This window comes from Camelus bactrianus, chromosome 6, assembly GCF_048773025.1.
Source record: "Camelus bactrianus isolate YW-2024 breed Bactrian camel chromosome 6, ASM4877302v1, whole genome shotgun sequence".
Lineage (NCBI taxonomy): Eukaryota > Metazoa > Chordata > Mammalia > Artiodactyla > Camelidae > Camelus > Camelus bactrianus.
Window position 1 is genome coordinate 54310459 of NC_133544.1, and position 122275 is coordinate 54432733.

The 122275-nt window shown below is 36.2% G+C and overlaps 2 protein-coding genes across 6 annotated transcripts; both read left to right on the forward strand.

Moving 5' to 3' along the window:
• Positions 1 to 341: 341 nt before the first annotated feature.
• On the forward strand, positions 342 to 76512 carry BAZ1A (bromodomain adjacent to zinc finger domain 1A). Of its 3 annotated transcripts, none has more exons than XM_074365655.1 (26): positions 342 to 474; positions 11639 to 11917; positions 32519 to 32662; positions 34382 to 34483; positions 36801 to 36888; positions 39861 to 39995; positions 41280 to 41379; positions 42039 to 42229; positions 44191 to 44286; positions 44946 to 45084; positions 46559 to 46705; positions 50949 to 51044; positions 51167 to 51391; positions 52417 to 52582; positions 52998 to 53111; positions 56086 to 56216; positions 59168 to 59764; positions 61378 to 61541; positions 62299 to 62453; positions 63736 to 63884; positions 69453 to 69700; positions 69793 to 70016; positions 71717 to 72186; positions 73784 to 73926; positions 74991 to 75078; positions 75514 to 76512. In XM_074365655.1, exons 1-26 carry the CDS (start codon positions 362 to 364, stop codon positions 75708 to 75710), a joined length of 4701 nt encoding a protein of 1566 aa, XP_074221756.1. In that variant the 5' UTR covers positions 342 to 361; the 3' UTR covers positions 75711 to 76512. The 3 variants fall into 3 exon arrangements, with proteins under 3 accessions (XP_074221756.1, XP_074221757.1, XP_074221758.1); XM_074365656.1 differs by having other exon boundaries at positions 42063 to 42229; XM_074365657.1 differs by lacking the exon at positions 50949 to 51044 and having other exon boundaries at positions 42063 to 42229.
• A 17413-nt stretch (positions 76513 to 93925) lies between these two features.
• CFL2 (cofilin 2) lies at positions 93926 to 98247 on the forward strand. 3 transcript variants are annotated; one of them, XM_074365659.1, is made up of 4 exons: positions 93926 to 94082; positions 95149 to 95456; positions 95578 to 95654; positions 95739 to 98247. In XM_074365659.1, the coding sequence occupies exons 1-4, from the start codon at positions 94080 to 94082 to the stop codon at positions 95849 to 95851; spliced, it is 501 nt and encodes a 166-aa protein (XP_074221760.1). In that variant the 5' UTR covers positions 93926 to 94079; the 3' UTR covers positions 95852 to 98247. The 3 variants fall into 3 exon arrangements, with proteins under 3 accessions (XP_074221760.1, XP_074221762.1, XP_074221761.1); XM_074365661.1 differs by lacking the exon at positions 93926 to 94082 and adding an exon at positions 94106 to 94202; XM_074365660.1 differs by lacking the exon at positions 93926 to 94082 and adding an exon at positions 94933 to 95035.
• Positions 98248 to 122275: the final 24028 nt, after the last annotated feature.

Sequence of the window (122275 nt, forward strand, 5' to 3'; positions counted from 1 at the left end):
GCGGCGGCGGCGGCGGACAGGGAGCGGGCGCTGGGGGAGGGGGCCGCCGCCGCTCCCGCAGCGCCCGCCGGCCTGCGGCTGGGCGTCCGGCCCCATTGTGAGCCGGCAGCGGGGCGAGCGGAGGTGGGGCGGCTCCGCTCTCTCAGAACCCTGGCCGCGACAGGAGCGACCTCGGCTCCGGTAGAAGCCGCGGCGCGTCAGTCACACAAAAGGCAGTCGAGCTTCCCCCGGCGCGCGGACCGGCCCACGCCGCCGCCGAGCGCTCTCCACCTTACCGGCTTTCCTTTCCCTCCAATTTTGATAGGGAAGCGGGGCGGCGCGGGCGGCCGAGGGTCCGGGTGAGCCCGCCGGCAGACACGAGATGCCGCTGCTACACCGAAAGCCGTTTGTGAGACAGAAGCCGCCCGCGGACCTGCGGCCCGACGAGGAAGTTTTCTACTGTAAAGTCACCAACGAGATCTTCCGCCACTACGAGTAAGGGCCGGGCCGGGCGCGGGGGGTGCGGGGGAGTGTGGGGACTCCCTCCCCAGAGCCCTTTTGTCTCTCTTCTTTTCCTCGCCCTGGGCTTCTGGCGGGGCGACTAGAAAGTGACGGGTGGCCGCGGGCCCGAGTTTCTCTGGTCCCCCAGCCCGACCCGGTGACTGCGCGGGGCCCCCGGGCAGTGCGACCGGCGGCGGCGCGCGTGGGGAGAGCCGGCCTGGGCGGAGGAGGCTGGGGTCCCCCGCTGGCCGCGGGGATCGCTTGTAGTCGCGGCTGCCGCCCGGCCGCCGAGCGGCGGAAACTCCCCGCCTTGCCCCTCCCTGCCGCGGCCACACGCGCGCTCCGGGGCCAGTTCCGGGATCCCCGCCCGGCGGCCAAGGGGATCCCCGCTCGGGTCAGCGGCACGGAGCCGCAGTCCCCCGGCCCGGGGAGGGAATCCCCGCCCCCGGGGGCAGGAAACGGCCGGGCTGGGCGTCGTTTCCTCGGTCGGGAGTGGAGCCTGACGTTGGAGCTGCCTTGGGTTGGGGCGGGGGTGGGGTGGGGAGCGGAGCTGGGATTCGGGGAAGAAGGGGGCTCGCCGGGGGCCGGGGGACCCAGGACACCAGAGACTCCGCCGGCCGCCTCCGGTCCCGTGCGGCTAGGCCTCGGAGTGTGCGGAGCCAGCCGTTCGTTCTGTCACCGCCTCTTCTTGGTGACTAACTCTCGGCCCCGGGGAACTCAGCGTCTCCGCCCCCGGGAGACCGGGTGAGGAAGAAGTCGGGGCTGGGCGGGGGAGAGAGCAGGGCCCCGGGCGCCCCCTCGTTTTCACTTTCGCGTAGCCGGCAGGGCAGCGGTGGGAGTTGGGGGAGGGGGTTAAGACAAGTTCAACTGCAGCCCCAGCCAGCCTCTCCTTTATCCCCCTGCGCATGTGGGCCGCCTGACATGTGCCACTCGCTATTGTTTTGATAAGAATCCGGAGCTGCTGCGTGTGTAGTTTCACCCTCTAAATTTTTAGTCCCTCGCCTGGTTTATCCCAAGAGATCCCCTTGTCCCGTGACACCAAACAACGGGGTGTTTTAGAGCTCTGTGTTTAAACAGGATCTCCAAGTGAGAACCTGAATTGATCAATCACTGAAACAGCCTGATCCTCCCTTTTTCTTATGCTTTATCCTCTCCACTCAGAAGGAATCCCTTTGTGGCTTAGAAACCAAGTATTATAGGAACCAAATAAATTGTGTGTAGGAGGCACCTTTTCTGAGTGGGGGTTTGATGAAGAGAGGGCTTTAGGCAAACTCTGCACCTGTCTGAGAAATGAGTATTGAAGTTAGAAAAGACAGTTCCTTTGAGCTTTTATTTTAAGCAAGCCTTCTTTTTCTTCAGCTCCACAGAGGGAGTTACACGCAAACATGTTATATCTAGAGAGATTTTTCAGCAGACAGTACTTTTAAATAGGAGTGCACATCTTACTCTGCTCCTGTACAGACTTGTTTTGTTACTCAAATAGAGTTCACTCTTGTAACTACTTAAGTGAACTTGGATTAGGTAACTTGATAAGGATGCTGTCTTATTTTTAAAGAAAGTTTAAGTTAAAATCCTTGATAATTCTGATTTTTTTTTCCAAAAAATGAATTTAAAAGTGCCAACAAAATAAGGAAGTGGACTTAAATTTCAAACGTATCTCCTTTTATATAAGCACTCTTACCTTTTTGAGGTACTCTTTTCGCTTTAGAAGGGAGCATGAATATAGCCATTATCCTTCTTGAATCAAACACTTCCTAGATACTTAGGTTCTTAATGATTTATTATAATCGTGGAGAAATCTGAAATGCCAAATAAAGGGAGAGATTTTTGGTATTCCATACCAACCTTCCATTAATTTTAAGGAACTGTGTCCTCTGTAGTCTTAATGACATTAAAATCTTAAAAAAAAAAAACTAGTTTTTAAATTTTCTGTTTTCTCTGCGCTGAAGTGTTTATATTTTTGGAAATCAAGAGCAGTTTAAGAGAAGTGATTGGTTTGAGAGCAAAGGTATTTAATCATTTCTTCTGAGCAAAGCAGAACTACTGGTGTTCTTGGGTATTAATGTTTATAACCCTGAATTGGCAAAATTGGAAGAAGACTGCCATTTAATTGTGTTAAAATTTGGATTACTTTCTCTTAGATAATTACAAAGAGATCTTTCTAAAAATGCATTCATAATGGATGGTTTATGGTGATCTGCAGATTATGGTATTCGGACCTTTTCCACAAGTCTGGAGAAACTATGAAGGAAACTTCTGTTTTCACTAATTCATTAAATCACAGATTGGTCTATGTGAATTTGAAGATTATCCGTTAAGTGCATAATTTTGAACATTTTTCTTTTGTATTTGTTTGAAGATCACTATGCTCACCTATTTGCTCAGGTTTTTGATTTCTTGAATGTAACTTTCTCTAATCAGTGTCAAAGAGTTTCACTGCACGTCTCCACCTTGTTCACTTACCAGCACAATGCAAAGTAACTTTTGCCCCTAACTCTGGTTATTAGAGGTTGCCAGTGACCTTTTAATTGTTAAATACCATCTTGTCTATCTTACTTGATGTTATAGCCTAACACTTCCTCCTTTGTCCTTCTAGCAGCAGTGGTCACCCCCTCCATTTTAGCTAGTGTTAACATCTGCAGTTATTGCACTGTAATGCAGTGTGTTTGTTGCATCACATTTTGTCTTTTTCTAGACTCTGAATTCTTTGAGGCAGGGACTATGACAAAGATGGATTCTTACTGATTACATAGTACCAACTCCTTTATTTGTTTGAACTGTATTCTCTTTAACTAATTGCTAACTCTTGTTTGACCTGTTTTCCATAAGTAAAGAAGACTCATTAAAAATAGTACATTAACTGTTGGCGAATGCATAAGCTAAAGTGCAGAAGAATGAAACTGGGCCACTTTCTCACACCATGCACAAAAATTAACTCCAAATGGATTAAAGACTTAAACGTAAGACCTGAAACCATAAAACTCCTAGAAGAAAACACAGGTGGTAAGCTCCTTGACATAGGTCTTAGCAGTGGTTTTTTTGACTCTGACATTAAAAGCAAAAGCAATAAAAACAAAAATAAACTAGTGGGACTACATCAAACTAAAACGCTTATGCACAGTGAAGGAAACCATTAACAAAATGAAAAGGCAACCTACTAAATGGGAAAAAATATTTGTAAATCTTTTTTTTTTTTTTAAATGAGACTGCCACATATATTGTATTATTTATTTATTTTACTGGGGGGGGTAATTAGGTTTTTTTTTTTTAATTTATTTTTAGAGGAGGTACAGGGGATTGAACCCAGGACCTCATGCATGCTAAGCATGTGCTCTACCGCTTGAGCTATGCCCTCCCCCTTGTAAATCTTATATCTGATTGGGGGCTAAAATTCAAAATACATAAAGAGCTCAAACAACTTAATAGCAAAAAACAAAACAATTTGATTTTAAAATGAACAGAAGATCTGAGTAGATATTTTTCCACAGACAGTATACAGAGAACCAACAGGAGCTCTACATCATTAATCAAGGAAAGGCAAATCAAAACCATAATGAGATATCACCACACGTATGTTAGAATGGCTATTATTAAAAAGACTAGAAATAACAAGTTTTGGGGAAGATGTGGGGAAAAGGGAACCCTTGTGCACTATTGGTAGAACTATAAATTGGTACAGCCATTATGGAAAACAGTATTGGGGTTCCTCAAAAAATTACAGAACTACCAAATGATCCAGGAATTCCACTTCTGGGTATTTATCCAAAGAAAATGAAACCACTAATTCAAAAAGATATGTGCATCCCATGTTCATTGCAGTATTATGTACAATAGTCAAGGTATGTATTCCTAAGTGTCCATTGATGGATATATGGGTGAAGAAGATGTGGTATATATACACAATGAAATATTATTCAGCCTTAAAAAAGAATGAAATCTTGCTATTTGCAATAATACATATGAACCTAGAGGGCACTATACTAAGTGAAGTAAGTCACACAGGGAAAAGCAAATACTGTATGATCTCACGTATACATGGAACCTAGGGAAAAAATACAAGAAAAACAAAGCTCATAGATAAAAAGAATAAAGTGCAAAACTTAATGTCTTAAATGAGATAAAAATTTATCCTGTAATTTACTTAGCTCACAACAATTTTGTTTTAATTTTTTTCTTTTTTTGTCTTTGGATTGTTCAAAAATGGAATAGTCAGGTCTGAATACCAGAAATTCTAGATTTGTGGAACAGAAAAATGATTTGTTGTATTACCTAGTGAATTTAATTTCCAAAATAAAATCACTTCTTTTAGCCATTTTAGACTCTTGGAATTGACATGTATTTCCCATCTTTGAGTGATGGGAAATACATATAAAGTGTGGGAATCTCTTCCACAACATCTCTGACAAACCAGCTTCTGTTTCAACCTGGCATTCCAGTGAAAAGTGTTTGACTAGTTTATAAGGCATCCTGTTTTGTTCATCAGCCCCTCACTTGTTAAATTCAGTCCTTTCAACAACCCTCTTTTACAGATGAGGAAGCTGGGATTGAGGTAGGGAGAGTAAGTCCAAGATCAGTGTCAAAAACCATCTATCTAGCAATTGGTGACACTAGAATTCTCACTCACATACCTAAAACTCTAAGTTTGTGTTCTTATTTACCATCTCATGATACCTACTATGGAGAATTCTTCCTATTATTAAAGTTTGCAATAAGTATGCACTCAAAACATGGGGGCATTACTTGGGATTCAAGCTGCCTGCCTAGATCTTTATGTAGCTACAACTGTCTCCTGTCTGCTCAGACATTTGACTTTTTTGCTACACTCTGAAGTGATTAAGTTCTAGATATATACAAACCAGCATGCCATCAATTTACAGTGGGTAAAAATGTAAATACATAGACCAGTTCCCAAACTGATAATCAGCTATGTATGAAATCTTATTATCAGAAAGCCCTTTGGTAAGCATAGAGTTTTCAAGGAAAGTTGATCTTGATCGCTAGTGTCTTCAAATTAGGTGTCCAGCTCCTCCTTAGGAATAAGTCTGCCACATGACCCAGATATTAGGGTCTGTGAATCCTTTTTCTGTGGGTGGTATAACAGATTCCTAAATACTTTCCTTTTTGAGTTTTAACCTTTTATCTCCTTAGCAGGCTACCATGTTTCTGTTCTTTAGACAGAATATGTATATCAGTGATTGTAGTATAAGAGGCCACCTTACAACTTAGTGGCTCAAAACAACCACTTATTTTATTTGCCCACTATTCTGTGGGTTGCCATTGTGGTTTCTTCTGGTCTCTCTGTACTCACTCATTTAGCTGTAGTCAGCTGGAGGCTTGGCTGGAGCTAGATGGGTAAGAGGCAGCTTCAGTCATGTCAGGGACTTCAGCTGGGATGGGTTTTCTTTGTGTGTGTGTGTGTGTGCGCAGCTTTTTTGAGGTATAATTGACAAAATTGTAACATATATAAAGTGTACTATGTGATGATTTAATATACTGGGATGGCATTTCTCACCATGTGGTTTTTCATCCTCGGAAGGCTAGCTTGGGCTTCTTCACATGCTTGTCTCAGGGTTCCAGGAGGGTAAGAGTGGACATCTCTCAATGTCATTTCTGTATTATGTTGGTGAAAGCCAATCTCAAGGCCAGCCCAGATTGGGAGAGGGGTGAAATAGACTCCATGTCTTGTGAGAAGAGCACTAGAGTCATGTCTAAGGAACCTGCACACCTTTAACCCTCTTTGCAAATAGTCTACCACTAAGCAATAGATAAAAGATTTTATATTTGGGTCATTGTGATTGGATTTTAGGTGTTCGCTGATAATCCCTCTGCAGTTAATCCCTTTTCTCACTCTCCTTCCTAGTGCCAAACTTTCTCTTTGAAGATTCTCAAGTCTTATATGTGTTCCTCTGACATTATTCCTCTACCATATAGGTTATTCTTCTGTGTATTTTTCTAAGAGCTCTCTGCAGATATGGTACCTGAACAGTAAGAGTTGATATTATTTACTAAACTTAGCACATATAGTATGTTGGGCATACTGTATTATCTTACTTAATTTTCACAGTCACTGTTTATGGACATCATTCCCACTGTACAGAAGGGGAGCCAGATTCATTGTGTAACTTACCCAAAGTCATATTATACATGTGGTAAAGCTGAGATTCAAACACTTTAATCTCTTCTTCCCATTGACATGTACGCTTTCTCTTTTCAGATATACATAAAAGTGAATGTGGACTGCCAGTGAGAATGTATTTGTTTATTCTTGACTCTGTACTTTGGAAAGTCTTTGGAGAGGCTGAGATAATTTGTCCCTCTAGTAAGAGATGAATGTATGTCAATAACACAATGGCATAAATCACATATGTGCTATGGAGCCAGTGTAGTGGGAACATAGAAAATGGAGCTGATAACTACTGGGGAGTTGAGGAAGCCTTCAAATAGGAGATAACATATGAGTTGTGTCCTGAAAGATGAAGCTAGAGTGTTTCACCTTTGTTGATTTCTACTTAAGGTTTTAGTCTTTAGATTAAAAAAAACTTCATTACTATACCAGCTTGGTATCTGCAGGTTTTAGGAGCCTGCCATGTACGTTATTAGATCTAAGTCTGTTTGAGGCAGCACTAAGTAGAGTGCAAAGTAGTATTTCATTAGTGTTTTTTTAAACTAAAGTTTATTTTTAATTAATTGAACTTTCCCTGACCATTTATGAATAAATGTAATAAATGTAATTTTCATCTAGCTACTATTTCTCTATATAGTGTAAGGTATGTATAGCCCACCATGCTCATGATCACCTAATCTCCTGCTCTTATAACCCCTTCAATGAAGGGAATTGTTAGAAAAACCTATGCTGTCTTCTCGCAGTTACCACTCTTCTGAGTTTATAAACATACTTTGCATCTCTTGCATACCATATGCTATTTAAGTTAGAAATTATGTTAGTTTTTAACCTATGGCTGCATTTCTCAGTTGCTAATTTTTCTGTGGACAGGGGAGTTTGCTTATGTCCCTTAGATCTTTTCTGCAGTATTCTGCTAGATCGTTCTTACCTTGTTTTATGTTTGGTTAATATAGTTTGGGCCATTAAGTAAACAGAGTACACTTTGCATAGACCTTTTCTGAATTGCATTTAGATTCTGGTTTTTGTGTCACTTCATTTTTCATTTTATTCTACTAGGTTTTAAGTTTTCCAAATACCTAGCAAGTCAACAGTATGTTGCCCTTTGTTCCTTAATTTGTTCATTAGAGGGTTGGTTGACTTTATTTTAGAAGTGTGTTCTTACCAGTACTTTACCTGGTAACTCAGAAGCAATTTTTCCTTAGGAAATAATGATAAAGAGCAGAGGTCATCAAACTTCCTCTTAGAGAGCTGGATAGTCAATATTTTAGGCTTTATAGGACGTAGGTAGGTAAAACAGGTGTCTGTTATACCTACCCAGCTCTGCAAATGTAGTGAGAAAGCAGTCAGGGGCATTACCTAAATAAAGGTATGGGTGTGGTTGTGTTCCAATAAAACTAGAAAAACAAGTGAAAGGCTGCATTTGACTTCTGGGCCAGTAGGTATACCCATCTCTGGTAAAGAGGATTGTTGACGGAATGTAGTAATAAATGGGAGACATAATAATCTATATTCATCTAAACTGATATAAAATAGTACTTTGTATTTTGTAAATTTTTGCTCACAATAATAAAATGTGCTCCTTGTAAAAGTTTCATCATTTTACATTATTATAATATAAATATTGAAGAGGCACTGTAACTTATCCCCTAGAGTTCAGTATTAGTAACAAAATCCTACACATTTGAATGTGTGTAATGAATGAATGAAGAGCAGAATTATAGAAATGGAAGTAAGTGAAGGTATGTAATGTTAGAAATGGTGCCATGCTGGTAGGGGATAATGAATAAGGAGAAATAACCTTGGATTTTTTTCCCTTGCTTAAATATGGCCGCTGTGGTAGTGTCCTCTGCCTCCCTCCCCCGAGGGTAGATCTTGGTGCACAGCAGGGCTATAATGTAATAAGAACTTTGTAGAGAAGATGGACACAAAGGAAACAAACAGTACGAACACTTTTCTAGAGACTTTGCTAGAGGATGGTGGTAACCTGTGTGAAGGGCAGGTACGTCACCAGTTACTGACTATCCCACATGTTTCCTGGAGGTTTGTAACACTTTTATCATTGCTTCCCTTGGTATTTTAAACAATGGTAACAAATTTAAACTGTTTTGCAGCTCAGTGTAGAGTCTGTCCCCCTGCTGGGGCACCAAATACCCCAGGCTATCAAATAGTGACCTGCTATGGCTAGAGTTGTGCTGTCCAATGCAGGAGCCATTCTTTGGCACAGGGTTTACTAAGGACTTGAAATGTGGTTAGTCAGAATTAAGATGTGAAGTAAATGTAAAATACATACTGGATTTTGAAGACTTGGTACAAATATAAGTAAAATATTTCAATATTGATTATATACTGAAATAGTTGGGAATATGTTGAGTTAAATAAAATGTATTAATTTAATTTCATTACTATTTCTTTAGAAATTTTTGAATGTGACTACTAGAAAATTTTAAATTATCTGTGTGGCTTGCATTCTAGTTCTTTTAGCACTGGCTTAGAGACTAGTTAATGTGTAAGATATCTAGATTTGAAGTATATTTTTCTTACAGTTGAGTGTGGTTAAGGGGGTTGATTGTAAAGTTATAATGGATTTTTGATTAGCACCCCTCTCCCTCTCCTCGCCATTGATCAGAGGCTACCTGTAGTACTAGATAGAGTTGAAATTATTAGACATATACCTCATGTACATTATGTGCTAACCATATGTGGCTTGGGAATCTAAGTCTTATAGATATGTTTGTTTCTATAGGAAAAGTTTAAAACTTTTATAAAGCTTTCTAAGCAAACTTTTTTTTAGTTTTATACAATTTTAAAGGTTACACTCCATTTACAGTTATTACAAAATACTGACTATATGCCCCATGTTGTACAGTACATACTTGTAGTCTGTCTTACCCAATAGTTTGTACTTCTCACTCTTCCCTCATATTGCCGCTTCATCCCCTCCCTGCTGGTAATCACTAGTTTGTTCTCTTTATCTTTGAGTCTGCTTCTTTTTTGTTGTATTCACTAGTTTGTTGTATTTTTTATGTTCTACATTGAAGTGATATCATACAGTATTTGTCTTTCTCTGTACTGCTGTTTTAGGCAGTAAAAATTGAATAAGAACTCTTTCAAAATCCATCCATCCATTTCATTCATTTTGTTCCACATTGTTGATAACCACCTATTGGGTATGTCTGTTGCCTCTCTCTTAGCTAATAAATTATTTATCTGACATAGGTTTTCTTGCTTATAAGAAACAGATTATACTCATTTTTTTTCTCTCTGGCATTTTTCCCCTCAACTCTACTTTTCCTTTAAGTCCTGAACCTTAATGCCACTTCCTCCCAAAAATATTCTAGTATTTCTTGGTCTTTTTTGCCTGCCTCTCCTTCCCTTCCTCTGAATTCCCGAAGGATAACTGCCTCTGTCTTGTAATAATCACTTTTTACTTTGTATTTTAATGATAGACATCCATTATCTCCTTTACTAAAGGGTACATACTTCAAAAGGATTTTCTTTGTACTGAATTAGTCATGCAACTTGGCATATGTATGTTATCTCTTTAGATTTCATTTATGTTAAGGTATGATTAGTTTCTCTTTATTTCCATAGACTTCATCTTTTTGTTGTTGTAGAATCTATAGACAAAGATACAAATGAAACTGTCTTAATGGAATTACCCCAAATCTTTGCAGATTAAACTGCTACAAGGATAACCTATACAGATATACTAACAAGGAAATAACTATGTAACAGTTTTAATAATTTTTAGAATGATAGGAGAAGGAAAGGGGGGTTTCAGGAAGGAGGAATTATGTTGGTTACATATCATTATTCAGGAGGGAAGTATTTACCCATATCTTACCACTTAGAGGCAACTCTATTAACTTTTTTTTCATACATCTAACCTTTTCTACTTTAGAAATATTTTTATTATAAAAATAATATGAGTACATGCTCATTGTAAAAATTCAAACTATATAGAAATATTTAGAACAAAATTTTCTATTTCCTTCCTTCCCAGTCCCTCCCTTTCTCCATAGGGAACATCTGTTTGTTATATTTGTATAGATACAAATATTCACACATTTTTGCTATTATTATAATTAATGCATATGGAACTATGTCATTCAGTGATTTGAGTTTGTTCTACTTAATATACCTTAGAAGTCTTTCCATATTATAGATCTCTTGCATTTTAAAAATGACTGAACAGAATTTTTAAAAAGAAATCAGTACTCATACTAAGAAATTCCAACAATGCAGAAAAGCACTGGGTCCCTTAGTCCCATCCCCATTCTGTAGCTGTTACCTTAATTTTTGTATAACATTCCAGAAGTTTTTTATACTTCCTCAGATTATCTTTCTCTCCTTCCCTCCCTTCCTTCCTTTCCTCCTTCCCTTTCTCCCTCCTTCCTTTCCTCCCTTCCTTTCTTCCCTTTTTCTTTCTTTCTTTTTTTATTTTAAAGTAAGTAGGACCATATTATATGTATTGTTTTGGTAAGCTTTTACTTTGAAAGAATATAAGAGGGAAGCAGACTGGAATGTTGTTTTTCTTATTTGCATGTTATTTAAGAACTCTCCTTATGCTGTTTAGTGACTGATTTTTAATTATGAAGTACTGTAATTTACTTAACCTTTCCCTTATTGGAGATAGTTGCTTAGATTCCCCAGTTTTTCACTAGTATTATGTCAAAGCTTCTTAAAATTCATAGTTGAGTCCTTGAATTAAATCAGTGTTTTGATTGCTTTGGAACAAAAAGCTTAAAAATTAGAAGGAAAGGGAAAGTTTGAGTTTATTTTGTTTCACTCCCAGTTTCAAAACTATGGAAATCAAAGTCCAATTTTGGCTGAATGTACCTCTAAATTGTAAAATGTAAATTTTCCAGTTTAAATGTATTTTTTCTTAGGTTTGTATTAATGTGTAAGTTGACCAGTCACTAAACTCTTATTTGAGTTCTATAATTCTATGTGAAATTTTGCAATAAAGTAAGCTTTTAAAGTAAAATTTGTGAAATGATAGGTAATGGATTTTTGTTTTTGTTTTTTAATCAGTGACTTTTTTGAACGAACCATTCTGTGCAACAGTCTTGTGTGGAGTTGTGCTGTGACGGGTAGACCTGGACTGACCTATCAGGAAGCACTTGAATCAGAAAAAAAAGCAAGACAGAATCTTCAGAGTTTTCCAGAACCACTAATTATTCCAGTTTTATACTTGACCAACCTTACACATCGTTCACGCTTACATGAAATTTGTGATGATATTTTTGCATATGTCAAGGATCGATATTTTGTTGAAGAAACTGTGGAAGTCATTAGGAACAATGGTGCAAGGTAAGGTACTTTTTAATTTTTTCTTTTGATGTCACATTGCTCAAATTCAAAATACACAAAACAGTGAACTGAGGAGAGCTTCCCTTTTACTATTTTCCAGCTACCCTGTTACCCCCCTGCCCCCATGTAATCCTTGTGTTAATAGTTTCTTGTGTATTTTTCCAGAGCTGATTTTTATATACAGAAACGTTACGTACACACACAGAGTCACACATCCTCCTGTCCCTTTTAATGTGGAAGGTAACATATTATGATTTATACCTTTTTTCACTTAAAGTATCTTGAAGATTAGTCTACTGCTTTAAAAACCACATTCCTTCTCTTTTTTCTTTATAACTTCTCCTATATCAAAGTTTTGTCTCTGTTTAAGAATAAAAAAATCTTAGATATATCTTAGATATCTACTGTGTTCTCATTATGTTACCTAATAGTTTAAACATGCCTGTATTTCTTGCTGGGTTTTAGTAGTTCTTTTGATAAGATAAGGACTGAGTTTTATATACTCCACTAAGTTCTTTTTTTATCCAGGTATTCAAGAAAAAAGCAGATTTTTCACATATGAAAATTTTAAATGACATTATCTATGGCACTAAGTTAAAAATTATCAGTGCTTTCCTGAAATCTTAAGCATTTATGATAGGCTAGTCACTGATATTTGTTACAGTAATCTTTATTTGCATTAAAGCTTTTTACAGCCTCTTCACTTTTGAGACAGTGACTATTTTGGGATGCTTTTTTCTCCTCTTTGTTAACCTGAGTGCAAATTTTTTTCTTTTTGAGTTTTAAACTTCAGCAGTCAAAAGTTATTGTATATTATGTTACAGTAAAGAACATAAGTAATTGTGTAATAATAAAGAACATAAGTAAATAATAACAAACATAAGTAATTATATTCTTTATTATCTTATTTTGGAGAATCATCATGAATTGTATGTAATTTCATTTGTTTGTTTTTTGGAAGGATAGGTAATTAGGTTTATTTATATATTAACTTTTTAATGGCAGTATTGAGGATTGAGCCCAGGACCTTGTGCATGCTAAGTGCATGCTCTACCCTCTCCCCCTTATGTGTAATTTCAGAATAATATCTTAATATAATCTATTTTAGTTATTAACTGCTACTCTACATGAATCTTAAAAAGCCAAGAGATGTTTATTTTAAGATCTAAATTTGTTTGGATTTCATTTTGGTAAAGAATCAAATTTTTAAGTCCTTTTTTAAATTGTGAAAGCAACTAGGGTAAAAACTGAAGGATTTTTTATATGTCTAGTGACTTTTGGAAAAAACTGTATTTTTATTTTCAAGAGATAAGATTGGTATGTCACCAGTAACCCCACCAAGAACATACCAATGTGTACCACCAGCAAGAATAATACGGCCATGTCTGGGGACCAGGACAGTGTTTTTCTCCTTACAGTCATTGTTTTATTTGACTTATGCCAAAGTATTTTCTAATTTACAAATCATTGGGATACCTTAACCTTTAACATTAGGAATATCGCTTCCATCTAGAAATGTAGTGGTTCAGTGTTTTTCGCACAGCTTTTTTTTGTTGTACCTTAAAAATAGGCTTCAGATAGTTGTAGCTTTAATGACAGTAGTAAATTAGGGTTGTAGAAATGGGAAATCTGAGTCACAATTTTGCTTAATTTTCATAATTCATATTGGCCATTCTTAATCATTTTGTGGGAAAGGAGAAATTGTGGAAGACTCGTTGACTTTTTTGCCTTTAGCACCTGTGTGGATGGTAAGACGCAGAAGCCTCAGGAAGTAACACTATCAGAGTCTAGCCATCTTTGCTCTTATCTCAGGACCAGATATTTCTGATTGCTCTGATATGGTGTTTCGTGGACATGTTGCTTAGGTGATTCATGAGTGTCACTTAGAGGCTAGACACTGGGTTAGGTGCTGGGGATATGAAAAGAATTAAGATGCCTTTAAAGAGTTTAGGTAAGGGAGAGACAAACATGTCAATTTGCCAGGTATGAAAATAAGCATATGAATGAGGTAATTCAGGGACATCTAGGTCCAGAGTGCCATAGAGGCTAGGCCTGGGCTCCCTACACTCATGCTAACATTGGTTATTTTAGTCTTTTAATCTTTGCCAAATCTGATGATTTCTCAGTGTTTAATCTGCTTTTCAGGTCCTTTGCCCATTTTTCTTTTGGTTTGTTTGTCATAGATTTGTGAAAGGTCTTCATTAGATACTATGCATGTTAAACTCTTTTTCATGTTGTTGCAAATATCTTTCCACTTAAATTTTTGCTTTTTTCTTAAATGTGCAGTAAATGTGAAAAGAATTTTTAAAATACATATAAAGAATAATAATAGAATTAAGGCAGAACCAATAAAAAAGTACAGTAAATAATACACACATTTACCACTTGGTTTCAGTAGAATACTTTTACCTTTGATTTTTGTTTATGGTTTGAGAAGAGCCATAAATTTCTAGTTTTATGGGAGGCAGAATTGTGTGATAGTAAAGGGTTTATTTAGGCTTTTGAGTCAGACTGACCATGTTGGACAATGATGTCCTTTCAGGTTATTGTGAGACTAAAATGAGAGAGAGAAAGAGACAGAGAGAAAGAGAGAGAGTGTGTGTGTGTGTGTGTGTGTGTGTGCTGTACACATTTCAAATTGCTACCTATATACAATATAGTGGCATTTTGCTGGGGAAATAATGCTGCTGGTGGCCCAAGAGGCTTAGTATTTTTCTCCTATTATTGACTAGTTTTTCTATTAAAAATTATATTTTATATTATAATTAAGCTTCAAGCCTGACTTGAGATTTCTGCAACATTAGATCCTAGTTCCTCCATACACCCTTATCCTTTCACCTTTTTCATTTAAATTTTCCTTTTTTTTTTTTTGGTAGGAGGAGGTAATTAGGTTTGTTTGTTTGTTTGTTTATTCTTAGAGGAGGTACTGGGGATTGAACCCAGGACCTCATGCATGCTAAGCATGCGCTCTACCACTTGAGCTATACCCTCCCCTCTCCACTTAAATTTTAGTTAAAATAACTTTAATATATAAACTTGACTAGATTTTCTTTGTTTAGAATTGTACCTCTCCCCCTCCTCCCCGCTTACAACTTGTTTAACTTTTTAGCAAGTTATTTAACATCACTTATCTCTTCTTTGCATATATAGTAGAATTATTGTGAAGATTGATTGAAGTGCTGTATATGAAGTGCCAGGTACACAAGTGTTCAATAAACAACAAGTAAAAAAAGTCAAATCTTTTTCCATTTTGATTTTTTAGTTTTCTGTCATGCTTATAAACTCTTATCTATCACACCGATATGAAAAAATGACTTGGCCTGATGTTATTCGTTTGGAATATGTCCCCAAGGAACATATATCCCTTCTGGTTTCCCATCTACTTGTGTAGCTTCTGAGATTGAGTTCAGTTTTGAGGTGATGATGGTAGTGGTAAAGTTCTGGTGTCCTCATGGGGTCGGCTAGAGCAAATCCAGCTTCAGTGATGAGAGAAGCTCCAGGTTGAGTTTCCTCAGTATCCCTATTGACCTTTATCTGCAGGCTCCTTATACCTGACTATGGCATGAGGTTTATCCTTAGGGGGCTTATTTAGAGAATTAAATGGATTTCTCCCAGTGGCTGAGAAATAGCAGGTGTTTTCTATCTTCATGGGATCCATGGATCCACAACATGAAGTATCTGTGCTCCTGCTCTGACTGTCCACTCTTTGAAAGTTAGAATGTGAATTTAGAAGAGTTTGCTTACACAGTGCCCACATTTTCATCTTCCTCTGATGTTTAGGTTAAATGAGCTATATTGAGATATAATTTACACACTGTAAAATTTTCTCATTTAAAGTGTACAGTTCAGTGGTTTTTAGTATATTACCGAGGTTGTGTGGCTATTTCTATTAATTCGAGAATATTTTCATCATCCCAGTAAGTCTTGTCCCCATTAGCAGGCCCTCCCCACTACCCTCTCTCTTCAGCCCCTGGCAACCACTCATCTATTTTCTATCTCTGTGGATTTGCCTATTCTGGACATTTCATATATATGGAATCATAAAATATGTACCCTTCTGTGTTTGGTGTCTTTCACTTACTATAGTTTTTTCAAGGTTCATCCGAGTTGTAGCATTTATCAGTATTTTATTTTTTTATTTATATATTTTATTTTATTATATTTTTTAATAAAAAAATATAAAATATAAAATCCATTCTGCTGTATGGATCTATCACATTTTGTTTATCCATTAATCAGTTGATAGATACTTGGGTTGTTTCCACTTTGGGGCAATTGTAAGTAATGCTGTGACAAACATTCGTGCATAAGCTTTTGTGTGAAGATATGTTTTCAGTTCTCTTGGGTATATACCTAGAAGTAGAATTGGTAAGTTGTATTATAACTCTGTGTTTAGCATTTGAGAAACCTCCAGACTGTTCCAGAGCAGCTGCATCATTTTATATTTCCACTAGTGTGTATGAGTTCCAATGTCTCCACATCCTCACGTATGGACAATTTATGATTGTCCATCTTTTTTTTAATTTATTTATCCTAGTGGATGTGAAGTGATATGTCATTGATTTGCATTTCCCTAATGACTAATAATGTCGAGCATCGTTTCATATGTTTATTGATTTGTGTACCTTCTTTGGAGAAATGTCTACTCTTGTCCTTTGCTCATTTTATTTTATTTTATTTTTTTCCCTTTGCTCATTTTAAAAGTGGGTTCTTTATCTTTTTATTACCGAGTTGTAAGTGTTCTTTGTGTTTTTAGGTACAAGTCCCATAGCAGATACACAATTTGCAAATATTTGTTCCCATTCTGTGAGTTGTCTTTTCATATTCTTGATGGTACCATTGGCAGCACCATGTCCCTTTGCTTTTAACTTTTGTTCTACTTGTCAGTAGCATCTACCTTTTGTTTCAATCCCTGTTGGTAGTACTTATCCTTGGTCCTAAAGACGTTTTTTATCCATTAGAATTAGATTAACTGGAAAGATTATGCTACATTACAGAGAAATGGATGGGCCCATTTGTAGGCTGAATTAGTATAGGTCCTCTGAGTCTTCTTGCCTTAATATTCTTATTGTCTCATTTACCTTTAGATATCCCTCCTCCCTTTTCTTTTTTTTTTTTCTTTCTTTTTTTTTTTTTTTTTTTTGCATCTTATGAGTATAGATTAGGTGCTTCCCTCCCCACCAAGACTTTCTGTTCTGAAATTAGCAGTCAGCTAACAGATTCTTCTAGAAGATCTTTTGTCATTGCTATGACAGAGTAGTAAAGAGAACAGCTGACTACTTGACTGAGCCACATCAGTTTATTTCTTTACACTCCCCATCCTGATTACCACCAGCTTGCCTGCCAATCATGCCGACATTTGTCCTCTGCTACTTCCTTAGAGCCTATGGAAGAAGTGAGAGGATGGGTGGTCTTGTGGAAAAAACACTGCTAGTCAAGTCTATTAATTCTTAAATAGCTACCAGATGCTTTGTGTATACATTATATCAGCAGATATCAGGCAAGGACTTAACTGTTTCCATTTCCAGATAAGAAAACAGAGATCCAAAGAAGTTAAGTGCTTTTTTTGGTAATATTACTCAACATATATTTACTGATACCTGCTGTTTACTTGCACTGTTCTAGACACTGGACATACAGCAGTGAACAAAAAGTCATGGGGCGTCTGTTCCTGTCTTTCAAGTTGTAGATGGTAGGATCTAAATTCAGGCGGGGCTGACTTACAAAATCACTTTTCCGTATCTGTGTCCTTAGTTTTTAATTCTGCCATTTATGATTAGCTGTATAGTTCTCAGCAAGTAATTTCAAATCTTTAAGGTTTAGTCTTTTTCATGTATTAAATGGACCCCTGCCTTACAGGGTTGCCTCACAGGATAAAAGGACATATATAATGTTTTAAGCTGTATTGTATAATACTACCCTTTTGATGTAGGTGTCTTGTTAGTATTTGAATGTGTTTATTGGTGGCCATGAGTTTTGTTTGGTTTGGTTTGGTTTGTTTGTTTTTTGAAACATGCCAATAGTAATGTGAGGCTACAATAGCTGCCTGGGCCACTGTCACTTGAAATCAAATTTGTCAGTTGCAGGTCTGAAAGGAAATCCCACAGTTTACAATTTCAGTGTCTTAGACAGACATAGTTGTTTTTTGAAGATAGTCATTCCACATTTGTATGTGATCTAAAAAGTGCTACACGAGTAGATTTCAAGGCACCCAAGTTTCAACCAGCTTTCTCATTTTCTTTTTAACAACCCTGATAGTCGTTTGTTTAATGAAGGATTGGAAAGATGGTGAGCTAGAAATCAAATGCTTGCGTGATAAACCCATCTTCTTTCCCTAACCCTAGAACTGGAGAATTAAATCAGGAAAAAGGAGAAAAGGAGGTAAACATCACATAACAAATAAACATTTTGGACTGTTGAGTCATTATTCAGTGTAAAAAAAGAACTAAAGTTTGAGAGAATTTGAAAAATTGAGTCAGAATATAATTGTATATTTGGTAATTTTTTTCAGTTAAAGTAGGCTTTGGGCAACTTGTTTTCAGCCATTTTACAAACACAGTCAAGATGTTCTGGGAGCTGTGAAAGATTCATAGGTGATTTGAAGCAACAGGTGTGAGAAAGGTACTTCTAAAAGTAGAAATACTGACAGCAGCAAGAAACGGCACCTTATAGCAAAGGAGGCGATGGAATAAAAATTAACTATAGTATACTTTGTCCTGGCTCTGCATATAAGATATATAATTTGGTAACCTTAGAAGACACTGAAGAATTGAAAGTATGCTAGCATTTATTGAACTTTTCTTGTATGCTAGGCAGTGTGCTAGGTGCTTTCATTTAAATTTTCATGATACTGATGGGTGACCCGGAATTTTGAAAAAATAACCCGGGTTATTTACCCAAAGGTGTTGAGCGCTTATGTCCACACAAAACCTACACATGAATGATTATAGCAGCTTTATTAATAATTGCCAAAATTTGAAAGTAACCAAGATATCCTTTAGTAGGTGAATGGATAAATATATGGTGATACATCCAGGCAGTGGAATATTATTCAGTGCTAAAAAGAAATGAGCTATCAAGCCATGAAAAACATGGAGCAACCTTAAGTGCATATTTCTAAATGAAAGAAGCCAATCTGAAAAGGATACATATAGTATAATTCAAACTGTATGACTTTTTAGAAAAGGCAAAACTATGGGGACAGTTAAAAGATCAGTGGTTGCCAGGAGTTGGGGAGGGTAGAGGAGAGATTAATAAGTGCAGCACAGAGGATGTTTAAGGCAGTATAAAATACTCTTGGTGGTACTATAATGATGGATGCATTTGTCCAAGTCCATAGAATATACAGCACCAGGAGTGAACTTTATGTAACTATGGACTTTGGGTGATAATGACGTGCCGATGTAGGTTCATGGTAACAAGTGTACTTCTCTGGTGTAAGATGTTGATAGAGGGGGAGGTTATGCATGTGTCGGGGTAGGGAGTATATAGGAAATCTCTGTATCTTCCTCTCAACTTGGCTGTGAAACTAAAACTGGTCTAAAAAACCAAAGTCTTTAAATTAAAAAATAAAATTATATGCTCTGCTTATTAAGACTGAAGTTTACAATTTAAAAAAATCTGCTCTTTTTTACCTATAAAGATTCATATACATTAGAGAAAAGTAAAGGGTGAGGCCTGGAGTGTGTTCCCCAAATGTTCCCTCCAGAGGTAACCACTGTCAAAAAATTAGCGGATAGTTCTCTTTTTTTCTATACCACACTAAATTAAAAAATGAAAATAACAAGTAGCTTTTTCACTTAGCAATAGTTTGGATATTTTCTTATATCAGAACAGCATGTGCATCATTTTTAATTGGTTTTGAATAAACTAGCTAAACTATGTGTTCCTAAAAAGCTTACTTGGAATATTGCCTTTTTCTGAGGATGGAGAAAGTTACTTCTTTTGCCAGCCTTGTGTGAATTTTCTCTTTAAAAATAATGAACTGCATTCTTCCACATAACCTCTGACCTTTAACTTAATGACAGACCTTTTCACCAATGTAGGTTAAATCTCTAAAATAGAAAAATTGGATTTGCACCAAAGAGTTTCATATCAATTTTGGAATTAAATAGTGACCAACCAACTACAGCTCTTAACTATTCAACTATTTTTTTCTTTTTTGTGTGTTTGTGTTTTTGGGATAAAGTAATCAGCTGTATTTATTTATAATGGAGGTACTGGGGGTTGAACCCAGAACCTCGTGCATACTAAGCATGCACTGTGCCACAGAGCTATCCCTCCCCTGCTAACTATCCAACTATTGATAGTATATTCCCTATGGCTTTCTATGTTGCATTGGTGGAATGCTTTAAGCACTTTAGTCTAAAAGAAGTAAGAGAAAATTAGCATAAAAAGGTAAAATATAGAGAGTAGGTACTTATTATATATTAGAATTGGAAATGAGAAAATGAACTTTGGGCTCTTTTTATATTGCTAACCTAAATGATACTAGTGAATCCTAATTAATTAAAATTCACTAATGTTGTGGACAAAAGGAAATACTAAATATATTGAGAAGATAAGATGAACATAAAAGAGATAAGTGAGGAACGAATACAGGTATTTTGATTTAAATATGCATACTTGGATATTAGTGACTGGATCTAGGTGGAATTAATCAAGAAGTTTTGGGGAAAAGGTTATTTAACTAGAAATTTTAAGACAGAGAAAAGCATAAATTAGTAGAAAGGACTGAAGAGGAAGTCTTCTTACTTAGGTGCAAAGATGGTATATAAGTTTGGCAACATTTATTAGTTAAATTTATTATAGCTCTTTCAGATAGAGGGCATTCTGTTGGTCAGCTTACACGACTGCCCCTTTGAGGTCAGAATTCCAGGTTCTCAGCCAAGGAGTATCCTAAGCAACATCCTCAAACTGTAGTTTCCATCTTTAGTTCCTGATGACCCTAGTGTGTTGACGATATAATTATTAATAGGGAAGAAAAGGCTCTTTGGGACAGCTGTCCTTCCTTTGGAATTCTAAGTTAGACTGAAACCATCTTCTTTAGATACATTTGTTGTATGTACCAGAGACCCAGACTTACAACCTGACTGACTGACTGGTTTGTCGTTGCAAGTTTAAGAGTTAAAATTTAGAATCCTTATTTAGTTGTGTAATAGTATAAATTGCGAGGCCATCCTAGGAAAACATTTTTATACCCTAAAAATCCCTAATAAGTAGTCACAACATAACTGAAAATGAATTTATTTTTCTAAACATGTTTAATTCAAATAACATATAATGCTTCTGTTTTTAGTATTTCTAAATGGACTCAAATAAATGCTTGATGCTTAACAAAATAGTTCAGTGAAGTTTAGACTGACCAAACAAACGTATTTATTTTGTTCAGTGCTCTAAGGGCGTTCAGATGGCATTGGTCATTAGGGGCATCTGTCTAATGCTTCTCAAAAGTCTTTGGTAAATGTTGGAGGTAAAGGCGTTGGTTTCTATGGCAACTTCTTTATTGATCCTTTGCAGTAATGCACTAAGTGTAGAGTCAGCTGAGTCTCTACCAGACTTATGGTCATTACTGTAGGAGTCTTATTCATAGTAAGAAAATGATAAAAATGGGGAATGGCAAGTAAATTGAGGTTCACTTCTTCTAATATAAAAGGAAATAAGGGGTTTACTTCAATTTGTGTCTCAGTGAACTGGTTAGCAGCAGGGTGGTGAAGTAGACTAGTAGTAGTTCTGAAGTTCTTAGCTTCCTATGGCAGGAGAACATTAGAGGCTCATCTCACAAAAGAGAGGAGACTGTGTAGAGCTACTTCTGTCCTGAAATCCCGTTTAGGAATAAAAGGCAAGTTTATTTCTATATGGTTATTACACAAGTTCAGGTCTGGGAAGTTAGAAGGTCTTTTGAATAAAATCTCTCTCCTGCATCAGTTTCTACCTCCTTTGTGGTCTATTCCATTTGGCCAATATAAGATCACAATAGTTCTGAATAACTATTTTAAAAATGAGGCTATCTGTCTTTCTTGGACAAATTCAGAGACCAAGGAAAGATAAAAGAGAAGTAAGAGATTGTAGTAACTTGTAATGGAAAAGAATATATTTTTATATGTGTAACTGAATCACTGTGCTGCACACCAGAAGCCATACAATGTTGTAAATCAACAATACTTCAATTTAAAAAATAAATAAACCCTACTGAAATGAGGAAAAAAAAGGGAACTAAGAGAAATGACATAAACTTAAATAATTTCCAATGAAAGGGAAAGGAGTGATAAAAGTACAAAGAAAGTCTATTCATCACTAAAGACCAGGCAAAATCCTTTGTTTAAATTAAAGACATATACCAAGAGAATTCTGAGCAGAGGCTGGCACACTTTTTTTAAAAAAAATTAAGGGCCAGATAGATATTATAGACTTCGAAGTCCATATGGTCTCCATCACAGCCACCCAACTCTGCTGTTACAGTGCGAAAGCAGCCATAGACAGTATATGAATGAGCATGGCTCTATTCTTTATTTATGAACACTGAAATTTGAATTTCATATTACTTTCACATGTCCCAAAGTACTCTTATTTTATTTTAAACCATTTAAAAATGTATAAGCCATTCTTAGCTCATAGACCATATAAAACAAGCAATGAGTTGGATCTAACCCATGAGCCACAGTGTGCTGACTGCTGGTAGAGAGGAAAGGTTACTGCTTAAATAAGAGATACAGAATAAAATCCCCAGAGATCCCCTTTTTATCTAGAACCCCAGAGCACGGCATGTAGAGGTGGCTTGGTATGGTAGAAAAAGCCTTTGGCGCCAAACTGACTTGTTAGTTCTGAGAACCTTCTTTCCTAATCTGTAAAACAAGTAATATCTACATCCATATGGTGGTTGTATTAATTAGCTTTTGCTGCATAATGAACCACCCTCCAAAATTTAGTGGCCTAAATCAATAAACAGGAATGTTCTTATGGTCTGGGGCTGGATTGTCTAGGTCGTTTACTCTAGCCTTACTCACATGTCTGGGGCCTCAGACTGGGTGGCTGTTTTCATGTGGTCTCTTATCCTTCAGGAGGCTAATTGGAACCTGTTCCGAGGGTGGGAGCAGGGTTCCTAGCAGCAAGAGAGGGCACGCTCCAGCATGTAAGTGCATATCAAGCCTCAGCACACTCCATATTAGCTAGTGTTCCATTGACCAAAGCAAGTCACATGAGCAAATTCAGAATTAATGTGGGAGGGGACCACAGAGGTGTGTCTCAGTGGGGATCATGACTGCAACAGTCTGTCACAATGGTTAATATTTGTTAGGAGGCCAGCATAGGGCCTGGTACATAAAGCACTCAGTAAATGTTGGATCCTTCCTGCTCTTGTCAGAGATAAGTGAAGAGCCTGCCAGCTGTGATGACTCATCTTTTTTTGGTAGCCGGTCCCTAATTTTTTTACCTCATAGTCACTGTTCTTGAGAGTTCACCATATGTCATTTTAGGGAGATGATGACAATACCAGTAAACTTTTGAGAGCTTATTATATGCTAGACACTGCTCTAAGCTTTTTATTTATACTATCTTATTTAATTCCCACAACAGCCATATGTGATAGGTGCTTATTCACTCATTTCACAGCTGAGGAGTTCATACACAGAGCTTAGTTAATTAAAACTTGCTCAAGGTAACAAGTAGTAAAGTTTTCAAGCACAGGTAGTGGTTCTGTTTGGGAGGAGTAATGAGTATGAAAAAAAATATGAAAGGATAGCCCTTAAAAAGGAGTTAAAGATTATAAGTTGATGTATCACTCAGTATTTACTTTTCACTTTACTTGAGTATTTTATAATTTCTGTGAAAGTGTGAAGAAACATAGGATTGTATATAATGTGGTTAGTTTTAAGCTTTTGCTCAGTCACTCTAAGAGTGATCCAGGTCATATTGTTGAGTGTCTGAAAATCAGCATCATCTTATGATCATTGATTCAAGGGGAAAAAAGACCCTGTATTTAAACAGGTTCCCTGGCTGTACTTATTAGAGATGCCTTAATTATTTTACTTCAGTATTCCAAGCTGTTTAAGCTTTCTTCTTTTCAAATATTGTGCTTGCAGATGAAAGAATGCTATCTAGTGGCAACAAAAGGTGACTGCAAGCATGGGAGAAAATAGAATTTTAATTAATTTATTTTTTTCTATCTTTTGGCACAGTTTCCAGGGATGAAAAATGCAATTATTTATTACTTTTTTCCATAGAGGTGGTAGGGAATATTCTGACTGAGTACTTTATAGTATACACAAAACCAATTTTCTGTGATTAATTCAATAAGTTGTGTGCTCGGTGCTGTTATAGGTATTGGGAAGAGGGTAGTAAGACAAAGACTTGGGACTTACATTCAAGTGCAAGAGAGAAATACACAAATCAGGACAATTTCAGATACTGATCAGTGCTATAAAGATAATAAAACTTGATGGGATAGTCTTGAGTCATTTTTTGTTATAGCCAATTAATTCAGTGTTTTCTCTGAAAACCACTGTTAGATGCAAGTGGATAATCAAATATGAGTAAAGCATTAGTACTTATTCTCAAGCATTATATAGTCTATTGGTAGCAGAGATAGAATGTACAGGGCACAGATAAGTGAAATACATATGAATGACTAATAAAGAACTGAGTAAGATAACTGCATTAAGAAGACAAGGAGGGGAGGGGAATTGGAGGAAGAATTGGGTGGTCGAAAGGTAGAGACTTCCAGTTTTAAGATAAATAAATACTAGGGATGTAATGTACAACATGATGACTATAGTTAACACTGCTGTATGATATACAGGAAAGTTGTTGAGAATAAACCCTAAGAGTTCTCATCATAAGGAGAAATTTTTTTATTCTTTTTACTGTATGAGATAATGGATGTTATGTGAGATGCTGGATGTTAGGTGAACTTACTGTGGTAGTCATTTCACAATGTATGTAAATCAGACCATGCTGTATGCTTTAAGCTTATACAGTGATGTATGTCAATTATTTCTCAATAAAACTGGAAAGAAAACGGCACAGGTAAGTCTTACTCTGCTAGTGAGTATATCACTAATATTCAAATAGAATGAATAAAAGGTACTATAATGCCAAATTAATTTAGTACTTCATTAATAATGTGCTATGATTGGCCATTCGAATGGGTTGGTGTTTATCTTTGAATTATCTTGATAAAGATATGTTTGTATCTTTCTTTATCTGCTTCTAGTCAGTGAATCACTCAGCATGTTGACTTCATTGTTGTCATATTAAGAATGTTTATTAACCATAAGGATAGTAAAAAATACTCAAGTTAATTTGAGCTTCCAGCTTGAATTTGAGAATGCGAGGAGTAATAAGTATAATTTTATTATCTTAATTTTTTAGTTATATTTAAATTAAAGAATAAATTACATAACTTACATTCATATAGGCCTTTATCCTAAGTAGTCTAAACTAATAAAGCTTAATTAAAGTACATTACTTTCTTATGATAAAATTTACCCTTTTTAGTGTATAGTTCTGACTTTTGACACAGTCATGTAACCCATCACAATAAGACGTAAACATTTTTACTACCTTCTTTTTTGCCTCCTTGTAATCAGCCCTTGCCCATATCTCCTAAACTCGGGCAACCACTGATCTGTTTTCTGTCCTTATAATTTTGCCCTTTCCAGAATATAAACATAAATGGAATTTTCTATTTCTGGTCTCCCTTCTATTGAGCTGTATGGCTATCCTTCTGCCAATACTATAGTGTCATTATTTACTGTAGCTTTTTAGTGATACATATACATTACTTTCATCTTTTATTGATTTTTTCCCATAATATGTGAAATCAATCCTTTTAATTGGAGTTAGTGTTTTCCTAATGCTTATCATTAGCATTTTTAAATTAAACTTTCTATTTTGAGATAACTATGGAATCACATGCAGTTGTAAAATAATACAGAATTTCCCCCAGTTGTACAGTGTCAAACCAGGATATTGCCATTAATATAGTCATGGTACAGAATATTTCTATCGCTACAGATATCCCTCATACTGCTCCTTTATGCCACACCCACAAATCATGTGTTGTTGAACTTACTTTCCTACTTTACACTATCAGTTTTCTGAAACAAATATGACTTGAAAAATCTGTATTGCCAATGACAAGGAAACTTTCAAGTTTGAAAATCTTATTCAGCTTGTATTGGTTGAAGTGAAGAATACAGTTCTCTGACTCAATAAATTTAACATCTATCAGTTTATAAACTGATTACTATTTAATGAAAACACCTAGGATACCTAATAGATTGCTTATATTGCTTTTCCTTATCAGCTGGGATTTGAGTTAGGTGCGTATAGCAGAAAAAATTTTAGTGGCATTAACAAAATAGAAATTTCTCACTCATATAGAACTAAGTACAGAAGTTCTAGTGTTAGGACTGGGTATGCAGGTCCACAAAGTTGTCAGGAACCCAGGCTTTTTCCTGTTTTCTGCTCAGTCATCCCAAGGTTGTAACCATTGTTTCCCTTGTTCAGGATGGCAGTGAGATAGAGGAAAGGCAAGGAGCCTGCTTCTCTTCCTTTCCTATCCATCGTCCACCATGAGGCCAAGTTGAGTGTTCTGAAATACTATTTTCATTTTGTAACAAAAGTTACTCGCTGCTAAATCTGTGGTGGCTTTTCATTGTATTTAATGTTTTGTTTTCTCTGATCTGTATATGTTGGTCTTGCCTCCGCACAAGGTTATCAACTCTGTTGACGTCAGTAGGCCAGGTCAACATAAAGCTGAGTCTGCAAACATTTTGAATACCTATTAATTTGAATGTGCTAGTAGGAATTTGAAAGTATTTTGGTAAAGCTTTCATTAATTTGGTTGACATTTTAGCCAAATTAACTCATGTGGCTTTAAGATGATAATTTTGAATACTAAAGAGTTTAATTTTACACAGTATGCTGATAATAACCAAGTGCTTGAAACTTACTAGAGATATGTAGGCTTTAACCCATATATCTTATATCTAGAATTTTCTTTCCAAAGATTTTTATTTATATTATATATCTTTTAATAGATTTAGTCTTTAATAAGAATCTAATGAGTCTTGTTGTCTTACGTTATTTAGGCTTATGATAGATCAAATGCCAGTTGGAGAAATAATAAGACATGGTTCTCTGTCCATAGAGTCTCAGAACAATTCAAAATGAAACATTCTTTGAGCTACTCTGATCCACTTGTCTAAAAAGTGAGGAGTTAGAAACAAAGCAGCCTTTTCTGACCTCTTCTTCTCAACTGACAAGTAATCAACATAATTCACAGTCTTTCTGTTTGAAGTAGCAGACTTGTTGAGTGGTCTAGTTTCCTCCACTTAAAACGAGGTATCACTTAACCTCCTTAATTTGAGTTGTTTTTTTTTTTAAACTCTGATCTTCAAATTAAACAGCGTTGCTCTGTTTCTACCCATAAAGTTGAAGTAATTATCCAAGCATAGTATTTTTAAACTAAATGTTGTTGCACCTGTATTACAAGAAAATAAAAGGTTAATGCAGCAGCACGGGTGAGCAGGTGTGAAGCATGCCATAGATTCAGCATATTCCATTTTTAGAGACCCAGAGAGGGGCAGTCCTTTATGTCAGTTAGGTCGCCCCAGGTTTCCAGTCTTCTTTCCTTTTGCTGTTAATTATTTATCTTCTACCCCAAATGCCTTATAAATATTCTGCATATATTTAAATTCCAGAACTGGCTTTTGTTTTAGTGAATTTGTATTTTGAGATGTAAATTGAACTATAGCTATTATTAAATGACTATAAAACAAAAACAGCTTTTTTGGGAGAAGTGATATATGCCATTCCGGAATATTCTTATAAAAGGCTATTTCCATGTTTAGCTGGTCACTATCAGAGATTTATGGCTAACTTCTGCTGTATCCTCATTCAGTGCTTGCCGCTGTTCCACAAACTTCCTTTCACTATGAAATGTGTTGAAGTTTGAAATGTGTTTCAGAGAGGCTCCAAAAGTGCCTCTTGACTGCCTGGGCTTAAAGCTCTGAAATTCCCTTGGGTCAGTATATTGTTGTGTTCCCCCTCAACTCCAGTAATAAATAGAGGGGAAGATTAGAAAGTATGTGGGCTTCAGAGTCAAACAGTTCAAGTTTTGGCTGTACCATTGTTGGTTGTATGACTATAAGCAAATGATTTAACTTCTCTGACCCTGAATTTCATCTGCTGAAAAATGTATAACTTGCAGGGTTGATATGAGGAGAGAAATATGTATATATTATATACTTACCTGGCACACAGGAACTCTAATAATTATAAGGACCATCTTTTGATTGTCAACTTCCACTCTGTCCTCAAATAATGGAGCATAACTTCAATTTAGAGTTTCTGTATTCTCCAAGACCTGCTAACTGGGTCTTAATTCATGATTCTTTAACCATTTTTTATACCCTAGTCTTCTCTGGACTCCCTAGAACCAAGAAATTGTAGCAAGTGGATTTGAAAGACATAGACTATGTCTCTTTGGAAGTTATTAGAATGTGTTGATTTGACATCTTGTAGTTACCTGAAGTTTAGCTAAGCATCAGTGAGAGGCCAAGCATCAATTAGATTAGCAAGAAATAGATTACCTGTGGTTTGGGTGCAAAGTTAGCAACAGCATTGATAATAACTAGTATATATTCTTTTAATTAAAAATAAATTTTAAGAGGGGGTAGGTAATTAGGTCTACTTATTTATTTACTTATTTAGTTTTAGAGGAGGTACTAGGGATTGAACCCAGGACCTCATGCATGTTAAGCATGTGCTCTACCACTTAAGCTATACCCTCCACCCAATAATAACTAATATAATTTATATATAAAACATATTTCCTACATTAGAGGCAATGTCTCCATGCTACTGGTACTAGTTTCCCTTTCCCTTATTCCTCTGTCAGGGAATTGTATTTCTATCTGTTAATTTTCTGTTGGTTTTAAGTAAAGTAATTCTTAAATTGTTGTAGCTCTGTAGGCTTTCCTGGAATCATAGACTGTTCTTGTCAGTAGACCATTAAATCATCTTAGGCACCACACCAACCATTCCTGTGCGCAGCATAGACCCAGTTACTTTGTTTTTCTCTGATGACCACCACCATTGCCACTTAGAGGTACTCACATGAGCTCTGCCAGTGAAAACCATCTCTTTTTCTAACTTGAAGAACCTTGTCACAGGTTCTCTGAAAAGCTTTCTTCATCACCTCCTTGAACCCTGAGCCATAGGATTCTTGAATGTTAAACCTAGACCCTTCAAAAGTAGGTCCATTTCATTCCTTGCTTATTTTTGTGCAGTTTATATGTCACTAAATTACAGAATCTTTTTACCATTAGACTACATAATTGCTTAACCAGTTCTGATATGATTTCCTGCAGTTGTTCCTCTTTAGAAACATTGGTTTATTTCTGTCAGTGAGTAGCCAAAGTTAGCCCGCTGTTCTTTTGACACCGTTTCCGTTTGCTACCAATGTAGGCTTGGTAATTAGGCCTTCTTCAGCTTAACTGTTAGGACCAAAAAAATTTTTTTTTAAACTGTGGTAAATAAACATAACCTTCACCATTGTAATAATTTTTCAGTGTATAATTTAGTGATATTAAGTACATTCACAGTGTTGTGTAACTATCACTACTGTTTCCAAAACTTTTCATCATCCCAAACAGAAATTCTGTACTCATTAAGCAATAACTCCCCATTTCTCCCTCCTTCCTGTCCCTGGTAGCCTTAATCTACTTTATGCCTCTATGAATTTGCCTAGATACTTCATATAAGTAGATTCTTACACTATTTGCCCTTTTGTACTTGGCTGATTTCACTGAGCATAATATTTTTGAGGTTCTTCATCTGTGTTGTAGCATGTATCAGAATTTCATCCTTTTAATGGCTGAATACTATTCCACTGTATGTGTACATACCACATTTTGTCATCTGTGCATTTGTTGATAGATATCTGAGTTGTTTGTACCTTTTGGCTATCGTGAATAATGTCATTATGAACACTGGTGTACAAATATTTATTGAGTTTCTATTTTCAATTCTTTTGGGTATATACCTAGAAAGGGAATTGCTGGGTTATATGATAATTCTATGTTTAAATTTTTTAATATTATTATTTTCTGCAGCAGCTGCACCATTTTACATTTGCATCAGCAATGCATGATGATTCCAATTTCTTAATATCCTCCCCAACACTCTTTATTTTCCATTTAAAAAAAATAATAGCCATCTTAAGAAGGTATGAAGTTGTATCTCATTGCAGTTTTGATTTTGCATTTCCTTTATGACCAGTGATGCTGAGCATTTTTTCCATTTGTATCCTTTTTGAGAAATGACTATTCAGGTCCTTTGCTGATTTTTGAATAGGATTTTTTTAAATTGGGTTATGAGTTCTTTATATGTTTTGCCATGTCTTTGTCTGGTTTGTGTATCAGGGTAATGCTGGCCTTATAGAGTGAGTCAAGACGCATTCTCTCCTTTTCAGTCTTTTGGAAGATTTTGAGAATTGGTATTAATTCTTTTAAAGTTTGGTAGAACTCACCAGTGAAACCATTTGGTCTTGGGCTTTTCCTCGTTGAAATGCTTTTTGATTACGTATTCAATCTTCTTAATAGTTACAGATCCTTTTAGATTTTTTATTTTTTCTTGAGTCAGTTTGTGTGTTTCTAAGAATTTGTCCATTTCATCTAGGTTATCTAGTTTGTCAGCGTACAATTGTACATGATATTCTTTTATAATCTTTCCCAGTTTTCACTTCCGGTTTTAGTAATTTGAGTCTTCTCTCTCTTACCTCAATTCTTTATTTTAGGAGCAAATTATTAAGGAATCATATATAATACTTTTAATCAAATGCTTATAAGTTTCAGAATGAGGAAATTAGTTGAGGGAAGAAGATAAGATGCTTTAAGGGCTTTGGATTCACCCACATACTCTACATTTTGTTGATTGTTGAACCTTGAGATGCTGTGGAACCAGTTGCTCTCTTCTATTTGTATATAGTACAAAGTTCCTAACAGGAAATCCATACTCCTGATTTTTTCTGTGCCTAACAGCAAAATTAGATATTGTTGGGGATACTAAAGATGTTCTCCTAAAGGAGAATATAAGCAAGCATATGCTAAAATGTACTCTAGTGAAAATAAGTGCTATTATCTTGTAAAAAACCACCAGCTTCCCAAAATGAATCAGTTCTAAATATACTATTTGTTTTTCTGGAATTATATGATTCTGTTTATTTTGATTGTGAATGACAAAATTCTGTTTTGAAAACATGTAGGCAAAAGGGCAAATTATCGGTTTATTGAATCAAGGGAAAGATTAAACAGCTAAATCTGAGATAGGGCAAGGTGCAGTTAAATCTGAAAAACAGGAATAAGAGAACAAATTGCCTCTAGTACTCCTGCCATCTCTCCTCTCTTTTCTCACTGCGCACTGGCCTGTTTCACGTGGCAGAAAACATGGTGGCCAGCAGCACTAGAATTTTATATCTTACTGATTTCATGCTAGGAAAAGGACTGATTTTTACTTTCTAGATTGCAAATATTAAAATCTTGGGAAAGGTGCATTGGCTCAGCAAAAAGGTACCCACCTGATATCAACTGACTCTGGCCAGGGTCTTGTGGGAACATACCAGCTCTACTCCTACTATGTGGAAAAAAAGTGGAGTATGGGGAGAATGAAGTTCTAGAAGAGTAGGGCCCACAATATATCAGAGTTTGTTTATGATGTGAGATAACCAAATGAATGATAACCGTGAGTAGATTGTCTAATCTTGAGCCAGTTTTTCTAAGAGAATAGGAATTTACCCATTGATAAGTATATATGTGCTTAATATATTCTTAGTTAATAAAACCCCTGAATTGCCTAAGAGTTGTAGAGATGCCATAGATTAATTCCAGCAATGCTCCCTCTCTCTCTCTTCTTTTTTTACTCCCTGCTATACTTGTGACTGTCTTTTTTTTAACAAGATATATTTCACATACCATAAAATTCACCCATTTAAAATGTATAGTTCAGTAGCTTTTAGTATATTCTTAGAGTTTTACAGCCATCACTGCAAACTAATTTTAGAGCGTTTTCAGCACCCCCAAAAGAAAGCCCATACCCATTAGCAGCCACTGCCCATTATTCTCCTCTCACCCTCACCCTCTCCCCTCCCCTCCTATATCCCAAGTTCCTCACAACCACTCATCTACTTTCTGTCTTTATGGATTTCCCTATCCTGGATGTTTCATATAAACAGAATCATATATTATATGGCCTTTTATGTCTGGTTCCTTTAATTTAGCATGTTTTCAAGGTTCATCCCTACTATATCATGTATCAGTATTTCATTCCTATTTTTTTTTTTTTGGTGAATAATCTTCCATTTATGGATATGCCAAATTTAAATTATTTATCAGTTGAAAATTGGCACAGTGAAAATGAGATTGAGAAATGTTTCAGTTGTGGTGAGTGAGTCTGAAATTGCAGCCCATAAAATAGAGGAGAGGAGAGGTAAAGGAAGCCAAAATAAGGTTAACAGAGTTAGTAAATAGGAAGCTTTCCAGAGATCAGAAGTCACAATAAAAGATGAGTTGCATTTGTAAATGAATCATTTTCTTGCAGGTTACAGTGTAGGATTTTGGAAGTCCTCCCTCCATCTCACCAAAATGGTTTTGCTAATGGACATGTCAGCAGTATAGATGGAGAAACTATTATCATCAGTGATAGTGATGATTCAGAAACACAAAACAGTTCTTTTCAAAATGGGTAAGTGATTTGTATTAATTTTTTAAATATATATCAGATTGGCTACTGATATCCCATTGAAATAATTTTTTCTTTAATCCCACCCTTCTTCCTTTCTAGTCATACACTGGATACTATGCATCAGAGCAATGTGGTTCAACAACACGTGTTAGAGTTTGCAAAATTGGAACTATTTTAATATAAATAGTTAATTCTAGTCAGCTGCTTAAGAGCAATTGACGCTCACTTCATTCAATTATACTATACATTCCACTTTCGTTTACTTGGGAGAATTCATTCTGTACTTTATTAGTTACTTTGTGGTGCATATGGTGAAGAAGCTCTGTAACCTTCTGAAATTTAGTCAATTGACAGTATTGGTCAGCTGAGTGCTCTTGGCGAAAAATCTATATAAAATGGCACTGTCTGCGGTGTGTGTACAGCATTTGTATCACTTTGACTATAGCTTACTTTCATTGCCCAGCACTTCTCTTTATCATCCTTTCCTGTCATTTCCTTTTCTCTAGCCCCCCTTCTATCCCCTTTACATATACACTTGCATGCAGAGACAGTTTTCCCAGACTCTAACCACTTCTCTCTACTGCCACCACTACCCTCTTAGTCTGTAGTGCCATCATTTTTCTCACTTAGTTTATTACATTAACATTCTAACTGGTATCCCTGTTTGCACTCTTGCCGCATAGTCTATGCCCCACGTGGCAGCTAGAGTGATCCTTCTGAAATGTAAATTAAAGCATTTTCACCCCATTTTCAGAATCCTCTAGTGTCTTTACTCAGAGTAAAATTTAAAGCCCTTGGTGATGGCCTGTAATCTGGCCCTGCTGCTGCCTCTCTGACTGAACCTTCTTTCCTTTCATTCACCCTATTTATTCTGCTTCTTGTGCAAACCATGCATGCTTCCCCCTCGGAGCCTTTACACACAGTTTTCTCTCTTCCTTTAAAAACTCATTTCCCAAGGTTTTCTCATGGATTGCTCCTTCATTTTTTTTTTTTTTCAGATCTCTGCTTAAATGTTAACTTCTTGGAAGACCTACCTGGTCAGTTTATCAGGGACCATCATCCTATATAAAATAGAGACCTTTTTCCACTCTGCACTGTATTCTCTTCATAACACCACCCACCCTGTTGTGTATTTTTTTGTTTATTTGGTTACCTGTATCTCCTCACTGTATATCTATTTGTTCACCACTGAATCTGTATTAATATTTGGCACATTGTAGGCTCTAGCTATTTTACTGAATGGATGGGTGAATGAGTGTATGTACCCTCAAAGGGAAGAAAAAAAAAGAAGTTGGTTGGGGAGGGAATAAAATGTGTAGCCTTTTTGCCAGTTCTCAAAACAGGCAAAACTCTGTTTTGTACACTTTTGCCCTTGGATTACATAGCTGTGAAGAAGAAAATTTAAAAGCAGATCAGACAGCTGTTTGTTTATAAATTTGTCTGACCTAAACTGGGTATTCTCCTTATTTATCTGGAGTTAATTTCTTCATTCAAAGAAAATTTATTGAATGAGTAATTAAAGTACCTACCTAACATAAAAAAGTGCTTTGTATTGTTTTGGCTAATAGAATGGTGAAGCATATCAGTAATTTATAAAATCATAACTAAAATAAAAATATATTAGATTCTGTTATAGTATGTTCTTAGAAACTAGATTTCATTTAAAATATCACATTTCAAAACAAATTATTAACTGACTTGTGTCTTTGCTCTTTTTAGGAAGAAAAAAGATACAATTGATCCTTTATTATTCAAGTACAAGGTACAACCCACTAAAAAAGAATTGTATGAGTGTGCTATTGTTAAAGCAACACAGATCAGGTAAAACTCGGTATCTTCTCTTGTTGGTTTAAAGTAGGATAATTATGTTGATTAAGAAGATTGGATGTGGAACACATGGGTAATCTTGCATGTGATTGCTTCCCTTTTTAGAATAGATGTATATTTTTATGCTCATAGACTGATAATGTGAATCCTAATGGACTCCATGAGCTCTTTATTTGGTTTAGTAACTAACCCTAAATAGTCTTCACATCTGAAAAACTAAGAAGGATCCTATTTATGAAGTATTTCTCCTGAAAGAACTCAGTTTTCAAAGCTGAGAAGTCTGGTGCTTACAAATATGTCACATTTGCAGATACATATTCATCAGATACAAATATCTGATCAGTCTCTCCCCATTTCTTAAGAAAATTAACAAAACAGAATTACCTTTAAAAAATTCTTATTTGAGACCTAATCAAAAGAGAGAGCTGGTGAATGGTAATATTTACCAGGCCTGGCTCTAGGTTACATTGATATGCTTTAGGAAAATCCATGTTGATGTTTGGTTGTTAGGCTCTTAGTCATCTCAAAATAAATCGTTTACATTATCAGCCTCTAGCAGTTTGCCACCTAGGAATCAGTCTTACATTTCATTTGGTGTGAAAGAATTTTACTTACTCTCTCATCCCTGTTGTCCACCTATATATTCATGAGTCCAAAGAAAAGTGATAATCATACAAGTATTGAGTGAATCCTGAGTCAGATATACTACTTTCTATACTATATGGATGTGTGTATTTTTTGTTTTTTTGTCTAAGAGGGGGCTCGTCGTTAATGTAAGATCTCCAGAGCATTCTGCACTTTATTGTATATTGCAAAATAGCCTTCCCAAGATAATGTTCATGGATTATTCAAAACTTTTGAATTTGTCCAGTTTATGGGCTAATGAAAAGTAAAGTTGACACAACCAGTGTTTTCCTTACTCATTGTTGAGTTTTTTCTTTTAGTTCAAGTTATGTTTTTTATATAGTGTAATTCCCTATTTAATATTTTTCACTTTTCTACTTACTTTTTGACTTATACTTTAAATACAATTCTGCTAGATCTTGGTTACTGTCTTATTAACTCATTTTTTTCTTAATTGGTGAGCCAAAGAATTACAGGGTTGGAAAGTTATACTTGATAATAGAAGACTTAAATGGCTTGCAGCTCCTTGTTAGATCAAAAGATAGTACCATTCCTATAATAAAGACCTGGTACCAATCCTGTAAGGAAGACTTAATATGATAGAGTAGCACTGACAAGTAGAACTTTCTGCAGTGATAGAAACGTTATATATGTGCTATCCAGTGTGGTCGCAGGTAGTCACATGTGGCTATTGAGCACTTGAAATGTGGCTAGTAATAGTTAGGAACTGAACTTTTAATTTTAATTTTATTTATTGGAAGGAAAAAAACACGTGGCTAGTAGATGCCATGTAGGACAGTACATTTCTTGAGGACTAGTATAGTTAGTCAATAGTCAAAAGATGATTACCTTCTTGTCAGCTACTGTATGGTGCTAGCATACAGCAGTGAACCAGAATCCTTTCATATAGTCCTTCCTATAGCCTAGGAAAAGAATATACATTTTAGGAGGGCCACTACTTAAGAACTCCTATATTGCTTATTTACTCATAGAAGCTTTTAACTTGGCTTTTTCTTGAAAGGAATACATTAAGTTCAATTGAAGCATTTGCTTTCTTTCCAGAACCTTTCTAGAAATACTTGTATTATTGTTTTTGAATTCAGGGACAAGGGAGAATAAAAAATAATATATTTTTAGAATTTTAATGGTTCTAACTCTTTTTACATTTAATTCTATGAATTTGTTGGCTGCCATATGATATTTAAACACAAAATGTTTTTGAATTTAATAAAAACCCCATGTTCACCTCTATTCACAATATTCATTTGAATGTTGATTTACATAGTACTATATGATATCTGGTAGTCTACTAATTTTAATTATTTTAAGAATTTTAGTGGTGATACTTGTAGGAATAATCATCTGATTTTATAAAATTTGGTTTACTCTCTGTAGTATACTTTTCTTGAGGTTTATTTAATTTCTAAGTGGTTCCTAACAACAAATGCATATGCTATTTTTGTAGTGGACTTTTATGATAGATATACTCAAGTAGATTTTATAACATTCTACGTAGGTACTTCTATATAAAGTTTCTCATAATCTCTAAATAAATACTATTGGGAAATGAAATGTTGTTCTTTCCCTAGGCTTGAAATTGAGCTTGTAGATTTATAGAAATTATGAAGTTCAGATTGAATTCTTTGATATTAACACTTTTTTCTTTCTCCGTCTTTTTCCCCTATAGTCGGAGAAAACACCTGTTTTCCCGTGATAAACTAAAGCTTTTTCTGAAGCAACACTGTGAACCACAAGATGGAGTCATTAAAATTAAGGTAATCAGAACAGTGAATTATTTGTTGGAAAGAAGAAAAAAGAATGAGTAGTGTTATAAAGCTGTAACACTGCAGAAATGTTATTGCAAAGTTGGTTGAAAACAGCTCTCTTTTCATCTGGAGCCAATTTTTAGTAATTTTATTTGTATTTGTTTGGATTATATACTGTGTTTTCAGTTGTTAGAATTGCTAGGTGCCTCAAGTACTTCCACGTTTTTCCTTGTATAAAAAAGATCAACCAAGACAGATGAGAATATATGGAAAACTTGGAAAAAGAAAAGCTATGGGAGTAGGACAACTATATAGTGTGGTGCTGGCTCACAAAAACAGATTCAAAGAGCAATGCTAAAATAGATCCTACTAGATAGGAAAACAATATATATATGTTTATATGAACATATATTATATATATATGAACATCAGAGACCAGTACTAAGCAGATAGGTTATATTTTATTCATAAACATTCAGAGAGAAAAAGTACCAAGTATAGATACCTCACACTGTACACTAAATAAAAAGTTAAATGGTCAAACTAAAACTAATTCTTTTTAATGAGAAACATTTAACTCATATTGGGAGAGAAAGTTTAAGTAAAAAAGCAATAAAACGGGTTAGAGAGATGTATGCATGTATCAGAAATAGCTACTATATGCTTAAGATTGGTGTGTTTTATTATGTGTAAATGTTACATCAAAGAAAAGATACGAAAAAAAAGAATATGTGATTTTACTCTATATGAAAAGTAGAAAATCTCTAGAGACCATGATAGATTATTTAATAAATAAAACTGGGACACTTGGTTAACTATTTGAAAAAATAAAGTTATATCTGACTTGAAAAAGAAAAAAAAGGACATGATGTTTTTCATGCTGAAGTAATCAGGAGGAGCGGTAGAAAAGAAATACTGCAGATGAGATTGATTTGACAGTATAAACTCACGTGGGTTTTAAAATGTGATGAATAGATTTCAAGGGCAAGTGCTGGAGGAACAATACTTTCAGTGAATACAATGAGGAGCTACAATCAATTATAAAACATAATCACCCTATTAGAAAAATGGACAAATAGACATGATCAAAATTCACAGTGAATGAAGTATAAAAACTTGAAAACATAAGATAGAATCATCTGAAAGAAATTTCTTTTTTAATTTTGTTTCTTTATTTTTTTGGTGGGGGGAGGTAATTCAGTTTGTTTGTTAATTTTTAGAGGCGGTACTGGGGATTGAACCCAGGACCTCATGCACACTAAGTATGTGCTCTACTGCTTGAACTATACCCTCCCCCCATGAAAGAAATAATTTTTTAATGTGAGCATATCTGTATATTTGTCTTGATAAGAGAGCATAGTTTAAGCATTCTTCTGTCTATAGCACTGAATATCAGGTAGCCATGTAAAATGATGTTTGTAAAAAGTGATTTAGACACTTGTGATAAGTGGCTGCAACAGTGTCTGACACGTGCTAGGCAGTGAGTTGCCTGTGTGTGTTATAAACAGCCAGTTGGCCAGTTCCCCTAATTTTCTAAGATCTCTTACATATCAACAAACAGAAATAACCCAATTAAGAAAAAAATGGTGAAAGACATCAGCAGTTATTCACCAAGGAAAATAAACAGTCAGTAAACATGAAAAGAAGTTCAACTTTACTTAATGGATAAATGAAAGTTAAGGTGACAGTAAACACTTTTCTCTTAGAGTAAAACAAAAAGTTGTTAGTGGATATTCTGATATACTTGCATATACAAACACCCTCAAAGCAACAAAGTCTGATACCTGGTGTGGTGAGTGTAGACTGTAGTTAAGAGGACCTGCAAGAACACAGAGATGTAGTATTTTTTTTATTGTGTGTGTCGTGTGTGTCAATAAAGACACCATGGCAATTAATATATTAAAGCCTATTTTTACCTTTTTCGACTATGTATTTGAGAAGAAACCACCCATTCATACTTAAAGGGCAGGTCTCTATATTGAGGGGTTTTTTTGTGTGTGTGGGATAGTAGACAGCCATCTTAATGGCATTTACTTTAATGTAAAATCTTAATGGATTCTTGATTTATTGTGATGGCTGGAACTGATTGAATTTTAGGTGGTAAAAGCTGTTATCTACCAAAAATAAAAATATTACATAGCAAATTGAATTCCCTGTGGATGTAGTCCTATTTTGTTAATAGTTTAAAATTTTATGTCATTATTTTCTTACACATTTTCTGTATTTCTGTAAATTACACCTGTTTTTTTCGAGAGAAAGAACTATGATCTTGGCTGTTAGACAAAAAAATAATTTTCAGAATTGCTAATCAAAAATAAAAAGTCTAGAGTTGGACATGGGGGAAAGGTGAACAAGTTCTGAATACAAAGTAAAAGAGAAACTCTTGAATTTAGCAATTATCCTAAAACCACACCACTTCTGGTAAAATTGAGGGTGACTTCTCTGAATTTAAATTTTGAGTTGAAACTTTATAGGAATTTGTCAATATATCTGCTTTTATCTAGACTAGCTTTAAAGTTTGATACATAAAAGTATTTTAAGTTGTCACTTCAAACTGGGGGGAAAATCTAAATGTTCAGCAATTAGGAAATGGCTAAGAAACATTTATTTGGTAATACAGTGGATTTTTAATATTAAATCTGTAGATTATTTACATAGAAGAATCTCATAAAAAATTAGTCAAAAGTGAACAAAAAAGATTATTGTATAAATGTAATTTGAAATTTTAGAATTCAAGAAACTGTTGAAACATTCTTGAGTATTTTATAGTGAAGTAATCCTTTGAATTATGGTTTTCTTTCTGGTAAAGCTGATTGTTTTTAAAAGGATCAAGTAATAAAAGATGTATTACTACATAATACAAATGAAATTCTAATGTTTTTGACCTGGTCTTTAACAGTAGTTGTGTGACATGTTGCAGCATATCTATATACGGTTTACTCATGTGTTGTTATTGCACCATATGTCTTTTCTTCATGAAGGCATCATCTCTTTCAACATACAAAATAGCAGAACAAGATTTTTCATATTTCTTCCCTGATGATCCACCCACATTTATCTTCAGTCCTGCTAACAGAAGAAGAGGCAGACCTCCCAAACGAGTATCTGTTAATCAGGTAAGTAGAGAATAGAGAAAAACTACATTGTGGCTCTTAATACAGTTAATCAAAATCAAGAGTAGTGTTTGGCTCCCCTCACCCCTGTAGCCTGTAGGAAGGAGCACATTCCTTCACACACAAAGAAGGTACATAGTATAGGACTGCTCAGCAGTGAGGCTTGTAAAAGTTTCAGCTGTGAATTAGACATGGCTGTCATGCCACTGGGATTTTATATCAAAGTGGAAGCAAGCATATAAGCAATTAGTAAAATGTAAAGCAGTATGAAACACAGGAAATAAATTATGTAATTGAAATGTAAAGATCATTTAAAATATAAGAGTTAATCAGCCTTAAAAAAAAAAAAATGAAATAATGCCATTTGCAGCATCATGGATGGACCTAGAGATAATCAAGTAAGCCAGAAAAAGAGAGGAAAATTATATGATATCATTTATATGTGGAATCTTTAAAAAAAAAAAAAAAAGACACAAATGAGCTTATTTACAAAACCGAAACAGACTCACAGACATAGAAAACAAAGTTACTCACAGACATGAAAACAAAGGGGAAAGGGTGTGGGGAGTTTGAGATTTGCAGAATACCAACTATTATATAACTAATTATATATATAAAATAGATAAACAACAAGGTCCTACTGAATTGCATAGGGAACTGTATTCAATATCTTTTAATAGCCTATAATGAAAAAGAATATGAAAAAAATGAATATATTATATATATATAAAAAACTAAATCACTATGCTGTACACCAAAAACTAACGCAACATTGCAAATTGACTCTACTTCAATTAAAAATAAACATTTTTTAAAAAATGAGTTAATAATGTCACAATTAAACAGGTTAAGGACCTTAATCTCCCAAGAAATGAAGTAAAAATAAACTTTAGATATTGTTTAACATTAGGCACAAAAATGTCTCTGACATGTTTTTTCTCTGCCTGGAAGATTTTTTTAATAATGCGTATTTTTAAGGCTCTCTTTATATATTACTGATTCTTTTTCCTGGGAAGTTTTTTTTACTAATTTATAGAACTAATTCTAGTTCTATAAATTAGTAAAATAGAATTAACTCACATTCTGTATGTTACTATGATTAGAGATACTAAGAGTTCAGTTATACTTTAGGATAAAAACCTCAGTATAAAGAAAGTATAATTAATGAGGGCTCTTATATTTTTTGTGTTTTATTATTACTGTAAGAACAAAGCAGACCATTGTTTTGTAAAAGTTGTAGTTCTGTAACTTTAGTTTCTTGGTTTTTTTTTTTTTTTTTTTTTTTAGGAGGACAGTGTTGCTAATAAACAGACTATCACAGGTTATAGGAACAAAACTACTAAAGAAAGAGATAAACTTTTGAAACAAGAAGAAATGAAGTCGCTGGGTGAGTTTTAACATTCTCTCTGAAAACTATTTAGTTATAGGAAAGATTGTTTCTCTGTGCCCACGTAGGGGTTATTTCTAAAATGGCATGTTTCTGGGGGGTTTTTTTATGCATAGTTTTTCCCCCTCAGATATCAATTGATTTTTATGGTAAATAAGACCTCTGTTCATCTCCCAAAATAATATTTCAAGGTATACAGCATATCCCCTGTTAAACTGACCTAATGCTACATTAAAACACAGTTGGGAGTTTCTAGGGCTTACAAACTGTTCTGGGCCATTTTGTTTTGATTCATGCAGCCTTATAAAACACTGCTTCCCAGATGTGACTGTACATATAAATCACTTGGGAATCTTACTAAAATGAAGATTCTGAATTAGTAGATCTGGGTGGGAGAAGAGATTTTGCATTTCTAACAAGGTAATACCTTGTTGCTGGTCTTAGGATCACACTTTGAGTAGCAAGGCTTTCAAAGGCAGATGTATGTTTGCAGTAGTTTATCTTAAACACAGTCAACTCGCTCTCCCCATTTTAATCACCTGCTGACTCCCTCCAGGAATTTACAACCCCTGTGAGTCTCATGATATCATTTAACCTTAAGGTATTTCAAGGATTCTTTTGTTACATTACAAAATATGTTATTTTCTGTCTGTGTACAGTTCTAAGTTTGACCTTCTCCACAGCTTTTGAAAAGGCTAAATTAAAAAGAGAAAAAGCAGATGCCCTAGAGGCAAAGAAAAAAGAAAAGGAAGATAAAGAGAAAAAGAAGGAGGAATTGAAGAAAATTGTTGAAGAAGAGAGATTGAAGAAGAAAGAAGAAAAAGAGAGGCTTAAAATAGAAAGAGAGAAGGTATTTATTCAAGTATATTAGTTATGCTCTCCACAAATAGTAAATAGTGCTTCACATACTTAAATTTACGGTTAATTTTCAAATACTTTTACCACTTTCTTTCACATTTATAGTTGTGCATAGAGCACTGATAAACAGTGTTGGTTTATCTCTCTGATGCTTTGGAAAATTTGATGAATGATTTAAGGTTCAACATATATGCATGCCTTTACCCCTCAAAGCCTCTCTAAAGTACAATTCTGAAGTTGATTTTCTTCATTATTTAGACTTACATATTTAGGAAAGACAATATACATAAAACTTTCAAAAGTGAAATACATCATTAGAAAAATACAATAAAATTATGATTAAGAATTGCTACAGTGTTCTTATTCTCTGTGTAGAATAAATCATCTGTGATAATAGGATATTTCAGCAAATCTTGGGTTATAATCTTCAGTGGAAGATGCTCCTCAGATAATTCTATAGCTGGTTTCTTCTAAGGTCTGTCATTGTCATTGGTTTTCTTGGATATTCACAAGTGGCCTTAGGTGATCATGTCACACATTGTGCTCATTTAAATTACATGTATTTCTTGAATTATTTCAAATAAGTCCTTACGGTAGGGATGGGGAGTGTATAATACATGTTTACTCAAGAAAACCTACAAAACAAAAAACACTACTTTTAATCTAAATGGTAACATTTAGAGATAGCGTTAACACTTGGATTAATTTATTTCTAATCTTTATTACGGGCCTTAAAGAAAAAGATCCAGCATTTATAGTTTTGTATATATATATATTTTTTTTTATTTAACATTATTATAAACATTCCTTCATGTTATTAAATAAACTAAATAAGTAAGGTGAAATTTTTAGTAACTACATATAATACTTAAAGAGATGGGTAAGCAGTTTATAAATTTTTGCTCATAAATGATAATATTTTGTTCAGATTTATAAATAAAAATATTTCCTGGTTTTGGATTATGTCTCTGTGTAAATCTGTAGAAGTAAAATAACAGGTCAAAAGGTAGGAACATTTTAAAAACTTTCTATACACATACATGGGTATTTGTTTGCCAAACATGTTGTATTTATATATACTCTTAGCAACAATGAGTGAAAATACCCATCTTTTTACATCCCACAAGAATTATTTGGGGGGAGGGGGAACTTATTTCAGCAGACCACTCAAAACACAGCTAGTAAGTTCTGTTGCTATGTGGTTGTTTTATGTTAAATTTGATAAGTGTACATCTGTTTCCTTTCAGTGTTGCTAAATTTTAAAGAGAATATTAACATATATTAAATATATATGTTATTACATGTGTTAACATATGTATTGGAAAATAATTACAATAAGATATTTTATTTACAGTCTGCTTTATTAGAGACTTTTTAAGGTTAGTATTTATCTTGCAGTTTCAAATACGAGAATCAGGAAGTAAGGGTTTTAAAAGACCAAGTGAGCAAGAGAAATAACAGATTAAAAGAAAGAAAAGTCCACCAATTATATTCTAGTATTACTTTTACCTATTGTCCCCTCTTTGTGTCCCTAGGCTATTTAGTCAGATTTAAATGAATCTTGAAAATAAATGTATTACAAATACAAGGGGAGGTTTTATTTTGGGTCTTCTAATAATTTCTTACTTCTTAAGTTAGGATCTGATTGATTTAAAGGAGAGCTGCAGGGTCAGATTGAATTAATATTTATGCAGGAGCTACTATGTGTCAGACTTTTTTATCTCAGTTCTATCAGATAAGCAATGTTTTGATCAGTGGTTTTAACACTTTAATGTGCATCAAAATCGCCAGAAGAGCTTATTAAAACATCGGTTGCTGGGTCCTAACCGCAGAGATCCTGGTTCAGTAGGTCTAGGGTAGAGCTCAAGTATTTGTATTTCTTCCTAGTTCTGAGGTGATGCTGATGCTGCCTTCCAAATTCTTATAAGAATTTTTATTAACCTTTTGTTTTAGGAAAGAGAGAAATTACGTGAAGAAAAGAAAAAATATATGGAATACTTAAAACAGTGGAGTAAACCTAGAGAAGATATGGAATGTGATGATCTTAAGGTATAAGCATGTTTCACACACCTATGGAACCAGAGGAAATAGCCAATTGAGCAAATGCTTGTATTTAGAGTTCCATTGTTAGTATTTTATAACAAGCTTTGATAATGATTCTTATGCTGTAGAAATAGTTGGTCGTTTGTGCTATCCTTGATAATCCAGTAGCCTCTGGGGCCAGGCATGCTTGTTTTAGTTTTGGTTGATAGATTCTGCCTATCTCCAGAAGTTCCCAAAGTATCCAAACCAAACTCATTCATCTCAGTTTAAAAGGAACCATTTCTACATCAATAGAGGATGGATTAATTCTGTTCCATATTCTAAGGAAAATACTGCATTGAAGGCCTTATTGATGCAGCTAATGCCTTTACCTTAGAATCTAGGTTAGGAGTTCCCCTTAACTAGAAAATGTAGTCAGAAATACACTTCTGCCTAAAGCTATGTTGTTAGTTTGGTGAAGAAAAATATCCTAGAGACTGTGATTTAGTGAAGTGGGAATAAGGCCAGGCTCTATAATTTTAAAAGTTCCAAAGGTGATTGTGATAAACATCTAGAGTTGAGAACCACATGAAATAATTCTTACTAGGTAAAGAGTATATCATATCTGTCTTTTACAATTTTCTGTACTTAGTTCAAATATTTATATGAATTGTTTAATCTTGCAGGAACTTCCAGAACCAACGCCAGTGAAAACTAGACTACCTCCTGAAATCTTTGGTGATGCTCTGATGGTTTTGGAGTTCCTTAATGCATTTGGGGAGCTTTTTGATCTTCAGGATGAATTTCCTGAGGGAGTAACCCTAGGCAAGTGCTGTTGCTGTGTTACAGTTCACTCTAAAATTAGCAGCTTAAAGGAACAAATTATTTTCTCCCGAAGTTCTGTGGAGTCACAGGACCTAGCTGTCCAGTCTTTTCTTGGGGTCTTTCATGTGGTTACAGTCAGATAGCAACTGGAACTGGAGTCACCTGAAGGCGTACCTGGACAGATATTCAAGGTGGCTTCTTCACACACATATGCCTGGTGCCTCAGTGCTCCTCCCCACGGCAGCAGCAGCGCACTCCATCAGAGTGGCCTGCCCTCCTTATACACAGCTGAGAGTTCCAAGAGGCAGGAAGCAGAAACTGCCAGTCTTCTTAAACGCCAGGCCTGGAACTAGCCAAGCCTTTTTTCTGCCATATTCCATTAGTTAGGCTTGCTGGGATTCAAAGAGGTGAAGGAATAGACTCTTACTTCCTGAGGGCGGCATGGTATTTAAGTGCAGGCAGGGAAGGAATTGACATCAGCTATATTTGGAGACAAGGTATTCACACCTTAATTTTTTTTTAATTTTTATTTATTGATTTGTTTGGGGGGAAGGTAATTAGATTTTTTTTTTTAATGGAGGTACTGAGGATTGAACCCAGGACCTCATGCGTGCTAAGTATGCACTCTACCTCTTGAGCAATAACCACCCCCACCATAACTTTAATTTGTGATTCTGTTTTGCCTCTGCACTTACATAATTTTACTTTGTATAAACATCATTTATAAGAGCTAAATTAGAACAAAAAGGGCTTTAGATACCATTTTGGTTTTTTAGCTGACAAATAGTAAAATAATTTTCTTAATATCCAAATAAAGACTCTCAAAGACAGAATTATAATGTCACTCTTATTTTAATGAATTTATTCTTCAAGAGGGGTTTCAGATTCCCTCCGTTTCCTTTTATGAGCTGAGTGAGGCATGATTCATTGTGCCTTACAGATCAGGAAGGCCTAAATAGTGCTAGTTTAGATAAGAAGTTTTAGGTTAAGATGAATTAAATGAGAAACATTTATGACTTGAATACAATATGAGGATTACATCTAATGGTGACAGTTACCTCTTCTGTGCACTGTTTGATAAATAGTAATGTCCTACATAGCTTATAAAAATAGAGGGACAACAATAACAAATCCTTGGCATTGTTATTCAAATTAGAGTAAATTATAATTTTTAATATATGCCTTAATTTGCATCTCAAATTGAAACCTAGATGAAATGTTAATCTACTAAGACTCATTTGACTTTCTTTGAATGCAGTGATTTTGGCTTATGCTTTTATTGTCTTTTATTGTAATAATTATAAAATACTTTTTTAATTTTACCTTGAATAATGCTTGGCTCTACTTTGATAAATGGGCACTTAAGAAAATAGTTAACAGGCTGTTGTTGATTAAAATGTTTATTATTCCAGTGGAGTTGTTTTTTCGCTACATGACCAGAACTTTAAATTCATTTTAAACATTTTATTCACAGAAGTGTTAGAGGAAGCTCTTGTAGGAAATGACAGTGAAGGCCCACTATGTGAATTGCTTTTTTTCTTCCTGACTGCCATCTTCCAGGCGATAGCTGAAGAAGAAGAGGAAGTAGCCAAAGAGCAAATAACTGATGCTGACACCAAAGGTCAGAGTTCAGTGTTACTGCTTGCTGGTAGTAGCTTTGTAGTGAAACTAATTTTTCAAGTTTTTTAAAAAATTAACTTGACTTTTACAGTTATACAGTATGATTGTTCAAGTTACTTGATTCTTGAGTCATGTACTAACAACACATTATCAGTTGCTTTATAAAAACTTTATTTTAATGTATCCTGTTTCTGATGACCTTAAAAATTCCTCCCCTCACCCCACCTATTCTATCTTGCTTTTTATTCCTTTAGATTTCATCTGTGATTTAGGAGCATTACAGATTTCACTGACTAGTATCTGTAGCTTCAAGAAACTACTAAATAACACTGATTTTTTTTTTTGCCTGCATCTAAGGAAATACTTTAATTGTTGTTAATAATACTTTAAATTGAAAATACTACTACTATTTTCATTTCAAATCTGATAGTTTTTAGATCAGAGTTAAGTTTAATTTAATTTTTTACTTTCACTAATTAGTTTGAACTAGAAATTTTGCTCTTCAAATTCTATGCAGTTAAGTATCTAGTGTCAATGTGGTACATATTAATGTAGGAATAATGCTTGGGGAAACCTTTTTTTATTTTTAATACAGAGTATGTTCACTGTTTTATTTAGGATTTATCTCAGTTAGAGAAATTGTTAGGCATCTGTATTAAGAGGTGGATATGACTTCCTGAATAATACTCTGAATTTTGCTACATATGTGATAGGACCATTAAACAATACTTTAGTGTATTGCATAAAAATTTACAATAAGAAATAACTATTTGGAGACATCTTGATAGCAGGATCTTAGTACAAAAAAATGGGACATTCCTCTATTCAGATAGTATGGTTGGCCTTAGATAATTTGAGCTAATTTCCTTTATGCCTGGTTGCTGAAGCAATAGGATAATGATGAGTATGTATCCAGTGTTGGTTGCTTTTTGATTTTACAGCCTGAGTTCAAGCAAAATATATTCTCTAGCTTGACTGCTAATCACCATGAGTCCCTTATCAAGGCCATTTTAGCAGTGTGATCCTCATTGTCATCTCAGACAATTTAGTTAATTAAATGTGACTCTACTAAAGGGAAGACAGGAGAGTAAATCCATTCATAAAATATCTAAAGATTTTCTAAGATGAAAAGTACCAGCACTAAAGATAGATTATCTAAGGTAGACAATGTAGATATATTCATTCTTTTAGCCATTAGGTTGTCTTAATGACCAGTAACATCACAGGGTTATTGACCAAATTCTGACCTTAATACAAGACATAAAGCTTTAATTCAGAATTGGAAGCAGGTGAATTTTGTAGTTTTGGAAGTCCTGATGACAAAAATTGGGGTCAAAAGGAAATTGTGTTGGAAAATCAGCTAGTGTAAAGGAGAAATACATGTAACTGTTGACGTTTGTATTGCCATTATATTTTCTACTCATGATTTGTTTGATCTGTAATTTTTATAGCTCTACTCCTGTACAGGATTGTCTATAAAGTCTACCTCTGAATAAGCTGGCCATTAAATAAAGGTTTTAATGCTCATTTTGAAACTATTTAAATGTTAGGGAAGGGAAAAAGACTTAGAATTTTTCACCTTTCTCTCACTTCCCTATTATTATTGGCCATGTTGTAAATGGTTATTTCTATTTGATTAAGAGCCCTGGACTGTTCCCCCGGGTATTTTTCATGTTTTCCCATCTCAGTAACAAAAAGCTTTTCCATAGTCTTCCTAAAAGCAACTGAATAGTCAAATGGGATTTTGAATATTCTTTTACTTCCTCATTATCTGGTCTTTTATTATATAAGGTGGTTCTTGCTATTTTTAGAAATGGGGAAATTGGGCAGAAGACAAAAGCATGAATTTATCATAGTGATGAGAAAACTGAGGTTCAGTAAGGTTATTTACTGATGATCACATAGATGGTAAGTGATCACATAGCTAGTAAGACACTATATATTTGTTGTTTCATTTAATCCTCATACCACCCTGTGAGGTAGATGTAATTCTTTTCTGCCTTTAACATATAAAGAAACTTAGACTTAAGGAGTTGAATTAACTTGCCCAAAGACTTATGGCTAATAAGAAAGTGATGGTATACAAATTCGGGCACCCTGGTCTAGATAGAGCCTCATTAAACTACATTAATATTGCTTTATAACATGGCAAAGAAGTAATTATCTGTCTTCAAGAACATCTGATTTCTTTGACCTTTAATCTCTGTTTTTATATCAAAACTTGGAAATTTTGACCAGTAATTTTTTAACTCTTACATTAAAAATATCAATTCCTCTCTTTAGTCTTATATTATGAACTTAAACACCCTTTGAAGTAGGGGGACAAGATCATCCTTCTTATGTAGAATAATCTTATGTAGTTGCTGAGATGTTGCTGTTTAGTATTGAAATTGTGTGTACCTAATTCTTGATAGCAATGATGATAAATGTATCTGTCTCAGGTAGTAATAACATATATGGTTCATCTTGATATGATGTACCAAAGTGATTGTCTCTCAGCAAATCCTCGAATTATATTTGCAGTTTCTTGAGTGTGCCATTTGGTAGATGATTGAGTTTAAGAATACGTATTTTAACATGTAAGTTTAACACAACTAAAAGTAAACTCATTTTGTTGGTTGTCCATTTCTTAAGGCCTTTATAGCCTTTGTCCTAGGAAACTATAACTTACTATGTGTAAAATGGGTTGAATGTGGTGATTGCTGCAAAGGAAGAGAGCCAGGACACTTGTACAGCTCTGCAACTAGGACTGTTACTAATTTTAGAGTGCCTATTAATTTTAAGTTTGTTAGGCTTTATATGTACAGTGAAAACTGAAACAGTTTTAGGTGTAATATTTCCCTGGTGAGAAAGAATATAATGCCTGTCATTTCGACTAGACTCATGGCCTGGTAGGAATAACTACCGCATACATGCAACATTTACTCAGGTCACTTCTCCTGTGTGGTATTACTTATGCTTTATATGCCATAAAATTGTCAGTGATTGTAATCAGTAATAATCCCAGGGCTGCCTTTTTCCTTTAGTGTAAAGGACAGCGGTTCTGTTCTCTAAGGTTCATTTTTTTAGCTTGTGAACTTTGGAGAGGGAATCATACAGTAGAAAGCTAAAGAACCACAGAACCAGGTTAGCCCAGTGATTTTCCAGCTCTAATCTGTGGAGTGTACAGGTTGTACAGGGATTCCTCCATTCTGCTGCAAGGTAGTTGGAAGGATGAATGGGCAGGACTATCATCTCCATACCCTACGTTAATAAGGGCATCTTTTATCTCGTTTATATTAGTCTTCCAAGAAATATTTGAAGAATTTGAAAACTGCTGATCCAGACTACCCCTTTAAGAATAATGAAGCCGATTAAGTGACTTGTCTAAAAGCTACATAACTAGGAACTAGGGACAGGCAGAGCTAGAAATAGAATGTACATTATCTGACTCTTAATCTGAAGTGGTGTCCACTGTACTGTGATACAAAAGAAGAGCTTTTGTAAGCTTAAAGTTTTTTCATAGGTGACAATTTAATTTTTTTGTTATCTTTGTCAGGAATAATTGTACATTAAATCTTTAATTAATTATACACTAATTCTTAAAATACATTTGTGCCAGTAGATTTTCTCTTTAGTCCTATTTGTAAGCTAAGCACTATTTTCAAAGCTAAAACAATTTACTTAGAAAATACAGGAAGATCTTCCTACTGGTTCTTGGATCAGAGAGTTTTCAAAATGAAAGCAGGCAATTTAAATGAAGACGATAGATCTATGGTTAAGTGACAGTAGTGCTGTCTTTAAGTTCTTTTAGCTCTTTTTCTGTGCCGGTTTTGTGATGATTACAACTTTTATTTTGTTATGATTCAATCCCAACTATTTTTGAAAGATTGGGTATCTTCAAATAGATTCTGATTTTCAAAGTAGAATTTTCTAAATTTGTATTTAGCAAGGAGATTTGTTTTTCATTCTGAAGTGCATTTTACCATTTTTTTGGAATGTATGTGTGTCTTGTTGGTAACTTGAAAGTTGTCTTCTCTATGTTAAGTAAGGGAAAATTTAGTGTGTAGTACATGTCTTGGGATTCATAGTTTTAGGTGGAGACTGGGCAGAATGTGAATGATGCTTGTTGTACCTAGTGTTGGTTCTTTTGAGGTTCCTGAATTTTAAGCTGTTTGCTGTTTCTTTCATCATTTTAAAAGGGCATTATTCCCAAATATTCAAGCTTTGATTTGCACTAGAATAAAGTATTTATTTCCTTAAAGATTTAACAGAGGCTTTGGATGAAGATGCAGACCCCACAAAATCTGCACTGTCTGCAGTTGCATCTTTGGCAGCTGCATGGCCGCAGTTGCACCAGGGTATGTGTGGGTTTTATTTTTTTGATTGGCTTTTTATTTTTAATTTTATAAAGGTATATTTTACACTGCTGAGGATTTATTGTTTATATTCTAAATGACTATTTCCTTTTTAACAACTGTAGGTTGCAGTTTGAAAAGCTTGGATCTTGATAGCTGCACTCTTTCTGAAATCCTCAGACTACACATCTTAGCTTCAGGTGCTGACGTAACATCAGCAAATGCGAAGTACAGATATCAGAAACGAGGAGGATTTGATGCTACAGATGATGCCTGTATGGAGCTTCGTTTGAGTAATCCTGGTCTAGTAAAGAAACTGTCAAGCACTTCAGTGTATGATTTGACACCAGGTAAACTTTGCAAGTTGAAACTTGTGTAACCTGCTTACTTCCTACCCTCTTATCCTCTTATGCCAAGAAAACTAAGTAGCTGACGATAAGTTTTAGATGATACTCAGTTTTAAAAGAGAAAACAGTCTCTAAAAAAATTGTTGGAATTCAGATAGTACCTAGATTGAAACTACTGTTGTTACTCATATTAGCTTTAATTATTTATGGTTTTCTTTCTTTTTCATTTGGATTTTTTATTATTTTAGAAGTTTGTGGTTAGTTTACTACATCTACTAAGTTAAGTAAGATAAATGAGAATTAGCGAGCTTTCACCTTTATTAGCGAGCTTTCAATTTCATAAATGAGAATTAGCGAGCTTTCACCTTTAGCATATTAGTATAGCTGAGGCTGCTGAATTCTCATACTTGCTTGAATAAGTGAGATATGAGAAACAGTATATAAAATTAAGATGAAGTTGTTTTTCACTTCCTTTTTTAAATAAAAATTATAATGTACAAATCTATGGAATTTAATTTAATATGCTTATTTAAGAGAACATACAATGAAAGTAGAGTATCTTAATTCCTAACATTCATATAGTTTTAAAAAAATTTTATTGAGTTATAGTCGATCTAACGTTCGTATAGTTTTTGTAATTTATGGTAGTGCTTTTGTGTAGTCTTTTCAGAGTAGCAATTTGCCTATTGCCATTCTTTTTTTAATTCATGTGGTTAATAACTTAGTTTTGATATGAACTTTATACGTAATCCTAAAGATTAAAAGTTGAAAAATAATTCTTTGCAATTAGAAAATTTTTCATGTTTGTTTAACTAGTATATAAAATAGTCATTAGTATTTGAAATGCCTTGTATATCACATTACTGTTAAATTGGATTCAAAGTTACTTTTTTCCAATGACATACCATCAACATGTTTAATCGTGAGAGACTTTTCCCTATTTTTTGTTAAGCATTTTCACACTGAGCCACAAATTTAAAATTTTCTTGTCCTTGATAATCCATAAGTTATTTACCAATTTTTGACAGGAGAAAAAATGAAGATACTTCATGCTCTCTGTGGGAAACTGCTGACCCTGGTTTCTACTAGGGATTTCATTGAAGATTATGTTGACATATTACGACAGGCAAAGCAGGAGTTCCGGGAGTTAAAAGCAGAACAACATCGAAAAGAGAGGGAAGAAGCAGCTGCTAGGTGAGAGATAATTATCTCAGTTGTGCTGATAAAAGCTGTTTATTTCTTTGCATCTAAAACCATATTTCTCTTGTTATAACCTTTAATGAAAAAGAATATGAAAATGAATATATGTATATATATGCATGACTGGGACATTGTGCTGTGCACCAGAAACTGGCACAGTGTAACTGACTATACTTTAGTAAAAAATTTTTAAAAATAAAAAAGTAAAACCATATTTCATATTGGGCTACAATGTGGCATTGGCTCATGCTGTTTGATGGCTTTACTAAGAAATTACGAATAGATTACAACTACATTATGGTTTTGTGATAACATTTGGAGCATTTTTTATAATTTGATGATTAAAAGCAAGATACTAAAATTTAAAAGTATGGGACAGAACTATATAATACTTTATTTTAACTTTCAGAATTCGTAAAAGGAAGGAAGAAAAACTTAAGGAGCAAGAACAGAAAATGAAGGAGAAACAAGAAAAACTAAAGGAAGATGAGCAAAGAAGTTCAGTTGCAGATGTATCTATTGGGTATGGTTTGAATTACAGTGCTCATCTGGCTTTATATAAAGAATAAAAATCAGCATCTTAAACTCTGCAGTGCTTTCAAAATTTTTAGAAAAGTAGTTTTCTGTACGTATATAATAGTGTCAAAAAGCCTGTGAAGTTTACATATAGACAGTCCTCAGATACACATGTGTTATGTTAAAAAAAAAAAAAAGTACTCCTAGGGAGTCTAGAACTCATTTTCTCATGTAATTGATGTTATAAATTATAATTTCCCAGAAAACTTTCAATAGGCTATTTTTAACTAGTTTCTAGCATTACCAGTAGTATCTCCCCCTCCACCAACATCATCACAGTTGTACACTGTTTCACAGAGCTCCTTGGAGCCTACTGAGGAACAGAGATGAGACAGGAGGTTTTGGTAGATGGTGTAGGGAGAGGATGTCAGCATCCTCTGTTGTTTAGTTAAATAGTTTTTAGTTACTTAAATAATTTAGTGACTGCCTAAGTATTTTATTGCATTTCCAAATATTGGAGATATAGATTAGCTTGGAAGACAAATGGAATTTCTCCATATTGCAGATTGCAAATTATATTCAAATTTAGCAGAAATAATCATTTTAAAATAAAATCTGCAAAGGAAGTTCTAAACAAAAATCTCAGTATTCCAAATTTAATGTATTGACTAAAGTTTTATTTATTTTATAAAAACTTTACTTATAAAAATTTAGTCAATACACTTTTGATTATACTTGCATGTAAAAATACCTAAGTCTTAAGATCATAGGTCACAAACTTGCAACAGCTGTATTTTCCAGGGCCATCAGTAACACTTTAAGGAATTGAATCTGGATGCCTTAAAGGAAGTTCATAGATATGACACCTAAAGCACAAAGGAAAAATAGTTAGACTTCATGAAGATTAAAGAACACTATCAAGAAAGTAAAAAAAAAAAACCAACCCAGAGAATGGGAAAAAAATACTGCAAATCACATATCTGATGGTTTAATATCCAGAATATGTAAAGAACTCATACAACTGAATAATAAAAAGACATCTCAATTAAAAAATGAATAAAGGATTTTAATGGGCATTTCTCCAAAGAAGATACACAGGAAGTGCACGAAAAGATGCTCAACATCATTAGTCATAAAACATGTGTTGGTGAGAGTGCAGAGAAATTACAATTCTCATACGTTGCTGGCAGGGATGTATAAAATGGTGTGGCTGCTTTGGATAAGTTTGGCAGTTCATCAAACAATTTAAACTGTGTGTTACCACATGACCAGCAGTTCCACTCCTAGGTGTATACCTAAGAGAATTAAGAATCTATGTTTACCCAGAAATGTACACATGAAAAAGTTCATAGCAGCATTATTCTCAATAGCCAAAAACTGGTAAAAACCCAAGTGTCTGTCAATTGATGAACGGACAAACAAAATGATATACTCCTTCTGTGTTAAATCCATGTAACGTTGTTTTTCAGCAGTAAAAAAGGAATGGAATTCTGATACATGCTACAATGTGGATGAACTTTGCAAACAATATGCTCAGTGAAAGAAGCCAGTCACAAAAGGCCATGTATTATGTGTTTCCATTTGTAGGAAAGGTCCAGAATAGGCAAATCAATGCAGAAAGTAGATGAGCAGTTACCAGGGGCAGTGGGGAAGAGGAAATGAAAATGGCTATATGGTTTTTCTTTGGGGATGATGAAAGTGTTCTGAAATTAGATAGAAGCAATGATTGCACAACCTTGTTAACATACTGAAAACCACTGATTGTACACTTGAAAATGGTGATTTTTTATGGTATGTGAATTATATATCAAATGTTTTTACATTTTATAAACTTCTGCCAATTATACTGAGGTATAATTGACATAAAATAATTGTATTCGTTTAAGGTGTACAAAACAATGATTTGACGTATGTATATATTGTGAAATGATTACCACAGTTTTGTTAATATCCATCACTTCTCATAGTTACAATTTTTTTCCTTGTGATAATTCAACTTTTAAAAAAGGAAAAATAGGGCATGTTATAGATCCCACCACTTTATATCTTTGTACTCATCTAGCCTCCCTCATTTACATTATCTCTCTGGCTTCTAAATACATTTGAGTTTGCAAAACTTGCTTTGAATGTAGAACATAAATGGTGGAATTTATTTCAAGTTTCATACAATGTTATTTTTAATTTGGACAACATAATGGATTAGGTAAAACATCCACATTGTGTTCATGCTGCCTAATAACTGTTTCTGAATTTGTCTAGTTCTCTCCTTCACTGCTTGTCTATTTATCTCCTTTATGCTCTGAGCCAAAGTCACCTCCCAACCAGCTACAATATTACAGCGGCCTCTTTACTGGCCTCCCCTCAACTACTTTCTCTCCCACATGATTTTCCACATAGCAGCCAGAGTGGCTTCTAATCATTTCCCTCATATCATTTCCTTTTCTAAACTCATCCTCTTTTTTCCCATTGCTTTTTGCATAATGTCCTACGTGGCTCAGTATGATCTAGCCCTGCCTTTTCTCATTCATATCTTAGATTACTTCTTTTTTTTTTTTTTTATGTTCTTCTATAGCTCCTTCCTTTTCTCTTGAGCTCAGTGCCTTTGCATATGTTATCCCCTCTGCTAGAAATGAAGATTTTCTTTTACCTGTCTGTCATCTCACCCCTCCCTAGTCTCCTTAGTCTCGCAGTTTAAATATCACTTCTGCAAGTAAGCCTTTCTTGATCCCTGACACTAGATTTGGTTCTCCTGGAAATGCTTTGGTAGCACTTTGAACTTCTTTTTTAGTATTTATTACATATTTCAATTTTACAATGGTTTATGTAATTATCTGTTTTCTCTACAAGACTGTAAACTGTGTGTCATCTTGCTCACTACTTCTGAGCATAATGCCTGGCACTTTACTTAGGCAGGCAATAAATACTTCATGAGTGGAATTATATATTCTTTAATAAATAAAATTTTTATTTTTATCTTTAAGGGAGGAAGAAAGGGAAGATTTTGATACTAGCACTGAGAGCAAAGAAATAGAGCAAAAGGAACAAGATCAAGATCAAGATACAGTCACTGAAGATGAAGATGACCCAGGATCACATAAAAGAGGCAGAAGAGGTAATACAGAATTTCTTAAGGGCATGCTTGCTTATTTTTAAACAGGCACTTTATTAACTCACTATTCTGAAATAATAGATTACTTCCATTTGTGATTCCAAGGTGTGTTTGTTTTTTAAGTGCCCAGCTCATAGCTTTGATAAGTTTTTTAAGTGGTGTTATGAAATTACAGTAGTATATTTATGATTAGGTCTTTATTCACATGTCATTTATACTTTAGAGAAAACAGACAATATTCTTATCTCTTTAATGGGACAGTTTCTCATCACTTCCAACTTTTGGTTGGTCACTGAGTTTTGTTGAGTTTTTATATTTACTACTTTATGTTAGACCAAATAGAAATTTTTATTCTATAACATAACTCATTCAACATGCATTGTATACCTCTTAGACGCTAGAGATACAAAGATCAGTAATGCTTATAATTGGTGTCATATTGCTGAGAATGGAAATCTCTGCTTCCTTAAGATAATTTCATAACTTGCTAGATCAAAGGAAATACATTTTTTGGAAGCTTCTGAGGATCTCTTACCATCTTCATTTGGTAACTATTAAAGGAGATCCTTAAGTTTATTCTGTTCCTGTAATTTAGATAGTATCTTTTTTTCCCAACATTATTTTCTAAATGATTATTAGAAGTAAACAGAAAACATCCTGCCTCATGGAAGCTATATTCTCTGATTATGATGCAGTTGATTTAGAAACCCAAAACAAATAAACTTCATGTTATTAGAGTTTTAAAACATATCTCTAAGTAATGGGTCAAAGGAGAAACCATAATGGAAATTAGAAAATATTTTAAACTAATTAATATTGCATATTAACACTTGTTAGATACAGTCCCTCTTCTTAGAGGAAAATTTACAGCTTTAATACATGTTAGGAAAGAAGAAGGCAAATTGAGCTAGATATTCATTTAAGAAGTTAGAGGTAGAAACTAGAATAATCTCCCCAAATATAAGGAAACAACAGATACGAGTAGAAATTAATAGAAAATAAAACCGCAGTAGAGAAGAACGACAAAGCCAAAAGTTTGTTCTTTGAAAAAAGCACAAACTAGACAAACTTTGGTTGCAACTGATTTTTAGGAGGGTGGGGGATCACAATGAACCAAATTAGGACTGAAAACGGGAGTAACATAACTACAGACAGAGAAGAAATTTGAAGACAAGGGGATAACATGACAATTTTATAGCAATAAATTAGAAAATAGAGTCCAAAATGAACAAAATCCTAGAAAAATGGAAATTATAAAAATAGAGTAATGAAAAAAAAATGTGGATGGTCTTAAAATGTTAAAGATCTTGAATTAGTATTAAAAGCCTTCCTATAAAGAAATTATCAGTTCCAGGCAACTTTATGGTGAATTCCACCAAATTTTAAAGAAGCAAGTAATTCCAATCTTGTACAAACTCTTTCATGCAAAAAAAATAGAAAGGAGAAACATTCCCCAACTATTTAAGCAATTTGACAATGACTGAAACAAGAGAGAAGTCTAATTCTTCAACACAGCACAGAAGGCCAGGCAGGTCACCAGGAATCCAGGCTCTTTCTGTCTTGTTGGTGCTTTCATCCTTAGGGTTTTGCTGCCATCCTCAAGTTCCAAAATGATTTATCACCTTGTCTCCATTCTAGCTAGTTGGACGAGGGGAAGAAGAAAAAGAAGCACAACCCAGAGGTCACATATAATTCTTTTGCTCCCATCTCTTTGACCAGAAGTTTCTAATGTAGCCATGCTTACCGGGGAAAGAGGGTCTGGGAAGTGCTGTCCTTCTTTTGGATTGCTAGGTGCCTGCTAACAGTTAAGTGCTCTGTTACCTTAAAGCAGAGGTTAGTAAACTACAGCCCACTGGCCAAATCTGCCCTGCCCCCTGTTTTTATGTAACCCATGCGCTACGAAGGGTTTTTACATTTTTAAATAGTTGGAAAAAATTAAAAATGGAATAATATTTTGTGGCATGTGAAAATTATAGGAATTTCAGACTCAGTGACCATAAATAAAGTTTTATTGAACATTGTCTATGGCTGCTTTCATGCTACCGTAGCAACGTTGGGTAGCTGTGACAGAAACCATATGACCCACACAGCCTAAAATATTTAGTAGCTAACCCTTTATAGAAGTGTTTTGCTAACTCCTGCCTTAGAGGAAGGAATGAATCTATGTTGCAGAATAACTAACAGACTCTGCCACACTCTCCAGTATGGAGATGGAAGATTTTTGTGTGGCCCCTTATATTTAAGTATACCAATTTCTTTTCTTTTTTTTTTTAAAGATGAAATTTTATTGTTTGTTTGTTTGTTGTTGTTACTGGGGGGGGTGATCAGGTTTATTTATTTGTTTATTTTAGACGAGGTACTGGGAATTGAACCTAGGCCCTTGTGCATGCTAAGCATGTGCTCTACCACTTAAGCTATACCCTGCCCCCTAAGTATACCAATTTCTTATTAACATAGTATATTAGTCTATTCGTGCTGCCATAACAAAATACCACAGACTGGGTGGCTTAAACAACAAATTTATTTTATGACAGTTGTGGAGGCTGTAAGTACAAGATGAAGGTGCCAAAAGGGTTGATTTCTGGTGGGGCCTCTCTTAGCTGGTGATAGAGCCTTCTCACTGTGTCCTCACATGACCTTACCTCTGTACCCACATGTGGATAGAGAGAGTACTTTGGTCTCTGTTCCTCTTCTTTAAAGACACCAGTCTTACTGAATTAGGGCCCCACCCTTCTGAATTCAGTTAACCTTTATTACCTCCTTAATGGCCCTGTCTCCAAATACAGTCACATTGGGTTTAGGACTTCAGCCGATGAATTTGGGGCTGGGTTGGGTCAGTGGAGAAGCAGGGCGCATACAATTTAGTCCATAACATATAGTAACTTGGGGTACCTTGTATTTTTTGTAAGGAAAATTTAAAATATGCTAATGGTGATCAAATGTTTCAATTATAGGGAAAGGGGGACAAAATGGATTTAAAGAATTTACAAGGCAGGAAGAGGTCAACTGTGTAACAAGAGAGCCTCTTACTGCTGATGAGGAAGAAGCTTTAAAACAAGAACACCAACGAAAAGAGAAAGAGCTCTTGGAAAAAATCCAAAGTGCCATAGCATGTACCAATATTTTTCCCTTGGGCCGTGACCGCATGTATAGGCGGTATTGGATTTTCCCTTCTATTCCTGGATTGTTTATTGAAGAAGATTATTCTGGTCTCACTGAAGACATGCTGTTGCCTCGACCTTCATCATTTCAGAATAATGTACAGTCTCAAGGTCCTCAGGTATCCACTAAAACTGGAGATTCTTTGATGTCTGAATCTACCTCCGGCACTGACCAAGGTCCATGTGATGATTCTGTGCAGCTGCCAAAACCAGTGCATAAGCCAAATCGGTGGTGCTTTTACAGTTCTTGTGAACAGCTGGACCAGCTTATTGAAGCTCTTAATTCTAGAGGACATAGAGAAAGTGCCTTAAAAGAAACTTTGTTGCAAGAGAAAAGCAGAATATGTGCACAGCTAGCCCATTTTTCTGAAGAGAAATTTCATTTTTCAGGTAAATTTTCAGTGAAACCTTTTTCCTTTATTTTTCTTTCCCAGTAATCTCTGGTTCAGGATTAAACAGTTTTCAAGCTATTAGAGCTATATTGAAAACACCTTCTCTTTCATTTGGACTATGTTCTTAGTTCCTAAGTTAGGGAAAGTTTGCCAGTTAGAGAAATAAGGTTTTCTAGATTCCATTGGGTTCCAGTTGGATTATGAGAAACATATCTAGCAATATGAGAAGCTATATATTCTTCCTGATCTCATTTCTTGATCAGTAGACTGAATACCCGAGGTACTAAGGTTACCATCAGTTTTTGAGACCCAATAGTGAGTGAGGCTCAGGGTCCAGGGACAGGTTTGGTTAGTTGATCACTTCTTTGGAGATGGGCTGCAAGGGCCAGTCAGGTAGCAACGTTTCCTATTTGGTGACTGGTCTATTGATGACAGATAAGAGAAAGCAGTAGGCATTTTTAGGTGTAAGGTTTTGTATTATGAAATGAGACTCTCTAGATAGAGAACTCTAAAATTCAGGGGCATATTATTACCATGACTGCTTTAGTTCTCTTCAGGATTAAAAACTATAAATCACAATTCTTTTCTTAACAGCTTTGTTGAGGTTTAATTCATACGCCATACAATTCACCCATTTAAAGTGTACAATTCAGTGGTTTTTCATATTTTCATAGATATTTATTTGCAACCATCACATAGTCAATTTTAGAACATTTTCATCATCTCAGAAAGAAACCCTGTACCCTTTAGCTACCACCTCCCATAGACATAAGCAACCACAAATCTATTTTCTGTCGGTGTAAATTTCCCTGTCTGAACATTTTATATGACTGATATCATATAATGTATGGTCTTTTGTGACTGGCTTCTTTCACTTAGCATAATGTTTTCAAGGCTCATCCAAGTTGTAGCATATATCAGTACTTCATTCCTTTTTATGAACAATTAATGTTTATTGTATGTATATACCACATTTTACTTATCCATATGTTACTGACGGACATTTCTGTTGTTTCCACTTTTTGGCTATTATGAATAATGCTGCTATGAACATTTGTGTACAAATTTTTGCCAACATGTTTTCATTTCTCATATATACTAAAGAGTAAAATTACCGGGTCATATGGTAGTTCTGTTTGAGGAATTGTTTGAGGACCTGCCAGACTGTTTCCTGAAGTGGCTCACCATTCTATATTGAAGGTTAAAATTTCTCCATGTCCTCAACATTTGTTATCTGACTTTTTGATTCTAGCCATTCTAGAGGTATGAAATGGTATCTCATTGTGGTTTTGATGTGCATTTCCCAAATGACTAGTGATGTTGAGCATCTTTTCATGGTCTTATTGGCCATCTGGATAGCTTCCTTAAAGAAAAGTGTGTTCAGATCCTTTGCTTGTTTTTTAACTGTATTTGTCTTTTTGTTAAGTTGTAAGTGTTCGCTATATATTCTAGATACAAGTCCCTTATTAGATAAATGATATGCATTTTCTCCTTTTTTTATGCAATTGAGGATTTACTAAGTGTTTTTATTATCTCACAGTCATATAGTCACATGGGTAATTGTATTTTTAATAAGAAAATCATAATAAAGATATTTGATAATTATTTCAGACAAACTTCAAACTGATAGCAAACCTACATGTAGTCGGGGAAGATCTTCCAATACATATGATCCATCTCAGATATCTGCAGAAAGGCAGCTTGAATTGAGGCTGAGAGATTTTCTTTTGGATATTGAAGACAGAATCTACCAAGGAACATTAGGAGCCATCAAGGTTTGTATCTGTTCCCATTTTTAATTTACCTAATTACCAGAATTTTGGTCATGTTTATTAACATTTGATATAGGGCATGTGTGTTCTGAATGAATACCAGGGAGATATATATATTTTTAATGAAAACTAAGTTTATTCCCTTGTATCAAAATATTTATAATTAGAAATCTTTTAAAATGTACTATATGACTACCTGCTTTCTTAAACAGAATTTAATTGAACATAATTGACTTTTTTAGTACTAATTTTTAGTACTTAAAAAAAAATCTGTTTTATGGTATTTTCATCCGAGATGTTGAAATGTGTAAGGATATTTTCTTCTTCCTTGACTAGCTCCTGCCTGCTCTGCTGAGTCTGGTTTGTTTATTGGTTTCTTTGTTACCTTTTTAAAATCTGTAAGTAATTCGTGCTTGATGTGTGTTTTGTTCATTCCTTTGCTATCATCTGTCACTTTTTTGCTACTATCAGGTTACCAATCTTAGAATTGTTTAAGATTTCCCTACATAGACAGTAAGGTATTAAAGCTTCCGTTTATGAATGATGTGAATTCCATTTTGGCCACCTAGTAACCTTATTTTAGATCCCTTTTTGTTTTGTTTTTTGTTTTTTAGCGGAGGTACTGGGGATTGAATAGATCCCTTTTTGAGTCACAATCTGTTTTAGGATATTCATGAATTTTTCGTATGTACATTGAGGCTCATACTTAGGAACAACATATGCCATTTTTCAGAGTTAGTAAATTTGAGTTTTGTTACAGGTTACAGACCGACACACCTGGAGATCAGCATTAGAAAGTGGCCGATATGAGCTGTTAAGTGAGGAAAACAAGGAAAATGGGATAATTAAAACTGTGAATGAAGACGTAGAAGAGATGGAAATTGATGAGCAAGCAAAGGTCATAGTAAAAGACAGGTACAGAAGGGATTCTTCTAAAGTAATCATCACTTTTCCTTGCCATTTCCATTTTTTAAAATAAATGTTTCTTTTTCTTCAGAAAATTGTTTTAAAATCTTATTGTGAGGACCTTAATGTTTGTAACCACTGAAATAATGATTTTGTTAAACCTCAGGTTCTCTGTTACTCCACTTAGTACTAATGAAGCCAAAGACAATTTGTTAGGATAATAACAATTACTCAGTTTTTTTAAAAGTCTTTGAGCTTAAAGTTTTATTAATTTCAGAAAGTAACTTTATACTATCCATTTTTCTGTTCTGTAGGAAAACTTAGTAAACTGTAGTAGACTGAACTATTACTTGAGCTATTAATCAGAAGCTATATATCTACAGACAGATACTTTTACTTTTTCAGAGTTATTTTAGATACTGTCTGCCCTTAAGGATAAGTTTATTGTCTAGAAGGAAATGGTGGAGGGACATGATGCTAGCAATTATAAAACAGGGTCAAGGGGGAGGGTATAGCTCAGTGGTTAGAGTACATGCTCAGCATGCAGGAGGTCCTGGGTTCAATCCCCAGTACCTCCATTAAAATAACTAAATATATAAACCTAATTACCTCCCCTCCAAAAAAATTTTAAATTAAAAAAAGATTATAAGAACAGGGTCAGAGTTCTGGTAGAAGTAAACACCCAGTGCAGATGTAGTACATAGGAGGGCTTCTTATCTTGGTAGAATACGGAAGACAGCAAAGCCAGCGCGAGAGGAAGTGACTGTGAACCTGAGACCTAAAGTTGGGGAAGATATGAAACTGGGAGGGAAGGCATTGTACCAAAGGCTTTGAGTGAACCGACTTGCACTTTTAAATGACTGTTTTAGCTGCAGCATGGAGATTTATTGCAAAGGGAGTAGCATTGGAGGCCAACGAACTAGTTAGTTAGGAGGCAGCTATGTATAAGTAACAGTTGGAGCATAAGAAATAGAGATTAGCTGCCTGAGATACTTACCCCTTAAGGCCCATCACAGTATCACGTCTCTGAAACCTTCCCCCCAAGCCTTGTCTCATCCACCTTCCCTCCTCCAGATATTCGCCCTTCTGACATCCTTAAATGACTCAATAGTTAGGTTAGCTCTTGATCCATGTTTTTATTTCCCTTTCCTACTAGTTTATGAGAACTCTCTGAGATTGAGGAAACTATTTCTTACACGGGTATAAGAAAGCATTTGGATGAATAAGTGGGCTCAAGTTTCACCCAGTAGTGTTTTTAAGTACTATAAACTCTTCAATGTTTTAATTGTAGACTTCTGGGCATAAAAACAGAAACTCCAAGTACTGTCTCAACTAATGCAAGTACACCGCAGTCAGTGAGCAACGTGGTTCATTATCTTGCAATGGCACTTTTTCAAATAGAGCAGGGCATTGAGCGGCGTTTTCTCAAAGCTCCACTTGGTAAGTATCTGTTTTTAACTCAAAATATTAGTTATATTTTAAATGCTTTTGAATTGCTCTTTAAGTAACAACTGTATGGGCTGACATAATAAAATTCATTGACTAATGTGAAGATTTTTGAGATTGCATTTCCGTTTTAAAATGTGTTCTTTCAGGTGAGTTTTTGTAATAATACTTAAATACTGGGGTTTTTAAAATTTTATTCTAGGCATTCATTCCTTTCAACTATTTCTGTCAATCTTTTCTTTTGTGAATATTTCATCAAAAGAAAGATTACCAAAACCTGTGACTAGCCAGACCCTGAGTAATCAAAGATTATACATAAGGTTGTTGTTATTTAAAACAGAACCTCAAAGAAGGTACTTAAATGTCCACAGTTAGGGATAAGGTTTCATAATGTGGGTCACTAACCTGAGTTCTGTATAAGAAGTGCTAAATCAGAAATACCAAATGTTAAAGAGAAGCAGATGAGGAAATACTCTGTAATTTATGGTTACAATGACAGAAATAATGCTATCTGGATCATGTTTCAGCAATTTATGAAATTAATATGCTTTTAGGAACTAATCTAGGAACATAATCATTATGTCTTTAGGAAAATACGTGTTTCAAGTTCCATATCAATTTTCATGTCATAACTGCCTTTACTTCCCTGTGGTCTTTCTGAAATATTGAATTAATTTATAATTCATCATGTTGAGAGTTTATATCTCAACAGTGGGGTACTAGAAGAAACAATTTTTTAAAACCATATCTTTTTGGTCTCATATTAAGAGAGCAATTTGAATAGACTAAAATCCTTTAAAAATGATTTGAATGTTACCTTGTTGAGTAGTAAGAACAAAGTTTTCATAAATATATGGTGGTATCAGAGCAATTTTGGAATGTCAATGTATTCGTAAAATGTCTATTTTTAAATTGAGTTTGTGGCCAGTATCTCATTGTTCTAATAAGCCTATCCATATTTTTTATAAATTGATAATTCCACCATAAGCTTAATAACTCAGTTTTCAGATTGAAAGTAGCACTTGTAAGAAAAAAATACATATGATCACAGCTCACAAAGATTTGTATTTGCTGTATCACTCTTATTTCATCTTCAGTATTTCTTACTATTTTCTGTGTCTAAATCAAATTATGTATACAGGAGATCTCTATATTATTTCTTATAACCACATGTGAATCTACAATTACTCCTATTAAAATTTCAGTTAAAAGTTTGTAAGTCATAGTGCTCTTAAAATGTAAGATCTTATTATTAATTCTGTGATCCAAAAGAAGTAAGGGATAAAATGCAATTCTGCTGATTTTTCCATTTCTGAAATTGCCATCAATTAAAGTTATAAATTCAGGGGGATAATCAAATTAATTATTTAGTGTATCTATATTTTCATCAGTACATTTTATTAAATATTTAGACAAAGAAAAAAGCTACCCCTGGGAGATGTTTCGACTTATTATCTAGTAGGTTTTATAAGAGCTGAGAACTATGGTGTTTCTTATGCTTGTTTATATACAGCAGTGTTAGAACATTCATTTCATCCTGAGAGATACAAAAGAAACTGTTAATTTGGGATCTTAAAAATATAAATGAAATAAATTCACCTTATCTTACTCGCTTTGGTGGTAAATGTTGGTTAAAGTAAAATGTTGATCATTTATAATATGGATGTTACCATCTACCATAGCTGACTCAAAGTTAATAGAAGAACTGATGTCTGTAACTCTTTCTGTTTAAGCCTTTGTTTGAATGATCTATTTTGAATGAGATAGCAGGACATGGAGGTGCCTCTAGGGTTTTAAGATAGTCTAAAGATTTGGAACAAGGTGATCAAGAATATCCTTAATCCAAGAGAGAAAAGAGAGTTCCACTTTATGAATATTTGAGAGAGAATATATATTAAAATTCTCCATTCTCTTGATAATTTTCAACATAGGAAAATAACTATAGTAGGAATTTTCCCAGTTTAGCTTCAGAGGTTATTTCAGTTTCTTGATGAAGCAAGTAAGAAATAAAATTTCTGCTTATGTTCCACCTTCCCTAGTATGTCCCTTTTAGTCTAGTGACCAATCACATTGATAAATCTAGGCTTTTTTAACATGGGGAAGATAATAATATTTTAGCTAATGATTTTAGGTAAGATATGTGAGACTTGTTTGCTTGCATTGGTAATTTAATCATTTATAAAGTCATGTTTATGGTTAAACCCTTGAGCTATGAAAAAATTCTCAAACTAACTTTATCAATTTGAAATCAGGTAACACAGAAATTAATAAAGATCAAAAGGGAGGTAGAAAAAAAAAGGACAAGAAAAAGAGAGAGGAAGATCAATCTAGTGTGAGAGAAGATGGTAAATTTTTAAAGAATTTTGTCTTTTTGACAAATAATGATTTTACTTTATTGCTGAATACTGGTTTATATATTTAGCTTTTGAAGGAAAACCTTAGATTTGATTTTTTTGGAAGAGAATGAGGTTGGGGGCAAGCTTATAAAACAATATTATCTTTCTAACTTTTTTTCTACATTTCATACCTCAGCTAATCAAATTCTTTTAAACTGGTATATAAAAGGTTTACATTGTTGAATCTTAGTATACTTAGTTATTAGTTAAAAGAATGAACAGCTACAGAATATATAGTACTTATTTTGCATATAGTATTCACAGCATTTTTTTTTCCTTTACTAGCATAAGGAGAATTATGAAGTAGGCGATGTTACTGTTTTATCTCCTAGTGAGGCTTACATGGCATGGTGACATGGATTACTGTGTAGTGGCAGTTAACAGTATGAGATCTCCCAGTGTGATATTTGATCATACGAATCTATCATTATTTTATATTAGTAAAATACTTTCAATTAGTAATTTCTTGAGGAATTTATCAGTGGTGGCATAATGGGAAAAAAAGATTTCTGCCCTTGAGAGTTGTGAAATCTGGAGAAGAAACAAGGTTTAAGATAAGAAAACAATTAGCAGAAAAATGGAATCAATTATACATACTGTTTTTTAATCTTTAAGTACTTATATGAAAATAGAAAAATATGGGCATCCATTTACATTTATATTTTATATTTAGAATATTTTGAATAGGTAGGAGTAAGTGGGATAAAAATTGGACCTTGAGCTATCACTGGTTTAATTTTCGTAAAGCACCTCTTTGATCAAAACCCATAGTGTTTCACCAACCCATGAATTAAGAACCATTCAAACTGACTTTCAAGGTTCCAAAGATACTTCATAACTTTTCTTCCACCCTTCCACATTGGCCTCTGCAACTTTATTTCTTGCCTTTACCAGTAAGAATACCCTCTGATTTATCCAGAAAGATTTCTTCAGAATCTTTGAACTAGCAATTCGTGTTGCTTTCTTCCTTGGAAGTTCCACTCAAGCCAGAACTTTTCAGGAAGCCTTATATCAGAAAATCAAGATCAAGAGGAAGCACAAAATGAAAGCATGGAAATAAGTCAAATGGACTGTATTATTGCTTTTATTTCCCTCTTTGCTAATATTTCTCTTTAGTTTTGTCTAAAGAATCGTTTGACTCATCCATTTTTTCTCTCTCTCATTGCGGTACAGATCTCAATTATTTTCAGAGGTTCTGATGCTTTTTCAGACTGCTTGGTTATTTACTCATATTTTCAAATGTTTATTTCTTTGAACATGTTAAACATGATTATTTTATATTCTGTCTAATTCTGTGTCTTAAGTATTTATGGGTCAGATTCTGCAAGCTTTTGCTTATAGTGTTTTGTTTCCATACGTGCCTTGTGGGTTTTGACTATTAACTCTCATTCCTCATAACTTAATCTATGGAGATTTCTTCAGAGAGATTTTGCAAAGATTTGCACTTGTTTCTGCCATTCACCTGAGGTCACTACCAACCCTGGACCACTTTAAAATCTTAGCTTGTGTTTTTTCAGGTTTTAAACAGGCTTTGCTTGTAGTTAACTAATCTCAGGGTAGATTTGTTTCCCCTTTCCACCCAACACCAGGGTCCAGATGAGCAGATTTCCTTGCTGCCTCTTCCTTTGCAGCACCCATTTCCACCGTTACAAGTGTAACCTTTAGAGGTCCTAGCTTTTCAGAGAAGACTCACCACATTATATAAATTATAACATTGCCCTAGGTTTCATGTCCTCTCTCTCCCTCCCTGCCCAAGTCAAACTGGAGCTCAAGATCCACTAGAGTGTGGCAGGTCTGTTGCTTTAAGACTTCAGTTCATTGTGTGTATCTTCACCCTCCGAGCTATATTAAAATTTTCTTAAAGGCTGGGGCCATAGAATAGACTTGTTTCATATTTTCTGAACTACTGCACATAGGAGGAACAGTATGATGCAGGAACAATGATAACAACAATAGCATTTACTCCATGAGGCAGTTTACATATCTTATGTGTATTATCTCATTTAATCTTCCCAACAGAGGTGTAAACTCACTGCGTATTACTGCTGAGGCCCCTGAGGGACAGCAGGGTTAAGTAACTTGCCCAAGGTCACTTGGGAAGCTAGTACTCACCTCAGGACAGACTGACTCCACAGCCCACATTCTCTTAATCATTGTGTTACTGCCTATGAGGTTTTATTTGAGAATGGTAGAAAATATGGCATGATAGGACCAAACTGTGTGTGGAGTCTTATATATCTTGCAGAATTTTGACATGATGTGTAGGCCCTTCATAATTAAGTATGATGTCTTAGGAAAACAAAAGTCATTGCAATATTGAAGGTCAATTAAAAATGAGAATTACATGCCGTTGTAAAACGATAGACTGGCTAGATTGATGGCATCTAGTTAAATGACTCTTAATAGATTTTTTTTAGTCCAGAAGACAAAGAAATGATGTGATTAATGACAGAATATTTCAAATGTTTCTGTATAAATATTTATGCTGAAAGTTTTTTTAAGGGGGTATTAACATTTTTTTAATTTACCTTATTTTAAAAATAATAGTTTCTTAGGTATAGAAGATAATGTTGGTATTTTATACATAATTAATATTTTTAATAACAGTATTATTGAGATATAATTCACATATATAAAATTCACCTTTTTAAATTATATGATTCAGTGGGCTTTAGTATATTCACAGTTGTACAGCCATCCACCACTTTCTAGTTTCAGAACATTTTCATCAGCCCCCAAAGAAACCTCATATACAATTGATACTTAGGGAGCAGTCCATCTTTTATCTGAAAATGAGAAAGTAATGTTTTTGATTCAAATGAATAGTAGCTAGCCTGTAATCATATTTAGGCAGTTTTAGATCAAGTTTAGATGTGAAGAACTAGATCAAGAACATGTTGCCTAAGTTATTTTTCTCTTTTAACTATAAATTCCCAAGCATTTGGTTTATGGATTTAAGTAACTTCTTATATCATAAACAAGATGTGGCTCAGCAAATATCTTCTTTAATGTGAGGTTTTTGTTTTTAATATCAACACAGTCTTTTTGTGACTTATTAAGGAGAAGAACTGTAAAAATCTAAGCTATTTAAACTACCAAGAAAATAGTTCTAGGAGATGTCTAGGGTTTGCCTAGGAACTTTAATTGCTTTCCTTTTTCATTTAAGATGCCAGTGACAGTGGGCGTTCTTATAAAACAGTCCTGGACCGTTGGAGAGAGTCTCTCCTTTCTTCTGCTAGTCTATCCCAAGTCTTTCTTCACCTCTCCACCTTGGATCGTAGTGTGATATGGTCTAAATCTATAATGAATGCCCGTTGCAAGATATGCCGAAAGAAGGGCGATGCTGAAAACATGGTGCTTTGTGATGGTTGTGATCGCGGTCATCATACCTACTGTGTTCGACCAAAGCTCAAGGTATTTTTTTCTTCTTCTACTTCTCAGATTAGAATTGAGACATTGAGATTTTGAGTGACTGATGATTAATGATTATTTATGTGATTTATCAGACTGTGCCTGAAGGAGATTGGTTTTGTCCAGAGTGTCGGCCAAAGCAACGTTCTAGAAGACTCTCCTCTAGACAGAGACCATCCTTGGAAAGTGATGATGAAATGGAAGACAGTATGGAAGGTGAGGATGATGACGTTGATGATGATGAAGAGGGTCAAAGTGAGGAGGAAGAGTATGAGGTAGAACAAGATGAAGATGATTCTCAAGAAGAGGAAGAAGTCAGGTAAGTCCTAACATGCAATAAAATAAGGATTCGTGGGTCTTAGCTAGACAGTCTCTTGACTTTTCAAATACAAATAGAATAGCTGGGGTCCATAATTTTTTTAAAACTAGTATACAATATGGTAGCATAAAGTTACCCTTGCCTTTTATATATTGTAAACATATAAAATTTTTCCCAAGGGAGTTTAGTCCCTTTGTGAACTTAGGCAGATCATAAAACCAAGTATGAGTGCAAGTTTGGACAGGAATGTCAATTCAGAGCCACATCCAGGTAGATATTACTTAATTTTTTACCGAAAGCAGCAAATAAACAGTCCATAGGATATTCATGAGATAAAGATGAATGCAGCATCCCAAAGGCTCTTTTGCTTGCTCACGGGGTTATACCCAAATATTGGTGATCTTGGCAATCTATGGAAAAAGAAAGAGAAATGCCAGGAAGAACATTGTATTTTTATACTCCTACCACGTCAGCACCTAGAACCAACTTCTGTACTACTGTATAACCAAGTATGCTGCAACTTGCCGAGGCTTACTGTATAGGTTTGGTTATTCCTGCTGTGGCAGCACTGGGGCAGTCTCCCGTTATTTGTCCGTAAGACCTTCCCCTCTTTTTAACATTTGAACTCTGTTCATGTGGAATCAAGAAAGTAAATGTGAAGCAAGGGCAGCCTAGAACTGACACAGCACCTTAGAAAGGCCACAGTCTGAGAGTTGAGGGTATAGGTCAAGTGGTAGAGCACATGCCTAGCATGCATGAGGTCCTGGGTTCAATCCCTAGTACCTCCATTAAATTAAACGAGTAAGTAAACCTAATTACCTCCCCCTGCAAAAAAAAAAAAAAAGGCCACAGTCTGAGAAGGATGATTAGAGAGAGCCACCCTCTATTGTTTAATAGCACAATCAGCAGGAGCCATTTTCCCTGTAGCTTATAATAGCAGTATTGTTTTAAACATAAAAGTGATAAAGAATTTGGAAAATTCTTGGAAATATTTTGGGTAAACTGGAAGTTCAGGTATGTGGGGAGATGGCTAAAAGGGGGCCTAATTGGATTGTTTCATCCTTGTCTACAACTTAAAGGCAATTAAAAGGTTAAATCTAGTTTTGTATCCTACAGTAAGAATCAGAAGATGGCAAAGAGATTCTTGGCCTGGTATTGAACAGTAGGTTTAAGGCTGACTTTTGTGGCATCCATTGGCCAAAACTGTAGGTTACCTCAGTATCAATAGTAATGAAAAGTGACAGTCTCCTGTAGCATAAGGAGACAGAAGATTTGCATTTTAAGTTTTACAACATGATTAGGTCCATTTATTTGGTTCTCCTGAGGATTTTATTACAGTTTATCATAATTTAGGATTTGATTTTTATGATGATGTCCTGGAGTTACCCAGAAATTACTTAACATTCTCTTTGTATTACAAAGAAATATATGAAAGCACATTTTAGATTTCCAAGAAAAATTTGCTGGCTCTAACACAACATTGTAAACTGACTGTATTTCAATAAAAATATATTTTTTAAAAAAGGAAAAAAAAGTTGTTGGCTCGTAAGTTTAAAGAATTGAGTGTGGGATAAGTCTCAGTCACATAGAAAAGTTATGTGTGTAGAACTCATTGGCTGAATAGTAGAACAAGGGGACTAGAACTAGCCATATGTCCATCATTGCTCTGTACAATAATTGTTTTCTAACACTATTTATAGCCCACCAAAACGAGGAAGACCTCAAGTGAGATTGCCAATTAAAACAAGAGGGAGACTTAGCTCTTCTTTCTCAAGTCGTGGCCAACGACAAGATCCTGGAAGATACACTTCAAGAAGTCAGCAGAGTACACCCAAAACAACTGTGTCCTCTAAAACTACTGGTAGAAACCTACGAAAGATAAAATCTGCTCCTCCTACAGAAACTAAATCTTTAAGAATTGCCAGTCGTTCTACTCGCCAGAGTCACGGCCCACTGCAAGCAGACGTATTCGTGGAACTACTTAGTCCTCGTAGAAAACGCAGAGGGAGGAAAAGTGCTAATAATACACCAGAAAACAGTCCCAGCTTCCCTAACTTCAGAGTCATTGCCACAAAGTCGAGTGAGCAGTCAAGATCTCTAAACGTTGCTTCCAAACTTTCTCTCCAAGATAGTGAATCCAAGAGAAGAGGAAGGAAAAGACAATCTACAGGTATGAAGAAGTCTTATTTAAACTATTCTTACCAAAGAAAATCGAGTAATTTGGAAAGATCTAATGTTGAGGCATTTTGGATCATTTCTGAAAAGCTGTCTCTATGCAGAGTTATTAGGGAACAACTTGACCTGAAGCACAACATTCAAGGAAGGGGCAGCTATTTGGGGAATAAAGGTAAACCACATTACTAGTATTTTTACTAGGGCAGCAGGATAGTTGTAAGAAATTTGCAAACAGTGTTCTGTTTTTCATGGAGATGTTTGGCCAATGAACAGCCTCAGTATATCACACTGTAACACATTTCATTCTCTTCCACCTTGTCTTCCTTCAAAACACACTCATCATCACCTGGACAAGCTACATTAGATACTTGGTAAGGTTCCCATCTGACATACTGAATTTAGGGACAGGAAGAGTTGAGAACAGTAATATTATTAGGAAGTGATCACCAGCTCTGTCTTTAATTCTGATAATTATTGTTTACAGTAATATTTATCCATATAATAATCTCTTTACTTATTTATCTCTTCAGTCCTATCCTCTTTTTTCTTTGTTGTCAGTATAACAAACCTTTGATATTTCAAAAAAAAAAAAAGTTAAGCATAAAAAATATTACTACTGTTCCTTGAAGAATTTTAGTTATATTGCATTATTCAAACACGTGACAGGATTAAGTGATTCATTGGTGAAAGAAAAGAACATAACGCAGTTACCAGGTTGTCCAGTTTGGGGGGGCAGAGGACAGAATATCAGGTAACTTTGGACCAAGATCTAATTTAGTTTTTCCTATCCCCTTGTCTGTTTCGCTCTTTCCCAATTCTAAACTCCAAGCTATTTAAAAAATAGCACAGCTGAAGCATTTTTATTAAAAATAAAAACAAAAACAAAAACCTCTGCTGAGAAAAAAAGTGTTGTTAATTGATCTGTGAACTCACCTGGTGCTAAGGACAGGTGAGAGGGGAGTGTGGGCTTTGACTTAAGCAGGGAATTTAAACTCCTGAAGTCACATACAGACTGTACTGCTTTTTTGTACTAATTTATACACCTTAGATTTCATTATACACCTGACATTTTATGAAAAAAACATTTTGCTTTAAGCAAATGCTCCATATAAAATTATATAAGAATCTGTTAGTTCATCATTGAGAGATATTTTCTATTATGCAAGGTAATAAAGAGTCTAAGTTTCTAGATCTGAAAAGAGTCTAAGTTTCTAGATCTAAAGATGTGTTTCAAGAAATACCAAAGAATTGCTTGCTTTCATTTTACTATAGTTGAAAACACATTTTTAATAAAATGGAGTAAAAAACAATCCACAACCTTGTGTTCTAGAATTTCCTTTTGTATTATATCCTTTTTATAATCTGCTCCCAATGAATGTTCATTTCAATTAGACATTTTTTAAGAGCAAGAAGGAAATAATGGATAATTGGTCCAGATTTTCGTGTATCTCAGAATGTATGTTAGTTTAATATCTCAGTGTGTACAGTGTTGATTTCCTGTTTTCAGTTCGTATTTATATGCCCTGCTTTGCTTGTGGTGATCAAATATTTCGCTTTGTCATCACCTAAAATTAATATAATGATTTATTCAGAATCATCCCCTATGACACTGAATCGAAGGAGTTCAGGCCGACAGGGAGGAGTTCATGAACTGTCTGCCTTTGAACAGCTTGTTGTGGAATTGGTACGGCATGACGACAGCTGGCCTTTTTTGAAACTTGTTTCTAAAATCCAGGTAATATTACTAGACTTTATAAAATGTGTTCATACCTATTATCTGATTCAGTCTGCATGGCAAGTTTGAGGTAGTCAAAATACTTATTTAGTCACTGTCTACTTAGGGGGAAAAAAACTTGGAAAGTGGGTTCCTATATTGAAAAACATGGAGTTAGACAGCATAGTCTCCTCAGTCCCTTCTAGCCCTGTGACTGGTTCTTATCAGTGATGACGGTGCGTTGAAATAGCCTGACTGTTTTTATTCTATGTAATGAATAGGAATAGACTTGATTCAACCGAGTACCGTTATTGGTATTTCTATTATGTTAAACAGTGTTTCTTAAACTTCAGCATACACCAGAATCACCAGAGGGCTTGTTAAAACACAGGTGACTGGGCCCCATTCTAGAGTTCTTAATTCACTAGGTCTAGAATGATGCCGGAACAATTGCATTACTGACAAGTCCCCAAATGATGCTGATGGTGTTGGTCCAGAGACTACAGTTTGAGAAACATTGATGTAAGGATAGCCACTCTTAAATAATAGAGATGGCATAGCCTGACTAAGGGATTTGAGACGGTGCTGGGTTACTTAGACACGTATGGCAGGATATGACGTGCTGCCGCAGAGGTGGGAGTGCTGCAGCACTGTACTAGAAGTTACGATGGTCTTTCAGAAGTAGAGAAGAGCAGGCAATTGATCTGAGCATTTCAGAGGGTGGGAATAGCAGGAATTAGGGACTTTTTTTGTGTGGAAGGACTATTTGGTCTGGTCATTGAAGAAAGATGGAATATCAATAGTGAGAGATGTAATAAGGACATTTCAGGAAGAGGAAACAATAAGTTAAAAACCTACAAATGAGAATATGGGAATGATGCATAGTTTGAATGGAGCAGAGGGTTTTATACTATCAAATAGACTTCACAACATTATAATGACTGAAATGTATTATGTAATTTTAATGGAATAATAGTATTCAAAGGTTAATATTCAGTTGCTTTTAAGTGCAAAACTTGCATATATTTGACTACTTATCTCCAATAAATTTTCGATAGGAGAGATATATTTGAATTATTTTACAGGTCCCAGACTATTATGACATCATCAAAAAGCCCATTGCCTTAAATATAATTCGTGAAAAAGTGAACAAATGTGAATATAAATTAGCATGTGAGTAATTTATATTTTTTGTCTAATAATTATTTTTGCTTAAGGAGATAGAGACTGTTTTTATTTAAATGATGTATAGGAATGTAACTGTCTAGATGGCATTCCCAAGAAATCCCTAAAATGCTTATATAGAGATAAAAGATGCATGAGGATTGAATGAGTTAAAGACATTTTATAGAACCTGATCTTAATAGTCATTCTTTATAATTATATAAAGTGCATCTAATTAAATAACTGCAAATTTCAGTAAAAGTTTTTAAAATATTTGTAGTTAAACAGTTTTAAACTTCATTTCTGCCACCTTGTTTCAGTCTTCAGTTTTTAAAGAAAAAAGTGGACTTCCATTTTCTTATTGACATTTCCAGATATGAGACAAACAAAAATTATATTTATAATTTACTTTCCTTCTAATCTCATTTGGTTTTTCCATTCTAGCTGAGTTTATCGATGATATTGAGTTAATGTTTTCGAACTGCTTTGAGTACAACCCTCGTAACACAAGTGAAGCAAAAGCTGGAACTAGGCTTCAAGCATTTTTTCATATTCAGGCTCAAAAACTTGGACTCCACGTCACACCTGGGAATGTGGATCAAGTTAGCACACCACCGGCTGCAAAAAAGTCACGAATCTAATTTTGTCCTTCTAAAGGATATATTTGAGGAAAACAAATTGTTCATGAAAATGGAACATTAAATCATGCTCTAAAGCAGATATATATGTATGAAGCAATAACAACTGATTGACCACATTGAAATGTGGCCTGCACTATATTCTCAACTTTAATATTAAGCACTCAGGAGAATGTAGGAAGGATTTCCTTTGCTACAGTTTTGTTCAGTATCTAATAAGTTTGATAGATGTATTGGATACAGTACTGGTTTACAGAGGTTTTTGTACATTTTGAGATCATTCATGTGTCCCAGTATGTCAGAAAATATTTTTTCACCTATGATTTATTTTGTCATTGACTTTTTTTAGAAGTGTGGTATTAAGGGGGATTTTATCTACACAGATAATCTTCCGTTATAGCACAGTTTAGAAAAAAGTGTATACGTCTAAGAAATGTTTCATGAGCATTCTTTCAACACTACACATGAATGAATCCAATTTTATATCCTTGAAGTGCTGTACCAGTGCTGGCTGGAGGTATTAAGTCCGAGTTTATTAACTAGATATTTATTTAGCATTCAAAGTAATTTGTGAATTTGTTTTGTATTTATAAAATTTGTACCTGGAAAATGTTCTTTAATTTTTTAAACATTTTATTGTGTTTTTGTTTTATTTCTCTAACTTCCTTAATGATAAATCAATAAAAGGTAACAGCCTCCTTTTTCCCTGGCAGTTCTTTCAGTTTTACAGAATTGTATTACAAGTTTCTATGTGCAACTTTTTAAGTGTACAAATAAAATGATACTTTTTTTTCAAGTATCTGAATTTCTGGGATTTTAACAAATCAGAATTGGACTTCTACATGTGATAAATACAGGCCATAAAAAACAATGTTTTATTGTACCTGAGACTCTATAGCAGTGATTTGCATCTTTTTCTCCCCACACCCTTGAGGACAAAGATTCCTCCCATCAGTAACAGTAACATTCTGTGGCAAGGATCCTCATTAAAAAAAGAAAAGAAAATCTGGAATATGCTCACCTACTTAAGAAGCACGACTGTGAATTTTTTTTTTTTTAAGTAAAATGGGAAATGCTATTTCTTAGGTGTGGAAAACATATAGAAGCCTTGGTTTTGGAAAAGTAGCTGTTCCTTCCTAGGATGCAAAAGCCTGCCAATATGTGGTCCAAAAACCTACAATGAGAAAAGCCAACTTTAAAAAGTGATCTTTAGGCAGACTTCCACTTCTGGAATGATTAAGTAGGCATCCTTTTCTCCAGTCCTCCCCTTCAGTATAACTGAAAACTCTGGGCATTATATATAAAGTAAACTTAAGAGGGAAAGGTGGAGAGTAGGCAGACTGACTAAAGACCTTGGGATTTGAGGAAAAACACAGTGATGCGTTTCCTGTGTTTTCCTTTTGACTCATACATGTAATGCAGATGGTGCTGAAGAAGCAAGAAACTGGAAATTTCAAATGACACAAACAAAAAAGCCAGCCACAACAAAATCTTTCTCTGTACAAAGGACCAGGAAAGAGCAGCCTACCGAGACAAAACGTTCAGACTGTAACCACTGTATTTCAGCCAAACACCACAGACAAAACTAGCCTTACCCGTACCCACACCAGCAAAGACAAAGTGGGGAGTCTGGATTTCTGTCCTCATAAGCATAAGACGAAGTGCCTAACACTACCACTGGAGTGGTGTCACAGAAGACCAAGTAGAGATTCTGGACTTTCATCCCCACCAGCCGGTCCTGATGTATCCCCCTCTCCTTGCACAGCGTCAGTAAACACCAAGTGAGGGGTTAGGACTCACCACTGCCCCGCAGTAATGAGGAGCACCCCCCTTCTGGTGTCAGCACAGCCTGACTGGAAAACTTGGACTTCTGCCTGCATCTGGCAGTCACAAGGTACAGCCCGTTTCTCTGTCAGTGGGGTTAGAGAAGGCCAGCTAAAACAGAAGGTTTAAATAAGATCTAGAGTCTCATAATACAGAAGTGTCCACAATTCAATCAAAAATTATTTATACCAAGAGTCAGGAAGAACTCAAACTGAAATTGGGGAAAAAAAAAAAAAGATACCAAACATTTTATAATTATTTGACAAAGATTTTAAAGCAGCCATAACAAACATGCTTTATGAGCAATTTTTTTTCATTTTCATATTCTTTTTCGTTAAAGGTTATTATAAGATATCGAATATAGTTCCTTGTGCTATATAGAAGAAATTTGTTTTTTAATCTATTTTTATATGTAGTGGCTAACGTTTGCAAATCTCAAACTCCGAAATTTATGAGCAATTATAAACACACTTGTAACAGACGAAAAAATAGAAAGTTTCAGTGGGCAATGGACTATTATTCAGCACTAAAAATAAATAAGCTATTAAGCCATGAAAGACATGGAGGAACATTAAATGTATATTACTAAGAGAAGGAAGCTAATCTGAAAGTCTGTGTATTATATAAATCCAACAAATGGCATTCTAGAAAAGAAAAACCTATTGAGATAGTAAAAAGAACAGTGGTTTCTAGAGGTTAGGGATGAGGGTATGATGAGTAGGTGGAACATGGGATGTGGAGGACAGTGAAACTACTCTGTATGATACTGTAATGGTGGGTATGTCATTATACATTTGTCTAAAGTCAGAATGTATGAGAGTGAACCCTAGCATAAACTGTGGACTTTGGGTGATAATAATCTGTCAATGTAGGTTCATCAGTGGTAACAAATGCACAACTCTGGTGGGATATGTTGATAATTTGGGAGGCTCTGTATCTCCTGCTCAATTTTGCTGTGAACCTAAAACTGCTCTGAAAAATAAAGTCTATTTTTTTAAAAATGGATACACTCAAAAACAGTACAGATACATCAAAATGGAATTCTAAAAAAATATTTAGCCCATAGGAAGGCAAGAAAAAGAAAGAAAAACAGAACAAAAAGAAAAAATGAAATAAAATGGCATACATAAGCCCTAACATCAGTAGTTACATGCAATGTAAATGGTCTAAATTCATCAACTAAAGAATAGAAATCGGCCAAGGACTCAGAGAGAGGGAGCAAGGGTTGAATAAATGGAGCACAGGGGATTTTTAGGGCCATGAAATTGATCTGTATGATACTGTAATGATGGCTACATTTCATCATAGATTTGTTAAAACCCATACAATGTATAGCACAAAGAGTGAATCCTAATGTAAACTTAAATCTGAGTTTTAGTTAATAATAGTCTGTCAACGTTGACTTATCAGTTGTAATAAATGTACCACACTGGTGGAATAGGGGAAACTGCGGGCAGCTGTGGGGTGGGGAAAGGTTAGGAGCTATATGAGGACTCAGTACTTTCCACTCTATTTTTCTGTAAACCAAAAAGTGCTCAAATAGCCTAATATTTTTTTAAAAAAAGAGATTGGCAAAATGGATTAAGAAACATGACCTAACCATATGCTGTCTACAAGAAACTCACTTAAAATTTAACTATATAGCTTGAAAGTTAAAAGAATGGAAAAATACATAGCATGCAAACATTGATAAAAGACAACCAGGATTGGCTTTAATATTAATATCACTTGAAGTGGACTTAAGAGCAATGAAGATTACCAAAGGCAGAGAGAGACATTATATGATAATAGGATCAGTTCACCAAGAATGGTAATTCTAAACGCGTATGCATTTAGGGCTGCAAAACATGAGGAACAAAAACTAATAGAACTGAAAAGAGAAATAGACAAATCCAGTCATAGGTAGAGACTTCAACACCTCTCTCTCAACAGGAGAAGAACTAAGCAGAAAGTCAGTAAGGATACAGAATGAAACAGCATCATCAACCAGCAGGATCTAATCAACACTCATATAGCACTCCACCCAACAACAGTGGAATACACATTCTTTTCATGTACCCACAGGACATACATCAAGATAGACCATATCTTGGACCATAAAACAAACCTCAACGAATTTAAAAGAACTGAAATCATATAAAGTGTATTCTGTGACCACAATGGAATCAAACTAGAAGTCAACAATGGAAACAACAAGAAAACCTCCAGACACATGGAAAGTAAACAACATACTTCTGAATAATCCATAGGTCAAAAAGGAAGTATCAAGAGAAGTGGGAAAAAAAAAAAAACCACCTCACATTGAACAGAATGAAAATGAAAAAAAAAGAACAGCGACACATCAAGGTCTGTGGGACACACAGCTAATGCAGAACTAAGAAATTTGTAACACTAAAATGCATCTCTTGGAAAAGAGGAAAAGTCTTAAATGAATAAGCTCCCACCTCAAGACCCTAGAAAAAGAAGCTCCTGGGGGCTAGTCATACCTGAAGTGCCTAAAAGGAAAAAAATGCAAAACTATTCTGAGTGGACTATGTCTCAGTCCAAGCTGCAGAATACTGCCACAGATGAAGCCCCATTGAAAATGAACCCAGAGTCCAAAACTACGCAATCAGTATACACGAGTGTCCACTGAGAGGCAGTGTGGTGTGCCGGCCACAGTGTAGGCTTTCAGTTCAGATGGATCAGGATTCCATACCTGGCTGTGTCTAGTCAACATAATTGCTCTGATCCTCAGTTTCCTCATAAGACAAAGATGGCACAATATGCTTCAGAGTACCTTTGTGAGGATTAAATGAGGAAAAAACATGCAAAAACTCCTTGCATATATTATTCAACTTTTCATTTTTTAATCTAAATGAATTTCTCTTAGAATTTTAGTCCCAGGAAAGAAAACTATTTCTCCTTGTAGACTTTATGCTGCTGCTGCTGCTGCTGTTGCTTCTCTTTTTTCTTTTTTTCACTTTTCTGCTTCTCTTTAGTAGCTACTTAGAGCTATGCAACTCAAGGACTTCCCCTTTTGCTTTGACCACCAGAAAACTTACAGCTAAACTGTATTGTTTTATCATCCTTGTGCCCTTTTTTAAATTGAGGTATAATATACTGATAGCAAAATGCAGTATCTCAACCCTGTGTCTTTTAAGCAACTTTAAACCCTTTTTTTTTTTTAATCGCTGGGGGGTAGTTTCCACTGTAAACAAACAAATGGATGGAACTACCCTTAGAGTCATTTTCTCATTGCTTCAGACTGTACCCTGCCTAAACTTTATCCAGCTATCCCATGTCTGTTATTCTTCTATGTTCATCCCAAGATTGCAAGTTTCCATTTGAGGGGTTAAAAAAAGCAATATGACACAGAATGATTCAGTCTGCAACAGTATCGTAGCAAAAGACTAACACTTTCAAAGTTCTTGGATGCTGACGCTAGGCTATGGATCAAATGATGAGAAATACGCCAGTGGTACTAAAGGCGACTTAAACTCATCAATGATGAGTTTTGCCTTCCTCAGGGCAAAACGGAAATTGCAAAGACAGTTGATTATTTGATGTTCTGTATCCCATTTTCTAATGGTGCTTTTTTTTTTAATCGAAGTATAGTTGATTTACAATGTTGTATTAGTATCTGGTGTACAAGATAGTGATTCAGATATACATATATATATCTTCTTTTTCATTACAGGTTACTACAAGCCATTGAATATAGTTCCCTGTGCTATATACAGTAGGACCTTGTTGTTTACCTATTCTGTGCATAGTAGTTTCTATCTGCCAATCCCAAACTCCCAGTTTATACCTCCCTCCCCATTTTCCCCCCTGGTAACCGTAAGTTTTTTTCTATGGCTACAAGCCTTTTTATGTATTGTAAATAAGTTCATTTATGTCATTTTTTTAGATTCCACATATAAGTGATATATGATATTTGTCTTTCTCTGTCTGATTTAGTTTACTTAGTATGATAATCTTTAGGTCCATTCATGTTGCTGCAAATGACATTATTTGATTCCTTTTTATGGCTGAGTAATAATCCATTGTGTGTGTGTGAATATATATGTGTGTATATATATATATATTCACACACACACACATACCACATCTTCTTTATCCTATCATCTGTTGATGCACCACATACCACATTTTCTTTATCCAATCATCTGTTGATGGACATTTAGGTTGTTTCCATGCCTTGGTTATTGTAAATAGTGTTGCTATGAACATTGAGGTGCATGTCTCTTTTCAAATTAGAGTTTTCTCTAGATATATTTATTCCCAGGAGTGGGATTGCTGGGTCACATGGCAACTCTATTTTTAGTTTTTTAAGGACCCTCCATACTGTTCTCCATAGGAGCTGCACAAATGGTGCTTATTTTTTATTATTAAAAGTTGAGGATGGTAGAGATGAGAATATCCCCCAAGTCTCAAGTATCTATTCTTAATTGAAAGGATAGATAAGCAGAGACAACCACAGTGTACTTCTTTGAACTCTTTTATATCTGCTTCGAGAACTATCACTGAATTCTCTGCTTAGTTTACCATTAGAGTTAGTAGTGGGTTGGTTAAGCCTTTCTGTAGAAAGTGTTGGGCCAATAGAGTTCCAGGACATAGTGGATACTCAGTAAAATAGCAGGGCTGTTAAGCTTGCAGGGGAGAAAGCCAAGAGAGATGTGCTGGGTCGTGTTATAACAGCATATTTAACTTCATCCTGAGATCTCCCAGATCTCAGTGAGGCTGGACAGTCTCGGCTTATTGCAGAGGAAGAAAAAAAATTTTTTCAAGCCATATGCTTCTTTCCTAATACTCTTCCTCAGTTCAACTCAGATTGTAATAATTTGTTTAACTTGTCGCGTGCCCTAACAATGTCATCTCTTAGGACAAACAAAGATGAAAGGTTCACCAGTCCCGACCATTTCTTGACAATTTCTTGGAGGGAAAGGGGCAAACTACAAATCAAAAGAACATCTGGAAATCCATCCTGCATAGTACAAAGTAAGAGATCTGTAACTAAAGCAACTTATGAATGATAGACTCGTCATGAACAATTTGGCTACATCTGGTAGAATTAGAGAAAGTGTGTGGAGAGTTCACATGTGTTAGAAATCCCAGCAGATCAAAGACTGAACTTGAACTCTTTCCTAGTAGATCCAAAAAACGTCTGCCACTCTCCCTACACAAATGCAGAAGGAACTCCTTGTCTCTCTAAATGTGCATGTTACTTTTAAGGTAGGAATGCCAAGGGCAGAATCTTGAGGAACTAACTTTTTGAGATGAAGGCTCTAGCAAAATTATCTTACTGAGATAAATAATGCAATCATTACATTTAAAAAAAAATTCTGACCTATGGCCAAAAAAGGATAAATGGTCAAAAAGAGACAACAGTTTAAAAATCTTTTAATAATTCAAATATATCCTTTGGTTATTCCTATTTCATATGAATTTAAAAATTGGGATCAAAAAGTATGTTTCTACACAGCCGTGGCAAACTGTCCTCATTGGTTTGGAAAGGGCTTTCAAGGATAAAGGTTGTCTGTCATAGGACCCAGCCAACCACACCAGCATTCCTTCTTGACCATGCTTGGACAGCCCAATAAAAACCTTTTCTCTTCTGTGGTGTTCCTTCAGAGTCACCAAGGGATTAGAGGCCTAAATGCAAAAAACAAAACTTTAAAATTATTTGAAGAATATATAGGAAAATTTGGGGGGTGGGGGTGATTCGTTTGTTTATTTATTTATTTTTAATAGAGGTACTGGGAATCGAACCCAGGACCTTGTGTATGCTAAGCACTAGCACTGAGCTATACTCTCCTGCCTAGGAAGACATTTTTATGTCAACATTGGAAAGGATTTCCTCTCCTTCTCTCTAGTCCCATTAGCCTAATGAATTGCTTCTAATCCTGACTTTGTCCCATATACACGCATATTTTTACTTTTGTAATCAATCAAAGATACAGTTTCATAGTGAGCACCTCTTTATATAAAATTACATTATAGATATTTTCCCAGAATTATTCCATAATTATTTTAATTGGTTCATTACGTTCCAAGGAATTGATGTCATAATTTATATAACTATTCCTATTGAGATTATATTCAGTTTTCCCTGTGGTTCACAATGTTACTATGATTATCAAAGAGTAGATTCTAGATAAATACTTGTGGGATTTGGATAAGGACTCACTTCAAGGCAAGATGATGTGAAGAATCCTTGTAGAGATGCTTTTATCTAGGATTGCCTGATTTAGCAGATGAAAATACAGGCCACCCAGTTAAATTTGAATTTCAGATAAACAATATATTTCTAGCAAAGAGGTATTTCCCAAATATTCCATGGGATATACTTATACTAAAAAATTATTAGCTATTTATCTGGAATTCAAATTTAACCAGGCATCTTTTATTTTACCTGGCAGCCTTACTTGAGAAATTCCTTTAGAATGGTGCAACTTCTTAATCATTTTTCCCTATGTATTGCTAGTTTTGGTTAGATGACCATTCCTGAATCAATTAGATATTACTCAAGAAAGGAAGGCGGGGTGGTTTGGTTGTTGGTGGCACCTCAGTGTGTCACAGACCAGGCCATTAGGGCTGTATTCCCATGCCATGTACCACAGAGTTGGCATTAGGGCCTTTCTCAGAGAAAAAGAATCATTGTGAACTGGGAAATGAACCTAAATTGGTGACTGTGCCAGGCACCTTAGGTGTGGTTGGGAGGGATGTTGGGGAAATTGCTCAGCCCATCAGAGACATTCTACCTATCCACATAATTTATGATAATTACATTTCTGGTTCAGGATTGCTGTACAATTATTGTTGATTATGGCTTGTTTATAAAATCTATAAATTGAGAAATTACTTGCATTGTTGGAATACACGTGCGCGCGCGTGTGTGTGCGTATGTGTGTGTGTGTACATATGGAGAGAGAGAGAACAGTTTACTCTGTAAATTGCCTAAATAATGACAAAGGGCACTGGCTAAAAATGTTGAGAATAAATTTGAGGTTGAAATAGCCAGGAAAAAATCCCCAGTAATACTAAATAAAACCATCTGTGAAAGTGGCAATCCCACCTTGGGAAAAGAGTTCAGTAGCTGGAACCTTACTTCTAGTAATCATGTATCAGGACTATTGGGATAGATTTGGTTGCATAAAACAAAAAATGGTCCAGGCAAGTAACAGCAGCTTGAATAAGACAAATTTCTCTGTCATATATGTAAAAAGTTAATAAACAGAAACCTCAATTAAATAAAGCTGGAAGACCAGAAAGCAGAGCTCTCATGCCCTTGGAGGATAGCAGAGCCAAACAGGAAGAAGAAAGCCTTGTCTTTTCTGGCAAGGTCTCAGCCAATGAAAAGCCATAGACTCTTCCACTGTGATAGCCCAACCAACTTCCCTTTCCTCCACGTGGAAACCATTCTCTTCCCTTTGCCTTGTGAAGAACTGCGCATGGCTTGCCATGGTTGCAGACCCTGAATTGCAATTCTTTGCTGATCATAAATAACCCCATCTTTGCTGGAGAAATATCTATTTGATTTCAGTAAACATACCAAAGGAAGGCTGTCCAGGACTAGTGTGGTGGCTCCACAGTCCACAGAGATCCTGGCTCCCCCAATCTCTGCTCCATCATCCCAGCATCTGGCTTTCATTCTCAAGGTCATCTCCTGGTGCAGGTACCATATGGTGGTACCATAACCATCAAGTCTGTGCCACAAGCCAAAAGAAGGAAGAGCAGAAGGGCAAAGAGAACACACCTTCCAGCCGGCTCAGCACCTTTTAAGCAGCCTCTGGGAAGGCCACATATCAGATGAACTGGTCACATCTCCTGGTCAAAGAGGTTGGAAGAGTCAGGCTGTTAGCTGGGGGCATAACTCCAAATAAAATGGATATTCTTTTACTAAAGTAGAAGGGGAGACTGGACCCTGCCAGCACCAGCAATCTCTGCTATGATGGTCAATCCCACTTGAGAGGATACACATTTCAATCAACTTTAAAAGGTGGCAGCTTTCTGTTTCATCCTTTCCAACATTAAGTGAGCCAAGAGCCATCAGAGTAGTGGGTCCCGGCCCGCCCCATATGTGTATAGACAGTTTGTAGAGGGAGAAACACTTTAAAAGCCAGTGAAAGAAGCCAGCCTCTGCTTGGGTTCTTGATTGGTCTTTAACCCTGGGGCAAAATTGTCTGTTAAGGAGGGAAATACTGGCGCCCTTAATTAGAATTTAAACCTAAGACATTGTAATAATTGAACAAGTAATTAAAAGCAAAACCACTTTGGTAAAACGTCTAGACTTTTAAAATACCATTTTACTATAAAATTTTAAAGCCTTCATGTCGCTCTCCCTGTTTCAAATTTTTTAATAGTTTCCTGTAACACTTGGAATAATACCCCCAAATCCTTAACAGTATAGGCTCCCAATTTTAATCCGTTCTTGGCCCTTAATATCTCTGTAATTTTTTCAAGGCAAAATTTTTTCTTAGGCCAGAAGAAATACCTAACAGGTCTGTTTATTAAGCAATTAGGTCCAAACGACTTAATGTTTATGTCCTAACAGCCTTAGCGCGGCTGGGCACTGCATAAATTCTCAATCCCTGGAATCCGATTGGACACAATCGTCCTCATTTCCAGCTCCACACTGATTTTCCCAGGGGACTTGTTTTTCATCACACGAACAGCAGAGACACCCCCCCACCCCACCCCCCGCTAAGGAACCTAGAGGGATGATCTAAAATGAAAGAGGAAACCAGCTCCACTTAGTAGTTCCCTTTCTGCCCGACAGATGGCGCTATGTTTCCCTTAAATTTTAAAGCATCCGGGCGCCTCTGAGAGTTTGCTGGGGCACCTAGGGAGCCTAAACCCACGATGTGGGACATGGTTTATAGGTCCTGCATTCACTGGCCCCTGACCACTTCTTCAGCCTCATTTTGTACTTCTCTCCTTGTCCCCTACACTGTACCTCCACTGGACTTTCATTTTCCCCAAAAGGTGAAGCTCTTACCCTGCTCAGTCTTTTTTTCATGCTGTTTCTTTTCTTTGGGGAACTCTTCAACCAGAGAACACTTCCTCAATTTCCACAATTAATATCAGGGCCTCCTGTTATTTTCTCACTAGACTACACACTCCATGAAGGCAGGGACCGTGTCTCTTTTGTTCGTCTTACACCCAGCGCCTAGCACAGCTCCCGGCACATAGGAGGAACTCATTACTTAAAAAAACAAAACGACAGTCCTGTTGGCATGCTTATTAAAAAATAATTAATTTTCAGACACAAGTAATCTAGTTGTGAAATAGAAGAGAAATTTCTTTCTTGTTGTCAGTCGATTAGCAAGCAATTATAAATCTAAAAATTTATAGCATTTTAGAATGTGACTGCTAGCATACCTATTACAGCATTTAAAAAACAAGTTTGAGGGAAAGAATCATCTTTTCAACAAATGGTTCTGAGACAAATGGATATCCACGTGCAAAAGACTGAAGTTGGACCCTTACCTCGACATACTAAAAAAAAAAAAACATAACTCAAAATAGATTATAGACCTATTCATGAAGCTGGAACTATAAAATGCATAGGAAAAAACCAAACAAACAAGGGCATAAACTTTATAAATGTAGGTTAGGCAATAGTTTCTTACAACACCAAAAGTACAAGCAACAGAAGAAAAACTAGATAAACTAGACTTCATCAAAATTTCAGAATTTTCTGCTTCAAAGAACACCATTAAGAAATGCCATATTGTACATCAATTATACTTCAATTTTTTTAAAAGGACACCATTAAGAAAATGAAAAGACAGCCCACACCTACAGAATGGGAGAATTTTTCTGCAAATCATATGTCTAATAAGGGACCTATATCCAGGATACATGAAGAACTCTTACAACTCAATAAAAAGACCAATAACCAATGAAAAAAGTGGACTAAGGATATTAATAGACATTTCTCCAAAAAAGATATACAAATGGCCAATAAGCACATGGAAAAATGCTCAGCATCGTTAGCCATTAGGGTACTGCAAATCAAAATGACAGTAAGATACCGCTTCATGCTTACAGGGATAGCTAAAATAAAAAAGATTAACAATAACAACTGTTGGTAAGGATGTAGAGAAATTGGGATCCTTGTACATTGTGGGTGAGATTGTAAAGTGGTGTTGCCATTTTGGAAAAGTCTGACAGATGGTTAAACATGAAGATACCATATGACCCAGTAATTCCACTCCTAGGTATATACCCCAAAGAAATGAAAATATATGTTCACACAAAAATTTGTACACAAATATTCATGGTAGCAATATTTACAATAGCCAAAACCAACTGAAATGCCCATCAACTGATGAATGGATAAAGGACATGTGGTATACCTATGCAACAGAATAATATTTGACCATAAAAAAAGAATGAATTACTGACATACTACAGCATGGATGAAGCTTGAAAACGTTACGCTAAGCAAAATAAAAAAAAAAAGCCAGTCACAAAAGGCTGTGTATTATATGAGTCCACTCATGTGAAATGCCGACAGCAGGACAGTCTACAAGAACAGTAAGTTAGTGGTTGCTGGGGGCTGAGGGGAGGAAGGAATGTGGAGTGACAGCAGATGGATATGGGTTTTCTTTTGGAGGGGAGGGGGGGTGTGATTAAAACTTCCTAAAATTAGGTAGTGGTGATGGATGTACAACTGTGAATATACCCCAAAACACTAAATGGTGCACTTTAAAAGGGTGAATTTCATGGTATGTCAATAATATCTCAACATAGCTGTTATTAAAAAAAAAAACACCTTTGAAAAAATTTTTTGTTTCCCTTATCCCCTGCAGAATAAAATTCTGACTGTAGGATTGTATACAGGCTCATAAGAACTGGTACCTCCTACCACTCCATCTTCATCACCTACCAAGCGCACAGGCTCCAGTCATAGCTAACCACTTGGGGGTTCCTGTGCTTTACTGGTGCTGCTTTGGCTTTGTACATCGCATCCCTTTGCTTTGAATGCCCTTTCCCTAGCTGCCTTGTTAACTCCCATTTGTCCCTTAAGACCCAGCTCACTCCAGCCCGAGCTGGTGGCCCTTCTCTGTGCTCCCAAGGCATCCTATACACACGCATGGGGTTGTCCCATAGACACTGGCTTCCTTGATGTTTTCTCACAGAACTGACTTTCTTCAAGGCAGGGGCTGTGTTATTTTTATTTTTGCATTCCCAGCCCCCAGCAGAGGTGCTCAATAAATGAAAAAAGGAATGAATGAATGAATGGAATCAATAAACTCGTCTCATTCTTGATTTGGTTTTTCATCTCTTGCCTATTCTTATTCATGTCTGTTAAGATACAGTTTCAGTATGTTACATTTTTCATGCCTGTATGATTTTCTAGGATATAAATATCTATAGCTTTTGTAATAAAGTAAGCTAAACAAAGGCTCTCCACCTTAAATAAATTACTAGCAAGTTTCTTTTCTCAGATGCTGTTTTTGTATGGTTTGTATAATTAACTGGTTACTACTTATCATCGATTCAATTAACACCAAGACAACTGATAGGCGGGTTCTGATCAATGTATCTGTGAGTAAGTGAGTTGAAACTAACATTTATAAATAGAGTTTGAGACCAACTTGAACTACATTTCTCTACTTACTGCCTTTCACTACCGCTACCCTTTACCCCATCACCTCTTCCTTGACACAGATTGCTAAGTTCCTTTACTGTGAGGTCATGTTTCTAAATTAGAAAGAACTAAAGACCCAAAGTGAGTTGTGCGGATCAGAGAGTGAGTCACAGAGATCAGACTCCAATACACATCTCCCACTATGTTTATTTTCTAGTTCTAAGTTCAAAGTTGGATTTAGAAAAATGCATGACTTGCCTCCTTACCTGTCTTTCAGCTCAGGCGTGGGTTAGGAAGAGATGTCAGCTGAAGCAGGCACGTGGGTAGAAAGGTGCATTTGGAAGCAGTGAGCAGCTTTACGCTTACGTTTGTCTTTGTCAGGAAGTGGCTGTGGGAGCTGAGTATGATGTGTCTTGACAGGGAGTGGGGCGCAAACAGAATTTTTCTACATAATCTTCCAGATTCATTGTTTTAGCTAGGACTTGAAAAATGATTCTAAACTTTTACACGCCACAGAAACTCCATCTAGTTTGCTTCGTGGGAGAAGGTGCATTAGGGGTGTTCACTTTTCCAGTTTTCTAAGGAATCTTAAGCACACAGACTTTAGCTGAGCCTCACAAATCAATACCAGTGAGGCTTGGGATTACTTCGTGACTGTTGCCTGTGAATGGGTCAGATCACGCTCTCCCCTTCACTCTGCACTGGTGGTAACAGCCCCAGGGTTCCTTTTCCTGTGCTGGAAGGAGCTTTAAATCCATTCTCTCACTTGATCCTCACCGTAACCGAAGAGGGAGGAGGAAATATAATCCCCATTTTACACATGAGGAAACAGCTGTAGAGCAGTTAAGTAAATGGCCTGAGGTTGCACCGCTGCTGTGTCAGAACTGAGATTACTGTCACTTAGTTCCTAATGGTTGTTTGTTGCTGCTATTCGTGTGTGTGGTGCATCCAATGGAAAATTAGAGTTTAGACATGTGTGTGTGTGTTCTAGTACTGGATTGTTTAGGGTCCTTCTGGTCCACCTGATAATCATTTCCTTGGACTTGAAATTGCTAAAGGGAATAGATGTGGTGCGGTAGGCAGAATAATGGCCCCCAAAGATGTCCCTGTCCAAGCCCCAGAACCTGGGAATATGTGACCTTACATAGCAAAAGGAATTTTGCAGGTGTGATTAAGGAAATGATTTTGAGATGGGAGATTATCCTAAATTATCCAGTGGGTCCAAAGTCGTCACAACAGTCCTTAGAAGTGAAAGAGGGAGGGAAGAGAGGGGCAGAGATGTGACAGCTGACGCAGAGGTGTGAGGGATGCAATTGCTACCCGGGGGTTACAATAAGGAATGTGGGTGGCATCTGGAAGCTGGAAAAGGCAAGGAAACAGACTTTTCTCCTACAGCTTCTGAAAGCAATGAAGGGCTGCCAACAGCTTGACTTTAGCCCCACAAGAGTCATTTCTGACTTTCATGTCCAGAACTGTCAGACAATAAATTTGTGTTGTTTTGAACCACTAAATTCATTGTGGTTTGTTACAGCAGCCACAGGAAACTGATACACATGATGTCTGACACTCAGATTACAAAACCGTGCAGCAATGCTTGGTAATTCTGTCCCTTTCTCTATCGAGTGGTGGTAGGTTCCGGTTATAAATAACAGGTGTGAAGAGTTGTTACTGGCCCTGATGTCGTAAGAGCCAGCCTCACAAGAGCATGTGGAAAGTCTTCACAATCTTCAGGAGCTTCTTTTTTGTTCTCTTTATAGCACTAAAGCAACTTAAAATTATTACTTTTTGCTGTTGAGCACCTACTGTGTACCAGATTCCAGAAATTCAAAGATGAGTAGGACTCAGATCCTAAACGAATTTCCAGTCTGGCAGGGTGGCAGAACACATGAACAAGTGATTACAATGCAATAAAATATGTGCAAAGATGAAAAATCTCTTCAGGAAAAGAATCCTAGTACATGGGAAGTGTGAACTCTGTCTGGGGAAGGGGAGAGGAACACGGAGGCTTGGAGAGGGGTTGATGTCTGCTGGGAGGAGAGACTAACATCTTCGGAATCCCCAGCTTTGGTAGGAGAGGTTCTAACACCTTATCTAGGTCTCCATGTCCCCAGACTTGGTCTCTGCCAGTGCTATGGCCCTTCTGGAATCTCTTTGCTGCAAATGTCAAGGCTGAGAAGGGAAGGGGGCCCTGAGAGGAAGAATTCAGTAAGGAAACTTGCAGGTACCCACACAGAGCAAACGTTTGGAGCCCTAGAGATTCATTCTCCATGATTCCCTAGGAACCTCAAGAGAGATCAAGAAAGTAAATGGTTTCATAAACTCTAACATACCACCTAATGTAAAGTATTATTATCTACTTGCTTGGCATTTGCTTAGACACTGGGAAATTTCGTTTCAATTTTCATTTCTATACTAAGTCAATCTTCCCATCAGGATAATAAGCACAAACTATGGACATAGAAACTAGGTCTGTTTCCTGGGCAATACTTAGCATGCTCCTCTTAAAATATATTAACTTTTGGATATAAGAATTTATCATACAAACTAGTGAGACAGGAAGGAGGCAGGGTACAACCATCGAAGGAGACAGCCTTTGAGGAGAGGACAAACTGATTACCAAGATGGCAGAAGATTTGACTTCCAGTAGACCTTGAGCCTCATGGCACATCCACAGGGCCATGACAGTTCCTAGGCTACCCATAAAAGGCACAAAAGTGGGTGGGGGGCCCAATTCCTGGAAATCCCTGCCCCTTCCCCTAAACAGTTGGAATAATCCTCCTACTTATTAGCATATGAAATTACCAAGCCCATAAAAACTAACAACCCAGGACATAGTGATCGCGCGCTCTCTTGCCTTTTGAGACAGACTGCACTCTCTCTATGAAGTGTATATCTGCTTTTACTTTAAACTAAACATCTCCACACCTCTTGGTCTCTCTTCCTCTCCCCATTTTGAGACAGCCTGCACTCTGTCTATGGAGTGTGTATCTCTCTGAATAAACTTGCTTTCACTTTACTGTGCCTCGCTCTTGAATTCTTTCCTGCACGAGGCAAGAACCTATTCTCAGGCAACACTAAGGCGTAACCTCTTCTCATGATTTTCCATTCCTAAATTTACTGAATCCTGAGAATATATACACAGCATTTCCTGAGAAACACTGGCATACTAGGAAACTGAATTTTAAAGGTGGAAGACTTTAAAGATAATTAGAGCTTGTTACACAGATAAAGCATCTGAGGTCTGCAAGGGTTGAAAGCCCTTTGAAGTTACAGAGACAGGGGCAGTGCCAAGATTAATACTCAAGTCTCCCAACTCCAGCCCAGAGTTCTTGCCCTTACTCTGCACTTTTGGGTTAGTTCACCTTAAGGTTTATCTGGACTGACTTACTATTTTGCTCCCAAAAGTTTTAGGCAATAACAATTCTACCTTTTTAGTGCAAGTCTTTTTCACAAAATAAATTCGACTATTAATCAGATTTTAAATACATTTTTCCAATTTTACAAATGAAAAAAGTAAGGTAGAAATGAAAAATGTTCAAGAAAAAAAGGTAGCATAAATCAGCCCAAAGTAATGCAACACTTATTAAATCTTCCTTTTATTATATATAAGCACATAAAGTATTTTATTTAAAACATTTGCATTATAAACTCATAAAGTGTTGAATCTTTCTGAAAAATTTCCTCAAAGCATATAGTGACAAATTTTTCTACGATAAATTTGATGGATACTTGTAAAAAGTATCAAAAAGGTTTAGTTAGAGAAGAGGCTTGACTTAGTTATACGGGCTTTGCTAGAAGAAGTTGTGGTTGCCAAGAAGAGGAGGAATCTCTACGCTTGGGTCCACTTACTTGATGCCAGCTGTCATAGCTGGGGCTATGAAGAGAAGACTACTCGTAGAGAGTACAATCCATTTCCTACGAAGTCTAATATATAAAAGGATATTACCAAGGGATGTTACTACCCAATTTCCTCCCTCTTTTTATTTTTATCTCAATCACAGACTTTTTTTTTTTTAATTTAAGTGTAGCTGATTCACAATGTTAGTTTCAGGGGTACAGCAAAGCGATTTACTTATATATACATATTTTCAGATTTTTTTCCATTATAGCTTATTACACGAAGTTGACTGTAGTTCCCTGTGCTATACACACAGCATATACACTAAATATTCCCTGTGTGTATATACACAGTAGGTCCTTGTTTATCTGTTTTCTATATAGTAATGTGTATGTGTTAATCCCGCACTCCTAATTTATCCCTCCCTCCCTCTTTCCCCTTTAGTAACCACAGTTTGTTTTCTATGTCCGTGACCAACCACAGACTTTTGGGATGTGATTTTCCACCTTGTTTTTGCTGAGTAATTCAATCAAGGGTGGGGTAACCTCACTGGTGATGGTGTTTTTTCTCACTGAATTGGAAGAAGGAGATCTAAGTAATTCACGCTACGTCTTACGGGGGCTTTCCAAAATGACCAACAACGTAGGAATCCAGCCCCTTTCCGTGGCGGAAACCACATGCGAATAAAAGGACACCTTGGCGCGCCGTTCCGCGCACACGCGCTCAACCCCGGGAGCAGCGCCCTTGCCCATCGGAAAGCAGTGTGGAAACGCGCCCTTGGGAGCCGAGCACCTGCCCGGGCAGGTGGACGAGTCAGGGCCGGAGGCTAGACGCCGCCCCGCCAGGGCCCGGGGCGCGGCCCGCCAGCGCGCGGCCCGCGGGGCCTGCCGGACGTGCGCGGGGTCAGGCGGAGGACGCGGGCGGGGCGGCGGGCGGAAGGGCCGGCCCGGGGCGTGCCCACGTGACCGCCCCGCCCGCGCCGCAGCCCCCCGAGCCGCCGCCGCCGCCTCTCGGGCCGCACTCCCGGCGTGCCCCGCACTCGCCGCCGCCCGCACGCCCCTCCTTCTCCTCGCACAGCCACACAGCCGGAGCCCGAGCCGCCGCCGCAGCCTCAGCCGCGGGCACTATGGTAAGGCGGGCGCGCCGGCCGGGGGCCAGGGGGCCGGGGCGCTGTGAGCACAGCCCCCAGCGCGGCCCCGCGGGACTCTGCGCCTGAGGCCGCCATTTTAACCTGATTTTGGCCTCCAAGGTGGGCGCTCCTGCGTTGCGGCCCCGCTGCTGTCTTCCAGCTGGCCGGCCTGCCCTCCAGCCGTCAGGCCCGCCCGACCGCGCTTCGGATTCCTGGGGGCGGGGAGGGCCGGGGTGCGGGGAGGCGGGCGCGGGCCGGGGGTCGGGGCTTGAGCGGGGCGGGGGGCGGGAGGCGGCCGGGGGCGCCGGAGGGTCCCCGAGCTCTCCCCTCGTCCGTCGCCTTTGCCCTCCGGTACCTAATTTTCCTCCGCACGCGCGCTCTCAGATTAGTACGTGCTGTACAGCCCTTGCTGAAGGCTTTCGGTGAGGGTCTTGAGGGTCTGTAGTAGAACCCTTAGAGGGAGATGAAGGAGGTGGGAAAACTGTTAAAAAATGCTTTCTCGCCGTAAAAAGGTTTTACACGAGATCCGTTAGTTTTGAAGTGTCTGCATTTGAGCTGTGAGGCAATTATGCTGTAGCCGTGGGCGGGTTGGTGTTCACACTTGATTCTCTTTCCTTATGAGGAAACGACACTGGCTAGGATGGCTTTAAAGAAAAAAAAATAGTAGAAGCATTAACTGAAATCCAAAAGTGTTTTTTTAAGGCCTGCCGGGTTGACACAATACAGAAGGTATTTTTGCTGCTGCTCCTGAATCTCTGACATCACCCAGTGAAATAGGAAACATTTCAGGGATGGGACAGCCTGTGTTTGTCCCTTTCCCTCTACCTTCCATTTACTTCAGCCTCCAAATCCCATTTTTAAAAAGGATGAATGGGGCAGGATGAGTTAGAATCGTTAGATGCATCATATACTGCTACTGAAAATGTGGCAAAGCTGATTGGACTCCTTGCATGGTATGATGCAATTTTTGATGTCCAGACTAAAGTGAATCCTTTCTGGGCAAACAGTAATTTTGGTTAAAACCAAAATACTTGTTCTGAATTACTGTTCCTTCTTTACTTTTCAGGCTTCTGGAGTTACAGTGAATGATGAAGTCATCAAAGTTTTTAATGATATGAAAGTAAGGAAATCTTCTACACAAGAGGAGATCAAAAAAAGAAAGAAAGCAGTTCTCTTCTGTTTAAGCGATGACAAAAGACAAATAATTGTAGAGGAAGCAAAGCAGATCTTGGTGGGTGACATTGGTGATACTGTAGAGGACCCCTACACATCTTTTGTGAAGTTGCTACCTCTGAATGATTGCCGATATGCTTTGTACGATGCCACATACGAAACAAAAGAGTCTAAGAAAGAAGACCTAGTATTTATATTCTGGTGTGTAAAAACAAAAGAAAAAAGTACTTTTAAAATGCAAGGATTGTTATTAACATAGTCAGTTTTACCTTTGTTTTTCTCTTAAGTGGGATTTAACAATTGTTTGTCTTTTTTTCCATAGGGCTCCTGAAAGTGCACCTTTAAAAAGCAAGATGATTTATGCTAGCTCTAAAGATGCCATTAAAAAGAAATTTACAGGTACAAACATTGAATATTTTGTTCAGAGGAATTACTCTTTCTTAACTGTAATAAAATGATGTTTTGTTTTGTTTTGTTTTAAAGGTATTAAACATGAGTGGCAAGTAAATGGCTTGGATGATATAAAGGACCGTTCGACACTTGGAGAGAAATTGGGAGGCAATGTAGTAGTTTCACTTGAAGGAAAACCCTTATAAAATGACAGTCAAGTGCCATCTGGATCTTAAGGAGCTTCCATTTCTCCAGCTCAGTCAATTGTAATAGTTATTAGGATTTTTTTTTTCTTCTCTTCCTCTTCCCACTGGGTCCTTCCAACACAATGAATGAAGGAAATATCATTCATGTAAGCAGCCTATCAGTCATTGCCATTAGACTGTTTTAATACTGTTACTTTTATGTAGAACCCAAGGAATGCCTTCCCATCATATTTTAGCCAAAACAACTGGTTATATGCCTCCCTTGGAGCAAGCACTACAATGAATGTGATTGTCAATGTGAATAGTTTAGAATACTGCAAAGGGTTAAGCTAATTGAATGCCTTGAAAGTATTATCCACTGGTGAGATGGTAAACTTTATTCAGTATTATTTATAGTTGCACTTGATTGCAGTTCTGTGAGGCTCAAGCATTCATACACCTCACCTGCCTTGGCAAGACTATTTTTTGTGACATGGCAGCACGGATATAACACTATGCATTGAAAGCACTTTTTTTGTAATGAGTTTAAAACCCCATCCCAAAAGGAATGCCAATTAAGTTGTGTTAACTGTGTCATCAACTTATCCTAGTACCTCAGTGTTCATTCCTGTTACCTGGGTATCTTCTTAAAAGAAATAGCTGTTATTATTAATGCCTTTTTGTTTTCCATTGAGTGTACACTACTGAATAAGTGTAGGAGTTTTGTTTACCATGTAAGTCTTGCAACACTAAAGGTATTTTGAGTATCAGTCATGATGGCAATTTCTGTATAAAAGAGCCTTAAATGGAACATTGTTTTTGAGATCAAACTCCCCACCCTCACAAAAATGGCCACGTTGCAATAAAAATTGTGGCATATTACAGAACGTTGCCTTGTTTTCCTTGGACATTTTGCAAAATACCATGTGAAGCAACTCCACGGGTAAACAGCTATTATTAATCTCTGCACTGGTCATTTAAGAACTTTTTTGTACAGTATTTCATGCATGATATTTTCCAGTTTGTTGGGTTTATTTGGTTTAAAAAATATTCTATCCTAAAACCAACTAATATAAAATATTATTGTTATAGAGGGGTTCTTTTACAAGCTTTAGTTTATTTCCTTATGTGTTAAAATGATGATCAGGAATTATTTTTTTGCACTTTGACATAAATACTCTCCAATATCTGATTTGTTCTCTGGATAAATTAGGGTAGTTATTTTTTTAATTCACGTTTACATTTCTAAATAGTTCAGTAGTAGAAGAAGCAGGAAGCTCTTATTGTGTATTTGGTCATAATGAAAATAACTTGTAAAATGTTGTCCTTCAAAAGTTTAATTACACTTCCCATGTTTAGGAACTTTGATTTCAGCTACTATTTCTTAATATATATTACAAATTGAAAAAAAAAGAATTGATATAGCAGTCTTAAACATTATTAGTGGGGTTTGGCTGTGATCCAGACAGCTCTCCTTATAGAGAATTTGATCTGTTCAGTGTGAGCAGTTTGCTGTTAGCCAGAGCTATTTATGGCAAACACATGCTTTTGTATCTTGTCATAGTTATCCACAAATGGCAAAACTGGACTTGATTCTACTGGTATGCAAAACAGGCATGCTAGTAAGCAGTGGATTGTAGCTTAGAACTTAACCCCATAGTGCTGACAAATGCTCTTATTAGAAAACAGGAAATGAAAAATCCCCCCTTTTTTTAATGTGTGGAAGTAATTTGAGTTTAATTAAATATTTTTCCAAATATTCAAAAGATTTTTTAGATGAAATCAAAAATAGGAGTTAAATGTCTAGGTTTCCCTTTAAAATTATATGAATGTCTTAGGATCTTTTGTACTGAGCAATTTTATTTCAGGCTTCCAGCTGTCCCTGTGAATTATCCTAGACATTTTGATGGCTTTTTGATCAGGCCAAACTCATAAGGAAAGCATGAGAATACTGACATATACTAAAGCATATGTGTAACTGATACTTGTACCATGAAATTTTATTAGTTTCCTCATTCTTCTGAAAAGTAAGGGACTCTAAATAGGTTATGAGGTATCTTCTGGTTTTATAGCTGATTTTTCAACTTTCTTATATGCCTCTTATATAATTTCAGAGATTAAATACTGCTTTAAACTGTGGTACTTTGATTTGTTAGATTGACAGGAGTAATACTAATATTAGTTCATCTTTGTGCATAAAGCCAAAAATAATGGTAATTAATTGTTCATATGTTACTTGAGACTAATTTGGCATCTGAAATGATCATTTTACTTTACAATCATTTACAATGAAACACTGTTCCAGTTAGCTTTAAAAGGTATACGGTGCTACTTAGTAAAATATTGAGGACAATATTTTACTGCTAGCTTGCAAAATAATAAGTGTTTAAAAAATAAAATATATGAAAATATATAAAGCTGTTGAGATGTGTTTACTTATACTCTGGAACACTAGAATCTTTTAAACTAATATTGCAGGTAAGACACCATTATCTTTAGTCAGTTTTTTTAGGATTTCAGCTGATACACTTTCTTGTTTAGAGATACCAATATTTTTTGAAAACTGAGTGTTGTAGCAGTTAATTTTGACATTTTGTGACAAATGGGAACAGTTGGCATTTGTCCCAAACTGGCTATCAGCTGTTGTTTTCCATCATTATCTACAATAATGGGGCCAACATTATGTATTTATTGTGCCTTTTAGTAGGTTGGAAGAAAAGCCTCCTATTAGGTTTGAATTTCTCTGATGCAGATTCTTTGTAACAGTTACTTTATAGAATCTAGCAAATAAGCTTTGGGAGAAGATTAAGTGTTCTTATTAAGGAATAATCTCAGCAGTGGTAAACTGTAGAGGGGTTGGAACCCCTTTTATTAGGTTGCCACTCTGAAAAAATAGTCTGGTTCTGTTCTTCATAAGTCCTATTTTTGCTTGAAAATGTACTAGTAGTTTGAGATCCCAAACATGAATATTTATTTTTGGGTGAATATTAAAGCCACTGGAGATGTGCAGTCAGGCTCCAGTGAATATTGCTTTTCAGACAGCATGAGTTTATAGATGTTCTGTGTCTCGTCTCAGCCAGTGAAGAAGTCTGAGACTTTTCTTTTGCTCTGAAACATCCAAATAATTGCTTTCTTTCCATGTGGATTAGGAGTCATCCTTCCACTTCAATTTCCTGTCAAAAAGCAGCTGTGCAAATTAGTCTCTCTGAACCTCAGTTTCTTCAATATATACGAATGATGATATATGTCTACCATACCTGATTGCTAAGGATCAAATATGGAAATGCTTTTTGGAAAACAGGAAAACACTATGTAAATGTAATAATTTGTTTAAACATCACTCTAAGTAAGTTGTACTTAAGTAGATAGAGAACTATGTAAAAAGTAAGATTTATTGTAAGTCTTTGAACCTCTTTATTGTTACTATTTTACTTAATCTCACAGGTTGTTTAAGGACTAATTAGCTGATAAGTAGCATGTTTTTCAGAATGAAGTATAAAGTGTAGGCCCTGAGTTGTTCATGATTGCTCTTTTATCTTTTTAGTGTAATTTTCTTTTTCACATGTGACCAATCAGAATAGTTTTTTCCCTTAAATTTTGAAGTAAAAAATAAGAGGAAATAAATATGATTGTTTTGGAACAGTTGGCATAAGTTTATGATTGAGGTTGTTGAAAATCTGTGACAATTAATCAGTTAATACCCTAAATATAGGTAGTCCTTTATAGTTCTCAAGACACTTGAAATCCGTTTGATCTCCTTAGGTCGTCTTAACGAGCTAAACCATATTTCTCTGCTGCACATGAAGAAACAAGTTTGGAGAAGTTAAGGGACATCCCAGCTACTGAGTAGCAAAGCAGATTCCAGTCCAGTATACTTTTCACTCTGCCTTTGTATTGTAACATACAGTGAGTTACTAATTTTCTTTTTTTAATGGGATAATTGGATGTTTTGAACAGGACATAACTAATTTAGTGTGGTTTTTTTTTAATTGTTTCTTTTAAATTTCTTTTTTTTTTTTATAGTATGTTTCTAAAGTTGCGTCTCAAGAATATTTGAAAAATATTATTGGAATTTTTGTTTTCTAAGAAAGCCCATGCTCATAAAAACTGGAGTATTTTTACACTTCAAAGATTTTCTTAGATGTTTCAGTATTGTTAAGTGTATGGGACCATGGAAGCCATAAGGAGTGTATAGACACACTTTCCAGAAAGCTGATACTTCTCAACCCTTTTCTAAAAACTTGGATCTCTCTCTTCTGCTGTTCCTCTACCGATCTTCCTAAGGAGAAGTAGTACAGTGTATTGTGGTTGAATACTATTTTGGTATAAGACTATCTGGTTTGTTCACATACAGGTGATTAATACTTATTAATTGGACAATCTTAGGAAAATCACTTAACCTCTTAGAGCCTTAGTTCATCTGAAAAAGGGGATAATAATTATACCCCATTTCATAAGACTGTGAGGATAAATGAAAACCCTTGGAATAGTTCCTGGCACATAGTAAGCATTCAGTAGGATAACCCTAGAATTTACATTTCCAAGCCATTCTTTCTGAGAGTGAAAGGGAGAGCTAATAATAATTATGCCTGGACAACAGGCCTGGGCTGGTACAATCCCAAGCAAACCAGATGCGGTCACCCTGTCAAGATGTAGGCTAATAGCAACATGTGATACTTAAAATAGAAAGAACTGTATTGAAGACTCAAGGTCATTGTTCACTTCAATTATGTAATGTGCTAACAGGCTGACTTGAGAAGCTCCTGAAGTATATGATTGCTCTTAAATAACCTCAGAAGGGTCAGTTATGGCTTTTTATGCATTTTTTTGTTTTTGTTTTTTATTGATTTCCTCTTGATTTTCGTACTTGTAGACTCTCAGATACTGCATTTTGCTGTTGTCAGTATGCTTTGCCTATAGCAACTTCTCTTATTGTTGCTTTTATCTCATATAGACTTGGAAAGTCAAATTTTTTGTTGGAATTGTGTAGAAGGAAGTGAAATAGACTCAGAGTGAAGGCTTGAGAACAAAATGCCTGAGCATATGAGCCTTCTAACATTCCTTTGTTCAAAGAAGTTTGGTGTATCGTCTGGGTTGGTTTTTCGTGTTTGTTTTTTGTAAGTAAGGTTTGTAAGATAGCTGAGCTGTGGGTAAAGGAAATATTACTGAATCCCAGTGAGGTGTCTAAAATATCATTAATATTTTAAGAAGTCATATTTTCTTTTTTCTTTTTTTTAATTGAAGTATAGTCAGTTTACAATGTTGTGTCAATTTCTAATGTACCGTATTTGCTTTTGATTACGACTGTCATTAAAGGCACATGAAGGAATTTGTTCCCATTATTAAGAGAAAGAAGGTTTATTCTTGATACAGCCTTTTTAGGTTGTTGAAACAATAATAGGATCTGAGAACAAGCATCATAAATCTTTAAAAATATGAAATGCCAGTTGACTTTTTTTGGTTTATTAAATTTTTCTTACATGTACATTAGACATGTTCACTTAGAATTAGTTTTGATTACTCTTCATCTGGAAGTGTAAATACTTTTCATTTTCTCTTGACTTCTGACAGCTAATTGGATTATGCATATACAACATTTTACTAGTTTATTTGGTGGAGATATTTGGAGCAGGTTTTTTTTCAAGTGTATAATTTTCTCACAGAAATGAAAAAGCATTTACGCTAATGGTATACCATTTTCTAGTAACACTTTTTTTCTTGTTTTATGTGTTCTTAATAGTGGAATTTCAAATATTTACTTTGGGAAGATGATAGTTACTGAGTGAATCACAAAATTCCTGGGCACATGGCCCAAAGCCTTCCATGTGTTCCTGTGAGCTGACGAGGCCTTTTTTTTTTTTTTTTTAGCTGCAACTAAATCACCAGCTAAAAAGAAAGGCAGTTCTCAGATTGGCATAATTAGACAGTTTTATAAAATGTAAAAATAACAGCAGACTCTTTTGTTCTAGAAATCATAAAACTGCTATACCACATAAGAAATAAGATATGAAAGGTGTAGACTTTATGAAATAAGTAGAAAAGAATTTTATTTAAAGATTAATGTTTAAACGTTTTAAGTGTAAAATAGCCATGGGTCAAAGATAGGAAAAGAGTGATGATCCCTTTACTCATTACTGCTTATTGATAACTGTGTTATGAAGGAATATACAGAAATTTTATATAGTTTCCACTTCAAAAAATCTTACATGAGGGAAAAGGGGGATGAAAAGCTAGTGAAATTGATGTTAGCTATTTTCCTAATTTGAAATATATTTCAGATTTTAGAATGTATCTGGGTGGTTTTTTTCTTAAGGCTTGACTGATTTTTTGAAAGTAAAGAGAAAATTGTTGATTTATAATTTTTGATACTATTACATATTGAGTAATATGTACACTTTGAATAACTGCTGCACTAGAATTATATTTGTTATGAAGCTGATTTAGCAGGACTTCCCTCCTTACTATAGTTTTGTTTTTAACTACCTGCTAAAGAGAAATGCTTTATAGTTACCGTAGCATAGCAGTTCTTAAGAAATGCTAGGTGACTGAATTAGGTATCTTGTGTCCTGGGTATAGGAGAAAGTTTGGGGATTAGTTGAAGTGTCATTGTCATTGTAACAAAAAGTTCCCTTCTCTGAGCTGGTTATTTTATTTCACTCAGATTTTCTCTTGGCAATATGTAAAACAAATGAAAAGAATTCTTGAAGATGAGCCTTAGATGAAACAGAAAATTTAATGACATTCTCATAAGAAAACCCTAGAAATTGGTCTAAACTAATATGTTTGAGATTCTTATGGGTAACTCTTTAAACTAATTGTATTTTTTAATTGAGTTATAATCAGTTTATAATGTGTGAATTTCTGGTGTACAGCACAGTTTTTTAGTCATACATGACTATACATATATTTGTTTTCCTATTCTTTTTCAACATGAGCTACTACAAGATCTTGAATATGTTTCTCTGTGCTATACAGTATAAACTAGTGTATCTATTCTATATATACCTGTCAGTATCTATAAATCTCGAATTCCCAGTCTGTCCCTACCTACCCCCCTCCCCCGGCAACCACAAGTTTGTATTCTATGTCTTGTGTCTGTTTCTGTTTTATATTTAAGTTCATTTGTATTCTTTTTGTATTTTTGTTTCAAAACTAACGTGTTGAGTGTAGAACCCCTGCAAAATATGGAAAAGAACAAGCAAAGTTAAATTGTGAGCTAATTTTAAATACTTCAGTCAAACTTCTTGTGTTAAATTATGAGTAATGAGATTCCTGTATTAAAACCAAAGTTATTAGTATATTCTAAGAGGGGAGATTTTATCCTTAAGTATTACTTGTGCACATTTGTTAGTGTTTTTTCATCCCAGAAATAAATTTGTTGTAGCTCTAGACACAGAGGAGCAGATTTAGATCTTGAATATTAGGCACTGCACCTATGTGAATGCTTGCTGTATGACTTGGGGTCGTCCACTGTAAATAGTTGAAGCCACAAAATTTCTGTGAATCTCTCATGCCACCTACTTTTGTTCCATATTTGATAATAGTCACCCTTGCTTAATTTTTACTGTTCCCCAAAGGAATTGTTTTACAAGATAGTTTCCAGTCTCCTGGGACTCACTTTTCTCCTGGTACGTGTGTGATAGAGTTTAACAGATGCTCGTTCCTAGTGCGCGCTGTAAGCACCGTCCTCTAATCTACTCTATCCCCTGCCAAAAGATTGAAAACACAATTGAAAACACAACGTTACATATTAAGCCAGAAATAATCAATTTACATTTAAGAGTTTGTGTTTTGTGTGCTATTCTGAGAGGTTTTGGTAATCCCTGTGATTAAGGAACCATGAGATTTACGTTTGCCATGGAGAAACGTGATCATCCTGGCTGCTATGAGTCACTCTGGAAACATCCCATCTCTGCTTCCTGATTACTGAGATCACTAGATCAAATTCAGTTCGGTTTAATAGACAGGAAACACCTTTCATGGTCTGAAAAAGTTTACAGTGATGTAGAAGAAGCAAGCATATGAACAATTATAGTGCAGTGTGATAAGTACAATGATACGTTACAAGATTTAGAAGAGGAGGTGATTAACTTTAGAGTTGGACAGGCTTCAAGAAGTCCTAATAGAAGAAGTAATGTTTGAACTAGTTTATGAAGAGTATTTGAGTTCAGTACTCAGTATGAAAGGGTGTCCCAGAGAAGGGAAAGCTGTGCCCTGTAGATAGTTCACCACAGCTAATGACTCTAGTGTGACGCACTGTGACGAGAGAAGTGCAGGAGAGGTAGGTATTGGCCAGACTGCTCAGGGCCATGGGTACCATGCTACCGAACATGAAACCTGTGCAGGTTGAGGAGCCAGGACAGGGTTTTAAGCAGGGGTGGTGTGATCTTTCTGAAATCCAAGTCTGATCATTTTGTGACCATGTGGAGGATGTTTGGGAGAGTGGAGAAACTGGAGGCAGTTAGGAGGCCTGAACTGAGGCAGTGGCAAATGCATTTGGAGTGGGTATATTTGAGAGGTATGTAGGAGAATTGACAGGACTTGATTAATTTCATAATTAAATGAAAGGGTACAAGGCCTTAATCATTATTTAGAAAAGCGTTAACTATATTTTTAGTATTGTTGACATTTAAGCTCATTTAAACATCAGATTGGCTCAGAAAAGACATCGGGAAATTTGTGAATGTGGCAAGAAAAAAATATTAATTACATTTTTAATGAAGGTAACATTTTGAAAGCATGAAAGAAATCATTGACTGAAATGTCATAGGTCTGCAATTTGAATTTAGATTTACAGGCCTGATTTGCAGTAATTTTCATATAACAATGTTAAAACGCTAGCTATAGCACCTTTGACATGGAATATCCTATAGTTTTAAAAATCACAGTTGTATTTTCTATTATTCTATGCTTGAGCTTTTGTTGTAAAACTCTTGTCTGTCAACATATAAACCATGGCTGAATTCCTGGATCAAAGATTTTAGAAAGAATTTAGCAGTGTTCATCATGTAATCTGCTCACTAGAGAAAGCCTAACCCACTCTGCTGGTGATAGAAAATGGAATTTTCAGGTCATCTGAGGGATCACTTTCTATTAAAGAAGATTTTTAATCCTTACTAGTAAATAAAAGTTATTTATAAACATAGTGTCTTAATTCCTTTCACAAGTATTTTCCAGAATCAAAGATTCCTCTTTTTTCACCACCTTGTAATAAAATAACTCAACCATATTGGTTTTTAATGTTGCTTTTATGGTAAACAAGTTCACTTTTCTGAAAAGCCTTATACTCATCAGGAAGCATTTATTGAGTGTCTATTTGTAGAACACTATTCTGGCCATCCTGGGAAATAAACTTCTCAAGGGCACGTTTATAATCCAGTTGGAGAGACAAAATAGACCTGTGAACTAATAGGTATTTAGTGGTAAACAATTGAATAAACATTGAGGGAATGCAGGGAAAAGAAAGGATCAAAAGAGAAAAGATTTCCTAGAAGTGAGTTTTAAATAGCACTTACAGAAAATGTCTTTTAAAAATCAAGGTATTTTATTTCAAATATACAGTTATTTGAAGTGAGGTTCCAACAGATTCTTCACTGAGAATGTCTCCTTAACATCAAGAACAAAAAGGGCCTTTTTATCACCACTTCCATTAAATCATTTTGGAGAAGGACTAGGGACAAAGTAGAGACCTTACTTTGGGAGCTCTGTGTTCCATGTGGGTAAATTTTCATGGAGTCCTGAGTTTCCACATGGCTTCTTAACCTTTTATTGTGCTGTTAATAATCCCTTTGGCAGTTTGGTAAAGCCTGTGAATCCCTTTTCAGAATAATGTTTTAAAGTTAATGACATATCTATTATGTATCAATCAAAGGTTGTGATACCTTCACGTGTATGCTTTTTTAACACATTATATAACAATATCTAGGGCAATAATAACTACCATAATATGTAGTGATAAATGTAAATGATACTTTGAGATATTTGCAACAACATAACATGACTTGTGTGTGTCTGATTTCTATTGGTGATGAACCCATCACTGCTGCTGATACTACTGTGTTATGGCCTATATTCATAGTTGAAGGAACTAGTAGATTTCATGTAGTGGTTAGTTAAAATGAAAGCGTAATTTTTTTTATGGGTCCTCTGAATTCTTTCCTTGAATCCCTTGGGGGTCCAAAGACCCCTGATTAAAAAACACTGTAGGTTAGCAATTCCTGAGAAGCCCCAGGAAGTAAGAGTCAATGAATAGGGCTCATCTCCACTTCAGAGAAACTCCTTTTATATTGTTTTATATATTTCATATAAGATTTCGCTTGGAATAAAAATGGCTTCTGGGGCTAAATGTGTAATTTTGAAAACAATTGTAAATGAAAAAAATGGATTCCTTATCTTGCTTTTTTAACTTAAAACTTATTTCTTTTGTAAACATTCTCAGCACATTAGTGTACCGTCAAGTTTCTAACCTGGAAAATAGAGATTTAGAAGTCAACAGGATATGATGGAAGGCATGAAACATCAATAAGATTGCTCAGCAATAATCTGTGTGAGGGTAGCCCGAGACGAGGAGCAGGCCAAGGAGTAGGCAGAAGAGAAGAATGGAAAGAAGACAGAAGGAGTTGTCAGAGAGGTAGGAGGTAACATTACACAACTTCTGTAATGTTAAAGAAGCAAAAGGTGTCAGTGCTGCAGAGATGTCACATCCAATGACATAAAAGAATCCACCGAACTCGGCCGTAAGGAGGTGAGTGACCTTTCCTATGGCATTTTCATCAGGGTGAGGAGGGCAGAGGCCAGATTGAAATCTATATCTCAGTGTGATATAGACCCGTGCTTTTCAGACACCTCTGGTCAAGCACAGTATCTGTCATTTCCCACCTGTCATTGACTAACAGCCATCCTGCTACAAGTGACCAGCGTGATACTTGCACCAGGTACAAGGTACCCTAAGAGTTGGATAACAGCCAAACTGGTCTAGACTATTCAATAGGGCTAGTGCACAGATGACAGGCTTAGAGGTCATGGCCATGTCACTTGCTATCCCAGTTTCTAAATGCTTTTTCTTAATTCTGTACAGTAGTATAGGTACAAACTATTCTTTCCAGAAGCTTACCTGTCAAGGAAGAGAGAATAGTCAGTACTCTATGGGCCTTAGAGGTTTGAGAGAAGGTTTCTACCAATACTATTTTTTGTAACTCTCCTCTGAATATCTCCTAATGATCTTCCATGCTTCACTTTCTTTTCAGCCCCTAATTTGGATCTCCAACACCTAAAATAGTTCCCTGGTATGTAGCAAGCTCTTAAAAGGTTGTTGAATGAATGAATGAACTTTCATGTGGACTGTGGAAGGTCTAAGTGGCCCTGTGCTTCCAGATTTTACAGTAGACTGTCCTGCTTCATTTAATCTCTGGGTATTTATTTTATCTGTAGTCAGGGAATTACCAGAAAGGCCCATAATCTTCATAGTCTTTGAAGTACATTGAATCATTACCCTCTGTTTTCAAAGATGACATCACTGACTTTTAATTAGTAGGACTTGTGCTTTGAAGATTTTTGTTTGCTTGCTTGTTTGTTTTTTAAAAATTGGGAGTGGCTTCACCTCTCTCTTTGCCTCCTCTCCCCTCTTCAAGGGCATGCGTTAACAAAAGACTAGACAGGTTTGGGACCATACCATGACCACAGAATAAAGAGAACTGAATTGACTGGCACAAGGCTCAAACCCAAGAGAATAATTTAGCATAAAGGACTCTGATTTGCCCTAAATCTCTTCACTTTCCTCTTTCTCTAATGGGACTGATTTTCAAATCTCCCCTTATTTTCTCATCTATAGCATTGCCCCTAGCCCATACAGTGGAACTCAAATTTTACCTGGAAAAATGAGAATTCTAATTAAAAAAAAAATGTGGGCAATATGAATAGGAACCAAAGAAATGCGGACAATTTCTGTCATTCAGGCAGCAGACATTTACTGAATGCTCAGTTATGCCAGACACACATGTGCCAGGTGTGTAATTTCCCTCTGGAGAGTGCAAGGCTCAGGTCTAATTGGTGCAGCAGGCTAGACTTCTGTATTTAAGTATTCACCCAGACTTCTTTCCTGTGGTAGCTGGAAGGCTTTCCACAGTGCAGACCACTTACGCCACTCAAGTACATCCCATACTAGATTGTTAATCAGACATTGTTTAACAGGTTTAAGGAAGGAGCAGGAAAATCCCAGCTGTGTGTGTTTGTGTGGTTTTGGGAGTGGGGTAGAGAGAGATGATTAAATGGGAACTTAGAGTACTTTTTGGAAATAAGTGGTAGTTGAATTTATAACTTAATCAGTAGGAGTTATTTTGGCTTTTTGCCCATTTCTGGGATGAGGAGGACCTTGACCCTTCAGTTATAAATCTTATTCTTTATTTGAAGTACACAATCAGTAGGAAAATCTATTGCCACATTAGAGCCAGTGACTACTGAAGGGTGTGGCTTGCATGTGTTCATTCATTCATTCATTCAAAAACATACTTCTGTTCTCAGCCAAGCGCCTTTGGGGCAGTTAAGGATTTTAAACATAGACTGTCTTCACTAAATTGATCCTCTTTATGTCAGATGATCAAACTGAGAAGCTTGGGGAATGTTAAATAATACCACTTTAGCATAAAAGCCTATGTTAAAATTAGAAGTGGGTTTTTTTTAGCGTATTGATTTCTCACATGATTTTCATAATTCTTAAAGCACCTTCTATAAATGCATATTATGCCACAGAAGATAATCTACTCTTGTAGGCAAAGTTACATGGTGAAAAAAAGCCTGGCTTTTGCAGTATTGTGTCATCAGAATGCCCTCTCTTAACTTTCTTCTAGGTTCATGACCATAGGCAAAGTAGTAACTTTTTTGGGCCTCGGAGTCCTCTTCTGAAAAGTGAGAATAGTCTCAACTTCTAGGGTTGTTCAATAATCAATAATATTGATAATAGCTAGTATTTACTGAGCACTTACTTTGGCTACTTCACATAGGTTATCCCCCCAAACAAGGCTAGTAGTGGTGCTACTACTCCTCTATTTACAGATTAGAAACTATAGCCTAGAGGTTAAATAACTGACCCAAGTTGACATGACAGAGAAAGTGATAGAGACAGGATCCAAACCCAGGCAGTCTTGACTCCAGACTTGTCTTTTTTTTAAACAGCCTTTTTGAGATGTAGTCCACATGTCATACTTTAAAGCATAAAATTCATCCACTTAAAGCGTAGAATTCAGTGGTTTTTAGTATATTCACAACTATGCAACCATCACCACAATCTAATTTTAAAACATCATCCCCTCAAAAGAAACCTCATACCCATTAACAGTCACTCCATCTCTAATTCCCTACCCCCAGCCCTAGACATCTACTAATCTGCTTCATGTTTCTAAAAAATTGCCTGTTTTATGTAAATGGAATCATAAAATATGTGGGTTTTATGACTGATTTCTTCTACTTAGCATAATGTTTTCAAAATTTATCCATGTTTTTGTATAGATTAGAACTTCATTCCTTTTTATGGCCAAATAATATTCCATTGTATGGATATACCACTTTTGTTTATCCATTCATCAACTTTGAGTTGTTTCCGCTTTTTGGCTATTGTAAATAATGGGGCTATGAACATTTGTGTACAAGCTTTTTTGGGGTGCTGATGTAGGCTTTCATTTCTCTTAGTTATAGATCTAGCATTCATATGCTAGGTCACATGATAACTACATTTAACTATTTAAGGACATTCTTTTTTTTTAATAATGAAAAATTTTTGAAGTTGAAAGAATAAAATGAGTACCTGTATACCCTCCATTTGGATTCAGTAATTGTTAATATTTTGCCAGTTTTACATCCTTGCTTCTCCCCTCCCTCCTTCTCTCTCTCTGATTTCATTTTTTTAGAGTTAACTACTCTAAAACTACTGCTTTATATTCATCCCCAATTAAATGGGTGAAAATAGATGAAGTAGTTAGTATAATGCCTGGCCAATAATAGCTACTCAATAAATGTAAATTTCCTCTTTTCTTCTTTTCCCCAATACTTAGAAATGTTAAGTAGTATCTGAGGCTGCAAGCTTCCCATCAAGATAAGACAAGTGGGATCTAAGTAAAGATTCATGGACCTTACTTTCTGCAGTATTCTTGGACCAAAGGCAGTGGAACTAGGTAGGTGGCCATCCAGACTGTCATGATCCAGCTATCCAATTTGTGGTTGATTGTATTAGGGTTATAGATTCTATGAATAGTTAAATTAGCAGAAAACAAAACAGACAATTTAAACCATTACAACTTTTTCCCCTAAGGTAGCAGGAACTTTAGCTCATACGGTACACAAACAAGCCTATTCTGAAGCAAAATAAGAAATCCTATTTACTAATGCAGGCATTTTCCACATCCCCACATTTCACGTGTGGACATGAGGAAGGAGCTGTGAGAGAGAACTGACCAAAGCTGAAGGTTTACCAAAGACTCCAACAGGGTCAGTGACATAGTACAGGTGAAAAGAAGGCAGCATACAACCTGATTTATTACTGATTTATTTTGAAGAATCAGTCCTAACATTAGGATCCTTGGGGGCTCCAGAACAATTTTCACTCCAGTGAAGCCCACATGTTTCCAAGAAGCTATTGGACTTACTGGCACTTTTCCAGACCTGCCATCCATACTTTTCAGACATCAGACCCTCAGTAGCCACTGCTTTTTACCCAGAGATATTCCTGTAGCAGTTATTTTCCCTCACTGCCGAGATTAACCCAGGGAGATTGACTACTCTTGGTCTTGTGGAAAACCCAGGTCTCCTGCCTGAGTCTCACTCAGCCCAGACCTGAGATTCTGAGCCCTGGCTGTGCATCAGAGAGAGACCATTATCATGCCTAACAAAATCAGCAGTTTCTTAATACAATCTAATACCTGACCTATATTAAAACTTCCCCAGTTTTCCCCAGTATGTCATTTACAGCTGGTGTGTTCAAGCCACGGTCCAACAAAGTCTACATATTGCATTTGGTTTTATTCATAAGTCTCTTGTAATCTAGAATAATGTCCAGCACTATTTTTATTTTTAATGCCATTGACTTGTTGAAGAAACTCAGTATGTCCTGCCTTCTCACTTTGTCTGATGATTTCCTTGGCATGTCATTTCACTTGTTCCTCTAGTCCCTGTAGGCTGGTAGTTAGCTTCAGGTGAAGCATTTTTGATAAGAACATTTCGTAGGTGATGCTGTGTCCTTCATACTACATCATGTCAGGTGCATATGGTATCTGGCTGCCTCACCAATACTGAGGCCAAGATGGATCAGTGCAGGCAGATAGTCACAGTCTGATCCCTCTCATTGCAAAGCTGTGTTTTTCCCTATGACCAGTAAGAGAATCTGTGGGTTGATAGTTTGGTCCTTCTATTTACTGCCACCATGTGCCATGCCAAGTCCTGGAAGATTAAAGGGAAACAAATAATTTGCTTTTCTAGTTTGAATCACTGGATTGAAACTATGTTCTCTGATCACAGTGGAGTGGAATTGGAAATTAATAATGGAAAGAAATTTAGGAAATGCACAAATATGTGGAAGTTAACTCCTAAATTTTTAATTTTCAGTTAAAGCAAGATTGTAAAAAATTGGTTCTTTACCAAAAAAAAAGAAAAAGATCCTAACCCAGCTTCATGATTGTATCCTCTCCCCCAAACTTGCTAAGCTAACTGCTCCTCAAATGCCCTGTGCTGCTGCCTGTCACAAGAACTTTGTATCCACTGTTCCCACTGCCTGGAATGCTCTTGTCCAGCTTTCTTCCTCAGCTAGCTCCTACCTTTCACTCAGATCTCAAGCCCAGTATTATTTCCTTGGAGAGACCTTTCATGATCCCCTAGACTAGGGCAGGTCTCTCTGGTGATGAGTGCTGTTCAGCAACATGTGCCTTCCCTTTTTATCACAGTCTGTATTTAGTTTTGTATGTGATCAGTGGATTAAATCTCCCCCACTAGATGGCGAACCACCTGAGGGATGCAACTGTGCCTCTTTGCTCACCATTGTCTCGAGCCTAGCATGGTAGCTAGCACATATATTTGATCATTCATAAGAATAGAACAGGGGAGGGTGTAGCTCAGTGATAGACTGCATGCCTAGCATGCATGAGGTTCTGGGTTCAATCCCCAGTACCTCCATTAAGAAAATAAATAAACCCAATAACTTCCCCACTAACAACAACAACAAAAGAATCAGAGCATAATATTCAAACAAAAACTTAATATAGATGTTTACCACAATTTTATGATAGAAAAAAAAACAGAATCAACATAAAGGCTAAATTACAGGAAATTTACACAATGAAATATATAGCCATTAAAAAATCATATTTCTGGGTAATATTTAATGATATTGGGAAGTAGTCACTATATAATGTTAGACTAAAAAAATGAATGTGGAGTTAGAGTCCTATTTATTTATCATTTCCACATATTTTGAAAAGTGGAATTTTTCGTGTAGTTTTCTTTCTTGCGTTACACTTAATATTTATGCAAATAAATATTATATATATGCAGAAGATAAATATGCAGAAAAAAAGGTTGAAGACAGTGTTACTAGTTATTTATATGGGGGCTTCAGGGAAATTTATTTCTTCGTCAGACTTTCTGTATTTTCCAAATATTTTTACAGTAAACACGTATGGTTTTATTATTAGGAGGCTGCTATAATTAATAATTTAACATGGACTTTGCTGTTAGCTACATCTAAGTTCCAATTCCAGCTCTACCTCTGCCACCTAGTAGCTGAAGTACCTGAGCGAGTTACTTAACCTCCCCTGAGAAGAACACCTACCCACAAGGTTGTTGCAAGAAGCAAATAAAATAATACATGTAAATCACTTAGAATACTTTATGCCATATCAATAAATAACAGCTCTTGTTATCAGTTGTTATCTGATAAAAATGTTACTTTAAAATTAAAAAAAAAAACAAACACTTTCCTTGGGAAAGAAAAAAAAAAAACCCGTGTCTAGTTTTAGTTATATTTTCAAAAAGAAAAAAATGAGTTTAAAGTCATACTTGGAACCTTGAAAAAGTAAAGGTCTCTTGGACCTGGAGGACCAGCTATAGGAAGAAAGACCATTGAAATTCAGGAAATTAATTCTTGAGTCACTTTCTAAAAAGCAAAAACAAAACCCTAACGTTGCCCCCCTAAAGAGGCGAGAAAACAAGCCTTGACTGACGTCCTCTACTGAAATGCAGCAGCTGCAGCAGCGCCCCCCAGAGCAGGGATTAATGTAGCCGAACTGTCCGACTTGACTTGTGTCAGCAGTGGCCAGCTTTGTAATCTGGATAACCCTGTATCTGATGGGCAGACGTGCACCACCTGGACTTCTCCCTAGCAAGTTGACAAAATTGGCTCCACAAGCAGGCTGATCATTTGTAAGCTGTATAAAATTTGTGCGACGTATTCTAGTCGGGACAGTGTGTAGTCAGGGAGACCAACTTAGTAGCAGTTGTTAGGTTTTCTCTAGTGGAAAGCCCTGGTTTTAATCTCAGCTCTACCACTTACCCAGTTTTATGACTTTGGGCTAAAACTTAAATCACGTGTGAGCTTCGTTTTCTTATTTGTAGCTGGGAAGGATCATTCCTAACACAGCAGGAGTCTGCGCAGATAGAGATGATGCATATGAAAGTCTAGAACCTAATCTGATAACTGGCAGGATCAATGCCGTACTTCCCACCTCCCATGGCGACCCAGTCTGTGGGACAGAACCAGGCGGCCATGCTTATATCTGGGCACGGCAGTGAGACATGCAGCCCAATTCCTGATTCATGGGACATATGTCCAGTGTACAGGGCTGTCTGCCAAGTGGTAGAGGCCTTCAGAGAGCAGACTGACACAACCCCTGTCTTCAGGAAGCAGCATTCCTAAGCAGCCCTTCCACCCATTAGAACACTTCAAACTGTTGTTAGTTTTAAGTAGACAAAGATCACATCTACTTTCTTGAATGATTATACCTCCAAAATTTCTAAATATAAATTTAAACTGTAATACCTCCTACACACATATACACAGAGTCCTTAAATCAGAAGAGTGATTTTCACCACCAGTCACAATTTTTCCCCAACTTTTTATTTTGAAAAATTTCAAACAAATTGCAAATAGGAAAGTTACAAGTAGCACAGTGAACACCGTAAGCTGCTCATTTACATTCATCAATTGAATTTCATGGTATTTGCTTTCTCTCTTTCTGCTTTTTAATTCTTTATTTTCTGCTGAACCATTTAAGAGTTAATTATAGATGCAGTGACACTTCATCCCAAAATACTTCAGCATGTATTTCCTAAGAACAAGGACATTCCTCCTACATAACCATAGAATAAGAATCTCACTCAGGAAGTTTAACATTAATGTGCTAGCATTATCTAACATACAGTGCATATTCAAATATTCCCAGTTGTCCCAACGATCTCCTTTATAGGTTTTTTTCCCCTTTAATCTACCCTTCAGAAAGAAAAAAGAATAAAAAAAAAATCACACATTACATTTAACTGTCATGTCTCATCCAGTTATTCTGAAATTCAGGCCTTCCCCCTGTGGAGCTGGAGCTACTGTTTTCCTTTTAATTTTTACTTACATCAATGGGCCTCATAACTAAAGGCAACAATTTTTCATCTTCATTGTTGATTCATGTACTTGGAAAAAAAGGTAGCTTCTACTTAGCTTTAAACCATATTTAAATAGAATAATAAATGCTAACAGCAGCCGCACAATGACAGGTCTGGGCGGGGAAGGAACAGTGCGTTCAACTTGGGGCACGTTCAAGTCAAAGTGATGACAGCGCATCCAGGTGACAAGACCAACAGGCCATGGTCGGCAATGAGAACTTGATCCTCTCCCTAGGTAAGGTGCCGAAAGTCACTTCCAGAGGAGTGAGAAGGGAGACCACAGAGTGGGTGACTCTCCCAGGGGAGAGACTGCTCTGTGAGGAGGGCCAGTCTGAACCTTGGAAGGCATCCAGCCCAGAGAAGCAGCAGGCCGCCCTGAAGACAACAGAAGAGTCACGGGAGTGGGGAGCCCAAGTAATGAGGAAGAAACAATGAATCCCACCCTGAACTGTGTATGGTTTTTAATTCAAGGTGTGAATTAATTCTCAGGACCGGAACAGGAGAGGGGCCCTGGGCCTCAGAGGTGTGCCAGCTGGAGTCAGATCAGGTAACCTTCTGGAGACGCAGGGTGGAGGGCAGGCTAGAGGTGCAAAACCCCAGACCTCAGCTCTCCTGAGACAAAAATCCTTTAGGTGAGGAAAGGAGGAAAGAATCCAGAATAATCATCAGGAAGAGAAGTTGCCGAGGAGACCATGGAGGGACAAGCTGGAGGACAAAAGCCAATTCAGTTGGGGTGGCCAGGGAACAAGTGGAAAGAATTTGTGTCCTTGACCACATCGAGCCACTGAGTTAACCAACTCCAAAACTGCCCCACCTCTGGCCTCTTGTCCAAAATAGTAAAATTTTGTCTTACTGAAAAACAAGAGGCCTCCTAAGTGGATGAATTTAGAAACCCTCTGAAAATCATATTTGCCCAGAAGTCTTAAGAACAAAGAGAAAGAAGTGAAAATACCAAGTAAGTGAACATAGTCACAATGACTGCAGCAAATCCACTCAGCTTGTTAACTAGATCTTACACATGTAATTGCCTTGAAAATTTTGTGAGGAACAAGCTTATCAGTCAGTAAATCAGTGATTTTAAAGGTATCAGGGAGAAAACCAGAAAGGCAGGCAAAAGGAAAATCTGCTCTATAGGCCCTCAGTTCCTTAAGACGTGAATATGCACACACGTGTATACGTGTATGTGTAATGTGGATGCACATACACATAGGTGTGTGCACACAATACACATACACATGTATGTATGCATGTGTATATAACACAATATATGCATACATGTACAAAATTTGCCCCACACAGGAGGCACTGCTGAATATGTAAGCATTCCAGATTATTCAGGTGGTGAGAGCAAGGGAGAGTAGGATACTGACTGCTGAGGGTTGCAGAGAGGTTTGAGGTGCTCTTGCTACCTAACAAGGGAATTTTTACCAGAATAACTGGAATAAATATGACTTTGACAATGCATCAGTTTTAACAAGGTTTCAAAGCAGGATAAAGTAACAGGAGGGGGAAGTGTCGTGACCCTGTTCCCACTGCTGAGTTTCTGTGCGGTAAACGCTTCTCAGCAGATACTGAATCATCAGAGGGAGATTATTAAACCCTTTTCATATTTCAGAATTAACCCCATGGTGCTTCAGTTTCCTGGAGTTGTTTTAGAGTTGTTTTCAGGACCTTATTTAGAGTTGTTTACAGGACCATTGAATGAATTTAACGGGCTCTGATGTGTAAACTTAACCCTAAAATATGTAAGCTTATTTCCTTCAATTTATAATGAAAATCGTCTGTGCTGGAGTTAACAAGAAGAAAGGGGGAAACATATTGGTCACCCTTTCAACCTTCAAATTAAGGGTAGAACTGTTTGAATGAAACATGCAGGGTTCCTTTAGAAACTGTAGTATTGACAACTTCTTTCCCATTCCTCACATCCTCTCATCTGAGGGGATGGTGCTGGGGGGACGTGAACAGCTGAACATTTCCCACATAGTATTCCCTAAATGGTGTCAAGTGACTGGGAGTGAAGTTTTGGTGACTGGATGATTTATTCACTTAGTCATCGTTGTTCCTTCAGGGGAAACAATAAGAGGCTTTTGTTTGTGTTTCTGTGTGTAGGGTGTGAGGGACGAAGAGAAGAGAAGAGCCATATAATGAAACTTTGGTCCTCTTTTCCCCCTCTCAAAAGAGGTCTTTATCTTCAAATTACTATAAATATGTCATAAAAATAGAATATATACTGCATTGTGGCTCTTTCTACATTTTTTTTTCATGTTTTCCTGGGAAGTTTCTTTTTTCCCTTCTCTTTAAAAAAAAAGTACTGCATGAATATGTTCAAATCATAAAATATTCAAACATGATGGAAATAACAGAGTGAAAAACAAAAGCCTCCCTTCACTGCCCTTGCCCAACCCCCCTCCCAACATTCAGCCCCTGCAAAAAAAGTTCTTTCTTTTTTTAATCTCTATTACTGTGGTTTGGGGCAGTTTCACACTAACAGATGACGTATTCAAGCAATAGACGAATTCCAAAATATAGACAATCAGGAATCACTGAAAGTACAGTCCAGGGAAAATCGTGGCAGAGTGACTAAACACAGGGCAGGGCAGCTCTCCTGAAACCAGAAACGTCTGGTTTGCTCCTCCCCCTGCCACTTGCTAGCTGGACGCCTGTGAGCACCTTTGTGTCCCCAACTGTGAGGTAGGCACGACTATAGAATCCTAAAGTGGGATGGTGTAGGGAAAACACCAAGCAAGTACCTGCCATGTGCTAGGTCTTTGGCAAATACTAGTCTTCCTCCCACTTCTGGAGGAACTTTGATGCCTCTCAAGCACACATTGATTTATTGCTGGTGAGGTTCTAGTTTTATCTGCGTGCTCACAGGGAAATTACTATCCTGTTTTCTACACTGTTTATAAAAGGTGAAAAGGGAGCGTGCTTTGCTCTCCTGCCAAACTGCTCGCAGCACATCAGTGTTTTATAGGCTAATTAAAGGCTGGCAGATAAATAGATCTGCATTGTACTTAGGTTCAGGCAGTGGATGTGAATTCAAGCAAGAATATTGAGGGTTATGAAATCCTGATAATCGTGGGTAGGTTATTTCCTGGAATCCTGTATCATTAAGTGACTGATTCAAAGACCAAGTTGAGTAATTGGAGAACACTGATTTAAGAACATTGGATTCTTAAAAAAAGTATTTGTGTAATGTTAACATGGCTATTTGGGAGTTCATAACCTGTGATTTTGATTTTCATCACCAAAAAAAACAATCAAACAAAAAACCAACCAAAAAGAAAAAGAAAAAACCCTACTCTGCAATCCAACAGGCAAGCTCAAATGTAATAAGATGAAAGTATCTTGCAGAAGGTAAAAAATTTAAGGCTTCTGAAGGGATCCTCAAGCGTTTTCTGCAGTCTTTGAAGCATAGAGTGCCCTCTACTGGTTGCCTTCCAGAAAGCCAGGCAGCCAGAGAGGACTCAAATTTTTTGAAACAATACAACCCTTTATCTCTGTAACTTTACTGTAGAGTGACCCTTTTTTAAAGGCTAATCGTCTGAAAGAGAGCAATGACTCTTTTTTTTTTGGTTTAAACTTGATTCCTTAATCAGAAGTGTGTCTGAGATACCATCTTAAATGTGATCAGTTACATCTCTTGGATCCTAAATTTTAAGGTAATCAGCATTTCAGAAGAATAATAAAATGGAATAAAGTGGCCCTAAAATATTTAACTGGATTTTACATTTAAAAAATACATTTTGTTGTAGGGTACACAGTTTCTAGTATACACTACTCTTTCTGTACTAGTTTCTCAATTTCCTGTAAATCTATCATTATTTCAAAATAAAAAATTGGGAAAAAATCTAGTGACTTTATTTGGCAGCTTTAAATCACTTAAATCTTTCTTTGAGCTTATTGAACTGTAATGGAAAGAAAATACCCAAGACAAAGATAAAAATAAGTGCATCATTTGAAATTGGATTTCTCTATTCTTTTTCTTTTCCTGCTCGCCTCTTGCTGGTGGCCCAGAGCTCTTCCTGATAGCCCTTGAGGAACCTGCAAGGATCTAGCAAGAAGAGGTAAGCCCATGCTTGTTGGCCATCAGAGCTAACCAGACTTTTACTGTGAACTAGCTTGCTGCTTTCATATGTGTGTTTAAAAGCAGAATCCTTATCTTCTAATGCAGAAGAATCCTTGTCTTCTAACCCAGAATTCATCTGCTTTTCATTCACCCATGCGTTCATTTATTCCACGGTTATTGAGCACCTATTCTGTGCTACATGCTGTCTATATGTCATGAATATGTGTCGCTTCTACCACATAAGGGTCTAAAATTTAACCACATTCCTTTTAACATTAAAACTAACACACACACACACACACACACCAATCCCAGGAAAATCTTTTTTTTCTCCTCCCCAGAATTTTTCTCTGTAATAAATCTGTGAATTCGAGAAGGCTGACTCAGGCTAGGACCCAGTCCTCCACTTGGCTTGCCTACTGGTCTTTGCTGGGAGTGTGGGGACTCAGAGATATGGACTAGTTTTCATTGCCCCCAGCATTGCCTGGATGGTGCTCCACCACAGATACTGGCAATGGGTCCTAGAAGAGGGTGGGAGGATGTTCTTACCCACCCAGTGTTACTGCACATAGAGGCCAGAAATCCCAAACTGCTCTTTAAACACACACACACACACACACACTCACCAAAGCCCACCTTTCCCTAGAGGACTGGCAGCAGGAATACCCAGTCTTGCATCCATGACCTCAGAAATCTCCAGAACAAAGTCCTGTTCTTCATCTGGACTCCTCATCCAGGTCACATCCTTGGTTACCTCGTTCCACGTAGTAGGGATGGGGCTCTGTCTCTTTCCTCCTGTCTTTCCATTGCATCTCTCCCTTCCCAGGTTGGTGGACATTAAGGTGCCTCTGTGGAACTGTGGGATTTGGGGAAATACAAGCTGAAAGTCAATGATCTATTTAAAACCTCTTACTTTATAGGTAAGAAAAATGAGACCCAGAGGTGTTGAAAACTGCTTATCTGGAACTGAAACCAGGATCTCCTAGTTTCAAACCCTTTGCTTCTTCTGTTGCTTTGTGTTGTTTCTCTTGTAACTTGGAAGATTTATTTGCCCTAGGTCCCATTCCCTTTGAGCCCAGCCTTAGGTAGTTATACCTTGAAAAACAGTCTCACAGACAAATTCATAATTGGATGTTTATGGCCAATAATAGCTTGATAAGTTGCTTCTATCAAAGAGTATCTGTTAAAGTCCCAGGAGGAAACAGATGGCACACTCAAATTAGGATAATTCAAGGTGGGTTTAATAATGGTACTATTTATACAAGTGTGTGTTGTGTGTAGGGAGAGACCACAAGACTATTCCTACCCCTAGTCCTGGAAGTGTTACCCAAAATGTTGGGAGTTTGGAGCAGAGAAAGGTTTATTGCAGGGCCAAGCAAAGAGAATGAGTGGCTTGTGCCCCCAAAACCCAAACCCCCTGAAAGTTCTCAGGGAGAACTTTTAAAGGCAAAATTTGGGGTGAGAGCTGCAGGGTGTGTGTGTTTCTTCTAATTGGTTAGTGATGAGTTAACAGGACAGTGTTCCAGGAATCTTACACTCAGCCTGAAATTACCACCTTCACCTGGGTGGAGGCCTTAGTTCCTGCAGAAGAACTTAGAGATATGGTTATATATATATTCCTTGAGGAGGAACCAGGACCCTGTCTCAAGGCTGCACATTGTTTCTTGACTGCTCCTCCTTTCTTTCTGCATTCTCTCCCTTTCCTGATTAGCAACCCTTTGAATCTGCCCTTTGAAACTCAGGGAAGGTCAAGGAGGCTGAACGAAGTCTATTTCCTACAAACAAGAAATGGGGGACACAGAAAAGATTTGTACCAGGGAGGACCCCACAGGGTCCTGCTCTGTTTCAGAAGGATGAAGAGAGGAAGCAGACTCTAGAGAGACATGGAGTTTGTTAGAAGAGGAACTTTGACCTTTGGTCAAGGGACCCAAGCAGCCCAAGGTGACTTTTCAGTTGCGCAGTTGTAACACCACCCTCACTGTCCTCTCTTCCTCTGATCTCTCCTGGGAATCTCCATTGGGTGAACCCAACTGGAAATCAGTGACATTGAACTAGTCTGTACAGGTCAGCAGGGTGAAGAAGGGTAGAGAGTGGACCTAGAGGGCAATGGAAAATACCTTTTCTACAAGGTGATGAAGTAAAATTCATATTTTATGGGAAGATAAGAAAAATTTAAACATAACAATTTTCTTTGCCTGTTTGAGCCTCCTCCCTCCCTTTTAGTGTGTGTTGCGCATCTGCTCTACCCAGACCTCTTTAGGAGATAACATTCTTTCTCAGTCTCTTAAAGGGTCACAACTGCTTAGGAGCTAACCTTCCTTCTTAATCTTGAGCTTCCCAAAAGACTGCCTCCTGATAAATATCATGTTGGCTCAAATAAAATTATGTATTTCCTTCTCAGATCAACTATTGATTAGTTTTTTGTCAACAAAGTTCACATAGAATTTAGTAACGGGCTTTTGGAGTCATCTGATGATGACTCATTGTGATATTGTGATTTATAATAAGAAATACATACTTAGTCTTAGGCCCTGTTTCTAACACAGAGCTCCTAAAAAGGTTCTGTGGAAAAACAAAGGGAAAGCAGTCTCTGGAAGGGAGCTTTCCCAGTGCCCTCAAGTCATACCACACAGCCTGTCCTGGAGTGACTCTTACCGTGACCTGTGCTGTATATTTCTTTGATATGAGTCACACAAAGGGATTTTTAAATGGAAGGGTGTAGTCTCTTAGGTCCACACAGGTGGCTGGGAAGTCCCCCCAAGTACTGTCTGAGCAAAGAGGAGAGCCTTGCTTAGAGTGAAGCCAAAACCGGGTCCAGGCGTGCACTGGTCCCCAGGGGAGAGCCTGAGGTAAAATGGAAGGAATTGCCGAACTTCTGCTAAAGGTTTCTTCATAGAAAAAACTAGTCATTCCCAGGAAATTTCTCCAAATTTAAAAAGAGAAACTTTTTTAAAAAGAACAAAACCTTAGGAGATTAATGTTACTGTTTTTCTTTGGCTAATTTCTTAATGAGCATATGTTTAAGTTTTGATTTAAAGTAAGTCAATTGGGACAGCATATCTGGAGGAATTTTATCTTAAAACTGACCAAACCCTGATTGTGTAAGATAAGATACTTGAATCATTGAGGATCCAAGTTGTGCTTTGAATTCTGTGACATTTTTATAAGGGTAAAATAAAGGGTTATCGTCTACTTTAATTACTGTTATAAATAGCGTTATAATGTGAAAGACTCATTGCTTAACTCTAAGAGTTCTGAATTTTTATTTTTTAAAAGGATATATAAACCTTTACCTATTAAAATAAATTTTAACTCAATACTTAAAAAAATGATAAGGTAAGTCAACTGACTCTTAAAAACCAGATTATATTACTGATGTCTTAAAAATATTGTTTGTGTAGTTTAAAAGAACACTTGAAATGCAAACTACATTTTTAGTGTTTCTTCAAATAAATTAATAGAAAAAGGCTGATGGGAGAAAAATCTTGAAGCACAAAATATTTTAAAGAAGACTTAGTTTAAGGAAAGCACCCACATATCCCTAATTTATGGCAAGATAGTTATAGCTAGTACTCATTATAAATCCCCAAAGTCCAACTAAGTAAATGCATTTATCTTTGATAAGAGTGAGACCTTCAAAGGGAGATATCTGAACAGTGATGGAGAAGGAGGATGGGACTTGGACTGAATCTTTTTTCAACAAGTAGTCAAAGCTAGGGAGTCTATACATACAGTAAGATTCTAGA

Excerpts from the sequence above, each read along its gene's own strand:
- BAZ1A (XM_074365655.1), top strand. The coding sequence starts at position 362 with ATGCCGCTGCTACACCGAAAGCCGTTTGTGAGACAGAAGCCGCCCGCG. Across the intron at positions 36,889-39,860 it reads ATGGAGTCATTAAAATTAAG|GCATCATCTCTTTCAACATA; the intron begins GTAATCAGAACA and ends TTCTTCATGAAG. Across the intron at positions 75,079-75,513 it reads ATGTGAATATAAATTAGCAT|CTGAGTTTATCGATGATATT; the intron begins GTGAGTAATTTA and ends TTTCCATTCTAG.
- CFL2 (XM_074365659.1), top strand. Across the intron at positions 95,457-95,577 it reads GACCTAGTATTTATATTCTG|GGCTCCTGAAAGTGCACCTT; the intron begins GTGTGTAAAAAC and ends TTTTTTCCATAG. Across the intron at positions 95,655-95,738 it reads CATTAAAAAGAAATTTACAG|GTATTAAACATGAGTGGCAA; the intron begins GTACAAACATTG and ends TTTGTTTTAAAG.